Here is a 140,642-nt window from a genome sequence, read left to right on the forward strand (position 1 = left end):
TTTTTGGGAGGGGTTGATGGGGTGGCTGAGGAAAATTTGGGTTTTTGTGATTGGCTGCCAAAATTTGGGGGTTTTGGGATTGGCTGCCCAAAATTTGGGGTTTTTGGGAGGGGTCATTGGCGTCACTATGAAAATTTTGGGGTTTTTTGTGATTGGCTGCAAAAATTTGGGGTTTTTGGGAGGGGTTGCTGGGGTTGGCTGGGCAAAAATTTGGGGTTTTTGTGATTGGCTGCCAAAATTTGGGGGTTTTTGGATCGGCTGCCAAAAATTTGGGAGTTTTGGTGAGGGGTTGATGTGGATGCAAAAATTTGGGGTTTTCGTGATTGGCTGCAAAAATTTGGGGTTTTTGGGATTGGCTGCAAAAAATTTGGGATTTTTGTGAGAGGTCAATGGTGTCACTGCAAAAATTTGGGGTTTTTTCCATTGGTTGTGAAAATTTGGGGTTTTTGGGAGGGGTTGATGGGGTTGGCTGGGCAAAAATTTGGGGTTTTTGTGATTGGCTGCCAAAAAAATTGGTGGTTTTGGGATTGGCTGCCCAAAATTTGGGGTTTTTGGGAGGGGTCATTGGCGTCACTATGAAAATTTTGGGGTTTTTTGTGATTGGCTGCAAAAATTTGGGGTTTTTGGGAGGGGTTGCTGGGGTTGGCTGGGCAAAAATTTGGGGTTTTTGGGATTGGCTGCCAAAAATTTGGGAGTTTTGGTGAGGGGTTGATGTGGATGCAAAAATTTGGGGGTTTTGGGTTTGGCTGCGAAAATTTGGGGGTTTTTGGATCAGCTGCCAAAAATTTGGGGGTTTTGTGAGGGGTTGATGGGGTTGGCTGAGGAAAATTCGGGGTTTTTGTGATTGGCTGCCAAAAAAATTGGTGGTTTTGGGATTGGCTGCCAAAATTTGGGGTTTTTGGGAGGGGTCGATGGCGTCACTGTGAAAATTTGGGGTTTTTGGGAGGGGTTGTTGGGGTTGGCTGGGCAAAAATTTGGGATTTTTGTGATTTGCTGCCCAAAATTTGGGAGTTTTGGTGAGGGGTTGATGTGGATGCAAAAATTTGGGGGTTTTGTGTTTGGCTGCCAAAATTTGGGGTTTTTGTGAGGGGTTGATGTGGATGCAAAAATTTGGGGGTTTTGGATCAGCTGCCAAAATTTGGGGGTTTTTGGATCAGCTGCCAAAAATTTGGGGTTTTTGTGAGGGGTTGATGGGGTGGCTGAGGAAAATTTGGGGATTTTGTGATTGGCTGCCAAAAAAATTGGTGGTTTTGTGATTGGCTGCCAAAAATTTGGGGTTTTTGGGAGGGGTCATTGGCGTCACTGTGAAAATTTTGGGGTTTTTTGTGATTGGCTGCAAAAATTTGGGGTTTTTGGGAGGGGTTGTTGGGGTTGGCTGGGCAAAAATTTGGGGTTTTTGTGATTTGCTGCCCAAAAATTTGGGGTTTTTGGGATTGGCAGCCAAAAATTTGGGGGTTTTTGGGATTGGCAGCCAAAAATTTGGGGTTTTTGGGAGGGGTCGATGGCGTCACTGTGAAAATTTTGGGTTTTTTGTGATTGGCTGCGAAAATTTGGGGTTTTTGGGAGGGGTCGATGGGGTTGGCTGGGCAAAAATTTGGGGTTTTTGGGATTGGCTGCCCAAAATTTGGGAGTTTTGGTGAGGGGTTAATGTGGATGCAAAAATTTGGGGATTTTGTGATTGGCTGCCAAAAAAATTGGTGGTTTTGGGATTGGCTGCCAAAAATTTGGGGTTTTTGGGAGGGGTCATTGGCATCACTGTGAAAAATTTGGGATTTTTGTGATTGGCAGCCAAAAATTTGGGGTTTTGTGAGGGGTTGATGGGGTGGCTGAGGAAATTTGGGGTTTTTGTGATTGGCTGCCAAAAAAATTGGTGGTTTTGGGATTGGCTGCCAAAAATTTGGGGTTTTTGGGGGGGGTCCAGGATCCAGGAACCCCAAATCCAGCGGATCCCAAATCCAGGAACCCCAAACCCGGCGGATCCCAGTTCCATACACCCCAAACCCGGCGGATCCGGATCCAGAAACCCCAAACCCGGCGGATCCAGATCCAGGAACCCCAAATCTGGTGGATCCCGGATCCAGGAACCCCAAACCCGGCGGATCCGGATCCAGAAACCCCAAACCCGGCAGATCCAGATCCAGGAACCCCAAATCTGGTGGATCCGGATCCAGGAACCCCAAACCCAGCAAATCCCGGATCCAGGAACCCCAAACCCAGCAAATCCCGGATCCCGGAACCCCAAACCCGGCAGATTCCGGATCCCAGAACCCCAAACCCGGCAGATCCCAAATCCAGGAACCCCAAACCCGGCAGATTCAGGATCCAGGAACCCCAAACCCGGCGGATCCAGATCTGGAAACCCCAAATCCAGCGGATCCGGGAACCCCAAACCCGGCAGATCCTGGATCCAGGAACCCCAAACCCGGCAGATTCCGGATCCCAGAACCCCAAACCCGGCAGATCCCAAATCCAGGAACCCCAAACCCGGCAGATTCAGGATCCAGGAACCCCAAACCCGGCGGATCCGGATCTGGGAAATCCCAAATCCAGCGGATCCAGGAACCCCAAACCCGGCGGATCCCGGATCCAGGAACCCCAAACCCGATGGATCCGGATCCGGGAACCCCAAAACCGGCGGATCCGGAATCCCCAAACCCGGCGGATCCCGGATCCGGATTCAGGAACCCCAAACCCAGCAGATCCCGGATCCGGGAACCCCAAACCTGGCGGATCCAGGAACCCCAAACCTGGCAGATCCCAAATCCAGGAACCTCAAATCCAGTAGATCCGGATCTGGGAAATCCCAAATCCAGCAGATCCAGAATCCCCAAACCCGGCGGATCCCAAATCCAGGAACCCCAAATCCGGTGGATCCGGATCCAATATCCTCAAATCCGGCGGATCCAGGATCCAGGAACCCCAAACCCGGTGGATCCGGATCCAGGAACCTCAAATCCGGTGGATCCCGGATCCAGAATCCCCAAACCCGGCGGATCCGGATCCAGGAACCCCAAACCCAGCGGATCCCGGATCCAGGAACCCGAAACCCGGCGGATCTGGATCCAGGAACCCCAAATCCGGCGGATCCGGATCCAGGAAATCCCAAACCCGGCGGATCCGGATCCCGGAACCCCAAACCTGGCGGATCCCGGATCCAGGAACTCCAAACCCGGCGGATCCGGATCCGGGAACCCCAAACCCAGCAAATCCCGGATCCCGGAACCCAGCGGATCCGGATCCAGGAACCCCAAACCCGGCGGATCCCAAATCCAGGAACCCCAAATCCGGCGGATCCGGATCCAGGAACCCCAAACCCAGCAAATCCTGGATCCTGGAACCCGGCGGATCCGGATCCAGAATCCCCAAACCCGGTGGATCCCGGATCCCGGAACCCCAAACCCGGCGGATCCGGATCCAGGAACCCCAAACCCCCGAGTCCCTCCATGCATCCCTAATTTGCATCTCATTTGCATGCGTGTTTCTGAAGAGCCCCCAGATGCCTCCAGGACCCAGCCTGTGCCCCCTCATTATCCTCTCATTTGCATAAGAAGCCATTAAGTTGCTCAGCCCTCACAGGCAGCTCTCCCAGAGCCCTCGTTAGCATCTCATTTGCATAAATAATGCCCAAATCTCCCCAGGACCCCTGCTCAGACCATCCACAGGCCCTCATTAGCATCTCATTTGCATAAGATCGCATTCATTTCTCCCAGGCTTTCCCAATACCCCCCCAGAGACCCTCCCTGCAAGCCCTAATTTGCATCTCCTTTGCATATAAACCCTCCCCCAACACCTCCAAGACCCATCAGGTAACTGTCCTGTGCCCCTCATTAGCATCTCATTTGCATAAAAACACTTTCATTTCCCCCCAAACGTCCCCAACCCCCCCACAGGCGCCCTCCCCGCACCGCTAATTTGCATCGCATTTGCATAAATGCTCCTTAAAACAGCCCCAGGTCCCCACAGGGCCCCTCATGAGGCCATTCGGGGCCCCTCATTAGCATCTCATTTGCATAAGAGGGCCTCAATGCCCACTAAACCCCAGCGTGCCTCCGAGGATTCGCCCACGGCCCTAATTTGCATCTCATTTGCATAAAACCACCTCAAAATTTCCCACTAAAAACTTCCAAAAACATTTCCAGGGACTCCCCAAACCCCCTCATTAGCATCTCATTTGCATAAATAGCCCCCAAACCCAATCAGACCAATCAGGACACGGCACCATCAGATCCACCAATCCCCATTGGCTGCCTCGGCCGGGCCCCGCCCACTTCCACCATTTTGGGGGTGGGGCCTCAACACCTGCGGCCATTTTGGGGGCGTGGCCTTTATTTTTTCAGCCATTTGGGGGCGTGGCCTCGGCGCCATTTGGGGGCGGGGCCTTTGTGTCATCTGCATGTGGGGGCGTGGCCTTGATGCTATTTTGGGGGCGTGGCCACCACATCTTGGGGGCGTGGTCTCTGCACTAATTTGGGGGCGTGGCCTCTGTGTTGTCAGCCACCTTGGGGGCGTGGCCTGGAGGCCATTTTGTGGGCGTGGTTTAGGGATTTGTGCTCATCTTGGGGGTGTGGTCTCAGCATCATTTCGGGGTGTGGCCTGAAAACTGTTGGCCATCTTGTGGGCGGGGTCACTGCATCATTTGTGGGCGTGGCCTTTGAGCTGGTCGCCATCTTGTGGGCGTGGCCTCTGCACCGTTTTAGGGGCGTGGCCTGAGAGTTGTCAGCCATATTGTGGGCATGGCCTCTGCACCATTTTAGGGGCGTGGCCTGAGAGTTGTCAGCCATTTTGGGGGTGTGGCCTCAATGCCTTTTTTGGGGGCGTGGCCAACGAGTTGTCTGCAATTTTTGGGGCGTGGCCTCCGCACCATTTTAGGGGCGTGGCCTATGATTTGTCTGCCATTTTTGGGGTGTGGCCTGGATGCCATTTTGGGGGCTTGGCCTGCGTGTTGTCGGCCATCTTGGGGGCGTGGCCTGGATGCCATTTTTGGGGTGTGGCCTGCGTGTTGTCAGCCATCTTGGGGGGCGTGGCCACCCACATTTTAGGGGCGTGGCCTGCGAGTTGTTCAGCCATCTTTGGGGGCGTGGTCTCGGCAGCATTTGGGGTGGGGGTGTGGTCTCCACGTTGTCTGTCGGCCATCTTGGTGGGCGTGGTCTGGGTGTACCGGCGGCCATCTTGGTGGGCGTGGCCGGGGCTCAGGCGGCCGCCTCGAGGTCCCCCATGCGCAGGGTCCCGGTGTCGTCCCCGGGGCGCAGCCCCCGCCAGCGGGAACCGCCTGGATCGGGGCGAAAAAACAACATTTTGGGCAAAAGGAGCCGTTTTGGGGTGAAAAATTAACGTTTTGGGCAAAAGGAGCCGGTTTGGGGTGAAAAATGAACATTTTGGGCAAAAGGAGCCGTTTTGGGGGGAAAAACAAACATTTTGGGGAAAAATATGAACATTTTGGGCAAAAGGAGACATTTGGGGGGAAAAATGAACGTTTTGGGGAAAAAACGAACATTTTGGGGTGAAAAATGAACATTTTGGGGCAAATGAACGTTTTGGGGTGAAAAAAATGAACATTTTGGGCAAAAACGAACGTTTTGGGGGAAAAATGAACATTTTGGGTAAAAGGAGGAAAAGGGGAAATTTGGGGTGAAAACGGGAATTTTGGGGGAAAAAAATGACATTTTGGGCAAAAGGAGCCGTTTTGGGGTGAAAAACGAACATTTTGGGGAAAAAAGGAACATTTTGGGCAAAAGGAGCAGTTTTGGGGTAAAAAACAGACATTTTGGGGAAAAGGAGCCGTTTTGGGTGAAAAAAATGAATATTTTGGGGAAAAGGAGGAAAAGGGGAAATTTGGGGTGAGAATGGGAATTTTGGGGGAAAAAAGAACATTTTGGGCAAAAGGAGCCGTTTTGGGTGAAAAAAATGACATTTTGGGGAAAATGAATGTTTTGGGGTGAAAAACGAACGTTTTGGGCAAAAGGAACGTTTTGGGGTGAAAAACAAACCTTTTGGGGAAAAGGAGCCATTTTGGGTGAAAAATGAACGTTTTGGGGAAAAAACGAACATTTTGGGCAAAAGGAGCCGTTTTGGGGGGAAAAAATGAACATTTTGGGCAAAAGGAGCCGTTTTGGGGTGAAAATCCAACATTTTGGGGAAAAGGAGGAAAAAGGGGAAATTTGGGGTGAAAACGGGAATTTTGGGGGAAAAAAATGACATTTTGGGCAAAAGGAGCCGTTTTGGGGTGAAAAATGAACATTTTGGGGAAAACGAACGTTTTGGGGTGAAAAACGAACATTTTGGGGAAAACGAACGTTTTGGGGTGAAAAACGAATGTTTTGGGCAAAAGGAGACGTTTGGGGTGAAAAACGAACGTTTTGGGCAAAAGGAGCCGTTTGGGGTGAAAAAATGACATTTTGGGCAAAAGGAACGTTTTGGGGTGAAAAACGAACATTTTGGGCAAAAGGAGCCGTTTTGGGGGGAAAAATGAACATTTTGGGCAAAAGGAGGAAAAGGGGAAATTTGGGGTGAAAACGGGAATTTTGGGGGGAAAAAAGAACATTTTGGGCAAAAGGAGCTGTTTTTGGTGAAAAAAATGACATTTTGGGGAAAAAAATGAACGTTTTGGGGTGAAAAACGAACGTTTTGGGCAAAAGGAGCCGTTTTGGGTGAAAAAAATGACATTTTGGGTAAAAGGAGCCATTTTGGGGTGAAAAATGAACATTTTGGGGAAAAAAAACGAACATTTGGGAAAAAGGAGGAAATTTGGGGTGAAAATGTGAATTTTGGGGGGAAAATGGGGAATTTGGGTTGAAAATGGGAATTTTGGGGGAAAAATGACATTTTGGGCAAAAGGAGCCGTTTTGGGGTGAAAAACGAACGTTTTGGGGAAAACGAACGTTTTGGGTGAAAAAAATGACATTTTGGGCAAAAAGGAGCTGTTTTGGGGTGAAAATGAACATTTTGGGGAAAAGGAGCCATCTTGGGGTGAAAAATGAACGTTTTGGGGAAAAAACGAACATTTTGGGGAAAAGGGGAAATTTGGGGTGAGAATGGGAATTTTGGGGGGAAAATGGGGAATTTGGGGTCAAAACGGGAATTTTGGGGGAAAAAACGGACATTTGGGCAAAAGGAGCAGTTTTGGGGTGAAAAAATGACATTTTGGGGAAAAAACGAACATTTTGGGGTGAAAAACGGACATTTTGGGCAAAAATGAACATTTTGGGGTGAAAAAATGACATTTTGGGAAAACGGGAATTTTGGGGGAAAAAATGACATTTTGGGCAAAAGGAGCCGTTTTGGGTGAAAAAAATGACATTTTGGGGTGAAAAACGAACGTTTTGGGCAAAAACGAACGTTTTGGGGTGAAAAATGAACATTTTGGGCAAAAACGAACATTTTGGGGTGAAAAACGAACATTTTGGGGAAAAAACGAACATCTTGGGCAAAAGGAGGAAAAGGGGAAATTTGGGGTGAAAATGGGAATTTTGGGGGGAAATGTGGGAATTTGGGGTGAAAAAAATGACATTTTGGGCAAAAGGAGCCGTTTTGGGTGAAAAAAATGACATTTTGGGCAAAAGGAGCCGTTTGGGGTGAAAAACGGACATTTTGGGGAAAAACAAACGTTTTGGGGGAAAAAACCAACATTTTGTGCAAAAGGAGCCGGTTTGGGGTGAAAAATGAACATTTTGGGGAAAAGGAGCCATTTTGGGGTGAAAAATGAACATTTTGGGCAAAAGGAGCCGGTTTGGGGTAAAAAACGAACATTTTGGGCAAAAGGAGCCGTTTTGGGTGAAAAATGAACATTTTGGGCAAAAGGAGCTGGTTTGGGGTAAAAAACGGACATTTTGGGCAAAAGGAGCCGTTTGGGGGGAAAAATGAACATTTTGGGGAAAAGGAGGAAAAGGGGAAATTTGGGGTGAAAATGGGAATTTTGGGGGAAAAAAATGACATTTTGGGCAAAAGGAGCCATTTTGGGGCGAAAAATGAACATTTTGGGGGAAAGGAGCCAGTTTGGGGTAAAAAACGGACATTTTGGGCAAAAGGAGCCGTTTTGGGGGAAAAAAATGACATTTTGGGTAAAAGGAACGTTTTGGGGTGAGAAACGAACATTTTGGGCAAAAGGAGCCGTTTGGGGTGAAAAATTAACGTTTTGGGGGAAAGGAGCCATTTTGGGGTGAAAAAAATGACATTTTGGGGAAAAAACGAATGTTTTGGGGTGAAAAATGAACATTTTGGGTCCAAAGGAGCCGTTTGGGGTGAAAAAAATGACATTTTGGGGAAAAAAATGAACATTTTGGGCAAAAGGAGGAAAAGGGGAAATTTGGGGTGAAAACGGGAATTTTGGGGAAAAAAATGACATTTTGGGCAAAAGGAGCCGTTTTGGGGTGAAAAACGAACATTTTGGGGAAAAACAAACATTTTGGGCAAAAGGAGGAAAAGGGGAAATTTGGGATTTAAAATGTGAATTTTGGGGGAAAATGTGGGGATTTTTTGGGGGAAAAGGGAAAATTTGGGGTGAAAATGGGAATTTAGGGGAATATGGGGAATTTTAGGGTGAAAATGGGAATTTTGGGGCAAAATGTGGGAATTTGGGGTGAAAATGGGAATTTTAGGGTGAAAATGGGAATTTTGGGGCAAAATGTGGGAATTTGGGGTGAAAATGGGAATTTTGGGGGCAAAATGGGGAATCTGGGATTTAAAATGTGAATTTTGGGGGAAAATTCGTGGATTTTTGGGGGGAAAGGGGAAATTTGGGGTGAAAATGGGAATTTTGGGTGGAAATTGGGGAATTTGGAGTTAAAATGGGAATTTTGGGGGAAAATACGGAGATTTTGGGGGTAAAATGAGGAATTTGGAGGAAAATGTGGGGATTTGGGGTGAAAATGGGAATTTTGGGGGAAAACACGGGGATTTTTTTGGGGAAAAGGGGAAATTTGGGGTGAAAAGGGGAAATTTGGTGTCAAAATGGGAATTTTGGAGGAAAATGTGAGAATTTGAAGTGAAAATCTGAATTTTGGGGGAAAACAGGGATTTTTTGGGGAAAAGGGGAAATTTGGGGTCAAAATGGGAATTTTGGGGAAAAATAAGGGGATTTTTTTGGGAAAATGGAATTTTGGGGTGAAAATGTGGGAATTTGGGGGGAAAATATGGGGATTTGGGATGAAAATGTGAATTTTGGGAAAATACGGGATTTTTGGGGGGAAAATGTGAATTTTGGGGTGAAAATGGGAATTTTTGGGGGCAAACACGGGATTTTTTGGGGAAAAGGGGAAATTTGGGGGGAAATGGAATTTTGGGGGAAATTTGGAGAATTTTTGGGGGAAAATGTGGAGAATTTGGGGTGAAAACATAATTTGGGGGGAAATTGGGGGATTTTTGGGGTGAAAATGGGGAATTTGGGGTGAAAATGGGAATTTTGGGGAAAAATGTGGGAATTTTTTGAAAAAAAGGGAAATTTGGCATCAAAATGGGGATTTTGGGGGAAATGGGGAAATTTAGGTCAAAATGGGGATTTTGGGGGAAATCTGGGAATTGAGAGTGAAATGTGAATTTTGGGGGAAAAAGTGGGAATTTGGGGTGAAAATGGGAATTTTTCAGGGAAAACTGGATTTTTTTGGGGAAAATATGGGGAATTGGGAGTGAAAATGGGAATTTTGGGGGAAAATGGGAGTTTTTGGGGGAAAATGGGGAATTTGGGGGAAATACGGGGATTTTTATGGAAAAGGGGATAGGATGAAAATGGGAATTTTTGGGGGGAAAATGGGAATTTTTGGTGAAAATGGGAAATTTGGGGGAAAATCGGAAATTTGGGGTGAAAATGGGAATTTTGGGGGGAAATATGGAATTGGGAGTTAAAATGGAATTTTGGGGGGAAATACGGAGATTTTGGGGGGAAAATGGGAAATTTGGGGTGAAAATGGGAATTTTGGGGGGAAATGGGAATTTTGGGTGAAAATGGGAATTTTGGGGGAAAACACGGGGATTTTTTGGGGAAAAGGGGAAATTTGGGGTGAAAATGGGGAATTTTAGGGAAAAATGGGAAATTAGGAGTGAAAATGTGAATTTTGGGGGAAATTGGGGTGAAAATGGGAATTTTGGGGGAAAATGTGGAAATTTGGGATTTAAAATGTGAATTTGGGGGGAAAATGTGGGGATTTTTTTGGGAAAAGGGGAAATTTGGGGTGAAAATGGGAATTTTAGGGTGAAAATGGAATTTTTTGAGGAAAATGTGGGAATTTTTGGGGGAAAATGGGGAATTTGGAGGAAAATGTGGGGAATTTGGGGTGAAAATGGGAATTTTGGGGGAAAATACGGGGATTTTTAGGGGAAAAGGGGAAATTTGGGGTGAAAATGGGGAATTTTGGGGGGAAATGTGGGGATTTGGGGTGAAAATGGGGAATTTGAGGTCAAAGTGGGGAATTTGGGGTGAAAACAGGAAATTTGGGGTGAAAATGGGAATTTTAGGGGAAAATGGGAAATTTGGGGTGAAAATGGGAAAATTTTGGGGCAAAGGGGGAAAATGGGGAGGGGAAAAATGGGAAATTGAGGGGAGAAAAATGTGAAATTTTGGACCGAAAATTGGGGTGAAAACGGGAAAAATTGGGGTGAAAATGGGAAAGTTTGGGGAGAAAAATGTTAATTTTTGGGCAAAATGGGAAAAATGGGAAATTTGTGGTCAAAATGGGGAATTTTAAGGGGGGGAAATGTTAAATTTTGGGTTAAAATGGGGAAATTTGGGTCAAAACGGGGCCAAAATGGGGAATTTGGGGTCAAAATTGGGGATTTTGGGGTAAAATGGGGAATTTTTGGGTTAAAAGGGAGAATTTTGGGGTGAAAAAGGGGGATTTAGGGTCAAAATGGGGAATATGGGATCAAAGTGGGGAATTTTGGGGTCAAAATGTGGGAATTTGGGTAAAAATTTGGGAAATTTAGGGAAAAATTGGGGAATTTTGGGTCAAAGTGGGGATTTTGGGATCAAACTGGGGAAATTGGGGAAAATTGGGGAATTTTGGGGTAAAAGGAGGAATTTGGGGTTAAAATGGGGAATTTGGGGAAAAAATTGGGGAATTTGGGGTAAAAATGGGGAATTTTGGGGCCAAAGTTGGGAATTTGGGGTCAAAGTGGGGAATTTGGGAAAAATGTGGGAATTTGGAGTTAAAATGGGAATTTTGGGGGAAAACACAGGGATTTTTTGGGGGAAAATGGGAATTTTGGGCTGAAAATGGGAATTTTGGGGAAAAGTTCGGGGATTTTTGGGGGGAAAAGGGGAAATTTGGGGTGGAAATGGAGAATTTGGGGAAATTCGGGCCATCGAAATGGGCAAAATTCTGAGGGAAAAATGTTCATTTTTGGGCCAAAATGGGAGCAAAATTTTGGGTCAAAACGGGGCCAAAATGGCCAAGTTGGGCTGAAAATGGCGGATTTTGGGGTAAAATGGTGAAATTTTGGTTTAAAAGGGGCAATTTTGGGGTGAAAAGGGGGAAATTTGTGGTCAAAATGGGGAATTCTGGGGTAAACAGAGGAATTTGGGGCCAAAATGGGGAAATTTGGGGTGAAAATGGGGAATTTGGGGAAAAATTGGGGAATTTGGGGCCGAAATGGAGAATTTGGGGTCAATGTGGGGAATTTGGGATCAAAGTGGGAATTTTGGGCCAAAATGGGGGAAATTGGGGTGAAAATGAGGAATTTGGGGTCGAAATGGGGAATTTTGGGGCCAAATTGGGGAATTTGGGGAAAAAATGGGGAATTTGGGGCCAAAGTGGGGAATTTGGGGTGAAAATGTGAATTTTGGGGGAAAATGTGGGGATTTTTTTGGGAAAAGGGGAAATTTGGGGTGAAAATGGGAATTTTGGGGTGAAAATGGGAATTTTTTGAGGAAAATGTGGGAATTTGGGGTGAAAATGGGAATTTTGGGGGAAAAGGAGAAATTTTGGGGGGAAAATGGGAATTTCTCTGGGAAAATGTGGGGATTTTTAGGGGAAAAGGGGAAATTTGGGGTGAAAATGGGAATTTTGGGGGGGAAATGTGGGGATTTGGGGTGAAAATGGGGAATTTGAGGTCAAAGTGGGGAATTTGGGGTGAAAACAGGAAATTTGGGGTGAAAATGGGAATTTTAGGGGAAAATGGGAAATTTGGGGGGAAAATGGGCAAATTTTGGGAGCAAAGGGGGAAAACGGGGAGGGGGGGGAATGGGAAATTGAGGGGAGAAAAATGTGAAATTTTGGACCGAAAATTGGGGTGAAAACGGGAAAAATTGGGGTCAAAATGGGAAAGTTTGGGGAGAAAAATGTTAAATTTGGGACAAAAATGGGGAAAATTGGGAATTTGTGGTCAAAATGGGGAATTTGAAGGGGGAAATGTTAAATTTTGGGTTAAAATGGGGAAATTTGGGTCAAAACGGGGCCAAAATGGGGAATTTGGGGTCAAATTGGGGATTTTGGGGGAAAATGGGGAATTTTTGGGTTAAAAGGGAGAATTTTGGGGTGAAAAAGGGGGATTTAGGGTCAAAATTGGAAATTTTGGGGTAAAAGGAGGAATTTGGGGGAAAAATGGGGAATTTTGGGTCAAAATGGGGAATTTGGGGTCAAAATGGGGAAATTGGGGTCCAAGTGGGGAAATTTTGGGGTCCAAGTGGGGAATTTGGGGAAAAATGTGGGAATTTGGGTCAAAATGGGAATTTTGGGGGAAAACACAGGGATTTTTTGGGGAAAATGGGAATTTTGGGCTGAAAATGGGAATTTTGGGGAAAAGTTCGGGGATTTTTGGGGGAAAAGGGGAAATTTGGGGTGAAAATGGGAATTTTTGGGAAATTCGGGCCATCGAAATGGGCAAAATTCTGAGGGAAAAATGTTCATTTTTGGGCCAAAATGGGAGCAAAATTTTGGGTCAAAACTGGGCCAAAATGGCCAAGTTGGGCTGAAAATGGCAGATTTGGGGTAAAATGGGGAATTTTTGGGTTAAAAGGGAGAATTTTGGGGTGGAAAAAGGGGGATTTAGGGTCAAAATGGGGAATTTTGGGGTAAAAGGAGGAATTTGGGGAAAAAATTGGGGAATTTGGGGAAAAAATTGGGGAATTTGGGGGAAAATGGAGAATTTTGGGGTCAAAATGGGGAATTTGGGGTCAAAGTGGCGAATTTGGGGCCAAAATGGGGAATTTGGGGTTAAAATGGGGGAATTTGGGGAAAAAATTGTGGAATTTGGGGTCGAAATGGGAATTTTGGGGTCAATCTGGGGAATTTGGGGTAAAAATGGGGAATTTTGGTGTTAAAATGGGAATTTTGGGGTCAAAGTGGGGAATTTGGGGTCAAAATGGGGAGTTTTGGGTCAAAATGGGGAATTTGGAGTGAAAATAGGGAATTTGGGGGAAAAATTGGGGAATTTGGGGTCAAAATGGGGAATTTTGGGGTCAAAATGGGGAATTTGGGATCAAAGTTGGGGAATTTGGGGTGAAAGTCGGGAATTTTGGGTCAAAGTGGGGAATTTGGGGGAAAAATGGGGAGTTTGGGGTCAAAATGGGGAATTTGTGGTTAAAATGGAGAATTTGGGTCAATGTGGGGAATTTTGGGGTCAAAATGGGGAATTTGGGGTTAAAATAGGGAATTTTCGGTCAAAGTGGGAAATTTGGGGCCAAAATGGGGAATTTGGAGTGAAAATGGGGAATTTGGGGGAAAATTGGGGAATGTGGGGTGAAAATGGGGAATTTGGGCTGAAATGGGGAATTTGGGGCCAAAATTGGGAATTTTGGATCAAAATGGGGAATTTGGGATCAAAGTTGGGAATTTGGGGTCAAAATGGGGATTTTGGGGGAAAGTTGGGGAATTTGGGGCCGAAATGGAGAATTTGGGGTCAATGTGGGGAATTTGGGGTCAAAGTGGGGAATTTGGGGTCAAAATGGGGAATTTGGGGAAAAATTGGAGAATTTGGGGTCAAAGTTGGGAGTTTGGGGTTAGAATGGGGAAGTTGGGATCAAAATGGGGAATTTTGGGTCAAAATGGGGAATTTGGGGCCAAAATGGGGATTTTGGGGTCAAAATGGGGAATTTGGGATCAAATTAGGGAATTTAGGCTGAAAATGGGAATTTTGGGTTAAAATGAGGAATTTGGGGTCAAAATGAGGAATTTGGGACCAAAGTGGAGAATTTGGGGTCAAAGTGAGGAATTTGGGATCAAAATTGGGAATTTTGGGCCAAAATGGGGGAAATTGGGGTCAAAATGGGGAATTTGGGGTAAAAATGAGGAATTTGGGGAAAATGTGGTAATTTGGGGTCAAAGTGGGGAATTTGGGGTCAAAATGGGGAATTTTGGGCCCAAAATGAGAAATTTTTCACCCCAATTTTTTGGGGTGAAAATGAGGAATTTGGGGTCAAAATGGGAATGTTGGGGGAAAATGTGGGGATTTTTGGGGTAAAAATGGGAATTTGGAGTTAAAATGTGAATTTTGGGGGAAAACACGGGGATTTTTTGGGGGAAAAGGGGAAATTTGGGGTGAAAATGGGAAATTTGGTGTTAAAATGTGAATTTTGGGGGAAAAGGGGAATTTTAGGAGGAAAATGGGAATTTTGGGGGCAAATGGGGAATTGGGAGTTAAAATGGGAATTTCGGGGTGAAAATGGAATTTTGGGGTGAAAATGTGGGAATTTGGGATTTAAAATGGAATTTTGGGGGAAATTCGTGGATTTTTGGGGGGAAAAGGGGAAATTTGGGGTGAAAATGGGAATTTTGGGGGGAAAATGGGAATTTTGGGGGAAAATACGGAGATTTTGGGGGGAAAATGGGGAATTTGGAGGAAAATGTGGGGATTTGGGGTGAAAATGGGAATTTTTGGGGGGAAAACACGGGGATTTTTAGGGGAAAAGGGGAAATTTGGGGTGAAAATGGGGATTTTAGGGTGAAAATGGGAATTTTTGAGGAAAATGTGGGAATTTGGGGGGGAAAATGGGAATTTTTGGGGGAAAATGGGAATTGGGAGTTAAAATGGGAATTTTGGGGATAAAATGTGGGAATTTGGGGTGAAAATGGGAATTTTGGGGGAAAATTGGGGGATTTTGGGGGAAAATTCGTGGATTTTTTGGGGGAAAAGGGGAAATTTGGGTTAAAAGTGGGAATTTTTGGGGGAAAATGGGAATTTTGGGGGGAAATGGGGAATTTTGGGGTGAAAAATGGGAATTTTGGGGGAAAATCGGAAATTTGGGGTGAAAATGGGAATTTTGGGGGGAAATGTGGGGATTTGGGGTGAAAATGGGGAATTTGAGGTCAAAGTGGGGAATTTGGGGTGAAAACAGGAAATTTGGGGGGGAAAATGGGAATTTTAGGGGAAAATGGGAATTTTGGGGCGAAACGGGCAAATTTTGGGAGCAAAGGGGGAAAATGGGGAGGGGAAAAAATGGGAAATTGAGGGGAGAAAAATGTGAAATTTTGGACCGAAAATTGGGGTGAAAACGGGAAAAATTGGGGTGAAAATGGGAAAGTTTGGGGAGAAAAATGTTAAATTTGGGACAAAAATGGGAAAAATGGGGGAAAAAACGGGAAATTTGTGGTCAAAATGGGGAATTTGAAGGGGGGGAAATGTTAAATTTTGGGTTAAAATGGGGAAATTTGGGTCAAAACGGGGCCAAAATGGGGAATTTGGGCTGAAAATGGCGGATTTTGGGGGGAAAATGGGGAATTTTGGGTTAAAAGGGAGAATTTTGGGGTGAAAAAGGGGGATTTGGGGTCAAAATCGGGAATTTTGGGGTAAAAGGAGGAATTTGGGGTAAAAATGGGGAATTTTGGGGTCAAAATGGGGAATTTGGGGAAATATTGGGGAATTTGGGGTCAAAATGGGGAATTTGGGGTCAAAGTGGGGATTTGGGGCCAAAATGGCAGAAATTGGGGTCAAAATGAGGAATTTGGGGAAAAATTGGGGAGTTCTGGGTCAAAATGTTTAATTTGGGGTCAAAGTGGGGATTTTGGGGTAAAAATGAGGAATTTGGGGTCAAAGTGGGGATTTTGGGGTCAAAGTGGGAATTTGGGGTCAAAATGGGAGAATTTTGGGTCAAAATGGGGGAATTTGGGGTTAAAATGGGGAAATTGGGGTCAAAATGGGAGAATTTTGGGTCAAATTGGGGAATTTGGGGAAAAATTGGGGGAGTTTGGGGTCAAAATGTTTAATTTGGGGTCAAAGTGGGGAATTTGGGGTAAAAATGAGGAATTTTGGGGTTAAAATGGGGAAATTGGGGTCAAAGTGGGGAATTTGGGGTCAAAATGGCGATTTTTGGGTCAAAATGGGGATTTTCAGGCCAAATGGGGAAATTTGGGTTCGAAATGAGGAATTTGGGGCCAAAGTGGAGAATTTGGGGTCAAAGTGGGGAATTTGGGATCAAAATTGGGAATTTTGGGTCAAAATGGGGAATTTTGGGCCAAAATGGGGGAAATTGGGGTCAAAGTGGAGAATTTGGGTCAAAATGGCGGAAATTGGGGTCAAAATGGGGAATTTGGGGAAAAATTGGGGAGTTCTGGGTCAAAATGTTTAATTTGGGGTCAAAATGAGGAATTTGGGTTAAAAATGGGAAATTTGGGGTCGAAATTGGGAATTTGCGGTCAAAATGAGGAATTTGGGTTAAAAATGAGGAATTTGGGGTCAAAATGGGGAATTTGGGGTCAAAATGGGGAATTTGGGGTTGAAATTGGGATTTTGGGGTCAAAGTGGGGAATTTGAGGTCAAAATGGGGATTTTGGGGGAAAATTGGGGAATTTGGGGCCAAAATGGGGAATTTTGGGCCAAAAATGGGGAATTTGGGGTCAAAATGCAGAAATTGGGGTGAAAGTGGGGAATTTGGGGTCAAAGTGGGGAATTTGGGGTTAAAATGGAGAATTTGGGATCAAAGTGGGGAATTTTGGGGCCAAAATGGAGAATTTGGGGTAAAAATGAGGACTTTTGGGTCAATGTGGGGAATTTTGGACCTAAATGGGGGAAATTGGGGTGAAAATGAGGAATTTGGGTCAAAATCGGGAATTCGGGGTCAAAATGGCAAATTTGGGATTAAAATGCCAAAATTTGGGTTAAAAATCGGGAATTTGGGGCAGAATTTCGGAATTTTGGGGTGAAATTGGGAGATTTGGGGACATTTTTGGGGGGTCCCGCTCCTCCCCTCCCCCCCACACTGACCCCTCCTCCTGCGGCAGATCCAAGCAGCCAATAGGATCGCGAGGAGCAGCAAGGCCACGCCCACGACGCCTCCAATGACCAATGGGAGGAGCTCGAAGTCAGATGAGGGAGGGAAACCCCCTAAAAATAAAGCCTGGGTCAGAAAATGTCCCAAAAAGCCCAAAAAACTCAAAAAAAACCCCCAAAAAAAAAAAAACCCCCAAAAAACCCCAAAACCACCCCAAAAAATCGATCCCAGGATGAGGAAATGATCCCAAAAAAACCCAAAATGACCCCAAAAAAACCCAAAACCAGCCCCAAAAAAATCCAGGGTCACCAAATACCCCAAAAACGACAAAAAAGAAAAACCCCAAAAAAATTCCCAAGAATGCCCCAAAAAATCCCAAAACCACCCCCAAAAAAACCCCCTGGGAGTGATCCCAAAAAACCCAAAAAGCCCAAAATGGCCCCAAAAAATCCCAATAAACCAAAAACCCCAAAATAAACCCCAAATAAACCAAAAACCCCAAAACTGCCCCAAAACCACCCCAAAAAACAACACCAGGGTCAACAAAAAAACCCCAAAAAAGCCCAAAATGACCCCAAAAAAATCCAATCCCAGGGGCAGCAAAAAACCCCAAAAATACCAAAATCAACCCAAAAAACCCAAATAAACCAAAAACCCCAAAACCAAACCTAAAAAACAAAACCAGGGTCAGCAAAAAACCCCAAAAACCCCAAAATCACCCCAAAAAAATCCCCAAAAATTGACCCCAAAAAACCCCAAAAACGCTGGGTCAGGAGTGATCCCAAAAAAGCCCAAAATGACCCCAAAAATCCAATCCCAGGGGCAGCAAAAACCCCAAAAACCCCAAAATGACCCAAAAAACAACGCCAGGGTCAACAAAAAAACCCCAAAAAACCCCAAAATGACCCCAAAAAACCCCAAATAAACCAAAAACCCCAAAAAAATCCCCAAAAATTCACCCCAAAAAACCCCAAAAATGCTGGGTCAGGAGTGATCCCAAAAAAGCCCAAAATGACCCCAAAAAACAACGCCAGGGTCAACAAAAAAAACCCCAAAAACCCCAAAATCAACCCCAAAAAACCCCAAATAAACCAAAAACCCAAAAAAATCCCCAAAAAATTCACCCCAAAAAACCCCAAAAACCCCGGGTCAAGGAATATCCCAAAAAACCCCAAAACCACCCCAAAAAAAACCCCAAAAATTCACCCCAAAAATGGCAAAATGACCCAAAAAAAAAACCCCAAAAATTCACCCCAAAAATGCCAAAATGACCCCAAAAAAACCCCCAAAAAAGCCCAAAATGACCTCAAAAAAACCAATCCCAGGGGCAGCAAAAAACCCCAAAAAACCCAAAATGACCCCAAAAAACCCCAAAAAAACCCAAAAACCCCAAAACCATCCAAAAAAACCAATCCCAGGATCAGGAAATATCCCAAAAATCCCCAAAATCACCCAAAAAAAAAAAAAACCAAAAATTCACCCCAAAAATGCAAAAAACCCCCCAAAAAAACCCTGGGAGTTATTGCAAAAAAACCCCAAAACCCCAAAAAAACCCCAAAAATTCACCCCAAAAATGGCAAAATCGACCCCAAAAAAACCCAAAAAATTCACCCCAAAAATGGCAAAATCGACCCAAAAAAACCCAAAAATTCACCCCAAAAATGCCAAAATGACCCCAAAAAAAAAACCCCAAAAATTCACCCCAAAAATGGCAAAATTGACCCCCAAAAACCCCAAAAAAACCCCAAAAATTCACCCCAAAAATGGCAAAATCACCCCAAAAAACCCCAAAAACCCTGGGTCAGGAGTGATCCCAAAAAAGCCCAAAATGACCCCAAAAAACCCCAAATAAACCAAAAACCCCAAAACTGCCCCAAAACCACCCCAAAAAACGCCAGGGTCAACCAAAAACCCCAAAAACCCCAAAATGACCCCAAAAAAACCCCAAAAAACCCCAAAATCACTCGAAAAAAACCCCAAATAAACAAAAAACCCCAAAACCACCCCAAAAAACAAAACCAGGGTCAGCAAAAAACCCCAAAAACCCCAAAATCACCCCAAAAACCCCTCCTGGGTCAGCAAAAACCTCAAAAACCCCAAAAACCATAAAATCACCCCCAAAAACCCCAAATAAACCAAAACCCCCCAAAAACCCCAAAAATTCACCCCAAAAAACCCCAAAATCAACCCCAAAAACCCCAAATAAACCAAAAACCCAAAACTGCCCCAAAATCACCCCAAAAACAACGCCAGGGTCAACAAAAAAAACCCAAAAAAGCCCAAAATGACCCCAAACAATCCCAAATAAACCAAAAACCCCCAAAAAACCCCAAAAAATTCACCCCAAAAAACCCCAAAAACCCTGGGTCAAGGAATATCCCAAAAACCCCAAAACCACCCCAAAAAAACCCCCAAAAATTCACCCCAAAAATGCCAAAATGACCCCAAAAAACCCCACTGGGATTGATCCCAAAAAAACCAAAAACCCCAAAATGACCCCAAAAAACCCCAAATAAACCAAAAAACCCAAAAAAACCAAAAAATTCACCCCAAAAAACCCAAAAACCCTGGGTCAGGAGTGATCCCAAAAATGCCCAAAATGACCCCCAAAAAAACCCAAATCCCAGGGGCAGCAAAAAACCCCAAAAACCCCAAAATCACCCCCCAAAAAAACCCCCAAAATTCTCAAAATCAACCCCCAAAATAACCCCAAAAACCCCAAAATGACCCCAAAAAAATTACCCCAAATAATCCAAAATTCACCCCAAAAAAACCCCCAAAACCCTGGGTCAGGAGTGATCCCAAAAAAGCCCAAAATGACCCCAAAAAATCCAATCCCAGGGGCAGCAAAAACCCCAAAAAACCCAAAAATGGCCCCAAAATATCCTCAGGGTCACCAAAAACCCCAAAACCCCAAAATGACCCCAAAAAACAACGCCAGGGTCAACAAAAAACCCCAAAAAACCCCAAAATGACCCAAAAACCCAAATAAACCAAAAACCCAAAAAAACCCCAAAAATTCACCCCAAAAAACCCCAAAAACCCTGGGTCAAGGAATATCCCAAAAACCCCAAAATGACCCAAAAAAACCCAAGAAACCCCAAAATGACCCCAAAAAGCCCAAATAAACCAAAACCCCAAAATAAACCCCAAATAAACCGAAAACCCCAAATCCACCCCAAAAAACCAATCCCAGGATCAGGAAATATCCCAAAAAATCCCCAAAATCACCCCAAAATGACCCCAAAAATTCACCCCAAAAATGGCAAAATCGACCCCAAAAAACCAAAAAAATTCAGCCCAAAAATGGCAAAATTGACCCCAAAAAAAAACCAAAAAAAACCCCAAAAATTCACCCCAAAAATGGCAAAATCGACCCCCAAAAAAACCCCAAAAATTCACCCCAAAAAAGCCCAAAATGACCTCAAAAAAAAACCAATCCCAGGGCAGCAAAAAACCCCAAAAAACCCAAAATGACCCCAACAACCCCAAATAAACCAAAAACCCCAAAACCACCCAAAAAAACCAATCCCAGGATCAGGAAATATCCCAAAAAATCCCAAAATCAGCCCAAAAATTCACCCCAAAAATGCAAAAAACCCCCCAAAAAAACCCTGGGAGTTATTGCAAAAAAACCCAAAAACCCCAAAAAACCCCAAAAATTCACCCCAAAAATGCCAAAATCGACCCCAAGAAACCCAAAAAATTCACCCCAAAAATGGCAAAACCGACCCCAAAAAAACCCCCAAAAATTCACCCCAAAAATGGCAAAATGACCCCAAAAAAAAAACCCAAAAATTCACCCCAAAAATGGCAAAATCGACCCCAAAAAAAACCCAAAAAATTCACCCCAAAAATGGCAAAATTGATCCCAAAAAAACCCCCAAAATTCACCCCAAAAATGCCAAAATCGACCCCAAAAAAAAACCGAAAAATTCACCCCAAAAATGGCAAAATCACCCAAAAAACCCCAAAAAATTCACCCCAAAAATGCCAAAACCAACCAAAAAAACCCCCCAAATATTCACCCCCAAAATGGCAAAATCGACCCCAAAAAACCCAAAAAATTCACCCCAAAAATGCCAAAATGACCCAAAAAAAAACCCCCAAAAATTTCACCCCAAAATGGCAAAATCGACCCAAAAAAACCCACCCAAAAAACCCCCAAAATGGAAAAAATTGACCACAAAAAAAAACCCAAAAAAACCCCAAAAATTCACCCCAAAAATGGCAAAATCACCCCAAAAAAAACCCAAAAATTCACCCCAAAAATGGCAAAATCGACCCCAAAAAAACCCCAAAAATTCACCCCAAAAATGGCAAAATCACACCAAAAAACCCAAAAAATTCACCCCAAAAATGGCAAAATCGACCCCAAAAAACCCCAAAAACCCTGGGTCAGGAGTGACCCCAAAAAAGCCCAAAATGACCCCAAAAAACCCCAAATAAACCAAAAACCCCAAAACTGCCCCAAAACCACCCCAAAAAACAACACCAGGGTCAACAAAAAACCCCAAAAAAGCCCAAAATGACCCCAAAAAAATCCAATCCCAGGGGCAGCAAAAAACCCCAAAAAACCCAAAATCACCCCCCAAAAAAAACCCCCAAAATTCTCAAAATCAACCCCCAAAATAACCCCAAAAACCCCAAAATTACCCCAAAAAAATTACCCAAATAATCCAAAAATTCACCCCAAAAAAACCCAAACCCTGGGTCAGGAGTGATCCCAAAAAAGCCCAAAATGAGCCCAAAAAATCCAATCCCAGGGGCAGCAAAAAACCCCAAAAAACCAAAAATCACCCCAAAAATGGCCCCAAATAAACCAAAAACCCCAAATCACCCCAAAAAACAACACCAGGGTCAACAAAAAAAACCCCAAAAAACCCCAAAATTAACCCCAAAAACCCCAAAAACCCAAAAACCCAAATAAACCCAAATAAACCCCAAAAATTCACCCCAGAAAACCCAAAACCCTGGGTCAGGAGTGATCCCAAAAAAGCCCAAAATAACCCCAAAATATCCTCAGAGTCATCAAAAACCCCAAATTTCACCCCAAAAACCCCAAAAACCCCAAAATGACCCCAAAAAACCCCAAAAAAAACCCAAAAACCCCAAAACCATCCAAAAAAAACCAATCCCAGGATCAGGAAATATCCCAAAAAATCCCCAAAATCACCCCAAAAAAAACCCAAAAATTCACCCCAAAAATGGCAAAATCGACCCCAAAAAAAACCCCTGGGAGTTATTGCAAAAAAACCCAAAAAAAACCCCAAAAAACCCCAAAAATTCACCCAAAAATGGCAAAATCACCCCAAAAAACCCCAAAAATTCACCCCAAAAATGGCAAAATTGACCCAAAAAAAACCCAAAAATTCACCCCAAAAATGGCAAAATCACCCCAAAAAAAAACCCAAAAATTCACCCCAAAAATGGCAAAATTGACCCAAAAAAAAACCAAAAATTCACCCCAAAAATTCACCCCAAAAATGGCAAAATCACCCAAAAAAACCCCAAAAATTCACCCCAAAAATGGCAAAATCACCCCAAAAAACCCCAAAAATCGTGGGTCAGGAGTGATCCCAAAAAAGCCCAAAATGACCCCAAAAAACCCCAAATAAACCAAAACCCCAAAAACTGCCCAAAACCACCCCAAAAAGCGCCAGGATCAACAAAAAACCCCAAAAAAGCCCAAAATGACCCCAAAAAAATCCAATCCCAGGGGCAGCAAAAAACCCCAAAAACCCCAAAAATTCACCCCAAAAACCCCAAAAACCCTGGGTCAAGGAATATCCCAAAAACCCCAAAATGACCCCAAAAAAACCCAAGAAACCCCAAAATCACCCCAAAAACCCCAAATAAACCCAAAACCCCAAAATAAACCCCAAATAAAACCAAAAACCCCAAAATCACCCAAAAAACCAATCCAGGATCAGGAAAAAGCCCCAAACCCCAAAACCACCCAAAAAACCCCCATGGGCATCAAATAACCCCAAAAACCCCAAACTCGCCCAAAACCACCCCAAAAAACAACACCAGGGTCAACAAAAAACCCCAAAAAATCCCAAAATGACCCCAAAAAAAAACGAATCCCAGGGGCAGCAAAAAACCCCAAAATTCCCAAAATCAACCCCAAAAAACCCAAATAAACCAAAAACCCCAAAACCAAACCCAAAAAACAAAACCAGGGTCAGCAAAAAACCCCAAAAACCCCAAAATCACCCCCAAAAAAACCCCAAATAAACCAAAAACCCAAAAAAAATCCCCAAAAATTCACCCCAAAAAAACCCAAAAACGCTGGGTCAGGAGTGATCCCAAAAAAGCCCAAAATGACCCCAAAATATCCTCAGAGTCATCAAAAACCCCAAAAATCACCCAAAAACCCCAAAAACCCCAAAATGACCCAAAAAACCCCAAATAAACCAAAAACAAAACAAAAGAAAACACAAAAATTCACCCTAAAAAATCCAAAAAACCCCAAAATTAACCCCAAAACCCAACCCTGAGGTCAGTGGGCGTGGTCAGCGGAAGGGGCGTGGTCAATGGAAGGGGCGTGGTCATTGGAGTGGGTGTGGTCATTGGGGTGGGCGTGGTCATTTGGGGTGTGGCCATTGGGCTTTCGGCCATTTTGTTTTGGTCACTGCAGTGGGTGTGGCCATTTTAATGGGCGTGGCCAATTGTGGTATTGCCATTGAGTGGGCGTGGCCATATTGAGGGGCGTGGTCTGTTTTGGGGTGTGGCCATTGTGAGGGGCGTGGTCAATTTGGGGGTGGGGCCATTTTGAGGGGCGTGGTCAATTTTGGGGTGTGGTCATTTTGAAGGGAGGAGCCATTGGGGTGTGGGTGTGGCCATTTGAAAATGTGCTCATTGAATGGGTGTGGCCATTCGGGGGCGTGGTCATTTGGGGGTGTGGCCATTTTGGGGTGTGGTCATCGGTGTGGGTGTGGCCATTTTAATGGGCGTGGTCGATTTAGGGTTTGTGGTTTTAGTGGGTGTGGCCATTTTAATGGGCGTGGCCATTTTGGTGGGTCTGGCCATTTGGGGGCGTGGTCTATTGGGGTGTGGTCATTGGGATGGGTGTGGTCAATTTGGGGTTTGTGATTTGAGTGGGTGTGGCCATTTTTATGGGAGTGGTCAATTTGGGTTGTGATCACTGGGTGGGTGTGGTCAATTTTAGGGGTGTGGTCTATTGGGGGTGTGGCCTTTTCGATGTGTGTGGCCTTTGAGGGGTGTGGCCACTTGGGGGTGTCGTCATTGGAGTGGGCGTGGCTAATTTGATTGACATGTTCAATTTTGGAATTATCATTGGAGTGGGTGTGGCCATTTTGAGGTGTGGTCATTGAGGAGGGTGTGGCTACTTTGGGGTGTGGTCATTGGGGTGGGTGTGGCCATTTTGATGGGTGTGGCCTTTGGGGGTGTGGCCAATTTTATGGGCGTGGCCTGTGGGGGTGTGGCCATTTTGATGGGTGCAGCCATTTTGGGGTGTGGTCATTGGGGTGGGTGTGGTCAATTTGGCTTTTGTGATTTGAGTGGGTGTGGCCATTTTTAATGGGCGTGGTCAATGTGAGGTGTGGTCATTGGAGTGGGTGTGGTCAATTTTATGGGTGTGGTCCATTGGAGGTGTGGCCATTTTGATGGATGCAGCCATTTTGGGGTGTGGTCATTGGGGTGGGAGTGGCCAATTTTATGGGCGTGGTCAATTGGGGTGTGGTCATTTGGGTGGGTGTGGTCAATTTGGGTTTTGCGATTTGAGTGGGTGTGGCCATTTTGATGGGCGTGGTCAATTTAGGGTGTGGTCATTGTGGTGGGTGTTGCCATTTCGATGGGTGTGGCCTTTGGGGGGCGTGGCCATTTTGATGGTTGCAGCCATTTTGGGTGTGGTCATTGGGGTGGGCGTGGCCAATTTTATGGGCGTGGTCTATTGCGGTGTGGTCATTTGGGTGGGTGTGATCAATATGGGGTTTGTGATTTGAGTGGGTGTGGCCATTTTAATGGGCGTGGCCAATGTGGGTGTTGTCATTGGGATGGGTGTGGTCAATTTTATGGGTGTGGCCTTTGGGGGTGTGGCCATTTTGATGGGTGCGGCCATTTTGAGGTGCGGTCATTGAGGAGGGTGTGGCTAATTTGGGGTGTGGTCATTGGGGTGGGTGTGGCCAATTTTATGGGCGTGGTCTATTGGGGTGTGGTTATTTTTATGGGTGTGGTCATTTTTGATTGTGGTCATTGAGGAGGGTGTGGTCAATTTTATGGGCGTGGTCTATTGGGTTTTGTGATTTGAGTGGGTGTGGCCATTTTAATGGGCGTGGCCAATGTGGGGTGCGGTCATTGGGATGGGTGTGGTCAATTTTATGGGTGTGGCCTTTGGGAGTGTGGCCATTTTGATGGGTGCGGCCATTTTGAGGTGCGGTCATTGAGGAGGGTGTGGCCAATTTTATGGGCGTGGCCTATTGGAGAGTGGTCATTGGGTGGGTGTGGTCAATTTGGGGTTTGTGACTTGAGTGGGTGTGGCCATGTTAATGGGCGTGGCCAATGTGGGGTGTGGTCATTGTTGTGGGTGTTGCCATTTCGATGGGTGTGGCCTTTGGGGGGCGTGGCCATTTTGATGGTTGCAGACATTTTGGGGGTGGTCATTGGCGTGGGCGTGGCCAATTTTTTGGGCGTGGTCTATTGGGGTGTGGTCATTTGGGTGGGTGCGGTCAATTTGGGTTTTGTAATTTGAGTGGGTGTGGCCATTTTTAATGGGCGTGGCCAATGCGGGGTGTGGTCATTGGGATGGGTGTGGTCAATTTTATGGGTGTGGCCTTTGGGGGTGTGGCCATTTTGATGGGTGCGGCCATTTTGCGGTGTGGTCATTGAGGAGGGTGTGGCTAATTTGGGGTGTGGTCATTGGGGTGGGTGTGGCAAAATTTATGGGCGTGGTCTATTGGGGTGTGGCCATTTTGATGAGTGCGGCCATTTTGGGGTTTGGTCATTGGGTTGGGCGTGGCCATTTTATGGGCGTGGCCTATTGAGTGTAGTCATTGAGGTGGGTGTGGCCAATTTGGGTTTTGTTATTTGAGTGGGTGTGACCATGTTTATGGGCGTGGCCATATTGGGGTGTGGTCATTGAGGAGGGCGTGGCTCTGTTGGGGTGTGGTCATTTGGGGTGTGGCTAATTTGGGGTGTGGTCATTGGGGGTTTGGCTAATTTGGGGTCATTGGAGTGGGTGTGGCCATTTTGATGGGTGTGGTCTATTGGGGTGTGGTCATTGGGGTGGGTGTGGCCTTTTTTTATGGTCCACCATTGGGGGTGTGGCTAATTTGGGGTGTGGTCATTGGAGTGGGCGTGGCCTTCTTTATGGGCGTGTTCCATTGGGGTGTGGTCTATTGGGGTGTCATCATTGGGGTGGGCGTGGCCATTTTGATGGGTGTGGTCATTTGTGTGGGTGCAGCCATCATAGTGGGCGTGGCCAATCAGTTGAGAGCCACCATTTCCCTGGCCGTGGCCACGCCCCCAACATCTCCTCCCCCTCCATTTTCCCCCCCAAAAAAACCCCGCCCCCTTTTCACCTACCCACGACCACCACGGCCACGCCTTCACTGGGCGGAGCCTCCACCCAGGCCCCGCCCACCTCCTCCTCCAGCCGGCAGCTGAAATTCCCGGAAAACCCGGCCGGGATCTCGGGGAACACCAACTGGGAGCCGTCCTCGATGACATCATCGGTGACCTCATCGATGACGTCGTCGGTGACGTCATTGGGCGCCAGCTCGGCGCCGTCGCGGAAGAAGCGGAAGCGGCGCCGGAAGCGGCGCCGGGGGGCGGAGCAAGTGAGGCGGAGCCTCTGGCCCGCGGCGACCACGCCCGACTCAGGCTCCGCCCACAGCACGGGCGGCGGACACGGCTCTGGGGGAAACAAAAATAATTTGGGGGAAAAAGCAGCGGAATCGGTGAATTTATAATTTTGGGGTGGAAAAACAGCCCCGAAAATTCAAATTTTTAATGGGTAAAAAATAGGGTAAAAATTGACCCCGAAATTCGGCGTTTTGGAGGAAGAAAAGCCTCAAAATAGCCCCAAAAAATTCGATTTTTTTTTTTGGAGGTGGGGGTGGAGAAGATGAAATTCCCCAAAAATTTGGAGAGTTGGAGAGGTTGGAAAAACGAAATTGAGAGGAAAAAACAAAAAAAAAGGAAAAAAGGGAGAAAAGAAAAAAAAAAAAAATTGGAGTTGAAAAAATGGAAAATTTGGAGAATTTGGAGAAATGGAGAAGATGGAGTTGGCGGTTTTTCCCAAAAATGGCAAATTTTTTTTCCCAAATTTTTCCCCAAAATCCTGATTTTTTTACCCAAAATTCTGATTTTTTAGGATGGAAGAGGTCCCACCATGACCTTGGTTGGGTTGGGCTGAGATTGGGTCAAAAAAGCCAAAAATTGGCCCAAAAATTTCAATTTTTTGGAGGTGGGAATGGGGAAAATTGAGAGAAATGTCCCCAAATTTTTCCCAAAATCCTGATTTTTTTCCCCAAAATTCTGACTTTTTTTGGTCTAAGGATGTCCCACCATGACCTTGGTTGGGTTTGGCAGAGATTGGGTCAAAAAAGCCAAAAATTGGCCCAAAAATTCCATTTTTTTTGAGGTGAAAATGAAGAAAATTGAGAGAAATGTCCCCAAATTTTTCCCAAAATCCTGATTTTTTTCCCCAAAATTCTGACATTTTTTGGATGGAAGAGGTCCCACCATGACCCTGGTTGTGTTGGACTTGGATTGGGTCAAAAAGGCCAAAAATTGGCCCAAAAAATTCAATTTTTTGATGGTGGGAATGGAGAAGATGGAGAAGAACCTCCCAAATTTTTCCCAAAATCCTGATTTTTTTCCCCAAAATTCTGACATTTTTAGGATGGAAGAGGTCCCACCATGATCTTGGTTGGGTTGGGCTTGGATTGGGTCAAAAAAGCCAAAAATTGGCCCAAAAATTCCATTTTTTTTTGAGGTGAAATGAAGAAAATTGAGTGAAATGTCCCCAAATTTTTCCCCAAATCCTGATTTTTTTCCCCAAAATTCTGATTTTTTTTGGATGAAGAGGTCCCACCATGGCCCTGGTTGTGTTGGACTTGGATTGGGTCAAAAAAGCCAAAAATTGGCCCAAAAATTCAATTTTTTGTAGGCGGGAATGGAGAAGATGGAGAAGAACCTCCCAAATTTTTCCCAAAATTCTGATTTTTTTACCCAAAATTCTGATTTTTTTGGTCTAAGGATGTCCCACCATGACCTTGGTTGGGTTTGGCTGAGATTGGGTCAAAAAAGCCAAAAATTGGCCCAAAAATTCCATTTTTTGGAGGTGGGAATGGAGAAGATGGAGAAGAACGTCCCAAATTTTCCCAGATTTTGGATTTTTTGGTTATTTCAGGAATTTTGGGACCACCTGGAGGTGCCACCAAGCCCGGGGAGATCCCGGGGTTGGGATTGGGCCAAAAAAGCCAAAAAGTGGCTCCTGGAAATTTCGATATTTTGGGGAAAATGGGGAAAAAAACCAAACGGAAATGGGGAATTTTGGGTGTTCGGGAGGAGATTTGGGGTCGGGATGGGACCAAACCCAACCAAACCCAACCAAACCCAACCAAACCCAACCAAACCCAACCATGACCAATCCAAACCCAACCCAACCCAACCCAACCATGACCCAACCATGACCAATCCAAACCCAACCCAAGACAACCCAACCCAACCATGACCAAACCAAACCCAACCTTGACTCAACCAAACCCAACCAAACCCAACCCAACCCAACCATGACCCAACCAAACCCAACCATGACCCAACCCAACCCAACCCAACCCAACCCAACCCAACCATGACCCAACCAAACCCAACCATGGCCCAACCCAAACCAACTCAACCAAGGCCCAACCAAACCCAACCCAACCCAACCATGACCCAACCATGACCCAACCCAATCCAAACATGACCCAACCCAACTCTAACTCAACCCAATCCTAACTCAACCCAACGCAACCCAACCCCACCCAACCCAAACCCAACCCAACCACACCCAACCAAACCCAACCCAGTCCTAACTCAACCCAACCAAACCCAACCCAACCCAACCATGACCCAACCAAACCAAACCCAACCATGACCCAACCCAAACAAACCCAATCAAACCCAACCAAACCCAACCAAACCCAACCCAACCATGACCCAACCCAACCATGACCCAACCAAACCCAACCTAATCCTAACTCAACCCAACCCAAACCCAACCCAACCATGACCCAACTCAACCAAACCCAACCCAACCCAACCATGACCCAACCAAACCCAACCCAACCATGACCCAACCAAACCCAACCATGACCCAACCAAACCCAACACAACCATGACCCAACCACACTCAACCAAACCAAACCCAACCCAACCCAAACAAACCCAACCCAACCCAACCATGACCCAACCAAACCCAACCAAACCCAAGCCAACCCAACCATGACCCAACCATGACCCAACTAAATCCAATCACATCCATCCAAACCCAACCAAACCCAACCCAACCATGGCCCAACCCAACCCAACCATGGCCAATCCAAACCCAACCAAACCCAACCAAACCCAACCCAACCCAACCCAACCCAACCATGACCCAACCAAACCCAACCGTGACCAATCCAAACCCAACCTTGACCCAACCAAACCCAACCATGACCCAACCCAACCCCACCAAACCAAATGAAACTCCACCAAACTCAACCATGACCAAACCCAACCATGACCAAACCCAACCCAACCTTGGTCCAACCCAACCCAACCAACCAAGGTTCAACCAAACCAAACTACACCCAACCAAACCCAATCATGACCCAACCATGACCCAACCAAGACTCAACCAAACCCAACCATGACCCAACCCAACCCAACCCAACCCTACCCCAGCCAACCATGACCCAACCAAACCCAACCAAACCCAACCTAACCATGACCCAACCCAACCCCAACCAAACCCAACCCAACTCAACCCAACCCGACCAAACCCAACCCAACCATGACCCCAACCCAACCCAACCCAACCAAACCCAACCCAACCCAACCCAACCCAACCCAACCATGACCCAACCAAACTCAACCATGACCCAACCATGACCAACCAAATTCAACCCAACCCAACCATGACCCAACCCAAACATGACCTGACCCAATCCAACTCTAACTCAACCCAACCCAACCCAAACCCAACCAAACCAAACCCAACCCAATCCTAACTCAACCCAACCATGACCCCAACCATGACCCAACCAAACCCAACCTTGACCCAACCCAACCAAACCCAACCCAACCATGACCCAACCCAACCCAACCCAAACCCAACCCAACCCAACCCAACCCAACCATGACCCAAACCCAACCAAACCAAACCCAACCCAATCCTAACTCAACCCAACCATGACCCCAACCATGACCCCAACCATGACCCAACCAAACCCAACCTTGACCCAACCCAACCAAACCCAACCCAACCATGACCCAACCCAACCCAAACCCAACCCAACCCAACCCAACCCAACCATGACCCAACCCAACCCAACCAAACCCAACCCAAACCCAACCCAACCCAACCAAACCCAACCATGACCCAACAAACCCTAACCCAATCCAACCCAACCCAACCCAACCCAACCCAACCCAACCATGACCCAACCCAACCAAAGACAACCCAACACAAACATGACCCCAACCATGACCCAACCCAATCCCAACCAACCCCAACCAAACCCGACTCTAACCCAAACCCAACCCAAACCCAACCCAAACCCAACCCAACCCAATCCTAACTCAACCCAACCCAACCCAACTCAAACCAACCATGACCCAACTCAACCAAACCAAACCAAACCCAACCCAACCCAACCCAACCCAACCCAACCATGACCCAACCCAACCCAACCGAACTCAACGATGTCCAAGCATGGCCCAACCCAACCCAACCAAACCCAACCATGACTCAACCAAGGCTCATCCAAACCCAACCATGACCAAACCAAACCAGACCCAACTGAACTCAACCACATCCAACCTTGGCCCAACTAAACCCAACCAATCCAACCCAACCACAGGCCACCCACACCCAACCAAACTCAACCCAATCATAACCCAACCAAACCCAACCAAACTGAACCTTGGTCCAACCCAACCCAACCCAACCCAACCCAACCCAACCCAACCCTGACCCAACCCAATCCAACCAAACCCAACACAACCATGACCCAACCCAACCATGACCCAACACAACCATGACCCAACCAAACCAAACCCAACCCAACCAAACCCAACCCAATCCTAACTCAACCCAACCATGACCCAACCCAACCAAACCCAACCCAATCCCAACCCAACCCAACCCAACTCAACCCAACCCAACCCAACCATGACCCAACCATGACCAATCCAAACCCAACCCAAGACAACCCAACCCAACCATGACCAAACCAAACCCAACCTTGACTCAACCAAACCCAACCCAACCCAACCCTAACCCAACCATGACCAAACCCAACCCAACTCAACCCAACCAAACTTTGGTCCAACCCAACCCCACCCAACCAAACCCAACCAAACCCAACCCAACCCAAACCCAACCATGGCCCAACCCAAACCAACTCAACCAAGGCCCAACCAAACCCAACCCAACCATGACCCCAACCATGACCCAACCATGACCCAACCATGAACCCAACCATGACCCAACCCAACTCTAACTCAACCCAACCAAACCCAACCATGGCCAATCCAAACCCAACCACACCCAACCCAACCCAACCCAACCCAACCCAATCTTGGCCCAACCAAACCCAACCAAACCCAACCCAACCATGACCCAACCATGACCCAACCCAATCCAAACATGACCCAACCCAACTCTAACTCAACCCAATCCTAACTCAACCCAACCCAACCCAACCCAAACCCAACCCAAGCATGACCCAACCCAACCCAAGCATGACCCAACCCAACCCAAGCATGACCCAACCCAGCCCCACCCAACCAAAGCATGACCAAACCCAACCCAACCCTAACTCAACCCAACCCTAACTCAACCCAACCAAACCCAACCCAACCATGACCCAAACCCAACCCAACCATGACCCAAACCCAACCCAACCCAACCCTAACCCAACCCAACCAAACCCAACCCAACCCAACCCAACCCAACCCAACCATGACCCAACCCAACCCAACCATGACCAAACCAAACCCCACCAAACCAAATGAAACTCCACCAAACTCAACCTAGGCCAAACCAAACCCAACCATGACCAAACCCAACCCAACCTTGGCCCAACCCAACCCAACCAACCAAGGCCCAACCAAACTAAACTACACCCAACCAAACCCAACCATGACCCAACCAAGACTCAACCATGACCCAACCAAGACCCAACCAAACTCAACCAAACCCAACCCAAACCCAACCCAACCACACCCAACCCGACCATGGCCCAACCCAACCCAACCACACCCAACCAAACTCAACAATGTCCAAGCGTTGCCCAACGAAACTCAGCCAAACCCAACCTCGGCCCAACCCAACCCAAGCAAACCCAACCAAACCCAACCATGACTCAACCAAGGCCCAACCAAACCCAACCACACCCAACTGAACTCAACCACATCCAACCTTGGTCCAACTAAACCCAACCAACCCAACCCAACCACAGGCCACCCACACCCAACCAAACCCAACCCAATCATGACCCAACCAAACCAAACCAAACTGAACCTTGGTCCAACCCAACCCAACCAAACCCAACCATGACCCAACCCAATCCAACCAAACCCAACCCAACCATGACCCAACCGAACCAAACCCAACCCAATCCTAACTCAACCCAACCATGACCCAACCCAACCCAACCATGACCTGACCCAACCCAACCCAAGCGAACCTTAACCCAACCAAACCTTGGTCCAACCCAACCCAACCCAACCATGACCCAACCATGACCCAACCATGACCCAACCAAACCAAACCCAACCCAACCCAACCCAACCAAACCAAACCCAACCAAACCCAACCCAAACCCAACCCAACCATGACCCAACCCAACCCTAACTCAACTCAACCCAACCGAACCCAACCCCACCCAACCATGACCCAACCCAACCCAACCCCATCCAACCCAACCCCAACCAAACCCAACCCAACCATGACCCAACCATGACCAAACCTGACCCAACCCAACCCAACCCAACCCAACCATGACCTGACCCAACCCAACCAAACCCAACCCAAACACGACCCAACCCAACCAAACCCAACCTAACACAACCCAACCCAACCTAACACAACCAAACCCAACTCAATCCAACCCAACCAAACCATGACCCAACCATGACCCAACACAACCAAACGCAACCCAACCAAACCCAACCAAACCCAACCATGACCCAACCCCACCCAACCAAATCCAACCCAACCCAATCCTAACTCAACCCAACCAAACCCAAACCCAACCCAAACCAACCCAACCCAAACCAACCCAACCCAAACCCAACCCAACCCAACTCAACCAAACCATGACCCAACCCAACCAAACCCAACCATGACCCAACACAACCATGATCCAACCAAACCCCACCAAACCCAACCAAACCCAACCCAACCCAACCATGACCCAACCCTAACTCAACCAAACCCAACCAAATCCAACCTGACCATGACCCAAACCCAACCCAAACAAACCCAACTCTAACTCAACCCAACCCAAACCCAACCCAAACAAACCCAACCCAATCCTAACTCAACCCAACCCAACTCAAACCAACCATGACCCAACTCAACCAAACCAAACCCAACCAACCATGACTCAACCAGACCCAACCAAACCCAACCATGGCCCAATCCAACCCAACCCAACCCAACCAAACCCAACCCAACCATGACCCAACCCAATCCCGACCAAACCCAACCATGACCCAAACCAACCATGACCCGACCAAACCCAACCAAACCCAACCAAACCCAACCATGACCCAACCAAACCCAACCCAACCCAACCCAACCCAACCCAACCATGACCAAACCCAACCCAACTCAACCCAACCCAACCATGACCCAACCATGACCCAACCCAACCCAAACCCAACCAAACCCAACCCCACCCAACCATGACCAAACCCAACCCAACCCCACCCAACCAAACCCAACCCAACCAAACCCAACCCAACCAAACCCAACCCAACCATGACCCAACCCAACCAAACTCAACCATGACCAATCCAAACCCAACCTTGACTCAACCAAACCCAACCATGACCCAACCATGACCCAACCACATCCAACCAAACCCAACCATGGCCCAACCATGACCTGACCCAACCCAACCAAACCCAACCCAACCATGACCCAACCCAACCCAACCCAACCCAACCATGACCCAACCCGACCCAACCAAACCCAACCCAACCAAACCCAACCAAACCCAACCCAACCCAACCATGACCCAACCCAACCCAACCATGACCCCAACCCAAGCCAACCCAACCAAACCCAACCCAACCATGACCCAACCCAACCCAACCATGACCCCAACCATGACCCAACCCAACCCCAACCAACTTTGCCCCTCCCACCTCCCCATCCCCTCAACCATCCCCAAACCCCTCCCCGTGCCCCAAACCCCGCCCGTTTCCCCCCAAAACTCACCTTCCACCACCACCGGCACGGCCTCGCTGGGGTAGGAGACCACCCAGCGCCCCTCGGCCATCTCCTCGTAGCTGCAGCTGAAGTTCCCGGTCTGGTTCCGGCCGCTCCTCTCCACGCTCAGCCGGGCGCTTCCGGAACCTTCCGTGACCCCCCCGGAGACCTCGAGCTCCTCCCGCAGGAAGCGGAAGCGGCGCCGGGGGGCGGGGCCGGGCGGGGCAGCGCAGAGGAAGAGGAGGGGCTGCCCTTGGACGGTGCGGCCCGAGGGCGTCACCGTCAGGTTGGGTTGGGTTGGGCGGTCTGGCGGGAAATGGGGAAGGGGTCAGAGGTCAAGGTCGGAGGTCAAAAAAAAGGGGGAGGGGTTTTTTATTTGGGGGGGCGGGGTAAAAAAAAACGGCGCCGTTGGGTGAAAAGGGGAGGGTTCGGTGAGATTTTGGGGTAAAAAACGGCCGCTTTGGAAAAAGTTGGGTGGAAAAGGCAAAGTCGGAAGTCAGTGGGGGTGGATTTGGGATGAAATCACCAAATTTAGTAAAAAAGTCAATATTGGGTGGAAAAGTCAAGATTGGACCTCGACGGGGACGGATTTTGGGGTAAAATTCGTCCATTGGACCAAAACCCAACGTTTTTGTGAATGGGGATGGATTTTGGGGTAAAAATCCCCAATTGAGTAAAAAAGTCAACATTGGGTGGAAAAGTCAAGGTTGGACCTCAACGGGGACGGATTTTGGGGTAAAAATTCCTCCATTGGACCAAAACCCAACGTTTTTGTCAACAGGGATTGATTTTGGGGTAAAAATGCCAAATTGAGTGGAAAAGTAAACATTGGGTGGAAAACCCAACATTGGACCTCAACGGGGACAAATTTTGGGATAAAAATGCCAAAATGAGTGGAAAAATCAAGATTGGGGGGAAAAGTCAAGGTTGGACCTCAACGGGGATGGATTTTGGGGTAAAAACCCCCAATTTAGTAGAAAAATCAAGGTTGGGTGGAAAACCCAACATTTTTGTCAATGGGGATGAATTTGGGGATAAAAACGCCAAATTTAGTAGAAAAATCAAGGTTGGGTGGAAAACCCAACATTTTCGTCAACAGGGACCAATTTTGGGATAAAACCCCACCCATTTGAGTGCAAAACTCAACGTTGGTTGGAAAAGTCAAGGTTGGGTGGAAAAGTCAAGATTGGACCTCAACGGGGACGGATTTTGGGATGAAAACCCAACATTTTGGTCAATGGGGATGGATTTTGGGGTAAAAACCCCAAATTGAGTAGAAAAGTCAAGGCTGGGTGAAAAACCCAACATTTTTGTTAATGGGGACGAATTTTGGGATAAAAACCCGCCCATTTGAGTGGAAAAGTCAACGTTGGGTGGAAAAGTCAAGGTTGGACCTCAGTGGGGACGAATTTTGGGATAAAAATGCCAAGTTGAGTGGAAAAGTCAAGGTTGTGTGGAAAACCCAAGATTTTTGTTAATGGGGGTGAATTTTGGGATAAAATCGCCCAATTGGACACAAAAGTCAAGGTTGGACCTCAATGGGGACAAATTTTGGGACAAAAACGCCAAAATGAGTGGAAAAGTCAACATTGGGTGGAAAAGTCAAGGTTGGACCTCAATGGGGTCAAATTTTGGGATAAAAATGCGCAATTTAGTAGAAAAATCAAGGTTGGGTGGAAAACCCAACATTTTTGTCAATGGGGATGGATTTTGGGGTAAAAACGCCCAATTGGACACAAAAGTCAAGGTTGGACCTCAATGGGGACAAATTTTGGGATGAAAATGCCAAAATGAGTGGAAAAGTCAAGGTTGGGTGGAAAAGCCAAGGTTGGACCTCAACGGGGATGGATTTTGGGGTAAAAACCCCCGATTTAGTAGAAAAATCAAGGTTGGGTGGAAAACCTGAGATTTTTGTCAATGGGGATGGATTTGGGGATAAAAACACCAAATTGAGTAGAAAAGTCAAGATTGGGTGGAAAACCCAAGATTTTTGTCAACGGGGACCAATTTTGGGATAAAAACCCGCCCATTTGAGTGCAAAACTCAACGTTGGGTGGAAAAGTCAAGGCTGGACCTCAACGGGGGCAAATTTTGGAATAAAAACACCAAATTGGGTGTAAAAGTCAAGGTTGGACGTCAATGGGGACAAATTTTGGGACAAAACCACCAAATTGGGTGTAAAAGTCAACATTGGTTGAAAACCCCAACATTTCCACCAACACCGAACCAATTCCAGGACCAAACCCCGCCCATTTGAGTGCCAAACCTCCACACCAACACCCCCAACCCGCCCCAAATTCCACCCCCCAAAAACCCCCCCGGGCCAAACCTCGCACGTCGATGAGCACGGCCCGGCTGGGCGGCGAGTGCAGGACGCGGCCGCCGCGGCGCAGCACGGTGTAGGAGCAGCTGTGGAAGCCGGCGTCGCCGGGCCCGGCCAGGACCACGGTGAGGGCGGAGTCGCGGCGCGGCGTGCGGACGTCGCTGGACCAGCCCGAGGTGCCGGTGAAGCGGAAGCCCTGGATGCGGTCGGCGGGCGGCGGCGGCGGCGCGGAGCAGAGGATGGAGACGGCGTCGCCGGGCAGGAAGAGAGGGCGGGGAGGGGTGAGGGAGATGTTGGGGGCGGGAGGGAGGAGGTCTGGGGGGTCTGGGGTGGGGGGAAAAAATGGGGGGGAAATTGAAATTATTGGCGGGTGGGGATGGGGGAGATGGAGGAGATGGAGGGGATGGAGAAGATTAAAAAGATGGAGAAGATGGAGAAGGAGAAGACTGAGAAAATGGAGGAGATGGAGGAGACGGAGAAGATGGAGGAGATGGAGATGATGGAGAAGATGGAGGAGATGGAGGAAATGGAGGAGATGGAGAAGATGAAGATGAAGAAGAAGATGGAGAAGATTAAAAAGATGGAGAAGATGGAGGAGATGGAGAAGAATGGAGAAGATGGAGGAAATGGAGAAGATGAAGAACATTAAAAACATGGAGAAGATGGAGAAGATGGAAAAGATGGAGGAGATGGAGGAGATGGAGAAGGAGAAGAAGGAGAAAATGGAGAAGATGGAGAAGATGGAAAAGATGGAAAAGAAAGATGGAGGAGATGGAGGAGATGGAGAAGATTGAAAAGATGGTGAAGATTCAGAAGACTCAGAAGATGGACAAATGGAGGAGATGGAAAAGAAGGAGGAGATGGAGGAGATGGAGAAGGAGAAGACTGAGAAAATGGAGGAGATGGAGGGGACGGAGAAGATGGAGAAGATGGAGAAGATTGAGAAGATGGAGAAGACGGAGAAGATGGAGAAGGAGAAGATGGAAAAGATGGGGAAGATGGAGAAGGAGAAGAAGGAGAAGATGGAGGAGATGGAGGAGATGGAGAAGATTAAAAAGATGGAAAACATGGAGAAGATGGAGAAGAAGAAGATGGAGAAGAAGGAGAAAAGATGGAAAAGATGGAGGAGATGGAGAAGATGGAGAAGGAGAAGAAGGAGAAGATGGAGAAGACAGAGAAGATTGAAAAGATGGAGAAAATGGAGAAGATGGAGAAGATGCAAAGGATGGAGAAGATGGAGAAGATGCAAAGGATGGAGAAGATGGAGAAGATGGAGGAGATGGAGGAGATGGAGAAGATGGAGGAGAAGGAGAAGAAGGAGAAGATGGAGGAGATGGAGGAGATGGAGAAGATGGAGAAGATGGAGAAGATGGAGGAGATGGAGAAGATGAAGATGAAGAAGAAGATGGAGAAGATTAAAAAGATGGAGAAGATGGAGGAAATGGAGAAGATGGAGAAGATGGAGGAGATGGAGAAGAATGGAGAAGACGGAGGAAATGGAGAAGATGGAGAACATTAAAAACATGGAGAAGATGGAGAAGATGGAAAACATGGAAAAGATGGAGGAGAAGGAGAAGATGGAAAAGATGGAGAAGATGGAGAAGATGGAAAAGATGGAAAAGAAAGATGGAGGAGATGGAGGACATGGAGGAGATGGAGGAGATGGAGAAAATGGAGAAGAAGAAGACGGAGGAGATGGAGAAGATGGAGAAGATTCAGAAGATGGAGAAGATTGAAAAGATGAAGATTCAGAAGATTCAGAAGACTCAGAAGATGGACAAATGGAGGAGATGGAAAAGAAGGAGGAGATGGAGGAGATGGAGAAGATGGAGAAGGAGAAGACTGAGAAAATGGAGGACATGGAGGAGACGGAGAAGATGGAGGAGATGGAGGAGATGGGGGAGATGGGGGAGATGGAGATGGAGAAGAAGGAGAAGATGGAGGAAATGGAGAAGATGGAGAACATTAAAAACATGGAGAAGATGGAGAAGATGGAAAAGATTTAAAAGATGGAGGAGATGGAGAAGATGGAGGAGATGGAGAAGATGGAGGAGATGGAGGAGATGGAGGAAATGGAGAAGATGGAGAAGGAGAAGACTGAGAAAATGGAGGAGATGGAGGAGACGGAGAAGATGGAGAAGATGGAGGAGATGGAGGAGATGGAGAAGATGGAGGAGATGGAGAAGATGGAGGAGATGGAGAAGATGGAGGAGATGGAGGAGATGGAGAAGATGGAGGAGATGGAGGAGATGGAGATGGAGAAGAAGGAGAAGATGGAGGAAATGGAGAAGATGGAGAACATTAAAAACATGGAGAAGATGGAGAAGATGGAAAAGATTTAAAAGATGGAGGAGATGGAGAAGGAGAAGAAGGAGAAAAGATGGAAAAGATGGAGAAGAATGGAGAAAATTGAGAAGATGGAGAAGATGGTGAAGATGAAGATTGAAAGCATCGAGGAGATGGAGAAGGAGAAGAAGGAGAAGATGGAAGAGATGGAGGAGATGGAGAAGATGGAGGAGATGGAGAAGATGGAGAAGATGGAGAAGATTAAAAAGATGGAGAAGATGGAAAACATGGAGAAGGAGAAGAAGGAGAAGATGGAGAAGATGGAGGAGATGGAGGAGATGGAGGAGATGGAGATGGAGAAGAAGGAGAAGATTGAAAACATGGAGAAGATGGAGATGAATGGAGAAGATGGAGAACATTAAAAACATGGAGAAGATGGAGAAGATGGAAAAGATTTAAAAGGTGGAGAAGATGGAGGAGATGGAGAAGATGGAGGAGATGGAGAAGATGGAGAAGATGGAGAAGGAGAAGATTGAGAAAATGGAGGAGATGGAGGAGAAGGAGAAGATGGAGGAGATGGGGAAGATGGAGGAAATTGAGAAGATGGAGAAGATGAAGATGGAGAAGATGGAGAAGGAGAAGAAGGAGAAGATGGAGAAGATGGAGAGGATGGAGAAGAAGGAATAGATGGAGGAAATGGAGAAGATGGAAACGATGGAGGAGATGGAGGAGATGGAGGAGATGGAGAAGGAGAAGAAGGAGAAGAAGGAGAAGATGGAGAAGATGGAGAAGATGGAGAAAAGATGGAGAAGATGGAGGAAATTGAGAAGATGGAGAAGATGGAGGGGATGGAGACGATGGAGAAGATGGAGGAGATTGAAAAGATGTAGAAGACAGAGAAGAATGGAGAAAATGGAGAAGACGGAGAAGATGGAGAGGATGGAGAAGAAGGAGAAAAGGTGGAGAAGATTGAAAACATGGAGGAGATGGAGAAAAGATGGAGAAGACGGAGAATACAGAGAAGATGGAGGAGATGGAGATGGATAAGATGGAGGAAATGGAGAAGATGGAGAAGATTGAGAAGAAGGAGAAGATGAAGATGAAGACGAAGAAGATGGAGAAGATGGAGAAGATTAAAAAGATGGAGAAGATGGAAAGGAAGGAGAAGAAGGAGAAGATGGAGAAGATGGAAAAGAAGGAGGAGATGGAGATGAAGAAGAAGAAGATGGAGGAGATGGAGAAGATGGAAAGGATGGAGAAGATGGAGGAAATTGAGAAGATGGGGAAGACCGAGAAGATGGAAAGGATGGAGAACATGGACAAGAAAGAGAAGATGGAGAAGATGGAGAAGATGGAGGAAATGGAGAAGAAGAAGACGGAGGAGATGGAGGAGATGGAGAAAATGGAGAAGAAGGAGAAGATGGAGGAAATTGAGAAGACAGAGAAGATGGAGAAGGTGGAGAAGGTGGAGGAGATGGAGGAGATGGAGGAGATGGAGATGGAGGAGATGGAGAAGATTGAAAACATGGAAAAGATGGAGGAGATGGAGGAGATGGAGAAGACAGAGAAGATGGAAAGGATGAAGAAGATGGACAAGAAGGAGAAGATGGAGAAGATGGAGGAGATGGAGATGGAGGAGATGGAGGAGATGGAGATGGAGAAGATGGACAAGTAGAAGATGGAGGAGATGGAGGAGATGGAGAAGAAGGAGGAGATGGAGGAGATGGAGAAGATGGACGAGACGGAGAAGATGCAGAAGGAGAAGATGAAGAAGATGGAGAAGATGGAGGAAATGGAGAAGACGGAGAAGATGGAGAAGATGGAGGAGATGGAGAAGATGGAGGAGATGGAGAAGATGGAGGAGATGGAGATGAAGAAGAAGAAGATGGAGGAGATGGAGAAGATGGCAAACATGGAGAAGATGGAGGAGATGGAGAAAAGATGGAGAAGGAGAAGATGGAGAAAATGGGGAAGATGGCGAACATTAAAAACATGGAGAAGATGGAGAAGATGGAAAAGATGGAGAAGATGGAGAAAATGGAGGAGATGGAGGAGAAGGAGAAGATGGAGAATATTGAAAACATGGAAAAGATGGAGAAGATGGAGGAGATGGAGATGGAGAAGAAGGAGGAGATGGAGGAGATGGAGAAGATGGAGAAAATGGGGAAGATGGAGAACATTAAAAACATGGAGAAGATGGAAAAGATGGAGAAGAAGGAGAAGATGAAGAAGACAGAGAAAAGATGGAAAAGATGGGGAAGATGGAGAAGATGGAGGAGATGGAGGAGATGGAGAAGATTAAAAAGATGGAGAAGATGGAAAACATGGAGAAGATGGAGAAGGAGAAGAAGGAGAAGATGGAGAAAATGGAGAAGATGGAGGAGATGGAGAAGGAGAAGATGGAGAAGATTGAAAACATGGAAAAGATGGAGAAGATGGAGAAGATGGAGGAAATTGAGAAGATGGGGAAGACCGAGAAGATGGAAAGGATGGAGAACATGGACAAGAAGGAGAAGATGGAGAAGATGGAGAAGATGGAGGAAATGGAGAAGAAGGAGAAGATGGAAAAGATGGAGGAGATGGAGGAGATGGAGAAAAGACGGAGAAGATGGAGGAAATTGAGAAGATGGAGAAGATGGAGAAGAAGGAGAAGAAGGAGAGGATGGAGAAGATGGAAAAGATGGAGAAGATGGAGAAGGAGAAGAAGGAGAAGATGGAGAAGGTGGAGGAGATGGAGAAGATGGAGGAGATGGAGAAGATGGAGGAAATTGAGAAGACAGAGAAGGTGGAGAAGGTGGAGGAGATGGAGAAGGAGAAGAAGGAGAAGATTGAAAACATGGAGAAGATGGAGGAGATGGAGATGGAGAAGATGGAAAGGATGAAGAAGATGGACAAGAAGGAGAAGATGGAGGAGATGGAGAAGATGGAGAAGATGGAGGAGATGGAGAAGATGGAGAAGATGGAGAAGAACCTCCCTATAGTTCCCAAAATCCCAATTTCTTTTTTTTTTTCCCAAAATTCTGATTTTTTTTTTGGTTGGAAGAGGTCCCAGCATGGCCCTGCTTGGGTTGGACTTGAGTTGGCTCCAAAAGACCCAAAAATGACCCAAAAATTTGAATTTTTTTGAGGTGAAAATGAAGAAAATTGAGAGAAATTTCCCAAATTTTTCCCAAAATTCTGATTTTTTCCCCAAAATTCTGATTTTTTTCCCAAAATTCTGATATTTCTGGTAGGATTTGGTTCCACCATGGCCCTGCTTGGATTGGGTCAAAAAAGGCCAAAATTGGTGCAAAAATTTGAATTTTTTGGAGGTGAAAATGGAGAAAATTGAGAGAAATGTCCCAAAATTTTTTCCCAAAATTTTGATTTTTTTCCCCAAAATTCTGATTTTTTTCCCCAAAATTCTGATTATTTTTGGATGGAAGAGGCTCCACCATGGCCCTGCTTGGGTTGGGTCAAAAAAGGCCAAAATTGGTCCAAAAATTTGAATTTTTTTGAGGTGAAAATGAAGAAAATTGAGAGAAATTTCCCCAAATTTTGCCCAAAATTTTGATTTTTTCCCAAAATTTGGATTTTTTTCCCCAAAATTCTGATTATTTTTGGATGGAAGAGGCTCCACCATGGCCCTGCTTGGATTGGGTCAAAAAAGGCCAAAATTGACCCAAAAATTCAAATTTTTTGACGCAAAAATGAAGAAAATTGAGAGAAATTTCCCAAATTTTTCCCAAAATTTTGATTTTTTTCCCCAAAATTCTGATTTTTTCCCCAAAATTCTGATTTTTCTGGTAGGATTTGGTTCCACCATGACCCTGCTTGGATTGGGTCAAAAAAGGCCAAAAATTCCCAAAAATTTGAATTTTTTTTGATGCAAAAATGCAGAAAATTGAGAGAAATGTCCCCAATTTTTCCCAAAATTCTGATTTTTTTCCCCAAAATTCTGATTATTTTTGGATGGAAGAGGTTCCACCATGGCCCTGCTTGGATTGGGTCAAAAAAGGCCAAAATTGGTCCAAAAATTTGAATTTTTTGGAGGTGAAAATGAAGAAAATTCAGAGAAATGTCCCAAATTTTTTCCCAAAATTCTGATTTTTTTCCCCAAAATTCTGATTATTTTTGGATGGAGGAGGTTCCACCATGGCCCTGATTGGGGTTGGGCTCAGGTTTGCCCAAAAAAGCCCAAAAATGACCCAAAAATTCCAATTTTTTGAGGTGAAAATGAAGAAAATTGAGAGAAATTTCCCAAATTTTTCCCAAAATTCTGATTTTTTTCCCCAAAATTCTGATTATTTTTGGATGGAAGAGGCTCCACCATGGCCCTGCTTGGGTTGGGTCAAAAAAGGCCAAAAATGACCCAAAAATTTGAATTTTTTTGAGGTGAAAATGAAGAAAATTGAGAAAAATGTCCCAAATTTTTCCCAAAATTCTGATTTTTTTCCCCAAAATTCTGATTTTTCTGGTAGGATTTGGTTGCACCATGACCCTGCTTGGGTTGGGTCAAAAAAAGCCAAAATTGGTCCAAAAATTTGAATTTTTTGGAGGTGAAAATGAAGAAAATTGAGAGAAATTTCCCCAAATTTTTTCCCCAAATTTTGATTTTTTCCCCAAAATTTTGATTTTTCTGGTAGGATTTGGTTCCACCATGGCCCTGCTTGAGTTGGGCTCAGATTTGCCCAAAAAAGGCCAAAAATGACCCAAAAATTCCAATTTTTTCAAGGTGAAAATGAAGAAAATTGAGAGAAACGTCCCAAATTTTTCCCAAAATTCTGATTTTTTTCCCAAAATTTTGATTTTTTTCCCCAAAATTCTGATTATTTTTGGATGGAAGAGGCTCCACCATGGCCCTGCTTGGGTTGGGTCAAAAAAGGCCAAAAATGACCCAAAAATTTGAATTTTTTTGAGGTGAAAATGAAGAAAATTGAGAAAAATGTCCCAAATTTTTCCCAAAATTCTGATTTTTTTCCCCAAAATTCTGATTTTTCTGGTAGGATTTGGTTGCACCATGACCCTGCTTGGGTTGGGTCAAAAAAAGCCAAAATTGGTCCAAAAATTTGAATTTTTTGGAGGTGAAAATGAAGAAAATTGAGAGAAATTTCCCCAAATTTTTTCCCCAAATTTTGATTTTTTCCCCAAAATTTTGATTTTTCTGGTAGGATTTGGTTCCACCATGGCCCTGCTTGAGTTGGGCTCAGATTTGCCCAAAAAAGGCCAAAAATGACCCAAAAATTCCAATTTTTTCAAGGTGAAAATGAAGAAAATTGAGAGAAACGTCCCAAATTTTTCCCAAAATTCTGATTTTTTTCCCAAAATTTTGATTTTTTTCCCCAAAATTCTGATTATTTTTGGATGGAAGAGGCTCCACCATGGCCCTGCTTGGGTTGGGTCAAAAAAGGCCAAAAATGACCCAAAAATTTGAATTTTTGAGGTGAAAATGAAGAAAATTGAGAGAAATGTCCCAAATTTTTCCCAAAATTTTGATTTTTTTCCCAAAATTCTGATTTTTTTCCCCAAAATTCTGATTTTTTTTGGATGGAAGAGGCTCCACCATGACCCGGCTTGGGTTGGGTCCAAAAAGCCCAAAATTGGTGCAAAAATTTGAATTTTTTGGAGGTGAAAATGGAGAAAATTGACAGAAATTTCCCAAAATTTTCCCAAAATTTTGATTTTTTTCCCCAAAATTCTGACATTTTCTGGTAGGATTTGGTTCCACCATGGCCCTGCTTGGGTTGGGCTCAAATTTGTCCAAAAAAGCCCAAAAATGACCCAAAAATTCCAATTTTTTGACGCAAAAATGAAGAAAATTGAGAGAAATTTCCCAAATTTTTCCCAAAATTTTGATTTTTTTCCCCAAAATTCTGATTATTTTTGGATCAAAGAGGCTCCACCATGACCCTGCTTGGATTGGGTCAAAAAAGGCCCAAAAATGACCCAAAAATTTGAATTTTTTGAGGTTAAAATGAAGAAAATTGAGAGAAACATCCCAAAATTTTTCCCAAAATTCTGATTTTTTTCCCCAAAATTCTGATTTTTTTCCCCAAAATTCTGATTATTTTTTGGATGGAGGAGGTTCCACCATGGCCCTGCTTGGATTGGGTCAAAAAAGGCCAAAATTGGTCCAAAAATTTGAATTTGTTTGACGCAAAAATGAAGAAAATTGAGAAAAATTTCCCAAATTTGCCCAAAATTTTGATTTTTTTCCCCAAAATTCTGATTTTTCTGGTAGGATTTGGTTCCACCATGGCCCTGCTTGGGTTGGGCTCAAATTTGTCCAAAAAATCCCAAAAATGACCCAAAAATTCCAATTTTTTGGAGCTGAAAATGAAGAAAATTGAGAGAAATTTCCCCAAATTTTCCCAAAATTTTCATTTTTTTCCCCAAAATTTTGATTTTTTTCCCCAAAATTCTGATTATTTTTTAGTTGGAAGAGGCTCCACCACGGCCCTGCTTGGATTGGGTCAAAAAAGGCCAAAATTGGTGCAAAAATTTGAATTTTTTGGAGGTGAAAATGGAGAAAATTGAGAGAAATTTCCCAAATTTTCCCAAAATTTTGATTTTTTTTTCCCCAAAATTCTGATTTTTCTGGTAGGATTTGGTTCCACCATGACCCTGCTTGGGTTGGGTCAAAAAAGGCCAAAAATGACCCAAAAATTTGAATTTTTTGAGGTGAAAATGAAGAAAATTGAGAGAAATTTCCCAAATTTTTCCCAAAATTCTGATAATTTTCCCCAAAATTCTGATTATTTTTGGATGGAAGAGGTTCCACCATGGCCCTGCTTAGATTGGGTCAAAAAAGGCCAAAATTGGTCCAAAAATTTGAATTTTTTGGAGGTGAAAATGAAGAAAATTGAGAAAAATGTCCCAAATTTTTCCCAAAATTCTGATTTTTTTCCCCAAAATTCTGATTTTTCTGGTGGGATTTGGTTCCACCATGGCTCTGCTTGGATTGGGCTCAAATTTGTCCAAAAAAGCCCAAAAATGACCCAAAAATTCCAATTTTTTGACGCAAAAATGAAGAAAATTGAGAGAAATTTCCCCAAATTTTCCCAAAATTTTGATTTTTTTCCCCAAAATTCTGATTATTTTTGGATGGAAGAGGCTCCACCATGGCCCTGCTTGGATTGGATCAAAAAAGGCCAAAATTGGTGCAAAAATTTGAATTTTTTTGAGGTGAAAATGAAGAAAATTGAGAAAAATGCCCCAAAATTTGCCCAAAATTTTGATTTTTTCCCCAAAATTCTGATTTTTATCCCCAAAATTCTGATTATTTTTGGATGGAAGAGGCTCCACCATGGCCCTGCTTGGATTGGGTCAAAAAAGGCCAAAAATGGTCCAAAAATTTGAATTTTTGGAGGTGAAAATGAAGAAAATTGAGAGAAATTTCCCAATTTTTTCCCAAAATTTGGATTTTTTTCCTAAAATTCTGATTTTTTTCCCCAAAATTCTGATTATTTTTGGATGGAGGAGGCTCCACCATGGCCCTGCTTGGATTGGGTCAAAAAAAGCCAAAATTGGTCCAAAAATTTGAATTTTTTTGGAGGTGAAAATGAAGAAAATTGAGAAAAATTTCCCAAATTTTTCCCCAAAATTCTGATTTTTTCCCAAAATTTTGATTTTTTTCCCCAAAATTCTGATTATTTTTAGTTGGAAGTGGTTCCACCATGGCCCTGCTTGGGTTGGGCTCAGATTTGTCCAAAAAATCCCAAAAATGACCCAAAAATTCCAATTTTTTGAGGTGAAAATGAAGAAAATTGAGAAAAATTTCCCAAATTTTTCCCAAAATTTTGATTTTTTTCCCCAAAATTCTGATTATTTTTGGATGGAAGAGGCTCCACCATGGCCCTGCTTGAATTGGGTCAAAAAAGGCCAAAATTGGTGCAAAAATTTGAATTTTTTGGAGGTGAAAATGAAGAAAATTGAGAGAAATTTCCCAAATTTTTCCCAAAATTCTGATTTTTTTCCCAAAATTCTGATTTTTTCCCCAAAATTCTGAATTTTTCTGGTAGGATTTGGTTCCACCATGGCCCTGCTTGGGTTGGGTCAAAAAAGGCCAAAATTGGTGCAAAAATTGGAATTTTTTGGAGGTGAAAATGAAGAAAATTGAGAGAAATTTCCCAAATTTTCCCAAAATTTTGATTTTTTTCCCCAAAATTCTGACATTTTCTGGTAGGATTTGGTTCCACCATGGCCCTGCTTGAGTTGGGCTCAAATTTGTCCAAAAAAGCCCAAAAATGACCCCAAAATTTGAATTTTTTGACGCAAAAATGAAGAAAATTGAGAGAAATTTCCCCAATTTTTCCCAAAATTCTGATTTTTTTCCCCAAAATTCTGATTTTTTTTGGATGGAAGAGGCTCCACCATGGCCCTGCTTGGGTTGGGCTCAGATTTGTCCAAAAAAGCCCAAAAATGACCCAAAAATTCCAATTTTTTTGACGCAAAAATGAAGAAAATTGAGAGAAATTTCCCAAATTTTTCCCAAAATTTTGATTTTTTTCCCCAAAATTTTGATTTTTTTCCCCAAAATTCTGATTATTTTTGGATGGAAGAGGCTCCACCATGGCCCTGCTTGGATTGGGTCAAAAAAGGCCAAAATTGGTCCAAAAATTTGAATTTTTTTGACGCAAAAATGAAGAAAATTGAGAAAAATTTTCCCCAAATTTTACCCAAAATTTGGATTTTTTTCCCCAAAATTCTGATTTTTCTGGTAGGATTTGGTTCCACCATGACCCTGCTTGGGTTGGGCTCAGATTTGTCCAAAAAATCCCAAAAATGACCCAAAAATTTGAATTTTTTGACGCAAAAATGAAGAAAATTGAGAGAAATTTCCCAAATTTGCCCAAAATTTTGATTTTTTTTGGAATTTTTTGTTACCTGAGGGCGACACCAGCGGGAAAAGGATGGGGAGAGAGGCTGGAAAAAAAGGAAAATTGGTTAAAAAATGAGAAAATTGGGAAAAATTGGGAAATTTGGGAAAAAAAATGGGAAAAATGGGGAAAAATTGGGAAAAAAAAGGAGGAAAATTGGGGGGAAAATGAGGAAAAATGGAGAAGGGAAATTGGGAATAAAAAGGAAATTTAAAATTATTTGTTAATTATTAATGAAAGGAATTAAAAATTAAAATAAAATTTTTCATTATTAATGGAAGGAATGAAAAAATTAAAATAATTAAGAATAAAAATGGAATTAAAATATTAAAAAAATGTTTTAAAATATTGAAATTTTTTTAAAAGGAGAAGAAAAATATTAAAAATATTTCAATTATTTGAAATATTTATTATTTATAATAAAAATAAAATAAAAATAAAAATAAAAATAAAAATAAAAATAAAAATAAAAATAATAATAATAAAAATAATAAAAATAATAAAATAAAAATAAAAATAAAAATAAAAATAAAAATATTAAAAATAAGAAAAATAAAAATAATAAAAATAATAAAAATAAAAATAAAAATAAAAATAAAAATAAAAATAATAAAAATAATAAAATAAAAATAAAAATAAAAATGAAAATGAAAATAAAAATAAAAATAATAAAAATAATAAAATAAAAATAAAAATAATAAAAATAAAAATAAAAATAAAAATAAAAATAAAAATAAAAATAAAAATAATAAAAATAATAAAAATAATAAAAATAAAAATAAAAATAAAAATGAAAATAAAAATAATAAAAAATAAAAATAAAAATAAAAATAAAAATAAAAATAATAAAAATAATAAAATAAAAATAAAAATAAAAATAATAAAAATAAAAATAAAAATAATAAAAATAATAAAAATAAAAATAAAAATAAAAAATAATAAAATAAAAGTAAAAATAAAAATAAAAATAAAAATAAAAATAAAAATAAAAATAAAAAATTAATAAAAATACTAAAATAAAAATAAAAATAAAAATAAAAATAAAAATAAAAATAAAAATAAAAATAAAAATAATAAAAATAATAAAAATAAAAATAAAAATAAAAATAAAAATAAAAATAAAAATAAAAATAATAATAATAATAATAATAATAATAATAATAATAATAATAATAATTTAAAATAATTTATTATTAATTAATAATTAGGGGCAGAAATAATGAAAAGGAAAATTAAAAGGAAATGAAAAATAATTTTGAAATAAAAATTAAATTAAAATTTAAATTTTAAAAAGGGAATAAAATGAAAAAAATGAAACATTTAAAAATTAAAATAAAGGGAAAAAGAAAAATTGGGATAGAAATGAAATAAAAATTCTTTATTAATTATTAATGAGGGGGAAATGAAAGGAAATGGAAAAGAAAAGAAATTTAAAATAAGAAGGAAATGAAAAGTTCTTTTTATAAGAAAATTAAAAATAAAAATTAAAAATTAAAATTAAAATTAAAAATTAAAATTAAAAATAAAATTAAAAATTAAAAATTAAAAATTAAAAATTAAATTTAAATTAAGAATAAAAATTATAAATAAAAATTAAAAATAAAAATTAAAAACAAAAATTAAAAATAAAAATAAAAAATTAAAATTTAAAAATAAAATTAAAAATAAAAATTAAAAATTAAAATTAAAAATTAAAACTAAAATTCAAAATTAAAAATAAAAATTAAAAATTAAAATTAAAAAATTAAAATTAAAAATCAAAATTAAAAATAAAAATTAAAAATTAAAATTAAAATTAAAAATTAAAAATAAAAGGAAAAGGGAAAATTGGGATGGAAAGGAAATTTAAAATTATTTTTAATTAATAATTAGAGGAATTGAATGGAAAAATTGAAATGGAATTAAAATTAATTTTAAAATAAAAAAGGAAATTAAAAATTTTTTACATGAAATTAAAAAATTAAATTGAAACATTTTAAAATTAAGGGGAAAAGGAAAAATTGGGATAGAAGGGAAATAATTTTTTTATATTAAATTATAATAATTAAAAATAATTTAAATAATAAAAATATTTTTATTATTTAAAATTTTTTAAAAAATTAATAATTAGGGGCAAAATTAAAGAATAAAAGAAAATTAAAAAACGAAAAATGGAAATAATTTGAATTTAAAAGGAAACAAAAAGGGAATATTTTGAGAGGAAATTAAAATAAAAGAAATTAAAATTAAAATTAAAATGAAAATGAAAATTGAAAATTTGGGGAAAAAAAGGAAATTAAAATTATTTATGAATTAATAATTAGGGGGAAATGAAGTAAAGGAAAATAGGAAGAAAATTGAAAATAAAAATAATTTTGGAATAAAAAATGATCATTTTTTAAATGGAAATAAAAAAGAAAAGGAAAATCATTAAAAATTTGGAATATAAAGGAAATTTAAAATAATTTAAATAAAAATGAGGGGAAATGAAAGGAAAATAGAGAAAAAATTGGAAATAAAATTAATTTTAAAATAATTTTAAAATTTAAAATTTTTGAAATAAAATTTTTATTTTAAAATTTTTATTTTTAAAAGAAAATTAAAAAAAGAAGAAAAAATTAAAATTAAAATTAAAATTAAAATTAAAATTAAAATTAAAATTAAAATTAAAATTAAAATAAATTTAAAAGGGAAAATTTGGGCTGGGAAGGAAATTAATGATGATTTTTAATTAATAATTGGGGGAATTAATGGAAATTAATAATTTCAATTATTGGGAAATTAAAGGGAATAAAAAGAGATGGGAAAAAATGGGAAAAATGGGGAAAATTGGGAAAAAAAGGGAAAAAAATTGGGGAAAAATGGGGAAAATGGGGAAAAATTGGGAAAAATGGGGAAAAATGGGGGAAAATGGGGGAAATGGGGAAAAATGGGGAAAAATGGGGAAAAAATTGGGGAAAATTTGGGAAAAAAATGGGGAAAATTGGGGGAAAATGGGGAAAAATGGGGAAAATGGGGAAAATGGGAAAAAATGGGGGAAAATTGGGAAAAATTTGGGGAAAATTTGGGGAAAATTTGGGGAAAAATGGGAAAAAATGGGGAAAAATTGGGAAAAATTGGGAAAATTGGGAAAAATGGGGAAAATTGGGAAAATGGGGAAATGGGGAAAAATGGGGGAAAATGGGGAAAATTGGGGAAAATTTGGGGAAAATTTGGGCAAATTTGGGGTGGGAGGAGGAAGAGGAGGGGTTGGGATGAAGGGCAGGAAATGAGGGGAAAATTTGGGGAAAAATTTTGGAAAATTGTGGAGGGAGGAGGAGGAGGAAGAGGAGGAGGAAGAGTTGGGATGAAGGCTGGGAAATGAGGGGGAAAATTGGGGAAAATTTGGGGAAAATTTGGGGAAAATTTGGGGAAAATTTGGGGTGGAGGAGGAAGAGGAGGAGTGGGGATGAAGGGCAGGAAAATGGGGGGGAAAATTGGGGAAAATTTGGGGAAAATTTGGGGAAAATTTGGGAAAATTTGGGGCGGAGGAGGAAGAGGAGGAGTGGGGATGAAGGGCAGGAAAATGGGGGGAAAATTGGGGAAAATTTGGGGGAAATTTTGGCAAAATTTGGGCAAATTTGGGCAAATTTGGGGTGGAGGAGGAAGAGGAGGGGCTGGGATGAAGGGCAGGAAAATGGGGGAAAATTTTGGGAAAATTTGGGGAAAATTGGGAAAATTGGGGTGGAGGAGGAGGAGGAAGAGGAGGAAGAGCAGGGGGGGAAATGGGCACAAAAATGAGAGAAAAAAGGGAAAAATTGGGAAAAATGGGAGAGAGGAGGAAGAGGAGGGGTGGGGATGAAGGCTGGGAAATGAGGGGGAAAATTGGGGAAAATTTGGGGAAAATTTGGGAAATTTGGGGTGGAGGAGAAAGAGGAGGAAGAGGAGGAGGGGTTGGGATGAAGGGCAGGAAATGAGGGGGAAAATTGGGGAAAATTTGGGGAAAATTTGGGAAAATTTGGGAAAATTTGGGGAAAATTGGGGAAAATTTGGGGAAAATTTGGGGAAAATTGGGGAGGGAGGAGGAAGAGGAGGGGTTGGGATGAAGGGCACGGAATTGAGGGGGAAAAATTGGGGGAAATTTGGGGAAAATTGGGGAAAATTTGGGGAGGAGGAGGAAGAGGAGGGGTTGGGATGAAGGGCGGGAAAATTGGGGAAAATTGGGGAAAATTTGGGGAAAATTGGGGAAAAATTGGGGAAAATTGGGGAGGGAGGAGGAGGAGGAAGAGGAGGAAGAGCTGGGGGAAAATGGGCACAAAAATGAGAGAAAAAAGGGAAAAATTGGGAAAAAATGGGAGAGAGGAGGAAGAGGAGGAGGAGTGGGGATGAAGGCTGGGAAATGAGGGGGAAAATTGGGGGAAATTTGGGGGAAAATTGGGGAAAATTTGGGCAAATTTGGGAAAAATTTGGGGTGGAGGAGGAAGAGGAGGAGTTGGGATGAAGGGCTGGGAAATGAGGGGGGAAATTGGGGAAAATTTGGGGGAAATTTGGGCAAAATTTGGGCAAATTTGGGGAAAATTTGGGGTGGAGGAGGAAGAGGAGGGATTGGGATGAAGGCTGGGAAATGAGGGGAAAATTGGGGGAAATTTGGGAAAAATTTGGGCAAATTTGGGCAAATTTGGGGTGGAGGAGGAAGAGGAGGAAGAGGAGGAGGGGTTGGGATGAAGGGCAGGAAAATGGAGGGGAAAATTGGGGAAAATTGGGGGAAATTTGGGAAAAATTTGGGCAAATTTGGGGTGGGAGGAGGAAGAGGAGGAGTGGGGATGAAGGGCATGGAAATGGGGGCAAAAAGGGAAAAATTGGGGAAAATTGGGGAAAATTGGGGAGGGAGGAGGAAGAGGAGGAAGAGGAGGAGGGGTTGGGATGAAGGGCACGGGAATGAGGGGGAAAATTTGGGGAAAATTTGGGGAAAATTTGGGCAAATTTGGGCAAATTTGGGGTGGAGGAGGAAGAGGAGGGGTTGGGTTGAAGGCTGGGAAATGAGGGGGAAAATTTGGGGAAAATTTGGGGAAAATGGGGGAAAATTTGGGCAAATTTGGGGTGGAGGAGGAAGAGGAGGAAGAGGAGGAGGGGTTGGGATGAAGGGCAGGAAAATGGAGGGGAAATTTGGGGAAAATTGGGGAAAATTTGGGCAAATTTGGGGCGGAGGAGGAAGAGGAGGGGTTGGGATGAAGGGCAGGAAAATGGGGGGAAATTTTGGGAAAATTTGGGGCAAATTTGGGCAAATTTGGGGTGGAGGAGGAAGAGGAGGGGTTGGGATGAAGGGCAGGAAAATTGGGGAAAATTTGGGAAAATTTGGGGAAAATTTGGGCAAATTTGGGAAAATTTGGGGTGGAGGAGGAAGAGGAGGGGTTGGGATGAAGGGCGGGAAATGAGGGGGAAAATTGGGGAAAATTTGGGCAAATTTGGGGTGGAGGAGGAAGAGGAGGGGTTGGGATGAAGGGCACAGAAATGAGGGGGAAAATTGGGGAAAATTTGGGGAAAATTGGGAAAATTGGGGAGGGAGGAGGAGGAGGGAGAGGAGGAAGAGCAGGGGGGGAAATGGGCACAAAAATGAGAGAAAAAAGGGAAAAATTGGGAAAAATGGGAGAGAGGAGGAAGAGGAGGGGTGGGGATGAAGGGCGGGAAATGAGGGGGAAAATTGGGGAAAATTTGGGGAAAATTGGGGAAAATTTGGGCAAATTTGGGGTGGAGGAGGAAGAGGAGGGGTTGGGATGAAGGCTGGGAAATGAGGGGGAAAATTGGGGAAAATTTGGGGAAAATTTGGGGAAAATTTGGGCAAATTTGGGGTGGAGGAGGAAGAGGAGGGGTTGGGATGAAGGGCAGGAAAATGGGGGAAAAATTGGGGGAAAATTTGGGAAAATTTGGGGGGCAGGAGGAAGAGGAGGAGTGGGGATGAAGGGCACGGAAATGGGGGAAAATTGGGGAAAATTTGGGCAAATTTGGGCAAATTTGGGGCGGGGGAGGAAGAGGAGGGATTGGGATGAAGGGCAGGAAATTAGGGGGAAAATTGGGGAAAATTTGGGGAAAATTTGGGCAAATTTGGGGTGGAGGAGGAAGAGGAGGGGTTGGGATGAAGGGCATGAAAATGGGGGGGAAAATTGGGGAAAATTTGGGGAAAATTTGGGGAAAATTTGGGGAAAATTGGGGAAAATTTGGGGTGGAGGAGGAAGAGGAGGGGTTGGGATGAAGGGCAGGAAAATGGGGGAAAAATTTGGGGAAAATTTGGGAAAATTGGGGAGGGAGGAGGAGGAGGAAGAGGAGGAAGAGCAGGGGGGAAATGGGCACAAAAATGAGAGAAAAAAGGGAAAAATTGGGAAAAAATGGGAGAGAGGAGGAAGAGGAGGGGTGGGGATGAAGGCACGGAAATGAGGGGGAAAATTGGGGAAAAATTGGGGAAAATTTGGGGAAAATTTGGGGTGGAGGAGGAAGAGGAGGGGTTGGGATGAAGGGCAGGAAAATGGGGGAAAAAAGGGAAAAATTGGGGAAATAGGGAGGGAGGAGGAAGAGGAGAAGGAGGAGGAAGAGCAGGGGGGGAAATGGGCACAAAATGAGAGAAAAAAGGGAAAAATTGGGAAAAAATGGGAGAGAGGAGGAAGAGGAGGAGTGGGGATGAAGGCTGGGAAATGAGGGGGAAAATTTGGGGGAAAATTTGGGGAAAATTTGGGGAAAATTTGGGGAAAATTGGGGAAATTTGAGGTGGAGGAGGAAGAGGAGGGGTTGGGATGAAGGGCAGGAAAATTGGGGAAAATTTGGGGAAAATTTGAGGAAATTGGGGAGGGAGGAGGAGGAGGAAGAGGAGGAAGAGCAGGGGGAAAATGGGCACAAAAATGAGAGAAAAAAGGGAAAAATTGGGAAAAATGGGAGAGAGGAGGAAGAGGAGGAGTGGGGATGAAGGCTGGGAAATGAGGGGGAAAATTGGGGAAAATTGGGGAAAATTTGGGGAAAATTGGGGAAAATTTGGGGTGGAGGAGGAAGAGGAGGGGTTGGGATGAAGGGCAGGAAATGAGGGAAAATTGGGAAAAATTGGGAAAAATTTGGGCAAATTTGGGGCAAATTTGGGGAAAATTTGGGGTGGAGGAGGAAGAGGAGGAGGGGCTGGGATGAAGGGCGGGAAATGAGGGGAAAAATTGGGGGAAATTTGGGAAAAATTTGGGCAAATTTGGGCAAATTTGGGGTGGAGGAGGAAGAGGAGGAGGGGTTGGGATGAAGGGCAGGAAAATGGGGGAAAATTTGGGGAAAATTTGGGGAAAATTGGGCAAATTTGGGGCGGAGGAGGAAGAGGAGGAAGAGGAGGAGGGGTTGGGATGAAGGGGAGGGAAATGAGGGAGAAAATTGGGGAAAATTGGGGGAAATTTGGGAAAAATTTGGGGAAAATTGGGGAAAAATTGGGGTGGAGGAGGAAGAGGAGGGGTTGGGATGAAGGGCAGGAAAATGGGGGAAAATTTTGGGAAAATTTGGGGAAAATTTTGGGCAAATTTGGGGTGGGAGGAGGAAGAGGAGGGGTTGGGATGAAGGCTGGGAAATGAGGGGGAAAATTGGGGAAAATTTTGGGAAAATTGGGGAAAAATTGGGGTGGAGGAGGAAGAGGAGGGGTGGGGATGAAGGCTGGGAAATGAGGGGGAAAAATTGGGGAAAATTGGGGAAAATTTGGGGGAAATTGGGGAAAATTTGGGGTGGAGGAGGAAGAGGAGGGGCTGGGATGAAGGGCAGGAAAATGGGGGAAAATTTGGGAAAATTTGGGCAAATTTGGGCAAATTTGGGGCGGAGGGGGAAGAGGAGGGGTTGGGATGAAGGCTGGGAAATGAGGGGGAAAATTTGGGGAAAATTGGGGAAAATTTGGGGAAAATTTGGGCAAATTTGGGGTGGAGGAGGAAGAGGAGGAAGAGGAGGAGGGGTTGGGATGAAGGGCAGGAAAATGGAGGGGAAAATTGGGGAAAATTTGGGGGAAATTGGGGAAAATTTAGGGCAAATTGGGGAAAATTTGGGGAAAATTTGGGGAAATTTGGGGCAAATTTGGGGTGGAGGAGGAAGAGGAAGGGCTGGGATGAAGGCTGAGGAAACGGGGCCAGAAAGTCACGGCGGGGAAAGGAGGAAGAGGAGAAAAGAGGAAGAGGAGGAGCCCAGGAATTGGGGGGGAAAAGGGGAAAATTGGGGAAAAATTGGGAAAATTGAGGAAGAGGAGGAGGAGGAGGAGGAGCGGGGATGAAGGGCAGGGAAATGGGGGGAAAAAGGGGAAAATTGGGGAAAATTGGGGAAAATTGAGGAAGAGGAGGAAGAGGAGGAGGAGCGGGGATGAAGGGCAGGGAAATGGGGGGAAAAAGGGGAAAATCGGGGCCAGGCTGAGGAGGAGGAGGAGGAGGAGGAGGAGGAAGAGGAGGAGGAGGCTCACCCAGGAGAGGGAGGAAGCTCGGCTGCGCCATGGCCCTGCCACTGTCACTGGCACTGTCACTGTCCCCTCCTTGTCACTGTCCCCTCCCTGGCACTGTCCCCTCCTTGTCCCTGTCCCTGTCACTGTCCCCTACCTGGCACTGGCGCTGTCCCCTCCTTGTCCCCTCCTTGTCCCCTCCTTGTCCCCTCCCTGGCACTGTCACTGTCCCTGTCCCCTCCTTGTCACTGTCCCCTCCCTGGCACTGTCCCCTCCCTGTCCCCCCCCTGTCCCCAGAGTGGCGCCATCCCCTTTCCTGTCCCTGTCCCCTCCCTGTCCCCCCCATTCGTGTGTCACTGTCCCCTCCCTGTCCCCATCCCTGTGCCACTGTCCCCTCCCTGTCCCTGTCCCCTCCCTGTCCCCATCGCTGTCCCCTCCCTGTCCCTGTCCCTGTCCCTGTCACTGTCCCCTCCCTGTCCCCAAAGCGGTGCCATCCCCTCCCTGTCCCTGTCCCGGTCACTGTCCCCTCGTGTCCCCTCCATCCCTGTCCCTGTCACTGTCCCTGTCCCCTCCCTGTCCCTGTCCCTGTCCCCTCCCTGTCACTGTCCCTGTCCCTGTCCCCTCCCCATCCCTGTCCCCTCAGTGTCCCTGTCACTGTCCCCTCATGTCCCCTCCATCCCTGTCCCATCCCTGTCCCTGTCCCCTCCCTGTCCCCATCGCTGTCCCCTCCCTGTCCCTGTCCAACCCCCGTCCCTGTCCCTGTCCCTGTCCCTGTCACTGTCCCTTGCCTGTCCCCGTCCCCTCCCTGTCCCTGTCCCCTCCCTGTCCCTGTCACTGTCCCTGTCCCTGTCCCTGTCCCCTCCCTCTCTCTGTCCCCCCCCTGTCCCCAAAGTGGCGCCATCCCCGGCCCTGTCCCTGTCCCCTCCCTGTCCCTGTCACTGTCCCTGTCCCCTCCCTGTCCCTATCGCTGTCCCCTCCCTGTCCCTGTCGCTGTCCCTGTCCCCTCCCTGTCCCTGTCCCTGTCCCCTTGTGTCCCTTCCATCCCTGTCCCCTCACTGTCCCTCCTTATCCCTGCCTGTCCCTATCAGTGTCCCCTTCCTGTCCCTGTCACTGTCCCCTTCCCATCGCTGTCCCCTCCCTGTCCCTGTCCCCATTCCTGTCCCCTCTCTGTCCCCTCCATGTCCCTGTCCCTCTCCCTATCAGTGTCCCCATCCTGTCCCTGTCACTGTCCCCTCCCTGTCACTGTCCCTTGCCTATCCCTGTCCCCACCATGTCCCTGTCCCTGTCCCCTCCCCATCCTTGTCCCCCCCATTCCTGTGCCACTGTCCCCTCCCTGTCCCCATGGCTGTCCCCTCCCTGACCCTGTCCCTGTCCCCTCCCTGTCCCTGTCCCTGTCCCTGTCCCCCCCATCCCTGTGCCTCTGTCCCCTCGCTGTCCCTGTCCCTGTCCCTGTCCCCTCCATTCCTGTGTCCCTGTCCCCTGTCCCTGTCCAGCCCCTGTCCCCTCCCTGTCACTGTCCCATCCTTGTCACCTCCCTGTCCCTGTGTCCCTGTCCCTGTGTCCCTGTCCCTATCACTGTCGCCTTCCTGTCCCTGTCCCCTCGCTGTCCCTATCACTGTCCCCTCCCTGTCCCTGTGTCCCTGTCCCTGTGTCCCTGTCCCTGTCACTGTCGCCTTCCTGTCCCTGTCCCTGTGTCCCTGTCCCTGTCACTGTCCCCATCCCTGTCCCCATCCCTGTCCCTGTGTCCCTGTCCCTGTCACTGTCCCCATCCCTGTCCCCATCCCTGTCCCTGTGTCCCTGTCCCTGTCCCATCCTTGTCACCTCCCTGTCCCTGTCCCCTCCCTGTCCCTGTCACTGTCCTTGTCCCCCCATCCCTGTGTCCTCATCCCTGTGTCCCCATCCCTGTCCCTGTGTCCCCATCCCTGTGTCCCCATCCCTGTGTCCCCGTCCCCGTCCCTGTGTCCCCATCCCTGTCCCTGTCCCCATCCCTGTGCCCCCTCCCTGTCCCTGTGTCCCCATCCCTGTGTCCCCATCCCTGTCCCTGTGTCCCCATCCCTGTCCCTGTGTCCCCATCCCTGTCCTTGTCCCTGTGTCCCCTCCCTGTCCCCATCCCTGTCCCCATCCCTGTCCCCATCCCCGTGTCCCCATCCCTGTCCCTGTGTCCCCATCCCTGTGTCCCTGTCCCTGTCCCTGTGTCCCTGTCCCTGTGTCCCCATCCCTGTCCCTGTGTCCCCGTCCCTGTCCCTGTGTCCCCATCCCTGTCCCTGTGTCCCCTCCCCCTCCCTGTCCCCCTCCCCCCCCGTCCCCTCCCCCCCCGTGTCCCCGTTTTTGGCGGGAAAAGCGGAAGCGGGAGTTGCGACACCGCGGTGACGTCACGGGGGGGGGGGCGGGGCCGGCTCTTGCGACACTTGGGGACATTCCGGGATGGGGGGGGAGGGGACACGGGGACACCGAGGGGGGGACAGAGAGGGGGTGGCACTGAGGGTGACACTGAGGTGAGGGTGGCACCAGGGTTGGGGACACCGAGGTGGCACCAAGGTGAGGGTGGCACCAGCCAGGGTGACACCGGGGTTGGTGACACTGAGGAGGTGACACCGAGGTGAGGGTGGCACCAGGGTTGGTGACAATGAGGAGGTGGCACCAAGGTGAAGGTGACACTGAGGTGTGGGTGGCACCAAAGTCGGTGACACTGAGAAGGTGGCACAAAGGTGAGGGTGACAGCAAGGAGGAGGTGACACCAAGGTCAGGGTGGCACCAGGGTTGGTGACAATGAGAAGGTGGCACCAAGGTCAAGGTGACAACAAGGAACGTGACACTGAGGAGAAGGTGGCACCAAGGAGGAGGTGACATCGGTGAGGGTGGCACCAAGGTGAGGGTGGCACTGGTGAAGGTGACACCAAGACCAAGGTGACACTGAGGACATGGTGGCACCAAGGAGGAAGTGACACCAGGGTTGGTGACGCTGAGGAGAAGGTGGCACCGAGGTGAGGGTGGCACCAAGGAGGAGGTGACACTGAGGTGCAGGTGACACCAGTGAAGGTGGCACTGAGGACATGGTGGCACCAGGGTGAGGGTGGCACCAGGGTTGGTGACAATGAGAAGGTGGCACCAAGGTCAGGGTGGCACTGGTGAAGGTGGCACCAAGACCAAGGTGACACCAAGGAACGTGACACTGAGGAGGGGGTGGCACCAAGGAGGAGGTGACATCGGTGAGGGTGACATCGGTGAGGGTGGCACTGATGAAGGTGACACTGAGGTGAGGGTGGCACCAAGGAGGAGGTGACACCAGGGTTGGTGACAAGGAGGAGGTGACACCGAGGGGAGGGTGACAGCAAGGAGACGGTGACACCAAAGTCGGTGACACTGAGGCGAAGGTGGCACCAAGGTCAGGGTGGCCCCAAGGAGGAGGTGACATCGGTGAGGGTGGCACCAAGGTGAGGGTGACACCAAAGAGGGGGTGGCAGCCATGAGGGGACACCAAAGTTGGTGACACTGAGGTGCAGGTGACACCAGTGAAGGTGGCAGTGAGGACATGGTGGCACCAAGGTGAGGGTGGCACCAGGGTTGGTGACAATGAGGTGACACAAAGGTGACGGTGCCATCGAGGCGAAGGTGGCACCAAGGAGAAGGTGGCACGAAGGAGGAGATGACACCAGGGTCGGTGACAATGAGAAGGTGACACAAAGGTGAGAGTGGCACTGAGGTTGGTGACAATGAGAAGGTGGCACCAAGGTGAGGGTGGCACCAGGGTCGGTGGCCCTGAGGTGACACCGAGGGCAGGGTGACAATGAGAAGATGACACCAGGGTTGGTGACAATGAGAAGGTGGGACCAGGGTTGGTGACAATGAGGAGGTGACACCAAGGAGGAAGTGACAATGAGGAGGTGACACTGAGGTCAGGGTGACAATGAGAAGGTGGCACCAAGGGCAGGGTGACACTGAGGAGGTGACACCAGGGTCGGTGACAATGAGGAGCTGACACCAGGGTTGGTGACAATGAGAAGGTGGCACCAAGGTTGGTGACAATGAGGAGAAGGTGACACTGAGGAGGTGACACCAGGGTCAGTGACAATGAGGAGGTGACACCGAGGCGGGGGTGACATCACTGAGGGTGGCACCAGGGTTGGCTCTGGGATCTCCTCGAGGTTTGATGGGGTCTCCATGGGGCTCCTGGGCCTTTGGTGGCATCTCCGGGGCCTTTGGTGGCATCTCCGGGGCCTTTGGTGGCATCTCCGGGGCCTTTGGTGGCATCTCCTGGGCCTTTCTGGCATCTCCGGGGCCTTTGGTGGCATCTCCTGGGCCTTTGGTGGCATCTCCAGGGCCTTTGGTGGCATCTCCTGGGCCTTTCTGGGACCTCCTGGGGCTTTCTGGGACCTTCTGGGGCTTTTTGGGGTCTCCTCAAGGTTCTGTGGGACCTCCTGGGGGTTTTGGGATCTTCTCGTGGTTTTAGGAGGTCACCAGGAGCCATTTCTGGGGTCTCCTCGAGGTTCTGTGGGACCTTCTCGAGGTTTGATGGGATCTCCTTGGGGTTCCCCATGGGTTTTTGGGGTCTCCTGGTGGGGTTTGATGGGGTCTCCTCGAGGTTCTGTGGGGTCTCCTTGGGGTTTATGGGTTCTCCTCAAGGTTTTTTGGGGTCTCCTCCTGGATTTGGGGGGTTTTTTTGGGTTTTTTGGGATTTTTGGGGTCTCCTCACGGATTTTGGGTTTTTTTGGGGGTTCCCATGGGATTTTTGGGGTCTCCTCGTGGAATTTTGGGGTCTCCTCGAGATTTTTGGGGTTTTTTGGGATTTTTGGGGTCTCCTGCAGGTTTTTGGGGTCTCCTCAGCATTTTTGGGGTTTTTTGGGATTTTTGGGGTCTCCTCAAGGATTTTTGGGGTCTTCTCCTGGATTTTGGGGGTTTTTGGGGGTCCCATGGGATTTTTGGGGTCTCCTGGAGATTTTTGGGGTTTTTTGGGATTTTTGGGGTCTCCTCAAGCTTTTTTGGGGCTTTTGGGGTTCCCGTGGGATGTTTGGGGTCTCCTCGAGGTTTTTGTGGTTTTTTGGGATTTTTGGGGTCTCCTCAGGACTTTTGGGTTCTCCTGGGGAGTTTTGGGGTCTCCTCACGGATTTTTGGGGATTTTTGGGGTCTCCTGGGGATTTTTGGGGTCTCCTCACGGATTTTGGGTTTTTTTTGGGGTTCCCGTGGGATTTTTGGGGTCTCCTCGTGGAATTTGGGGGTCTCCTCAGGATTTTTGGGGTCTCCTGGTGGAATTTTGGGTTCTCCTGGGGATTTTTGGGTTCTCCTCGAGATTTTTGGGGTTTTTTGGGATTTTTTGGGTCTCCTCAAGGTTTTCTGGGGTCTCCTCAGGACTTTTGGGTTTTTTGGGGGTTCCCATGGGATTTTTGGGGTCTCCTCAGGATTTTTAGGGGTTTTGGGGGATTTTGGGGTTTTTTTGGGATTTTTGGGGTCTCCTCTCGGATTTTGGGGTTTTTTGGGGTTCCCCTGGGATTTTTGGGTTCTCCTGGGGATTTTTGGGGTTTTTTTGGGATTTTTGGGGTCTCCTGGTGGAATTTTGGGGTCTCCTCAGCATTTTTGGGGTTTTTTGGGATTTTTGGGGTCTCCTCAAGGTTTTTTGGGGTCTCCTCGACATTTTTGGGGGTTTTTGGGAATTTTGGGGTCTCTCCTCGGGGTTTTTGGGGTCTCCTCCAAGATTTTGGGTTTTTTTTGGGGTTCCCGTGGGAATTTGGGGTCTCCTCAAGATTTTTGGGGTTTTTTCGGATTTTTGGGGTCTCCTGCAGGTTTTTGGGGTCTCCTGGGGATTTTTGGGGTTTTTGGGATTTTTGGGGTCTCCTCAAGGTTTTTTGGGGTCTCCTCCTGGATTTTTGGGATTTTTTTGGGGGTTCCTGTGGGATTTTTGGGGTCCCCTGGGGATTTTTGGGGTCTCCTGGTGGAATTTTGGGGTCTCCTCGATATTTTTGGGGTTTTTTGGGATTTTTGGGGTCTCCTCAAGGTTTTTTGGGGTCTCCTCCTGGATTTGGGTTTTTTTTGGGGGTTTTTTGGGATTTTTGGGGTCTCCTCTTGGATTTTGGGATTTTTGGGTTTTTTGGGATTTTTGGGGTCTCCTGCAGGTTTTTGGGGTCTCCTGGGGATTTTTGGGGTTTTTTGGGATTTTTGGGGTCTCCTCACAGATTTGGGGTTTTTTTGGGGTGTCCTGGAGGTTTTTGGGGTTCCCGTGGGATTTTTGGGGTCTCCTGGAGATTTTTGGGGTTTTTTGGGTCTCCTCACGGATTTGGGGTTTTTTGGGGGTCCCATGGGATTTTTGGGGTCTCCTCAGGATTTTTGGGGTTTTTTGGGATTTTTGGGTTCTCCTTGTGGATTTTTGGGGTCTCCTGATGGATTTTGGGGTTTTTGGGGTTCCCGTGGGATTTTTGGGGTTCCCGTGGGATTTTTGGGGTTCCCGTGGGATTTTTGGGTTCTCCTGGAGATTTTTGGGGTCTCCTCAAGGTTTTTTGGGGTCTCCTCACGAATTTTGGGGCTTTTTGGGGTTTCCCGGGGATTTTTGGGGTCTCCTTTAAGGTTTTTGGGGGTCTCCTCACGGATTTTGGGTTTTTTTTGGGGTTCCCGGGGGATTTTTGGGGTCTCCTCAGGATTTTTGGTTTCTCCTCAAGATTTTTGGGGATTTTTGGGGTTTTCTTGGGATTTTTGGGGTCTCCTCAAGGTTTTTTGGGGTCTCCTCCTGGATTTTGGGGTTTTTTGGGGTTCCCGTGGGATTTTTAGGTTCTCCTCAGCATTTTTGGGTTTTCCTCGAGATTTTGGGGGTTTTTTGGGATTTTTGGGGTCTCCTCAAGGTTTTGGGTTCTTCTCCTCATTTTTGGGGTCTCCTGGTGGAATTTTGGGGTCTCCTCCTGGATTTTGGGGTTTTTTGGGGTTCCCGGGGGAATTTGGGGTCTCCTCAGGACTTTTGGGGTCTCCTGGGGATTTTTGGGGTCTCCTCAAGGTTTTGGATTTTTTTTGGGGGTTCCCGTGGGATTTTTGGGTTCTCCTAAGGAGTTTTGGGGGTTTTTGGGATTTTTGGGGTTTTTTGGGGTTCTCATGGGATTTTGGGGTTTTTCTCAGGATTTTTGGGGTCTCCTTAGCATTTTTGGGGTTTTTGGGGATTTTTGGGGTCTCCTCACTGATTTTGGGATTTTTGGGTTTTTTTGGGATTTTTGGGGTTTTTTGGGATTTTTTGGGGTCTCCTCAAGGTTTTTTGGGGTCTCCTCCTGGATTTTGGGGGTTTTTGGGGGTCCCATGGGATTTTTGGGGTCTCCTGGGGATTGTTGGGGTTTTTTGGGAATTTTGGGGGTTTTCGGGATTTTTGGGGTCTCCTCACGGAATTTTGGGGTTTTTTGGGGTTCCCGTGGGATTTTTGGGGTTTTCCTGGGAATTTTTGGGGTCTCCTCCTGGATTTTGGGTTTTTTTGGGTTCTCCTGGCGACTTTTGGGGTTTCCTTGGGGTTTTTTGGGTTCCTCTCCCGATTTTTGGGGTCTCCTCGTGGATTTTTGGGTTCTTCTCATGGGGTTTTGGGTCTTTTTGGGGTTTCCCTTTACTCCCCCCATTTTGGGGTCTCTCCTTGAGGTTTTGGGGTCTCCTCACGGATTTTGGGGTTTTTGGGGTTCCTGTGGGATTTTCGGGTTCTCCTGGGGATTTTTGGGGTCTCCTCAGGATTTTTGGGGTTTTTTTGGGATTTTTGGGGTCTCCTGGGGATTTTTGGGGTCTCCTCACGGATTTTGGGGTTTTTTGGGGTTCCCGAGGGATTTTTGGGGTCTCCTCAAGATTTTTGGGGTTTTTTGGGATTTTTGGGGTCTCCTCACTGATTTTGGGGGTTTTTGGGGTCTCCTGGGGATTTTTGGGGTTTTTTGGGGTCTCCTGGGGATTTTTGGGGTTTTTGGGATTTTTGGGGTCTCCTCAAGGTTTTTTGGGGTTTTTTGGGGTTCCCGTGGGATTTATGGGGTCTCCTCGAGATTTTTGGGGTTTTTTGGGATTTTTGGGGTCTCCTCACGGATTTGGGGTTTTTTTGGGGTTCTCCTCAGGATTTTTGGGGTCTCCTGGAGATTTTTGGGGTTTTTTGGGAATTTTTGGGGATTTTTGGGGTTTTTTGGGATTTTTGGGGTCTCTTCAAGGTTTTTTGGGGTCTCCTCCTGGATTTGGGTTTTTTGGGGTTCCCGTGGGATTTTTGGGGTCTCCTCGGATTTTTGGGGTTTTTGGGATTTTTGGGGTCTCCTCCTGGATTTTGGGTTTTTTTGGGTTCTCCTGGCGACTTTTGGCGTTTCCTTGGTGTTTTTTGGGTTCCTCTCCCGATTTTTGGGGTCTCCTCGTGGAATTTTGGGTTCTTCTCGTGGGGTTTTGGGTCTTTTTGGGGTTTCCCTTTACTCCCCCCATTTTGGGGTCTCCTCGAGGTTTTTTGGGGTCTCCTCACGGATTTTGGGGTTTTTTGGGGTTCCCGTGGAATTTTTGGGGTCTCCTCAGGATTTTTGGGTTTTCCTCGAGATTTTGGGGGTTTTTTGGGATTTTTGGGGTCTCCTCAAGGTTTTGGGTTCTTCTCCTCATTTTTGGGGTCTCCTGGTGGAATTTTGGGGTCTCCTCCTGGATTTTGGGGTTTTCTTGGGGTTCCCGGGGGATTTTTGGGGTTTTTTGGGGATTTTTGGGGATTTTTTGGGATTTTTGGGGATTTTTGGGGTTTCCCGGGGATTTTTGGGGTCTCCTTTAAGGTTTTTTGGGGTCTCCTCACGGATTTTGGGTTTTTTTTGGGGTTCCCGTGGGATTTTTGGGGTCTCCTCAGCATTTTTGGGGTCTCCTCAATATTTTTAGGGTTTTTTGGGATTTTTGGGGTCTCCTCAAGGTTTTTGGGGTTTTTTGGGGATTTTTTGGTTCTCCTGGGGTTTTTTGGGGTCTCCTGGAGATTTTTTGGGATTTTTTGGGGCTTTTTGGGGTCTCCTCGGGATTTTTGGGGTCTCCTCTTGGATTTTGGTGTTTTTTGGGGTTCCCATGGGACTTTTGGGGTCTCCTCAAGGTTTTTTGGGGTTTTTTGGGATTTTTGGGTTCTCCTCGAGATTTTTTCGGGTTTTTGGGGGATTTTTGGGGTCTCCTGGGGATTTTTGGGTTCTCCTCGATATTTTTGGGGTTTTTTGGGATTTTTGGGGTCTCCTTGTGGAATTTTGGGGTCTCCTCACGGATTTTGGGTTTTTTGGGGTCTCCTGTGGGATTTTTGGGGTCTCCTGGGGATTTTTGGGGGTTTTTGGGATTTTTGGGGTCTCCTCAAGGTTTTTTGGGGTCTCCTCGATATTTTCGGGGGTTTTTGGGATTTTTGGGGTCTCCTGCAGGTTTTTGGGGTCTCCTGGGGATTTTTGGGGTTTTTGGGGTCTCCTCAAGGTTTTTTGGGGTCTCCTCACGGATTTTGGGTTTTTTTGGGGTTCCCGGGGGATTTTTGGGGGCTTTTTTGGGGTTTTTTGGGATTTTTGGGGTCTCCTCAGGACTTTTGGGTTCTCCTGGGGAGTTTTGGGGTCTCCTCACGGATTTGGGGTTTTTTGGGGTCTCCTGGAGGTTTTTGGGGTTCCCGGGGGTTTTTTGGGGTCTCCTCGAGATTTTTGGGGTTTTTGGGGGTTTTTTGGGGATTTTTGGAGATTTTTGGGGTTTTTTGGGATTTTTGGGGTCTCCTCCTGGATTTTGCGGTTTTTGGGGTTCCCATGGGATTTTTGGGGTCTCCTCAGGATTTTTGGGGTCTCCTCAGCATTTTTGGGTTTTTTGGGGATTTTTGGGGGTTTTTAGGGATTTTTGGGGTCTCCTCAAGGTTTTTTGGGGTCTCCTCACGGATTTTTGGGTTTTTTTGGGGTTCCCGTGGGACTTTTGGGTTCTCCTCGAGATTTTTGGGGTTTTTTGGGGATTTTTGGGGTCTCCTCGTGGAATTTTGGGGTCTCCTGGGGATTTTTGGGGTCTCCTCAAGGTTTTGGGGTTTTTTAGGATTTTTGGGTTTTTTTGGGATTTTTGGGGTTTTTTGGGGTTCCCGTGGGATTTTTGGGGTCTCCTGGGGATTTTTGGGGTTTTTTGGGATTTTTGGGGTCTCCTCCTGGATTTTGGGCTTTTTTGGGGTTCCCGTGGGAATTTGGGGTCTCCTCAGCATTTTTGGGGTCTCCTGGGGATTTTTGGGGTCTCTTCAAGGATTTTTGGGGTTTTTTGGGATTTTTGGGGTCTCCTCAAGGTTTTTTGGGGTCTCCTCACGAATTTTGGGGTTTTTTGGGGTCTCCTCAGGATTTTTGGGGTCTCCTTGGGCTCTTTTGGGGTCTCCTAACGGATTTTGGGTTTTTTTGGGGTTCCCGTGGGATTTTTGGGGTCTCCTCAGGATTTTTGGGTTCTCCTGGAGATTTTGGGGTTTTTTTGGGATTTTTGGGGTCTCCTCAAGGTTTTTTGGGGTCTCCTCGACATTTTGGGGGTTTTTGGGAATTTTGGGGTCTCCTCGGGGTTTTTGGGGTCTTCTCCTGGATTTTGGGGTTTTTTGGGGTTCCCGTGGGATTTTCGGGTTCTCCTGGGGATTTTTGGGGTTTTTTGGGATTTTTGGGGTCTCCTCGGGATTTTTGGGTTCTTCTCGTGGGGTTTTGGGATTTTTTCGTGGTTTCCCTTTTCTCCCCCCATTTTGGGGTCACTCCAGGAGGTTTTTGGGGTCTCCTCAAGGTTTTTTGGGGTCTCCTCCTGGATTTTGGGGTTTTTTTGGGGTTCCCGTGGGATTTTTGGGGTCTCCTGGGGATTTTTGGGTTCTCCTGGGGATTTTTGGGGTTTTTTTGGGATTTTTGGGGTCTCCTGAATATTTTTGGGGTCTCCTGGCGACTTTTGGGGTTTTTTGGGGTTCCCATGGGATTTTTGGGGATTTTTGGGATTTTTGGGGTCTCCTGAAGGTTTTTTGGGGTCTCCTCAGGATTTTCGGGGTCTCCTCGATATTTTTGGGGTTTTTTGGGATTTTTGGGGTCTCCTGGTTGAATTTTGGGGTCTCCTCCTGGATTTTGGGGTTTTTGGGGTTCCCATGGGACTTTTGGGTTGTCCTCAGGATTTTTGGGGTCTCCTCGGGATTTTTTGGGTTCCTCTCCGGCTTTTTGGGGTCTCCTTGTGGAATTTTGGGGTTTTTTTGGGGTTCCCGTGTGATTTTTGGGGTCTCCTCAGGACTTTTGGGATTTTTTGGGTCTCCTGGGGATTTTTGGGGTTTTTTGGGATTTTTGGGGTCTCCTGGAGATTTTTGGGGTTTTTTGGGATTTTTGGGGTCTCCTCACAGATTTGGGGTTTTTTTGGGGTCTCTTGGAGGTTTTTGGGGTTCCCGGGGGATTTTTGGTTTCTCCTCAAGATTTTTGGGGTTTTTTGGGTTCCCGTGGGAATTTGGGGTCTCCTCAGGATTTTTGAGGTTTTTGGGGATTTTTGGGGTCTCCTCACTGATTTTGGGATTTTTGGGGTCTCCTCAGGATTTTTGGGGTCTCCTCACGGATTTTTGGGGTCTCCTCACGGATTTTGGGGTTTTTTGGGGTTCTTGTGGGATTTTTGGGGTCTCCTGGGGATTTTTGGGTTCCTCTCCTGATTTTTGGGGTCTCCTGGTGGAATTTTGGGGTCTCCTCGGGATTTTTGGGTTCTCCTCACGGATTTTGGGGTTTTTCGGGGGTTTTTGGGGTTCCTTTGGCATTTTGGGGTTTTTCTCCTGATCTTTTCAGCTCTTCTCGCATTTCTTGGATTTCTCCTTCCCCCTTTGACCCCAAATTTCCTTTTTTGACCCCAAATTTCCTTTTTTGACCCCAAATTTCCTTTTTGTGACCCCAAATTTCCATTTTTTACCCCAAATTTCCATTTTTTAACCCCAAAATTTCCTTTTTTTACCCCAAATCCGTTTCCTCCCCTGCAGCCGCGCCCACCCCGGATCCACCCGGATTTTCCATTTTTGGGGTTTTTTAAATTTATTGGGAGTTTTTTATTTATTCGGAATTTTTAAAATTTTATTCCAAATTTTTTTATTTATTTGGAAATTTTTATTTATTCAGAATTTTTAATTTATTCCGAATTTTTTAAAAAATTATTCAGAATTTTTTTATTCGGAATTTTTTAATTTGAATTTTTTATTTGTTCTGAATTTTTTTAATTTTATTCCGAATATTTTATTTATTTGCAATTTTTTTGGAATTTTTTATTTAAAAATTTTTTCATGATTTTTTTATTTATTTGGAAATTTTTATTTATTCAGAATTTTTTATTTGGAATTTTTTGTTTATTCAGATTTTTTAAAAAAATTATTCCGAATTTTTTTATTTATATGGAATTTTTTATTTATTCAGAATTTTTTATTTATTTGGAAGGTTTTATTAATTTGGAATTTTTCAAAAATTTATTCAGAATTTTTTTTATTTCTTTGGAATTTTTTATTTGGAATTCTTTATTAATTTGGGATTTTTTTAAATTTATTCCAAATTTTTTTATTTATTTGCAATTTTTTAATCGGAATTTTTTATTTATTCTGATTTTTTTTAAATTTTATTCCTAATTTTTTTATTTATTGCAATTTTTTATTCGGAATTTTTTAATTATTTGGAATTTTTAAAAAATTTATTCAGAATTTTTTATTTATTTGCAATTTTTTATTCGAAATTTTTTTCTTTGTTTGGAATTTTTTATTCGGAATTTTGTATTTATTTGCAATTTTTTATTTGGAATTTTTTTATTTATTTGCAATTTTTTATTCGGAAATTTTTATTTATTCGGAATTTTTAAAAAAATTTACTCAGAATTTTTTTATTTATTCGGAATTTTTGATTCATTCGGAATTTTTTCAAAAATTTATTCAGAATTTTTTTATTTATTTGAAACTTTTTATTAATTTGGAATTTTTCATTTGGAATTTTTTATTTATTCCGAATTTTTTATTTGGAATTTTTTATTAATTTGGAATTTTTAAAAAATTTATTCCGATTTTTTTTATTTATTTGGAATTTTTTATTTTGATTTTTTTAATTTATTTGCAATTTTTTATTTATTTGCATTTTTTTAATTTGAATTTTTGATTTATTCGGAATTTTTAAAAAATTTATTCCGAATTTTTTTATTTATTTGGAATTTTTGATTTATTCAGAATTTTGTTATTTATTTGGAATTTTTTTTGAATTTTTTATTTATTTGCAATTTTTAATTCGAAATTTTTTATTTATTCGGAATTTTTAAAAAATCTATTCCGAATTTTTTTTTTTTTTTTGGAATTTTTGATTTATTTGGAATTTTTCAAAAATTTATTCAGAATTTTTTTATTTATTGCAATTTTTTATTCGGAATTTTTTAATTATTTGGAATTTTTTAAAAATTTATTCAGAATTTTTTATTTATTTACGATTTTTTATTCGAAATTTTTTTCTTTGTTTGGAATTTTTTATTCGGAATTTTGTATTTATTTGCAATTTTTTATTTGGAATTTTTTTATTTATTTGCAATTTTTTATTCGGAATTTTTTATTTATTCGGAATTTTTTTAAAATTTATTCAGAATTTTTTTATTTATTCAGAATTTTTTTATTTATTCAGAATTTTTCAAAAATTTATTCCGAATTTTTTTATTTATTTGCAATTTTTTATTCAGAATTTTTTTATTTATTGCGAATTTTTATTTATTCGATTTTTTTCCATTATTTAAATTTTTTAAAAACTTTTCCATTTCTTCAGAATTTTACTTTTCTTTGGATTTTTTTCATTAATTCCGATTTTTTATTCATTTCCCAATATTATTAATTTGGATTTTTCCAATTCTTTGCAATTTTATTTGATATTAAATTTTTTCTTAATTCAGAATTTTCCATATTTTTAAAAAAAAATTAGTATTTTATTATTAATGTGATTTATTTTAATATTCCCTTATTATTTTATTTATTAATCAGTGGCCACTCATTGGTCACTCATTGGTCACTCATTGGTCACTCAATGGTCACTCATTGGTCACTCTGTGGTCACTCATTGGTCACTCAATGGTCACTCATTGGTCACTCATTGGTCACTCTGTGGTCACTCATTGGTCACTCTGTGGTCACTCATTGGTCACTCATTGGTCACTCTGTGGTCACTCATTGGTCACTCTGTGGTCACTCATTGGTCACTCATTGGTCACTCTCTGGTCACTCAGTGGTCACTCATTGGTCACTCTCTGGTCACTCATTGGTCACTCATTGGTCACTCATTGGTCACTCTGTGGTCACTCTGTGGTCACTCATTGGTCACTCATTGGTCACTCATTGGTCACTCATTGGTCACTCATTGGTCACTCTGTGGTCACTCATTGGTCACTCATTGGTCACTCATTGGTCACTCATTGGTCACTCTGTGGTCACTCATTGGTCACTCAATGGTCACTCATTGGTCACTCATTGGTCACTCTGTGGTCACTCATTGGTCACTCTGTGGTCACTCATTGGTCACTCATTGGTCACTCATTGGTCACTCTGTGGTCACTCATTGGTCACTCATTGGTCACTCTCTGGTCACTCATTGGTCACTCATTGGTCACTCATTGGTCACTCATTGGTCACTCATTGGTCACTCTGTGGTCACTCTCTGGTCACTCATTGGTCACTCAGTGGTCACTCTGTGGTCACTCTGTGGTCACTCATTGGTCACTCTCTGGTCACTCATTGGTCACTCAGTGGTCACTCAGTGGTCACTCATTGGTCACTCTGTGGTCACTCATTGGTCACTCCATGGTCACTCTATGGTCACTCATTGGTCACTCTGTGGTCACTCATTGGTCACTCATTGGTCACTCATTGGTCACTCATTGGTCACTCTGTGGTCACTCATTGGTCACTCATTGGTCACTCATTGGTCACTCATTGGTCACTCTGTGGTCACTCTGTGGTCACTCATTGGTCACTCATTGGTCACTCATTGGTCACTCTGTGGTCACTCATTGGTCACTCTGTGGTCACTCATTGGTCACTCTGTGGTCACTCTGTGGTCACTCTGTGGTCACTCTGTGGTCACTCATTGGTCACTCATTGGTCACTCTGTGGTCACTCTGTGGTCACTCATTGGTCACTCATTGGTCACTCTGTGGTCACTCATTGGTCACTCTGTGGTCACTCATTGGTCACTCATTGGTCACTCTGTGGTCACTCATTGGTCACTCTGTGGTCACTCTGTGGTCATTCTGTGGTCACTCATTGGTCACTCTGTGGTCACTCTGTGGTCACTCATTGGTCACTCATTGGTCACTCTGTCGTCACTCATTGGTCACTCATTGGTCACTCATTGGTCACTCTCTGGTCACTCATTGGTCACTCTGTGGTCACTCATTGGTCACTCATTGGTCACTCATTGGTCACTCAGTGGTCACTCATTGGTCACTCATTGGTCACTCTGTGGTCACTCATTGGTCACTCTGTGGTCACTCATTTTGGTCACTCAGAATTGCCTGGAAATTCTTTAATGGGGGACGGGGGGGGGGGAAGGGGAGACACAAAAAAATCCAAAAAAATCCAAAATGGCCCCAAAACGGCCCCAGTGGGACCCAAAGGGACCCAAGGGGACCCCAGGACCTTTCAGGGTGACCCCTGGATGTCCCACAGATGTCCCAAAGCCACCCCAGGGTGTCCCACAGATGTCCCAGGGTGTCCCAGGACCATCCAGGCCACCCCACAGAAGCTCCAGGACACCCCAAAGCCACCCCAGGGTGTCCCCAGAGCCACCCCAGGCCCCCCAGGATCCTTTAGGGTGTCCCAGGGATGTCCCAGGGTGTCCCAAAGCCACCCCAGGGTGTCCCAAGGATGTCCCAGGGTGTCCCAGGGTGTCCCCAGGTGTCCCCTGGATGTCCCAGAGCCACCCCTTGGTGTCCCCTTCAGGTGTCCCATGGGTGTCCCAGAGTGTCCCCTCCAGGGTGTCCCAAAGCCACCCCAGGGTGTCCCACGGATGTCCCAGGGTGTCCCATGGGTGTCCCAGAGCCACCCCAGGGTGTCCCAAGGATGCCCCAAGGATGTCCCAGAGCCACCCCAGGGTGTCCCCAGAGCCACCCCAGGCCCCCCAGGATCCTTTAGGGTGTCCCATGGATGTCCCATGGGTGTCCCTGAGTGTCCCATGGGTGTCCCAGGGTGTCCCATGGATGTCCCAAAGCCACCCCAGGGTGTCCCAAGGATGTCCCACATTGCCCCATGGATGTCCCAGGGTGTCCCATGGATGTCCCAGAGCCACCCCAGGGTGTCCCATGGATGTCCCACATTGCCCCATGGATGTCCCAGGGTGTCCCATGGATGTCCCAAGGCCACCCCAGGGTGTCCCAGAGCCACCCCAGACACCTCAGGGTGTCCCACAGATGTCCCAAAGTGACCCCATGGATGTCCCAGGGTGTCCCAGGATGTCCCAAAGCCACCCCAGGGTGTCCCATGGGTGTCCCACAGATGTCCCAGAGCCACCCAGGATGTCCCAAGGCCACCCCAGACACCTCAGGATGTCCCAGGGTGTCCCACAGATGTCCCAAAGCCACCCCATGGATGTCCCAGAGATGTCCCTGAGTGTCCCATGGGTGTCCCAAGACCACCCAAAGCCACCCCAGGGTGTCCCACGGATGTCCCAGGGTGTTCCAGGACCACCCAAAGCCACCCCACAGAAGATCCAGGACACCCCAGAGCCACCCCTGGGTGTCCCTTTCAGGGTGTCCCAAGGATGTCCCAGAGCCACCCCAGGGTGTCCCACAGATGTCCCAAGGTGTCCCAAGGATGCCCCAAGGATGTCCCAAAGCCACCCCAGGGTGTCCCATGGATGTCCCAGGGTGTCCCAGGACCATCCAGGCCGCCCCACAGAAGATCCAGGACACCCCAAAGCCACCCCAGGGTGTCCCACTTTGTCCACTCCAGACCCCCCAGGATCCTTTAGGGTGTCCCAGGGTGTCCCAAGGATGTCCCATGGATGTCCCAAAGCCACCCCAGGACTCCTCAGGGTGTCCCAGAGCCACCCCAGGGTGTCCCCTCCAGGGTGTCCCAGGATGTCCCAGGGTGTCCCATGGATGTCCCTGAGTGTCCCATGGGTGTCCCAGGGTGTCCCACGGATGTCCCAAAGCCACCCCAGGGTGTCCCATGGATGTCCCAGGGTGTCCCCTTCAGGTGTCCCACAGATGTCCAGAGCCACCCCAGGTTGTCCCTTCAGGGTCCCCCATGGGTGTCCCAGAGTGTCCCAAAGCCACCCCAGGGTGTCCCAGAGCCACCTCAGGTTGTCCCCTCCAGGGTGTCCCACGGATGTCCCAGAGCCACCCCAGGGTGTCCCACAGATGTCCCAAGGATGTCCCAAAGCCACCCCACAGTTGTTCCAAAGCCATCCCAGGGTGTCCCCTCCAGGATGTCCCAAAGCCACCAGGACCCCTCAGGGTGTCCCACAGATGTCCCAAAGCCACCCTAGGTTGTCCCCTGGATGTCCCAGAGCCACCCCAGGATGTCCCACAGATGTCCCAGGGTGTCCCATGGATGTCCCAAAGCCATCCCAGGTTGTCCCCTCCAGGTTGTCCCAAAGCCACCAGGGCCCCTCCAGGACCGCCCCATCCCCTCCCCCACCACTCCAGGCTCCTCCCACCCCCTCCCCCCTTGCCCCCAGGGATTGTCCCCAGGGATTGTCCCAGGGATTGTCCCAGGGATTGTCCCCAGGTTGTCCCAGGGATTGTCCCCAGGATTGTCCTTGGGATTGTCCCAGGGATTGTCCCAGGGATTGTCCCAGGGATTGTCCTCAGGTTGTCCCTGGGATTGTCCCCAGGTTGTCCCCAGGATTGTCCTTGGGTTATCCCTGGGATTGTCCTTGGGATTGTCCTCAGGTTGTCCCAGGGATTGTCCCAGGGATTGTCCCAGGGATTGTCCCAGGGATTGTCCCTGGGTTATCCCCGGGCATTGTCCTTGGGATTGTCCCCAGTTTTGTCCCCAGGATTGTCCCTGGGTTATCCCTGGGATTGTCCCAGGGATTGTCCCAGGGATTGTCCCCAGGTTGTCCCCAGGTTGTCCCCAGGTTGTCCCCGAGATTGTCCCAGGTTTAGCCCTGGGATTATCCCCAGGATTGTCCCAGGGATTGTCCCCAGGTTATCCCTGGAATCATCCCAGGATTGTCCCCAGGTTGTCCCCAGGATTATCCCAGGATTGTCCCCAGGTTGTCCCCAGGTTGTCCCCAGAATCATCCCAGGTTTGTCCCCAGGTTATCCCTGGGATTGTCCCTGGGTTATCCCCGGGATTGTCCCCAGGTTGTCCCCAGTTGCCCCCAAGATTGTCCCCGGAATTGTCCCCAGGTTGTTCCGATGATTATCCCTGGAATTGTCCCAGAGATTGCCCCCAAGATTATCCCAGGTTATCCCCGGGATTGTCCCCAGGTTGTCCCCAGGATTATCCCAGGTTATCCCCGGAATCATCCCAGGATTGTCCCCAGGTTGTCCCCAGGATTATCCCAGGGATTGTCCCCAGGATGTCCCCAGGTTGCCCCCACAATTGTCCCTGGGTTATCCCCGGGATTATCTCCAGGATTGTCCCCAGGCTGTCCCCAGGTTATCCCTGGAATCGTCCCAGGATTATCCCAGGGATTGTCCCCGAGATTGTCCCCAGGATTATCCCCGGGATTATCCCAGGGATTGTCCCCAGAATCGTCCCCGAGATTGTCCCACGTTTATCCCCGGGATTGTCCCCGGGCATTGTCCCCTCTCATTGTCCCCTCTCATCGTCCCCTCAGGGCGGCCGCGGCTGCGTCCCCGCCGGCCGGAAGAGGCGCCAGGTCCCGCGGCAGATGAGGCCGAACCAGTAGAGCTGGGGCGCGGCCAGGGCGGCGGCGGCGGCGTTGTAGGCCGGGGGCAGGGCCGAGGGCACGCGCAGCAGGGCCAGGCCCCGGTGGCGCCCGTAGCGCCAGTACAGGTACGGGAAGAGAAGAACCCGGCAGGCCAGGAAGGTCAGCAGCAGGGCCACCGCGTTGAGCTTGTGCAGAGCCGTGTGCTGCCGGCGGAACTGAGGGGGGGACGGGACAGCCTGAGGTGGGTGTGGGGTCTCCAGGGCGTGGGGGACAAGGGGAGACCTCAAAAGTTCTTCTGGGATGAGGAGAAGGGGAGGAATTTGTGGTGGCCACATCTCAGGGGGGTTTGAGGAGAACCATGGGGATGTTCTAGAAGGGATCCAGATGTGGTTATGGGGTCTCTGGGGTGGGACAAATCCATGGAGACCTCAAAAGTTCTTCTGGGGTGAGGAGAAGGGGAGGAATCTTTGGTGGCCACATCTCAGGGGGGTTTGGAGGCGACAATGCAGGACCTCCTAGTGAGGATCCCCATGTGGTTCTGGAGTCTCCAGGGCGTGGGGGACATGGAGGGACCTCAAAGTTCTCGTGGGAGGAGGAGAAGGGGAGCAATGGCAGTGAAGGTCAGCAGCAGGGCCACCGCGTTGAGCTTGTGCAGAGCCGTGTGCTGCTGGCGGAACTGAGGGTGGGATGGGAGAGCCTGAGGTGGGTGTGGGGTCTCCAGGGCTTGGGGGACAAGGGGACACCAGAATGGTTCCTCTAGGGTGGGGGGAAGGGAGGGAATTTGTGGTGGCCACATCTCAGGGGGGTTTGAGGAGAACGATGGGGACACTGTGGAAGGGATCCAGATGTTGTTATGAGGTCTCCAGGGCGTGGGGGACAAGGGGACACCTGAATGGTTCCTCTAGGGTGGGGGGAAGGGGAGGAATTTGTGGTGGCCGCATCTCAGGGGGGTTTGGTGGAGACAATGCAGGATCTCCTAGTGAGGATCCTGATGTGGTTCTGGAGTCTCCAGGGCTTGGGGGACAAGGGGAGACCTCAAAAGTTCTTCTGGGATGAAGATAAGGGGGAGAATTTGTGGTGGCCACATCTCAGGGGGGTTTGAGGAGAACCATGGGGACCTTCTAGAAGTGACCCCGATGTGGTTTTGGGGTCTCCAGGGCTTGGGGGACAAGGGGACACCAGAATGGATCTGCTGGGGTGAGGAGAAGGGGAGGAATTTGTGGTGGCCACATCTCAGGGGGGTTTGGTGGGACAAGGGAGGATCCCCCAATTGAGGATCCCTATGTGGTTCTGGAGTCTCCGGGGCTTGGGGGACAAGGGGACACCAGAATGGTTCTGCTGGGGTGGGGAGAAGGGGAGGAATTTGTGGTGGCCACATCTCAGGGGGGTTTGGTGGAGAACAATGGGGACCTTCTAGAAGTGATCCCGATGTTGTTATGGGGTCTCCAGGGCGTGGGGGACAAGGGGACACCAGAATGGATCTGCTGGGGTGGGGGGAAGGGGGGGAATTTGTGGTGGCCACATCTCAGGGAGGTTTGAGGAGAACGATGGGGACACTGTGGAATGGATCCCGATGTTGTTATGGGGTCTCCGGGGGGTGAGGAATCCATGGAGACCTCAAAAGTTCTTCTGGGGTGAAGATAAGGGGGAGAATTTGTGGTGGCCACATCTCAGGGGGGTTTGAGGAGAACAATGGGGACACTGTGGAAGTGACCCCGATGTTGTTATGGGGTCTCTGGGGTGGGACAAATCCATGGAGACCTCAAAAGTCCTTGTGGGATGTCAAGGAAGGGAGAAATTTGTGGTGGCCACATCTCAGGGGGGTTTGAGGAGAACGATGGGGACCTTCTAGAATTGACCCCGATGTTGTTATGGGGTCTCTGGGGCGTGAGGAATCCATGGAGACCTCCAAAGTTCTTCTGGGATGGGGACAAGGGGGGGAATCTGTGGTGGCCACATCTCAGGGGGGTTTGGTGGAGAACCATGGGGACCTTCTAGAAGTGACCCCGATGTGGTTTTGGGGTCTCTCAGGGGTGAGGAATCCATGGGGACCTCAAAAGTTCTTCTGGGATGAGCAGAAGGGGAGGAATTTGTGGTGGCCACATCTCAGGGGGGTTTGAGGAGAACCATGGGGACCTTCTGGAAGTGACCCCCATGTGGTTTTGGGGTCTCCGGGGAGTGAGGAATCCATGGAGACCTCAAAAGTCCTTGTGGGACGTCAAGAAAGGGAGGAACCTGTGGTGGCCACATCTCAGGGGGGTTTGAGGAGAACAATGGGGATGTTCTAGAAGTGACCCCGATGTGGTTTTGGGGTCTCTGGGGGGTCCCAAATCCATGGGGACCTCCAAAGTCCTTGTGGGGTGGGGACAAGGGGGGGAATTTGTGGTGGCCACATCTCAGGGGGGTTTGGAGGAGAACCATGGGGATGTTCTAGAAGGGATCCAGATGTTGTTATGGGGTCTGTGGGGTGGGACAAATCCATGGAGACCTCAAAAGTCCTTGTGGGGTGGGGACAAGGGGAGGAATCTTTGGTGGCCACATCTCAGGGGGGTTTGAGGAGAACAATGGGGACCTTCTGGAAGGAATCCAGGTGCAGTTATGGGGTCTGTGGGGTGGGACAAATCCATGGAGACCTCAAAAGTTCTTCTGGAATGAGGAGAAGGGGAGGAATCTGTGGTGGCCACATCTCAGGGGGGTTTGAGGAGAACCATGGGGACCTTCTAGAAGTGACCCCGATGTGGTTATGGGGTCTCTGGGAGGTCCCAAATCCATGGAGACCCCAAAGGTCCTTGTGGGGTGAGGAGAAGGGGGAGAATTTGTGGTGGCCACATCTCAGGGGGGTTTGAGGAGAACCATGGGGACCTTCTAGAAGTGACTCCGATGTGGTTATGGGGTCTCTGGGAGGTCCCAAATCCATGGGGACCTCCAAGGTCCTTGTGGGATGGGGACAAGGGGGGGAATTTGTGGTGGCCACATCTCAGGGGGGTTTGGAGGAGACCATGGGGATGTTCTAGAAGGGATCCAGATGTGGTTATGGGGTCTGTGGGGGGTGAGGAATCCATGGGGACCTCAAAAGTCCTTGTGGGATGAGCAGAAGGGGAGGAATTTGTGGTGGCCACATCTCAGGGGGGTTTGAGGAGAACCATGGGGACCTTCCAGAATTGACCCCGATGTTGTTATGGGGTCTCTGGGGTGTGAGGAATCCATGGAGACCTCAAAAGTTCTTCTGGGATGAGGAGAAAGGGGGGAATTTGTGGTGGCCACATCTCAGGGGGGTTTGAGGAGAACGATGGGGACACTGTGGAAGGGATCCCGATGTTGTTATGGGGTCTCTGGGGTGTGAGGAATCCATGGAGACCTCGAAAGTTCTTCTGGGACGTCAAAGAAAGGAGAAATTTGTGGTGGCCACATCTCAGGGGGGTTTGAGGAGAACCATGGGAACGTTCTAGAACTGACCCCGATGTGGTTTTGGGGTCTCTGGGATGTCCCAAATCCATGGAGACCCCAAAGGTCCTTGTGGGGTGGGGCCAAGGGCAGGGACCTGGGCTGGTCCCATCTCAGGGGGGTTGGAGGGGACACCGGGGACACTTTGGGACCTTCAGGGGAGGCCCCGGGGGAGCCGAGGGGGGGCTGGGAGGGATCCCCGGGGATTGGGAGAAATTGGGGAGAAATTCTGGGGTTTTTGGGGCATTTTGGGGGAATTTTGGGGTTTTTGGGGAAATTTTGGGGCATTTTAGGGGAAATTTTGGGGTTTTTGGGGCATTTTGGGGAAAATTTTGGGGTTTTTTGGGGGAAATTTTGGGGTTTTTGGGGAAATTTTGGGGTTTTTTGGGGCATTTTGGGGGAATTTTGGGGTCTTTGGGGCATTTTGGGGGAGATTTTGGGGGTTTTGGGGCATTTTGGGGGAATTTTGGGGTTTTTGGGGCATTTTGGGGGGAGATTTTGGGAGAAATTTTGGGGGTTTTGGGGCATTTTGGGGTTTTTGGGGCATTTTAGGGGAAATTTTGGGGCATTTTGGGGGAGATTTTGGGGTTTTTGGGGAAATTTTTGGGTTTTTGGGGCATTTTGGGGCATTTTGGGGGAAATTTTGGGGTATTTTGGGGGAGATTTTGGGGCATTTTGGGGTTTGGGGGAATTTTGGGGTTTTTGGGGCATTTTGGGGGAGATTTTGGGGCATTTTGGGGTTTTTTGGGGCATTTTAGGGGAAATTTTAGGGGAAATTTTAGGGGAAATTTCGGGGTTTTTGGGGCATTTTGGGGGAAATTTTGGGGTTTTTGGGGAAATTTTGGGGTTTTGGGGGCATTTTGGGGGAGATTTTAGGGGAAATTTCAGGGGAAATTTTGGGGTTTTTGGGGCATTTTGGGGAAATTTTGGGGCAAATTTTGGGGTTTTTGGGGAAATTTTGGGGTTTTTGGGAGAAATTTTGGGGGTTTTGGGGCATTTTGGGGGAAATTTTGGTGTTTTTGGGGCATTTTGGGGTTTTGGGGGCATTTTGGGGTTTTTGGGGAAATTTTGGGGTTTTTGGGGGAAATTTTGGGGTTTTCGGGGGGAAATTTGGGGATTTTTGGGGAAATTTTTGGGTTTTTGGGGCATTTTGGAGCATTTTAGGGGAAATTTTGGGGTTTTTGGGGCATTTGGGGGGAATTTTGGGGTTTTGGGGTTTTTGGGGTGAAATTTCTGGGGATTTTGGACCATTTTGGGACCGTTTGGGGATTTTTCGGGGATTTGGTTCCATTTTGGGGCTTTTTGGGGATTCTTGGGGAATCTTTGGGGCTTTTGGGGTTTTGGGGGAAAATTGGGGGAAATTTTGGGGATTTTTGGGGGATTTTTGGGATTCCTTGGGGATTTTTTGTGAAAATTTTGGGGATTTTTGGGGGATTTTTGGTGAAATTTTAGGGATTTTTTGGGGAATTTTTTGGGATTTTTTGGGAAATTTTTGGGATTTTTTTTGGAGATTTTTTGGGGATTTTTTGGGAAATTTTTGTGAAATTTTTTGAGCATTTTTTGTGAAATTTTTGGGATTTTTGGGGGGCTTTTTGGGGGATTTTTTGGGAATTTTTTTGTGAAAATTTTGGGGATTTTTTTGGGGGATTTCCTTGGGAATTTTTGATGAAAATTTTGGGGTTTTTTGGGGGGATTCTTTGGATTTTTTGGGGAATTTTTGGGATTTTTTTGTGAAATTTTTTGGGATTTTTTGGGGATTTTTTGGGGATTTTTTGGGATTTTGGGGGTATTTTTTGGGGGGATTTCTTAGGAATCTCTTGGGGCATTTTTGGGGGGTAAATTTGGGATATTTGGAATTTTTGGGACTTTTTTGTGAAATTTTTGGGATATTTTGGGGATCTTTTGGCATTTTTCGGGAGATTTTTGGGGATTTTAGGGGAAAATTGGGGGAAATTTTTAGGATTTTTTTGGGATTTTTGGGGATTTCTTTGTGATTTTGGGGGATTTTTTGGGGATTTTTTGGGATTTTTCAGGGATTTTTTTGTGAAATTTTTTGGGGATTTTTTGGGGATTTTTCTGAAATTTTTGGGGATTTTTTGGGATTTTTGGGGATTGCCTTGGGAATTTTTTCTGAATTCTTGGGGGATTTTCTGGGGATTTTTTGTGAAATTTTTGGGATTTTTATGGGATTTTTATGGGATTTTCCCATTTTTGGCCATTTCTGGCTCATTTCTGATGGGATTTTTTCGGGGTTTTTTGCATTTGGGGACATTTGGGGACACTTTGGGGACACTCGGGGCCATCTCTCACCAGGATGAGGACCTGGCCCAGCCTTGGGGTGGATTTGGGGCTGATTTTGGGGATTTTTTGGGGATTTTTAGTGAAATTTTGGGGATTTTTTTGGATTTTTGGGGGTTTTTTTTTGGGATTTCCTTGGGAATTTTTGGTGAAAGTTTTGGGGATTTTTTTGGGATTTTTTTGGAATTTTTTGGGGATTTTTGGGGGATTTTTAGTGAAATTTTGGGGATTTTTTTTTTGATTTTTGGGGATTTTTGTGAAAATTTTGGGATTTTGGGGGGATTTTTTGGTGATTTTTGGGGAATTTTTGGTGATTTTTTTCGGATTTTTTGGGGAATTTTTTGGTGATTTTTGGGGAATTTTTGGTGATTTTTTTCGGATTTTTTGGGGAATTTTTTGGGGATTTTTGGGGGATTTTTGGGGATTTTTTTTGGATTTTTTGGGGGATTTTTGGGGGGGACTTCTTAGGAATCTCTTGGGGGATTTCGGGAGGATTTTTATGGGATTTTCATGGGATTTTCCTGTTTTTGGCCATTTCTGGGCCATTTTTTGTGGGATTTTTTCGGGGTTTTTTGCATTTGGGGACATTTGGGGACACTTGGGGACACTTGGGGCCATCTCTCACCAGGATGAGGACCTGACCCAGGTACATTTTTATGGGATTTTTATGGGATTTTTATGGGATTTTCTGGGATTTTCCCGTTTTTGGCCATTTCTGGCTCATTTTTCGCGGGATTTTTTCGGGGTTTTTTGCATTTGGGGACACTTGGGGACACTTGGGGACATTTGGGGCCATCTCTCACCAGGATGAGGACCTGGCCCAGCCTTGGGGCGGATTTTGGGATTTTTATGGGATTTTATGGGATTTTTATGGGATTTTTCCATTTCTGGCTCATTTTTCGTGGGATTTTTTCGGGGTTTTTTGCATTTGGGGACATTTTGGGGACACTTGGGGACATTTGGGGCCATCTCTCACCAGGATGAGGACCTGGCCCAGGTGCATTTTTATGGGATTTTATGGGATTTTCATGGGATTTTCCCGTTTTTGGCCATTTCTGGGCCATTTTTCGTAGGATTTTTTCGGGGTTTTTTGCATTTGGGGACATTTTGGGGACACTTGGGGACATTTGGGGCCATCTCTCACCAGGATGAGGACCTTGCCCAGGCACACGAAGGGGGTGCTCAGCTCGGCCATCAGGAGGCAGCCCAGGAAGAAATCGCCCTTGCCCTGGCGCCACAGCTGGGGGACACCGGGGACACCCCAATGGCACCAAATGGCCCCAAAAATGTCCCCAAAACCGGCCCCGACCCCCCCAAAATGTCCCCAACCCCCCAAAGGTCACCCAATGTCACCGAGGTGTCCCCAACACCCCCAAAATGTCCCCAAGATGTCCCCAACCCTCCCAAGATGTCCCCAAAGTGTCCCCCAAAATGTCCCCAAAAATGTCCCCAAATGTCACCCAAGGTGTCCCCAAAAATGTCCCCAAAAATGTCCCCAAAGTGTCCCCAAGGTCTCCCCAAAGGGTCCCCAACCCCCCAAAGGTCACCCAATGTCACCGAGGTGTCCCCAATACCCCCCAAATGTCCCCAAAAATGTCCCCAACACCCCAAAAATGTCTCCAAAAATTTCTCCAAAATGTCCCCAAAGTGTCTCCAAAGTGTCCCCCAAAAATGTTCCCAAAGTGTCCCCAAAGTGTCCCCAAACTTCCCCAAAAATGTCCCCAAAAATGTCCCCAAAGTGTCCCCCAAGACCCCAAAAATGTCCCCAAAATGTCCCCAAAAATGTCCCCAAAGTGACCCCCAAGGTGACCCAAAAATGTCCCCAAAAGTGTCCCCAAAAGGTCCCCAAATGTCACCAAGGTGTCCCCAAGGTGTCCCCAAAAATGTACCCAAAGTGACCCCAAAGTGTCCCCAAAGTGTCCCCAACCCCCCCCCAAAGGTCACCCAATGTCACCAAGGTGTCCCCAACACCCCAAAAGTGTCCCCAAAGTGTCTCCAAAAGTCCCCAAAAAGTCCCCAAAGTGTCCCCAAAGGTGACCCCAAAATGTCCTTAAACGTCCCCAAAGTGTCCCCAAAAATGTCCCCAAAGTGTGCCCAACCCCCCCAAAGTGTCCCCAACCCCTCAAAGGTCACCCAATGTCACCAAGGTGTCCCCAACACCCCAAAAATGTCCCCAAAAATGTCCCCAAAGTGACCCCCAAGTGTCCCCAAAAAGTCCCCAACCCCCCCTCAAAGGTCACCCGAGCTCCTCAAAGTGTCCCCAAGGTGTCCCCAAAAATGTCCCCAAAGTGTCCCCAAAAATGTCCCCAAATGTTCCCGAAAGTGTCCCCAAAGTGACACAAAAATGTCCCCAAAGTGTCCCCAAAGTGTCCCCAAACCCCCCTCAAAGGTCACCCAATGTCACCAAGGTGTCCCCAACACCCCAAAAATGTCCCCAAAGTGTCCCCCAAGGTGACCCCGAAATGTCCCCAAAGTGACCCCAAAAATGTCCCAAAAAATGTCCCAAAAAATGTCCCCAAATGTCACCCAAGGTGTCCCAAAAAATGTCCCCAAAAGTGACCCCAAATGTCCCCAAAAATGTCCCCAAAGTGTCCCCAAAGTGTCCCCAAAGTGTCCCCCAATACCCCAAAAATGTCCCAAAAATGTCCCCAAAGTGTCTCCAAAAATGTCCCCAACGCCCCCCAAAAGGTCACCCAACGCCCCCAGAGTGTCCCCCAAAGGTCCCCCAGGTGTCCCCAAGGTGTCCCCAAACCCCCCCAATTTTCACCCATTTTCTCCCAATTTTCACCATTTTCCCCCCTTTTTCCATTCCCAGCTGTGCCCAGGTAACCCCAAAATCCCCATTTTTCCACCCCAAAATCCCCATTTTTCACCTCAAAATCCCCATTTTCCACCCAATTTTCACGGGGTTTTTTCTGCCCATCCCCTCCCAGGTGTCCCCAGGTGTCCCCAAACCCCCCAATTTTCACCCATTTCCCCCGATTTTCACCAATTTTTCCATTCCCAGCTGTGCCCAGGTGTCCCCAAAATCCCCATTTTTCACCCCAAAATCCCCATTTTCCACCCCAAAATCCTCATTTTCCACCCGATTTTCACGGGGTTTTTTTTTGCCCATCCCCTCCCATCCCCGCCCAGCCATGCCCAGGTGTGCCCAGGTAACCCCAAAATCCTCATTTTTAACCCCAAAATCCCCATTTTTAACCCCAAAATCCCAATTTTCCACCCCAAAATCCCCATTTTTTCACCCCCAAAATCCCCATTTTCCACCCGATTTTCACGGGGTTTTTTTTGCCCATCCCCTCCCAGCTGTGCCCAGGTAACCCCAAAATCCCCGTTTTTAACCCCAAAATCCCCATTTTCCACCCCAAAATCCTCATTTCTGACCCAATTTTCACGGGTTTTTTTTTTGCCCATCCCCTCCCAGCTGTGCCCAGTTGTGCCCAGGTAACCCCAAAATCCCCATTTTTCACCCATTTTCCCCCAATTTTCACCAATTTCCTCCCAATTTTCACCATTTTTCCCCCCTTTCTCCATTCCCAGGTGCCCCAGGTGTGCCCAGGTGTCCCCAAAATCCCCATTTTCACCCCCAAAATCCCAATTTTTCACCCGATTTTCACGGTGTTTTTTTTGCCCATCCCCTCCCAGGTGCCCCCAGGTGTCCCTAAACCCCCATTTTTAACCCCAAAATCCCCATTTTTCCACCCCAAAATCCCCAATTTTCCACCCCAAAATCCCCATTTTCCACCCAATTTTCACGGGTTTTTTTTTTGCCCATCCCCTCCCAGCCGTGCCCAGGTGTGCCCAGGTAACCCCAAAATCCCCATTTTTAACCCCAAAATCCCCATTTTTAACCCCAAAATCCCCATTTTTAACCCCAAAACCCCCATTTTTAACCCCAAAATCCCCATTTTTCCACCCCAAAATCCCCATTTTCCACCCCAAAAATCCCCATTTTCCACCCAATTTTCACGGGTTTTTTTCTGCCCATCCCCTCCCAGGTGTGCCCAGGTGTCCCCAAAATCCCCATTTTTCACCCCAAAATCCCCATTTTTCACCCCAAAATCCCCATTTTTCACCTGATTTTCACGGGGTTTTTTTTGCCCATCCCCTCCCAGCTGTGCCCAGCTGTGCCCAGCTGTCCCCAAATTCCCCATTTTCCACCCCAAAATCCCAATTTTTTAACCCCAAAATCCCCATTTTCCACCCCAAAATCCCCATTTTCCACCCAATTTCCATGGGGTTTTTTTTGCCCATCCCCTCCCAGCTGTGCCCAGGTGTGCCCAGACTCCCCAATTTTCACCGATTTCCTCCCATTTTTCACCAATTTCCTCCCAATTTTTGCTGGTTTTTCCCCTCCAGGTGTGCCCAGGTAACCCCAAAATCCCCATTTTTAACCCCAAAATCCCCATTTTTCACCCCAAAATCCCCGTTTTTAACCCCAAAATCCCCATTTTCCACCCAATTTTCACGGGTTTTTTTTTGCCCATCCCCTCCCAGCTGCCCCCAGGTGTCCCCAAACCCCCCAATTTTCACCCATTTCCCCCCAATTTTCCCCCCTTTTTCCATTCCCAGCTGTGCCCAGGTGACCCCAAAATCCCCATTTTTCACCCCAAAATCCCCATTTTAACCCCAAAATCCCCATTTTCCACCCGATTTTCACGGGGTTTTTTTTGCCCATCCCCTCCCATCCGTGCCCAGGTGTGCCCAGCTGTGCCCAGGTGTCCCCAGGTGTGCCCAGGTAACCCCAAAATCCCCATTTTCCACCCCAAAATCCCATTTTCCACCCCAAAATCCCCATTTTCCACCCGATTTTCGTGGGGTTTTTTTTGCCCATCCCCTCCCAGCTGTGCCCAGGTGTGTGCCCAGCTGTGCCCAGGTGTTCCCAGGTGTGCCCAGGTGCCCGCTCACTCACTGTGGCCACGGGGAAGCAGACCAGCACCATGGCCAGGTGGTGCAGCACCATGAGCAGCTCCTGGCGCAGGAAGGCGGCGGCGGCGCGGGGCGGGGCCGGGGCGCCGGGGGCGTGGCCTTTGACCTGGGCGCGGCACAGGTGGCACAGGTACATGGCGTACACGTCGTACACGAAGTACGGCACCGCCAGCGGCGGGTACGCCCACGCCAGCCAGTGCCTGCAGGTGAGAGACAGGTGAGGGACAGGTGAGGGACAGGTGAGGGACAGGTGAGGGACAGGTGAGGGAAAAAATACCCCAAAAAAATTGCCAAAAACCCCAAGATTTTACCCCAAAATTCAGCGAAATTCACTGAAAAATTCCCTGAGTTGGTCACGGTGAGGGACAGGTGAGGGACAGGTGAGGGACAGGTGAGCTCCAGGTATCTCCCAGGTACTCCCAGGTGTGCCCAGGAGTGTTTTGGTTTAGTCCCAGGTGTGCCCAGGTGTGTCCCAGGTGTGCCCCAGGTGTCCCCAGGTGTGTCCCCAGGTGTGTCCCAGGTGTGTCTCAGATACCCCCATGTGTCCCCAGGTGTCCCCAGGTGTGTCCCAGGTACTCCCAGGTGTGCCCAGGTGTGTCTTGGTTTAGTCCCAGGTGTGCCCAGGTGTGCCCAAATCCATTCCAGGTGTGCCCAGGTGTGTCCCAGGTGTGCCCAGGTGTCCCCAAATGTATCCCAGGTGTGCCCAGGTACCCCCAGGTGTGCCCAGGAGTGTTTTGGTTTAGTCCCAGGTGTCCCCAGGTGTCCCCAGGTGTGTCCCCAGGTGTGTCCCAGGTGTGTCCCAGGTGTGCCCAGGTGTGGCACAGGTACATGGCGTACACGTCGTACACGAAGTACGGCACCGCCAGCGGCGGGTACGCCCACGCCAGCCAGTGCCTGCAGGTGAGAGACAGACCAGGGACAGGTGAGGGACAGGTGAGGGACAGGTGAGGGAAAAAATACCCCCAAAAAATTGCCAAAAACCCCAAGATTTTACCCCAAAATTCAGTGAAATTCAGTTAAAAAATCCCTGAGTTGGTCACGGTGAGGGACACAGGTGAGGGACAGGTGAGGGACAGGTGAGGGACAGGTGAGGGAAAAAATACCCCAAAAAATTTGCCAAAATACCCCCAAGATTTTACCCCAAAATTCACTGAATTGGCCCCAAAAATCAGCGAAATTCACTTAAAAATTCATTGAGTTGGTCACGGTGAGGGACAGGTGAGGGACAGGTGAGGGAGAGGTGAGGTAAGAAATACCCCCAAAAATGGTAAAAAATCCCCAAGATTTTACCCCAAAATTCACTGAATCGGCCCCAAAAATCAGCGAAATTCACTTAAAAATTGGTCACAGTGAGGGACACCAAAAACCCCAAAAATTCTTTAAAAAAATGCCCAAAATCCCAAAGATTTTACCCCAAAAATCAGCGAAATTCACTTAAAAATTCCCTGAGTTGGTCCCAGTGAGGGACACCAAAAACCCCAAAAAAGTACAAAAAATCCCCAAAATTTTACCCCAAAATTCACTAAGTTGGCCCCAAAAATCAGCGAAATTCACTTAAAAATTCCCTGAGTTGGTCACGGTGAGGGACAGGTGAGGAACAGGTGAGGGACAGGTGAGGGACAGGTGAGGGAAAAAATACCCACAAAAAATTGCCAAAAAACCCCAAGATTTTAGCCCAAAATTCACTAAATCGGCCCCAAAAATCAGCGAAATTCACTTAAAAATTGGTCACAGTGAGGGACACCAAAAACCCCAAAAAATCTTTAAAAAAATGCCCAAAATCCCAAAGATTTTACCCCAAAACTGGCCCCAAAAATCAGCAAAATTCACTTAAAAATTCCCTGAGTTGGTCACAGTGAGGGACAGGTGAGGGACAGGTGGGGACAGGTGGGGACAGGTGGGGACAGGTGGGGACAGGTGAGCAAAAAAACCCCCAAAAAATGACAAAAAATTCCAAGGTTTTTATCCCAAAATTTGAATAAATTTGGGATATTTCACCCGAAACTTTTGCTAAAGACTTTACCTGATGACAGGTGAGGGACAGGTGGGGACAGGTGGGGACAGGTGGGGACAGGTGGGCTCCAGGTATCTCCCAGATACTCCCAGGTGTGCCCAAGATGTGTCCCAGGTACCCCCAGGTGTGTCTCAGGTGTCCCCAGGTGTGTCCCAGGTGTGTCCCAGATACTCCCAGGTGTGCCCAAATGTGCCCCAGGTGTGCCCAGGTGTGCCCCAGATACCCCCAGGTGTGCCCAGGTGTGTCTCAGATACCCCCAGGTGTATCCCAGGTACTCCCAGGTGTGCCTTGGTTTAGTCCCAGCTGTGCCCAGGTGTGCCCAACTCCATTCCAGGTGTGCCCAGGTGTGTCTCAGATACTCCCAGGTGTCCCCAGGTGTGACCAAATGTCACCAAATGTAACCCAGGTGTGCCCCAGGTGTGTCTCAGGTGTATCCCAGGTGTGCCCAGGTACCCCCAGGTGTGCCCAGGAGTGTTTTGGTTTAGTGCCAGGTGTCCCCAGGTGTCCCCCCCAGGTGTCCCTCACCTGTCCTCGATGACGTTGTTCTGGCAGGAGCTGGAGATTATGAACCCGGGTGTGTCCCCAGGTGTGTCCCCAGGTGTGTCCCCATGGTCTGGGTGTGTCCCCAGGTGTCCCCATGGGTCTGAGGATGTCCCCAGGTGTGCCCAGGTGTCCCCAGGTGTGTCCCTGTGGTCTGGGTGTGTCCCCAGGTGTGTCCCCAGCTGTCCCCCCCAGGTGTGTCCCCTCCCCAGGTGTGTCCCCTCCCCAGGTGTGTCCCCTCCCCAGGTGTCCCCAGGTGTGTCCCCAGGTGTGTCCCATCCCCAGGTGTCCCAGGTGTGTCCCCAGGTGTGTCCCCCCCCCAGGTGTGTCCCAGGTGTCCCTCACCTGTCCTCGATGACGTTGTTCTGGCAGGAGCTGGAGATGATGAACCCGGGTGTGTCCCCAGGTGTGTCCCCATGGTCTGGGTGTGTCCCCAGGTGTGTCCCTATGGTGTGTGTGTCCCAGGTGTCCCCAGGTGTGTCCCCATGGTCTGGGTGTGTCCCAGGTGTGTCCCAGGTGTATCCCCATGGGTCTGAGGATGTCCCCAGGTGTGTCCCCAGGTGTGTCCCCTCCCCAGGTGTCCCTCACCTGTCGATGACGTTGTTCTGGCAGGAGCTGGAGATGATGAACCCGGGTGTGTCCCCAGGTGTGTCCCCATGGTCTGGGTGTGTCCCCAGGTGTGTCCCAGGTGTATCCCCATGGGTCTGAGGATGTCCCCAGGTGTCCCCAGGTGTGTCCCAGGTGTCCCCATGGATATGAAGGTGTCCCCCAGGTGTCCTCCCAGGTGTGTCCCTATGGTCTGGGTGTGTCTCCAGCTGTCCCCAGTGTCCCCAGGTGTGTCCCAGGTGTGTCCCCATGGGTCTGAGGATGTCCCCAGGTGTCCCCAGGTGTTCCAGGTGTATCTCCAGGTGTGTCCCCATGGTCTGGGTGTGTCCCCAGGTGTGTCCCCAGGTGTCCCCATGGATATGAGAGCGTCCCCAGGTGTCCCCTCCCCAGGTGTGTCCCCTCCCCAGGTGTCCCCAGGTGTCCCAGGTGTGTCCCCTCCCCAGGTGTCCCTCACCTGTCCTCGATGACGTTGTTCTGGCAGGAGCTGGAGATGATGAACCCGGGTGTGTCCCTATGGTCTGGGTGTGTCCCCAGGTGTGTCCCCAGGTGTGTCCCCTCCCCAGGTGTGTCCCCTCCCCAGGTGTCCCCAGGTGTGTCCCTCACCTGTCCTCGATGACGTTGTTCTGGCAGGAGCTGGAGATGATGAACCCAGGTGTGTCCCCTCCCCAGGTGTGTCCCCATGGTCTGGGTGTGTCCCAGGTGTCCCCAGGTGTGTCCCCCCCCCAGGTGTGTCCCAGGTGTGTCCCCCCCCCCAGGTGTGTCCCCAGGTGTGCCCCAGGTGTGTCCCTCACCTGTCCTCGATGACGTTGTTCTGGCAGGAGCTGGAGATGATGAACCCGGGTGTGTCCCTATGGTCTGGGTGTGCCCCCAGGTGTGTCCCCTCCCCAGGTGTCCCCAGGTGTGTCCCCTCCCCAGGTGTGTGCCCAGGTGTCCCTCACCTGTCCTCGATGACGTTGTTCTGGCAGGAGCTGGAGATGATGAACCCGGGTGTGTCCCCAGGTGTGTCCCCTCCCCAGGTGTGTCCCCAGGTGTGTCCCAGGTGTCCCCATTATCTGGGTGTCCCCAGGTGTGTCCCTCACCTGTCCTCGATGACGTTGTTCTGGCAGGAGCTGGAGATGATGAACCCGGCCGTGGAGGCCATGACAGCCTGGACAGAGGACACCAACCTGGGGACAGCAGGGGACACTCAGGTGAGACACGGGTGGGACACACAGGGGACAATGGTGACACACAGGTGAGACACGGGTGGGACACACAGGGGACACACACGGGTGGGACACAGGTGTGATATGGGTGACACACAGGGGACACAGGTGACATTCAGGTGACATTCAGGCGGCACACAGGTGGCACAGGTGACACAGGTGACACAGGTGAGACACAGGTGACACACGGGGGACACACAGGGGACACACAGGTGACACAGGTGAGACACAGGTGAGACACAGGTGGGACACAGGTGACACTGGTGACACAGGTGGCGCAGGTGAGACACAGGTGAGACACAGGGGACACACAGGGGACACACACGGGTGGGACACAGGTGGGACACAGGTGACACAGGTGAGACACGGGGGACACACAGGGGACACACAGGTGACACAGGTGAGGCACAGGTGACACAGGTGAGGCACAGGTGACACAGGTGTGATACAGGTGACACACAGGGGACACAGGTGACATTCAGGTGGCACACAGGTGACACAGGTGACACAGGTGACACACAGGTGACACACAGGTGTGACACTGGGACACAGGGACACAGGTGGGACACAGGTGACACAGGGTGACACAGGTGACAAACAGGTGACAAACAGGTGAGACACGGGTGAGACACAGGTGAGACACAGGTGGGACACAGGTGACACAGGTGACACAGGTGAGGCACAGGTGAGACACAGATGACACACGGGGGACACACAGGGGACACACAGGTGACACAGGTGTGATACAGGTGACACACAGGGGACACACAGGGGACACACAGGTGAGACACAGGTGACACAGGTGGGACACAGGTGACACTGGGACACAGGGACACAGGTGGGACACAGGTGACACAAGTGACACTCAGGTGAGACACAGGTGACACAGGGGTGACACACAGAGACACAGGTGAGACACAGGTGACAAACTGGTGACACACAGGGGACAAACAGGTGGCACACAGGGGACACTCAGGTGGCACAGGTGACACAAGTGTGACACAGGTGGGACACAGGTGACACACAGGGGTGACACAGGTGACACAAGTGACACTCAGGTGAGACTCAGGTGAGACACAGGTGACACGGGTGACACAGGGGTGACACATAGGGGGCATAGGGGTGACACGGGTGACACACAGGTGAGACACAGGTGACACAGGTGTGACACAGGTGACACATAGGGGACATAGGGGTGACACAGGTGAGACACAGAGGTGACACACAGGTGACAATGGTGACACACAGGTGACAATGGTGGCACAGGTGAGACGGGTGAGACACAGGTGAGACACAGGTGACAAACAGGTGACACAGGTGTGATACGGGTGACACACAGGTGACAAACAGGTGACAATGGTGACACACAGGTGGCACAGGTGGCACAGGTGGCACAGGTGAGACACGGGTGAGACACAGGTGACAAACAGGTGACACACAGGCGAGACACGGGTGAGACACGGGTGTGACACACAGGGTGACATGGGGACGGGGGACATCAGGAATACAGGTGACACACAGGTGACACACAGGTGACACACAGGTGACAAACAGGTGAGGCACAGGTGAGACACAGGTGACACACAGGGGACATTCAGGTGACACAGGGACATCAGGAACACAGGGTGACACACACAGGTGACACTCAGGTGAGACACAGGTGACACTGGGACAGCAGGGTGACACAGGGACACAGGTAGCACACAGGTGGCACAGGTGACACACAGGGGACACACAGGGGACACACAGGTGACACAGGGACAGCAGAGATGACACAGGTGACACAGGTGAGACACAGGTGAGACACAGGTGACACACAGGGGACACAGGTGTGACACAGGTGACAGACAGGGACACAGGGGTGACACAGGAACATCAGGAACACAGGTGGCACAGGTGACACAGGGTAACACAGGGGTGACACAGGGGTGACATGGGTGACACATAGGGGACACAGGTGACACTCAGGGGACACAGGTGACACTCAGGTGACATTTAGGTCACACAGGTGACACTCAGGTGACACAGGGGACACAGGTGGGACACACACAGGTGACACACAGGTGACACAGGGACAGCAGAGATGACACAGGGACACAGGTGACACACAGGGGACGCTCAGGTGACACAGGTGACACAGGGATGACATGGGGCAGGGGGACATCAGGAATACAGGTGACACACAGGTGACACACAGGTGACACAGGTGACACAGGGACAGGGTGACACGGGGACACAGGGACAGCAGGGACACAGGGGTGACACAGGGGACAGCAGAGACACAGGTGACACAAAGACACGGTGGCACAGGGGTGACACAGGGGTGACACAGGGGTGACACAGGGACAGGGTGACACGGGGACACAGGGGTGACAGCAGGGACAGCAGGGTGACACAGGGTCACAGGGTGACACAGGGACAGAAGGGTGACACAGAGGACATCAGGAGACACCAGGGGACAGCCGGGTGACACGGTGACACGGCAATGGCGGGTGGCACAGGGGTGACACAGGGGTGGCACAGGGGACATCAGGGACACAGTGACACAGGTGTGACACAGGGGACATCAGCACCAAGGACAGCAGCCTGGGGACAGCGGGGACAGCGCGGGACACAGGGGACACCAGGGGACACAGAGGGGACACATCAGGGACACAGGTGACACAGGGACACAGCAGGGGTGACACAGGGGACAGCAGAGACACAGGTGACACAAAGACACGGTGACACAGGGTGACACAGGGGTGACACGGACAGCAGGGTGACACAGGGACATCAGGGGACAGCAGGGATGACACAGGGGTGACACAGGGGACACAGGGGTGACACAGGGGTGACACAGGGACAGCAGGGTGACACAGGGACACAGGGGACACAGGGACATCAGCACCAAGGACAGCAGCCTGGGGACAGCGGGGACAGCAGGGGTGACACAGGGATGACACAAGGGTGACACAGGGGACAGAAGAGTGACACAAGGGCATGGCAATGGTGGGTGGCACAGGGGTGACACAGAGGAGACACATCAGGGACACAGGTGACACAGGGACACAGCAGGGGTGACACAAGGGACAGCAGAGACACAGGGGACACAAAGACATGGTGACACAGGGGTGACACAGGGGTGACACAGAGGGGACACAGGGGTAGAAGGGTGACACAGGGGACACAGGGGCATGGCAATGGCGGGTGGCACAGGGGTGACAAACAGGGGACATCAGCACCAAGGACAGCAGCCTGGGGACAGCGGGGACAGCACGGGACACTGGGGGACATCAGGGGACACAGGGGTGACACAGGGGTGACACAGGGGTGACAAACAGGTGTGACACACAGGGGACACAGGGGACACAGGGGTGACACAGGGTGACACAGGGGACAGCAGGGGTGACACAGGGACAGCAGGGACAGCAGGGATGACACAGGGGGGACACAGGGACACAGCAGGGACATCAGGGACACAGGTGGCACAAAGGCACAGGGACACAGGGGTGACACAGAGGAGACACATCAGGGACACAGGGGACACAGGGGTGACACGGGTGACACAGGGACACAGGTGATGCAGGTGACACAGAGTGACACAGGGGTGGCACAGGTGGGACACAGGGGACAGCAGGGTGGCACAGGTGGCACAGGGGTGACACAGGTGACACATCACCGCTGGCACCAAGGACACCAACCTGGGGACGGGACATGGGGACATCAGGGGTGACACAGGGGGGACACAGGGACAGCAGGGACAGCAGGGGTGACACAGGTGACACAGGGGTGACACAGGGGACAGAAGAGTGACACAGGGACAGCAGGGGACATCAGGGACACAGGGACGTGGCAACAGTGGGTGACACAGGGGTGACACAGGGACACAGGTGACACAGGTGTGACACAGGGTGACACAGGGGACATCAGGGACACAGGTGACACAGGGTGGCACAGGGGTGACACAGGGACATCAGGGACACAGGGGTGACACAGGGACACAGGGGTGAGACACAGGTGACACAGGGTGACACAAAGACACAGTGACACAGGGTGACACAGGGGTGACACAAAGACATGGTGACACGGGGTGACACAGGGGTGACACAGGGTGACACAGGGGACATCAGGGGACACAGGGTCATGGCAACAGTGGGTGGCACAGGGGACATCAGCACCAAGGACAGCAGCCTGGGGACAGCGGGGACAGCGGGGACACTGGGGACACTGGGGACATGAAGGGGACATCAAAGGACACAGGGGACACTGGGGGACATGAAGGGGACATCAAGGGACACAGGGGACACTGGGGGACATGAAGGGGACATCAAGGGACACAGGGGGCACTGGGGACATCGGGGGACACTGGGGGACATCAGGGGACACAGGGGGATGGACAGGGGGACACACAGGGGACACAGAGGGACATCAGAGGACATCAGGGGGACATCAGGGGACACAGAGGGGACACAGGGACGGGGGGACACACAGGGGGACACAAGGGTGACACAGGGGGCACAGGTGACATGTGGGTGACCCACAGGTGACACTGATGACACGTTGGTGACACACGTTGGTGACACACGTTGGTGACACACGTTGGTGACACGCTGGGGGCTGGGCCAGCGCTGACGTCCCTGAGCCGTGTCCCTGTGTCCCCATGTGTGTCCCCGTGTCCCTGTGTGTGTCCCCATGTGTGTCCCCGTGTGTGTCCCCATGTGTGTCCCCGTGTGTGTCCCCGTGTGTGTCCCCATGTGTGTCCCCATGTCCCCGTGTGTGTCCCCGTGTGTGTCCCCATGTCCCCATGTGTGTCCCCGTGTGTGTCCCCGTGTGTGTCCCCATGTGTGTCCCCATGTCCCCGTGTGTGTCCCCGTGTGTGTCCCCATGTGTGTCCCCGTGTGTGTCCCCGTGTGTGTCCCCATGTCCCCGTGTGTGTCCCCGTGTGTGTCCCCATGTGTGTCCCTGTGTGTGTCCCCGTGTGTGTCCCCATGTGTGTCCCCGTGTGTGTCCCCGTGTCCCCCGCGCTGTCCCCGCGTCACCGGCTAATCCTGCCCTGCCCCCACCCCCCGGATTGTCACCGAGTGTCACCAACCCCCCCTGGATTGTCCCCAACCCCCCCCCGAGTGCCACCAACCCTCCCAGATTGTCACCACCCCCTCTGGATTGTCCCCACCCCGTCTGGATTGTCCCTGTCCTGTCCCTGATCCCCCCTGGATTGTCCCCAACCCCCCCCGAGTGTCCCCAACCCTCCCAGATTGTCCCCACCCCCCCCGGATTGTCCCCAACCCCATGCGGTGTCCCCAATCCCGGATTGTCACCAATCCCGGATTGTCCCCACCCCCCCCCGATTGTCACCAATCCCGGATTGTCCCCAACCCCGCCCCCCCGGATTGTCACCAATCCCGGATTGTCCCCAACCCCCCCTGGATTGTCACCAATCCCGGATTGTCCCCAACCCCACCCCCCCCCCCCGGCCTGGCCTTGTCACTGTCCCTGTCCCTGACCCCGCCCCCCTGCCCGGGCCAGCACCGGCCTGGAGGTGGCCCTGTCACTGTCACTGTCACTGTCCCGTCACTGTCACTGTCCCTGTCCCTGTCCCTGTCACTGTCAGTGTCACTGTCCCTGTCCCTGTCACTGTCACTGTCCCTGTCCCTGTCCCCTCCCTGTCCCTGTCACTGTCACTGTCCCCTCACTGTCACTGTCACTGTCACTGTCAGTGTCCCCTCCCTGTCACTGTCCCTGTCCCCTCCCTGTCCCTGTCCCTGTCACTGCCACTGTCACTGTCCCCTCCCTGTCACTGCCACTGTCCCGTCACTGTCACTGTCACTGTCACTGTCACTGTCCCCTCACTGTCCCCATCACTGTCCCCTCCCTGTCACTGCCACTGTCCCTGTCACTGTCCCTGTCCCTGTCCCCTCCCTGTCACTGCCACTGTCCCTGTCACTGCCACTGTCACTGTCCCCTCCCTGTCACTGTCCCCTCCTGTCCCCTCCCTGTCCCCATCCCTGTCCCCTCGCTGTCACTGTCACTGTCCCTATCGCTGTCCCCTCCCTGTCACTGTCCCTGTCACTGTCACTGTCCCCAGCCCTGTCCCTGTCACTCTCACAGTGTCACCTCCTGCCCTGTCCCCTCCCTGTCCCGTCCTTGTCTCCAGCCCTGGCCTTGTCATGTCCCCTCCCTGTCCCCTTGCTGTCCCAATGCCACCCATCCCGGTCCCTGCAGTGTCCCCATCCCTGTCCCCTCCTGTCCCCTCCCTGTCCCCTCCTGTCCCTTCACTGTCCCAGCCCTGTCCCTTCTTTGTCCCCATCCCTGTCCCCTCCCTGTCCCCATCCTGGTCCCTGCAGTGTCCCCTGCATGTCCCCAGCCCTGTCCCCTCCCTGGCCTGGTGCCACCCATCCCTGTCCCATCCCTGTCCCTGCAGTGTCCCCATCCCTGTCCCCATCCTTGTCCCCATCCTTGTCCCTTCCATGTCCCAGTGCCACCCATTCCTGTCCCATCCCTGTCCCTGCAGTGTCCCCATCCCTGTCCCCTCCATGTCCCATCCTTGTCCCCCCACCTCCATCCCTGTCACCCTCACGGTGTCACCTCCTGCCCTGTCCCCTCCTTGTCCCTTCCCTGGCCTGGTGCCACCCATCCCTGTCCCCATCCTTGTCCCCTCCCTGTCCCTGCAGTGTCCCCAGCCCTGTCCCCTCCATGTCCCCATCCTGGCCCTGCAGTGTCCCCAGCCCTGTCCCTGTCACCCTCACGGTGTCACCTCCTGCCCTGTCCCCTCCTTGTCCCTTCCCTGGCCCGGTGCCACCCATCCCTGTCCCATCCCTGTCCCTGCAGTGTCCCCATCCCTGTCCCCATCCCTGTCCCTATCCGTGTCCCCATCCTGGCCCGGTGCCACCCATCCCAGTCCCTGCAGTGTCCCCGGCCCTGTCCCTGTCACTCTCACGGTGTCACCTCCTGCCCTGTCCCCTTCCTGGCCTGGTGCCACCCATCCCTGTCCCAGCCCTGTCCCCATCCCTGTCCCCTCCTTGTCCCCCCACCTCCATCCCTGTCACTCTTACAGTGTCACCTCCTGTCCTGTCACTTCCCTGGCCCGGTGCCACCCATCCCTGTCCCTGCAGTGTCCCCAACTCTGTCCCCATCCCTGTCCCTCCAGTGTCCCCATCCCTGTCCCCTCCCTGTCCCTGCAGTGTCCCCAGCCCTGTCCCCTCCCTGTCCCCATCCCTGTCCCCTCCCTGTCCCCTCCCTGTCCCCAAGCCCCCCTGGCCATCACGCTGGTGGCCCTGGCCAGGAGTCCCCCACCCGTCCCCTCCCTGTCCCCTCCTTGTCCCCATCCCTGTCCCCTCCTTGTCCCCATGCCCCCAGCTGTCCCCTGTCCCCATCCCCATTGTCCCCTCCCTGTCCCCATTGTCCCCTTGGTGTCACCTGGCTGCCAGCACCGTGCCCCTGTCCCGGTCCCCATTGTCCCCTCCCTGTCCCCCTTGTCCCCTCCCTGTCCCCGTTGTCCCCTCGGTGTCACCTGGCGGCCAGCACGGTGGCGCGGCTCTGGGGACAGCCGGCGATGGCGGCCAGCACCGTGCCCCTGTCCCTGTCCCCACTGTCCCCTCCCTGTCCCCATTGTCCCCTCCCTGTCCCCGTTGTCCCCTCGGTGTCACCTGGCGGCCAGCACCGTGCCCCTGTCCCTGTCCCCATTGTCCCCTCCCTGTCCCCATTGTCCCCTCCCTGTCCCCATCCCCGTTGTCCCCGTTGTCCCCTCGGTGTCACCTGGCGGCCAGCACGGTGGCGCGGCTCTGGGGACAGCCGGCGATGGCGGCCAGCACCGTGCCCCTGTCCCTGTCCCCACTGTCCCCTCCCTGTCCCCATTGTCCCCTCCCTGTCCCCGTTGTCCCCTCGGTGTCACCTGGCGGCCAGCACCGTGCCCCTGTCCCTGTCCCCATTGTCCCCATTGTCCCCATTGTCCCCTCCCTGTCCCCGTTGTCCCCTCGGTGTCACCTGGCGGCCAGCACGGTGGCGCGGCTCTGGGGACAGCCGGCGATGGCGGCCAGGCCTCGCCGGGCCAGCACGAAGAGCCCCGGGAAGAAGATGAGCCCCGGCACGCAGAGCAGCCCCGCCGCCAGCCCCGGCGACACCGGCGGCGACACCGGCGGCGACAGCGGCGGCGACAGCGGCGGCGACACCGCGGCGCCGGGCATGGCCGGGCGGGAGGGCGGGGCCTGCCCGGGGAGGGGGCGGGGCCTCAGGGGGGATGGGCGGGCTGGGGACAGCGAGGGGACAGCGAGGGGACAGCGCGGGGACAGCGCGGGGACAGCGCGAGGGACGGAGGGGACAGCGCGGGGACAGCGGGGACAGCGGGCATGGCCGGAGGGGGCGGGGCCTGGGGCGCCGCAGGGACACCGGGAGTGGGGCGGGGCTTGGGAGGGGCGGGGTTTAGGGGATTAGGGGCGGGGCCAAGGGGATGGGACAGAGGGGGCGTGGCCAAGAGGACACTGGAGGGACACCAGGAATGGATGGAGGGGCGGGGCTTGGGGACTTAGGGGCGTGGCCAAGGGGACACCAGAGGGACACCGGGAATGGATGGAGGGGGCGGGGCTTAGGGGACTTAGGGGCGTTGCCAAGGGGATGGGACAGAGGGGGCGTGGCCAAGAGGACACAGGGAAAGATAACGGGAATAAATGGAGGGGGCGGGGTTTAAGGGATTTAGAAGCGTGGCCAAGGGGACACTGGGAAAGATAACGGGAATGAAAGGAGGGGGCGGGGCTTAGGGCGGTTTAGGGGCGGGGCCAAGGGGATGGGACAGAGGGGGCGTGGCCAAGGGGACACCGCAGGGACACGGGGAATTGATGGAGGGGCGGGGCTTGGGGGACTTAGGGGCGTGGCCAAGGGGGCACCGCAGGGACACCGGGACTGGGGGCGGGGCTTGGGGGGGTTTAAGGGTTTAGGGGCGTGGCCAAAGGGGACACTGGGAAAGGTAACGGGAACGAAAGGAGGGGGCGGGGTTTAGGGGATTTAGGGGCGTGGCCAAGGGGATATCGGGATGGACACAGGGACTGAAAGGGGGTGGGGCTTAGGGGGATGTAGGGGCGGGGACAAAGGGGAGGGGACAAGGGGACACCAGCGGGACACTGGGAGGGAGGGGCGGGGCTTGGGCAGGGGGCGGGGGTTAATAAGGGCGTGGCTTTTGGCATGGGGCGGGATTTACAGGGAGATTGGCCAATGGGAGTGGGGACAAAGGGGAGACTGGAAGAGGGCGTGGCTTGAGGGAGTGGGCGGGGCTTCACAGACCAGTCAATAAGACAGTTGAGGCTGTCTGAGTGGGCGTGGCTTAGAGGTGAGCGGTGGGGCTAATAAATTAATAAGGGGCGTGGCCTAATCCATGAGTGGCTGCCAGGGCGTGGTTTTACCAAAAGGGGAGGAGCTACCCCCACGCCCCGCCCCACGCCCCTCCCCGCTTCATTTACATAAATCTCCCCCTCCCCGACTCCTGGGCGGGTCTGCCCCCTCCCTCAGCACCTCATGAATATTCAGCTCGCGGCTCTGGCGCGGCTCATTTCCATAAATTTGCGTGGATTTCCGTGAGGGCCGCGCTCCCGCCCCCCCCCCCCGGTCACGGCAGCGGCGGGAAGGCCGCGCGCGCTGATTGGCCGAGGCCGGCAGCCAATCAGGAGCCATCGCGGGGCGGAGCGGGGGGGGCGGCGCTGATTGGCTGAGAGGAGGAGGGCGGGGTTTGAGGGGCGGGCGGCCAATGGGAGCGGGCGGGGAGGCGTTGCCATGGCGACGGCGCAGGGTTGGTTGAATATTTATGAGCTGGGCGTGGCTACGAAGTGGTGATTAGCATAATACCGGTTAACTAGGGTCCGCTCATGAATATTAATGAATTTAAATGGTTCAGTCAGCAGGGCTCATGAATATTAATGAGATTTTAATGATGAGCTAAAGGAAAGGGGAGGCGGCTCTGCCCCTCGCGGCACTGAGGCCACGCCCCCTCATTAAGACCCCTCCAGAAGGGGGCGGGGCCAAAATTGGGGTTCAAAACAACAGGGCGGGGCCAAATATGGGGGGCGGTCCTAAAAAGGGGCGGGGCCAAATTTGGGGAGGTCCCAAAAGGAGGAGGGGCCAAATTTGAGGTCCTAGAAAAGGGGCGGGGTCAAATTTGGGTTTTTTAAAGGGGGCGGGGCCAAAATTTGGGGTTCCATTTTGGGGGAGGGGCCAAAATTGAGGTTCTAAAAGGGGGAGGGGCCAAATTTGGAGACCTGAAAGGGGCGGGGCCAAATTTGGGGGGGTCCCAAAAACGAGGCGGGGCCAAATTTGGGGGTTCAAAAAGGGGGAGGGGCCAAATTTGGGGTCCCAAAAATTTGGAGGTGGGTCCCAAAATGAGGGGGGAGGGGCGGGGGGAACCTCACCCCAAAAAGGGGGAGGGGTAAAAGGGGGGAGGGGCTCCCAAAATTGGGGAATTTGGGGTGGGGGGTCCCAAAAATAGAGGAGGGTCCCCAAAAATCGGGGCTTAAATAAAAGGGGGGGACCCGAAAATCGGGGGTTAAATAAAGGGGGGACCCCAAAAATGAGGGGAAAACCCCAAAAATCGGGGCTTAAATAAAGGGGGGACCCCAAAATGGGGGAAAACCCCAAAAATCGGGAGTTACATAAAGGTGGGGACCCCAAAAATGAGGGAAAAACCTCAGAAAATCTGGGGTTAAATTAAGGGGGGAACCACAAAAATGAAGGGAAAAACCCCAAAAATCGGGGCTTAAATAAAGGGGGGGGAGACCCCAAAAATCGGGGCTTAAATAAAAAGGGAACCCCAAAAATCGGGGCTTGAATAAAGGGGGGAACCCCAAAAATGAGGGGAAAACCCCAAAAATCGGAGGTTAAATAAAGGGAAAACCCCCAAAAATCGGGAGTTAAATAAAAGGGGGGACCCCAAAAAATCGGGGTTTTAATAAAATGGGGACCCCAAAACTGAGGGAAAACCCTAAAAATCGGGGGTTAAAAAAGGGGGAACCCCAAAAATCAGAGAAAAATCCCAAAAATCCGGGGTTAAATAAAGAGGGGGGACCCCCAAAATCGGGGCTTAAATAAAAGAGGGACCCCAAAAATGAGGGAAAAACCCCAAAAAATCGGGGTTTTAATAAAATGGGGACCCCAAAAATCGGGGCTTAAATAAAAGGGGGACCCCAAAAATGAGGGAAAAACCCCAAAAATCGGGAGTTAAATAAAGAGGGGGGGACCCCAAAACTGAGGGAAAAACCCCAAAATCGGGGTTTTAATAAAAATGGGGACCCCAATAATGAGGGAAAACCCCAAAAATCGTGGGTTAAACAAAGGGGGACCCCAACATGAGAGAAAAACCCCAAAAATCGGGGGTTAAAAAAAGGGGAAAACCCCAAAAATCGGGGGTTAAATAAAAGGGAGGACCCCAAAAAACGGGGGTTAAATAAAAGGCGGACCCCAAAAATGAAGGGAAAACCCCAAAAATCGGGGGTTAAATAAAAAGGGAACCCCAAAAATCGGGGCTTGAATAAAGGGGGGACCCCAAAAATGAGGGAAAAACCCCAAAAAAATCGGGGTTTTAATAAAAATGGGGACCCCAAAATGAGGGAAAAACCCCCAAAAATTCAATTTAAATAACAAAAAAAAGGCGGGAACCCCCCCCAAAAATGAATGGAAAATCCCCAAAAAATTCAATTTAAATAACAAAAAAAGGGGGGGAACCCCAAAAATGAGGGAAAACCCCCAAAAATTCAATTTAAATAACAAAAAAAGGGTGGGGAACCCCAAAAATGAGGAAAAAACCCCCAAAAAATTCAATTTAAATAACAAAAAAAGGGGGGAACCCCCCCCCAAAAAATGAATGGAAAATCCCCAAAAAATTCAATTTAAATAACAAAAAAAGGGGGGAAACCCCCCCCAAAAATGAGGGAAAAACCCCAAAAAATTCAATTTAAACAACAAAAAAAGGGGGGGACCCCAAAAATGAGGAAAAAACCCCCAAAAAATCGGGGGTTAAATAAAATGGGGACCCCAAAATGAGGGGAAAATCCCCAAAAATTCAATTTAAATAACAAAAAAAGGGGGGAACCCCCCCAAAAATGAGGGAAAAACCCCAAAAATTCAATTTAAACAACAAAAAAAGGGGGGAACCCCCCCCAAAAATGAATGGAAAATCCCCAAAAATTCAATTTAAATAACAAAAAAAGGGGGGAACCCCCCCCAAAAATGAGGGAAAAACCCCAAAAAATTCAATTTAAACAACAAAAAAAGGGAGGGAACCCCAAAAATGAGGGAAAAACCCCAAAAAATTCAATTTAAATAATAAAAAAAAGGGGGGGGAACCCCAAAAATGAGGAAAAAACCCCAAAAATCGGGGTTTTAATAAAATGGGGACCCCAAAAATCGGGGGTTAAATAAAAAGGGAACCCCAAAAATCGGGGGTTGAATAAAGGGGGGAACCCCAAAAATGAGAGAAAACCCCAAAAATGGGGGGGTAAACAAAGGGGGACCCCAAAAATCGGGGGTTAAATAAAGGGGAGGACCCCAAAAAACGGGGGTTAAATAAAAAGGGAACCCCAAAAATGAAGGGAAAAAACCCAAAAATTCAATTTAAACAACAAAAAAAAGGGGGAAACCCCCCCAAAATGAATGGAAAATCCCCAAAAATTCAATTTAAATAACAAAAAAAGGGGGGAATCCCCCCCCAAAAATGAATGGAAAATCCCAAAAAAATTCAATTTAAACAACAAAAAAAGGGGGGAACCCCCCCCAAAAATGAGGGAAAAACCCCCAAAAAATTCAATTTAAATAATAAAAAAAGGGGGGAACCCCCCCAAAAAATGAATGGAAAAAACCCAAAAAATTCAATTTAAACAACAAAAAAAGGGGGGGACCCCCCCAAAAATGAATGGAAAATCCCCAAAAAATTCAATTTAAACAACTAAAAAAAGGGGGGAACCCCCCCCAAAAACGGCCCAGGGTGGGGGAGGGGCGGGCTCACCCCTCCCCCCCCTCCCCCCCCCCCCAGGGGTGCGCGCGCGCGGGGGTGGGGGAGGGGCGGGGCTATTTTGGGCTCCCGAAAGGGCAAAGGGGACCCGAGAAGGTCACGGGGAGGGGGGGGGAGGGGGGGGTCCCCCCCCATTTCGGGTCCATATAAAGGGGGGGAGCCCCCAGAACCCCCCGAGCCGCCCCCCCGGACACCGCAGGGTGAGTGAACCCCAAAAAATAAAAACCGAACCCCAAAAAATGGAGCCAAAATTGGAGGCGGGGGAGGGGGGGGGAGGAGGGGAAAATCCTAAAAAAAATCCTGAAAAATCCTAAAAAATCCCAAAAAATTCTAAAATGGGATTGGGGGAGAGGGAGGCACCGAAAAATCCTAAAAAAATCCTAAAAAATCCGAAAATGGGATTGGGGGGGAGGGGGGCAGCAAAAAATCCTAAAAAAATCCTAAAAAATCCTAAAATGGGAGTGGGGGAGAGGGAGGCACTGAAAAATCCTAAAAAATCCTAAAAAATCCTAAAAACTCCTAAAATGGGAGTGGGGGAGAGGGAGAAAAAAAAATCCTAAAAAAATCCTAAAAAATCCTAAAATGGGAGTGGGGGAGAGGGAGAAAAAAAAATCCTAAAAAAATCCTAAAATGGGATTGGGGGAGAGGGAGGCACTGAAAAATCCTAAAAAAATCCTAAAAAATCCTAAAATGGGAGTGGGGGAGAGGGAGACGCCAAAAAATCCTAAAAAAATCCTAAAATGGGATTGGAGGCACCAAAAAATCCTAAAAAAAATCCTAAAAAAATCCTAAAATGGGATTGGAGGCACCGAAAAATCCTAAAAAATCCTAAAATGGGATTTGGGGGAGAGGGAGACACCGAAAAATCCTAAAACGGGATTGGGGGAAAGGGAGGCACCAAAAAATCCTAAAATGGGATTGGAGGCACCGAAAAATCCTAAAAAATCCTAAAATGGGATTGGGGACACCAAAAAATCCTAAAAAATCCTAAAATATCCTAAAAAATCCTAAAATGGGAGTGGGGACACCAAAAAATCCGAAAAAATCCTAAAATGGGATTTGGGCGGAGGGAGGCGCCAAAATATCCTAAAAAAATCCTAAAATGGGATTGGAGGCACCAAAAAAATCCTAAAAAAATCCTAAAATGGGAGTGGGAGGGAGGGAGACACCGAAAAATCCTAAAAAAATCCTAAAAAATCCTAAAATGGGAGTGGGGGAGAGGGAGGCACCAAAATAATGCGAAAAAAATCCCAAAAAATCCTAAAAAATCCTAAAATGGGATTGGAGGCACCAAAATATCCTAAAAAAATCCTAAAATGGGAATGGAGGCACCGAAAAATCCTAAAAAAATCCTAAAATGGGATTGGGGGAGAGGGAGGCACCGAAAAATCCTAAAAAAATCCTAAAATGGGATTGGGGGGCAGGGAGGCACCGAAATAATGCAGAAAAAATCCTAAAATGGGATTGGGGGAGAGGGAGGCACCAAAAAATCCTAAAAAAACCCCAAATAATGCAAAAAAAATCCCAAATAATGCAAAAAAATCCTAAAATGGGATTGGGGAGGGAAAGAGAAACCCCAAAAAATCCTTAAAAAATCCCAAAATATCCTAAAAAATCCCAAAATCGGTCTGAGAGGGAGGGAGACCCCCCCAAAAAAACCCCAAAATTTGCCTGGGGGAGGGAGACCCTAAAAAAACCCCAAAATAATCCGAAAAAAACCCCCAAAATTGGTCGGGGAGGGAGAGAGACCCCAAAATCCCCTAAAATTCCCCAAAATCCCCTTAAATTCCCCAAAATTCCCTAAAATTCCCCCAAATCCCCCCGAAATTGTCCCAAAATCCCCTCAGGACCCCAAAATCCCCCGGGATTGACCCCAAATCCCCTCAGGGGCCCCAAAATCCCCTCAGGACCCCAAAATCCCCTCAGGGACCCCAAAATCCCCCGGAATTGACCCCAAATCCCTTCAGGACCCCAAAATCCTCCGGGATTGTCCCAAAATCCCCTCGGGACCCCAAAATCCCCTCAGGACCCCAAAATCCCCCGGGATTGTCCCAAAAATCCCCTCATGGACCCCAAAATCCCCTCAGGACCCCAAAATTCCCTCTGGGACCCCAAAATCCCCTCTGGGACCCCAAAAATCTCCCGGGATTGACCCCAAATCCCCTCAGGACCCCCAAATCCCCTCAGGACCCCAAAATCCCCCGAGATTGACCCCAAAATCCCTTCAGGACCCCGAAATCCCCCGGGATTGACCCCAAAATCCCCTCAGGACCCCAAAATCCCCCGGAATTGACCCCAAAATCCCCTCAGGACCCCAAAATCCCCTCAGGGACCCCAAAATCCCCCGGGATTGTCCCCAAATCCCCTCAGGGACCCCAAAATCCCCCGGGATTGACCCCAAATCCCCTCAGGACCCCAAAATCCCCCGGGATTGTCCCCAAAATCCCCTCAGGACCCCAAAATCCCCCGGGATTGTCCCCAAATCCCCTCAGGACCCCAAAATCCCCTCAGGGACCCCAAAATCCCCCGGGATTGTCCCCAGATCCCCTCTGGGACCCCAAAATCCCCCGGGATTGTCCCCAAATCTCCCCAGGGACCCCAAAATCCCCTCAGGACCCCAAAATCCCCCCGGGATTGTCCCCAAATCCCCTCAGGGACCCCAAAATCCCCTCAGGACCCCAAAATCCCCTCAGGGACCCCAAAATCCCCCGGGATTGACCCCAAAATCCCCTCAGGACCCCAAAATCCCCCGGGATTGTCCCCAAATCCCCTCAGGACCCCAAAATCCCCCGGAATTGACCCCAAATCCCCTCAGGACCCCAAAATCCCCTCTGGGACCCCAAAATCCCCTCAGGACCCCAAATCCCCCCAGGACCCCAAAATCCTCCGGGATTTTCCCCAAATCCCCTCAGACCCCAAAATCCCCCGGGATTGTCCCAAAATCCCCTCAGGGACCCCAAAATCCCCTCAGGACCCCAAAATCCCCCGGGATTGTCCCCAAATCCCCTCAGGACCCCAAAATCCCCCCAGAAACCCCAAAATCCCCCGGGATTGACCTCAAATCCCCTCAGGGCCCCAAAATCCCCTCAGGACCCCAAAATCCCCCCAGAAACCCCAAATCCCCTCAGGACCCCAAAATCCCCCGGGATTGACCCCAAATCCCCTCAGGACCCCAAAATCCCCTCGGGAACCCCAAATCCCCCGGGATTCACCCCAAATCCCCCCAGAAACCCCAAAATCCCCCCAAAACCACAAAATGGCGCCCCCGAACCCCAAAAGTGACGCCCCCAAATTGACCACGAACCCCGAAATCTTCCCCCCCGTACCCCAAAAACGACCCCCCCGAACCCCAAAACACCTGAGGCACCCTAAAATTCGCACCGCCACCCCTAAAAAAACCCCAAAATTCGCTCGGGAACCCCAAAATTCGCTCGGGAACCCCAAAACCCCCAGTGGGCCCCACCGTGACTCAGCTCGCGGCGTTGCCCTTTTAAGGCTCCGCCCACTCGGGGCGGACACGCGGTGACGTCACCAGCTTAAGCTCCGCCCACGCCCCGCGAGCGCCGCTGCAGAGCCCAGGTGGGGTCGGGGAGGGGCGGGGCCGAATTTTGGGGTGAAAAAGGGAAAATTCGGGGCAGGGCGTGGAGCTGTGAGGGAAAAGGGGCTGAATTTGGGGTGGAAAAGGCGGAATTTGGGGTGAAAAGGCGGAATTTGAGGGGAAAAAGGCGAATTTTGGGCGTCCGGGGAAACGTTTTGGGCGGTTGGAGGAAGTCGTGAGGGAAAAACGCGCAGGTTTTGAGGGGAAAAGTGCCGGGTTTGAAGTAAAAAAGTGGATTTTGGGGTGAAAAAGGCGGATTTTGGGGTGAAAAAGGCAGATTTTGGAGTGCGGGAGGAAATCCTGAAGTTTTAAAAGTGGTGATTTTGAGGTGAAAAGTGCAGATTTTGGGAGCTGGGGCAGATTTTGTGGTGGGAGAGGAAATCGTGAGGTAAAAAGTGGAGATATTGAGATAAAAAAGCAGATTTTGAGGTAAAAATGAAGATTTTGGAGTGGAAATAGCAGATTTTGGGGGCGGAGGGCAATCCTGAAGGAAAAAAAGTGCAGATTTTGAGGTGAAAAGTGCAGATTTTGGGAGCTGGGGCAGAGTTTGTGGTGGGAGAGGAAATCGTGAGGTTAAAAAGGGAGATTTTGAGGGAAAAAGTGCCGGTTTTGAGGTAAAAAAGGAGATTTTGGGGTGAAAAAGGCAGATTTTGGGGATTGGAAGGAAATCCTGAAGTTAAAAGTGCAGATTTTGAGGTGAAAAGTGCAGATTTTGGGAGCTGGGGCACATTTTGTGGTGGGTGAGGAAACCGTTAGGTAAAATGTGGAGAATTTGAGATAAAAAAGCAGATTTTGAGGTAAAAAAGAAGATTTTGGAGTGGAAATAGCAGATTTTGGGGGCGGAGGGCAATCCTGAAGGAAAAAATTGCAGATTTTGAGGTAAAAAGTGCAGATTTTAAGGTGAAAAGTGCAGATTTTGGGTGCTGGGGCAGAGTTTGTGGTGGGTAAGGAAATCGTGAGGTAAAAAAGGGAGATTTTGAGGGAAAAAGTGCCGGTTTTGAGGTAAAAAATGAGATTTTGGGGTGAAAAAGGCAGATTTTGGGGATTGGGAAGAAATCCTGAAGTTAAAAGTGGTGATTTTGAGGTAAAAAGTGGTGATTTTGAGGTAAAAAGTGCAGATTTTGGGAGCTGGGGCAGAGTTTGTGGTGGGTAAGGAAATCGTGAGGTAAAAAAGGGAGATTTTGAGGGAAAAAGTGCCGGTTTTGAGGTAAAAAAGGAGATTTTGGGGTGAAAAAGGCAAATTTTGCGGACTGGGAGGAAATCCTGAGGTAAAAAGTGGTGATTTTGAGGTGAAAAGTGCAGATTTTGGGCTCTGGGGTGGATTTTGGATTTTAGTGGTGCGGGAAGAAATTCTGAGGTGGAAACTGCAGATTTGGGGGGTAAAAATGCAGATTTGTGGGCGAAAAAGTCGAATTTTGGGGTTCTGAAGGTGGATTTTGGGGTGCAAAGAGTCGAATTTGGGGTGCAAAACGTCGAATTTTGGGGTGCAAAACGTCGAATTTGGGGGTGCTCAAAAGGCAGATTTCAGGGTGCAAAAGTTGAATTTGGGAGTGAAAACTCAAAAGTGGCATTCAAAAGGCAGAAATTGAGCCGCAAAAGCCGAATTTATGGGTTCCAAAGTGCGGATTTGGGGTGCAAAGGGCGGATTTGATGATTCCAAAGGGCGGATTTGGGGTGCAAAGTGCGGATTTTAGGGCTCCACGGGTGGATTTGGGGTGCAAAGTGCGGATTTGGGGTGCAAAGTGCCGATTTTAGGGCTCCACAGGCGGATTTGATGATTCCAAAGGCGGATTTGGGGTGCAAAGGGCGGATTTGGGGCGCAAAGTGCAGATTTTAGGGCTCCACGGGCGGATTTGATGATTCCAAAGGTGGATTTGGGGTGCAAAGTGCAAATTTGATGATTCCAGAGGCGAATTTGATGATGATTCCAAAGGCGGATTTGGGGTTCCACAGGCGGATTTGATGATTCCAAAGGTGGATTTGGGGTTTCCACAGGCGAATTTGATGATTCCAAAGGCGGATTTGGGGTTCCAAAGTTCGGGTTTGGGACTCCACAGGCGGATTTGGGGTTCCTCAGGCGGATTTGGGGTTCCTCAGGCGAATTTGATGATTCCAAAGGCGGATTTGGGGTTCCTCAGGCGGATTTGGGGTTTCCACAGGCGAATTTGATGATTCCAAAGGCGGATTTGGGGTTCCAAAGTTCGGATTTGGGGTTCCAAAGTTCGGATTTGGGGTTCCCCCGGCGGCGGGGCGGGGTAGGGGAGCGGCCCCTGCCCGGTGCTTTCCCCGTTTCTCCTCCTTCCTCCTCCTTCCTCCTCCTCCTCCTCCTCCTCCTCCTCCCCTTGAAACGCCCTTGGCGGGGGCGGGGCTGGCCCGGGGCCCTTGCCGGGTTCGGGGCTCCCTCGGCCATTCCCGGATCGGCTCCCGCAGCTCCCGGACACTCCCGAACCTCTCCGGACCCTTCCGAACCTTTCCGGACACTCCCGAACCTCTCCGAACCCTTCCGAACCTCTCCGAACCTTTCCGGACACTCCCGAACCTCTCCGGACACTCCCGAACCTTTCCGGACACTCCCGAACCTTTCCGGAAACTCCCGAACCTCTCCGGACACTCCCGAACACTCCCGAACCTCTCCGGACACTTCCGGATACTCCCGAACACTCCCGAACCTCTCCGGACACTCGGTGGGTGCCCCCCCTGAGAACATCCGGGGCTTTTTTCTCCACTTTGGGGTTTTTTCTTGTCTCATAAATCTGTGCAGGTTTTACCTCAAAATTTCGGGGATTTCCCTTCAAAATCCTGGCGGTTCCCTCTTCAAATCTTGGGGTTTTTGGTTTAAATGTTGTGGGTTTCACCTCAAAATTCTCGAAATTTGAGGCTTTTCCCTCAAGATTTTTGGGATTTCCCTCCAAAATCTTTGGGATTTGCCATCAACATCTTGAGGGTTTTCCCTAAAACTGTTGGGGGTTTCACCTCAAAATTTTGGGGTTTTACCCTTAAAATCCCGGGGTTTTCCCTCTCAAAATCGTGGGGTTTTCACCTCAAAATTTTGGGGTTTTACCCTTAAAATCCTGGGGGTTTTCCCCTCAAAATTTCAGGGATTTTCCTTCAAAATTTTGGTGGTTTTACCTCAAAATCCTGGGGGGTTTCCCCTCAAAATTTCAGGGATTTCCCTTCAAAATTTTGGGGTTTTCCCCTCAAAATCCTGGGGGTTTTCCCCTCAAAATTTCAGGGATTTCCCTTCAAAATTTTGGGGTTTTACCTCAAAATCCTGGGGGTTTTCCCTCAAAATCTTGGGGTCTGCCCCTCAAAGTCTTGGGTTTTTCCCTTTCAGATCTTGGGATTTTTCCCTTCAAAATCCCGGGGTTTTCCCCTAAAAAGTTTGGGGTTTTTCCCTTAAAGTTTTGGGGTTTTTTTCCCTCAAAATTCGAGGGTTTTCTCCTCAAAATCTTGGGATTTTCCCCTCCAAATCTTGGGGGTTTTCTCCCAAAATCTTGGGGTTTTCTCCTCCAAATTTTGGGGTTTTCTCCTCAAAGTCTTGGGATTTCCCCTCAAAATCCTGAGGATTTTCCCTCAAAATTTTGGGGTTTTTACCTCAAAATCCTGGAGGTTTCCCCTCCAAATCTTGGGGTTTTTCTCCCAAAATCTTGGGGTTTTCTCTTCAAAATCTTGGGGTTTTCTCCTCCAAATCTTGGGGATTTTCCCTCAAAATTTTGGGGTTTTTACCTCAAAATCCTGGAGGTTTCCCCTCCAAATTTTGGGTTTTTCTCCTCAAAGTCTTGGGGTTTTCCCTAAAAATCTTAGGGGTTTTCCCTCAAAATCCTGGGATTTCCCCCTCAAAATCCTGGGATTTTCCCTTCAAAATTTTGGGGTTTTCCCCTCAAAATCTTGAGGGTTTTCCCTCAAAATCCTGGGGATTTTACCTCAAAATTTTGGGGTTTTTACCTCAAAATCCTGGGGATTTTCCCTCAAAATCTTGGGGTTTTCTCCTCAAAGTCTTGGGGTTTTCCCTCAAAATTTTGGGATTTTCCCTTCAAAATTTTGGGGTTTTTACCTCAAAATCCTGGGGGTTTTCCCCTCAAAATCTTGGGGGTTTTACCTCAAAATTTTGGGGTTTTCCCCTCCAAATCTTGGGATTTTCCCCTCAAAATTTTGGGGTTTTCCCTTCAAAATCTTGGGGTTTTCCCCTCAAAATTTTGGGATTTTCCCTTCAAAATTTTGGGGTTTTCCCCTCCAAATCCCGGGGTTCTTCCCCCCCAGTGCCCTCCCAGTCCCTCCCAGTTAATTCCCAGTCCCTCCCAGTGCTCCCCAGTCCCTCCCAGTCCCTCCCAGTTCACTCCCAGTGCTCCCAGTCCCTCCCAGTTCCCTCCCAGTGCTCCCAGTCCCTCCCAGTCTGTCCCAGTTAATTCCCAGTTCACTCCCAGTGCTCCCAGTCCCTCCCAGTGCTCTCTGACCTTTTCCAGTCACTCCCAGTTCGCTTCCAGTTCACTCCCAGTGCCCCCAGTTCACTCCCAGTCCCTCCCAGTTCTCTCCAGTCCCCTCCCAGTGTCCCCAGACCACTCCCAGTGTCCCCAGTTCAATCCCAGTCCCCTCCCAGTCCCTCCCAGTGTCCCCAGTCCCTCCCAGTTCACTCCCAGTGTTCCCAGTCCCTCCCAGTCCCTCCCAGTCCCTCCCAGTTCACTCCCAGTTCACTCCCAGTGCTCCCAGTGCCCCCAGTGCTCCCAGTGCCCTCCCAGTGCCCTCCCAGTGCTCTCCCAGTGCTCTCCCAGTGCCCTCCCAGTGCTCTCCCACTGCTCTCCCAGTGCCCCCAGTGCTCTCCCAGTGCTCCCAGTCCCCTCCCAGTGCCCCCAGTGCCCTCCCAGGGCTCCCAGTGCCCCCAGTTCACTCCCAGTCCCTCCCAGTGCTCCCAGTGCTCCCAGTGCTCCCAGTTCTCCCAGTGCCCTCCCAGTTCTCCCAGTGCCCTCCCAGTTCTCCCAGTGCTCCCAGTGCCCTCCCAGTGTTCCCAGTGCTCCCAGTTCACTCCCAGTGCTCCCAGTGCCCCCCCAGTGCTCCCAGTGCTCTCCCAGTGCTCCCAGTGCCCCCCCAGTGCTCCCAGTGCTCTCCCAGTGCTCCCAGTGCTCCCAGTCCCTCCCAGTGCCCTCAGTTCACTCCCAGTGCCCCAGTGCCCTCCCAGTCCCCTCCCAGTCCCTCCCAGTCCCCCCAGTCCCCTCCCAGTGCTCTCCCAGTCCCCCCAGTTCCCTCCCAGTCCCTCCCAGTCCCTCCCAGTCCCCCCAGTTCCCTCCCAGTCCCCCCAGTCCCCTCCCAGTGCTCCCAGTGCTCCCAGTGCCCTCCCAGTACCCTTGGTCCCTCCCAGTGCCCTCCCAGTCCCTCCCAGTGCCCCCAGTTCACTCCCAGTCCCTCCCAGTGCTCCCAGTGCCCCCAGTGCCCCCAGTGCTCCCAGTGCTCTCCCAGTGCTCCCAGTGCTCTCAGTGCTCTCCCAGTGCCCCCAGTGCCCTCCCAGTGCTCCCAGTGCCCTCCCAGTCCCTCCCAGTGCTCCCAGTCCCCCCCAGTTCACTCCCAGTGCTCCCAGTCCCTCCCGGTCCCTCCCAGTGCTCCCAGTGCCCCCAGTGCCCCCAGTTCACTCCCAGTGCTCCCAGTGCCCTCCCAGTGCCCCCAGTGCCCCCAGTGCTCCCAGTGCCCCCAGTGCTCCCAGTGCTCCCAGTGCTCCCAGTGCCCCCAGTGCCCCCAGTGCCCCCAGTGCTCCCAGTGTCCCCAGTGCTCCCAGTGCCCTCCCAGTGCTCCCAGTGCTCCCAGTGCTCTCCCAGTGCCCCCAGTGCCCCCAGTGCTCCCAGTGTCCCCAGTGCTCCCAGTGCTCCCAGTGCCCCCAGTGCTCCCAGTGCTCTCCCAGTGCCCCCAGTGCTCCCAGTGTCCCCAGTGCCCCCAGTGCTCCCAGTGCTCCCAGTGCTCCCAGTGCCCTCCCAGTGCTCTCCCAGTGCCCCCAGTGCTCCCAGTGTCCCCAGTGCTCCCAGTGCTCCCAGTGCCCCCAGTGCTCCCAGTGCTCTCCCAGTGCCCCCAGTGCTCCCAGTGCCCTCCCAGTGCTCTCCCAGTGTTCCCAGTGCTCCCAGTGCTCCCAGTGCTCTCCCAGTGCTCTCCCAGTGTTCCCAGTGCTCCCAGTGCTCTCCCAGTGCTCTCCCAGTGCTCCCAGTGTCCCCAGTGCCCCCAGTGCTCCCAGTGCTCCCAGTGCTCCCAGTGCTCTCCCAGTGCCCTCCCAGTGCTCCCAGTGCTCCCAGTGCCCTCCCAGTACCCTTGGTCCCTCCCAGTGCCCTCCCAGTGCTCCCAGTGCCCCCAGTTCACTCCCAGTCCCTCCCAGTGCTCCCAGTGCCCCCAGTGCCCCCAGTGCTCCCAGTGCTCTCCCAGTGCTCCCAGTGCTCTCAGTGCTCTCCCAGTGCCCCCAGTGCCCTCCCAGTGCTCCCAGTGCCCTCCCAGTCCCTCCCAGTGCTCCCAGTCCCCCCCAGTTCACTCCCAGTGCTCCCAGTCCCTCCCAGTGCTCCCAGTGCCCCCAGTGCCCCCAGTTCACTCCCAGTGCTCCCAGTGCCCTCCCAGGGCCCCCAGTGCCCCCAGTGCTCCCAGTGCTCCCAGTGCTCCCAGTGCTCTCCCAGTGCTCCCCAGTCCCTCCCAGTGCCCTCCCAGTGCTCCCAGTGCTCTCCCAGTGCTCCCAGTGCCCCCAGTGCTCCCAGTTCACTCCCAGTCCCTCCCAGTGCTCCCGGCCCCCCCCAGTTCCCCCAGTGCCCCCAGTGCTCCCAGTGCTCCCAGTGCTCCCAGTGCCCCTAGTTCCCCCAGTGCTCCCAGTGCTCCCAGTTCCCTCCCAGTGCCCTCCCAGTCCCTCCCAGTTCATTCCCAGTCCCTCCCAGTGCCCCCAGTCGCCTCCCAGTTCACTCCCAGTCCCTCCCAATGCTCCCAGTGCCCTTGGTCCCTCCCAGTCCCCTCCCAGTGCTCCCAGTCCCTTCCCAGTCCCCTCCCATTCCCCTCCCAGTGCTCCCAGTGCTCCCAGTGCTCCCAGTCCCCTCCCAGTGCCCTTGGTCCCTCCCAGTGCCCCCAGTCCCCTCCCAGTTCACTCCCGGTCCCTCCCAGTCCCTCCCAGTTCCCTCATTCTCTCCCAGTTTGTCTCAGTCCCCCCAGTCCCCTCCCAGTCCCTCCCAGTGCTCCCAGTGCTCCCAGTCCCCCCCAGTTCACTCCCAGTGCCCCCAGTCCCCTCCCAGTTCACTCCCAGTCCCTCCCAGTCCCTCCCAGTTCCCTCCCAGTGCCCCTCAGTCTCTCCCAGTCTCTCCCAGTCCCCCCAGTCTCTCCCAGTCCCCTCCCAGTGCTCCCAGTGCTCCCAGTGCTCCCAGTGCTCCCAGTTCACTCCCAGTGCCTCCAGTGCCCCCAGTGCTCCCAGTCCCCTCCCAGTCCCCTCCCAGTGCTCCCAGTCCCTTCCCACTGCCCCCCCAGTCCCTCCCAGTGCCCCCAGTGCCCTCCCAGTTCACTCCCAGTCCCTCCCAGTGCCCCTCATTCTCTCCCAGTTTGTCTCAGTCCCCTCCCAGTGCCCTCCCAGTCCCCTCCCAGTGCTCCCAGTGCCCCCAGTTCACTCCCAATCCCCTCCCAGTTCCCTCCCAGTCCCTCCCAGTCCCCCCAGTTCCCTCCCTCCCTTTCTGGTGACCCCCCCCCCCCCCATTTGTGACCATATCCCTGCCCCTCCCCCACCCCCATGACGTCACCGCCACCCCCCGTGACGTCACCATTGTCCCCTCAGTGCCACCAGCCCTGTCAGGATGTCCCCGCCCGTGCCCGCCCTCACCCCCGAGCAGAAGAAGGAGCTGGCGGCCATCGCCCAGCGCATCGTGGCACCCGGCAAGGGCATCCTGGCTGCCGATGAGTCCACTGGTTTGTACTGGTTTATACTGGTTTATACTGGGAATGGGCTGGGACACACTGGGAATGGGCTGGGACACACTGGGTTATACTGGGTTATACTGGGATGGACTGGGACACACTGGGGCCATGGCCCAGCGCATCGTGGCACCCGGCAAGGGCATCCTGGCTGCCGATGAGTCCACTGGTTTGTACTGGTTTATACTGGTTTATACTGGTTTATACTGGGAATGGGCTGGGACACACTGGGAATGGGCTGGGACACACTGGGTTATACTGGGTTATACTGGGATGGACTGGGACACACTGGGGCCATGGCCCAGCGCATCGTGGCACCCGGCAAGGGCATCCTGGCTGCCGATGAGTCCACTGGTTTGTACTGGTTTATACTGGTTTATACTGGGTTATACTGGGAATGGGCTGGGACACACTGGGTTATACTGAGTTATACTGGGAATGGGCTGGGACACACTGGGTTATACTGGGTTATACTGGGATGGACTGGGACACACTGGGGCCATGGCCCAGCGCATCGTGGCACCCGGCAAGGGCATCCTGGCTGCCGATGAGTCCACTGGTTTGTACTGGTTTATACTGGTTTATACTGGAAATGGGCTGGGAATGGGCTGGGACACACTGGGTTATACTGGGTTATACTGGGATGGGCTGGGACACACTGGGTTATACTGGGTTATACTGGGATGGACTGGGACACACTGGGGCCATGGCCCAGCGCATCGTGGCACCCGGCAAGGGCATCCTGGCTGCCGATGAGTCCACTGGTTTGTACTGGTTTATACTGGTTTATACTGGGAATGGGCTGGGAATGGGCTGGGACACACTGGGTTATATTGGGTTATACTGGGAATGTGCTGGGTTATACTGGGTTATACTGGGAATGGGCTGGAGCACACTGGTTTATACTGGTTCTAACTGGTCTATACTGGTTCTAACTGGTCCGTGCCCCCACAGGCAGCATCACCAAGCAGCTGAGCCAGACTGGTTTATACTGGTCCATACTGGTCCATAGGGGTCCATAGTGGTTTATACTGGTCCTAACTGGTTCTAACTGGTCCATACTGGTTCTAACTGGTCTGTGCCCTCTTTAGGCAGCATCACCAAGCAGCTGAGCCAGACTGGTTTATACTGGTCCATACTGGTTCTGGCTGGTTTATAGTGGCCCATACTGGTCCATACTGGTTCTAACTGGTTTATAGTGGCCCATACTCATCCATACTGGTTCTAACTGGTCCATACTGGTTCTAACTGGTCCATACTGGTTCTGTGCCCCCTTTAGGCACCATTGCCAAGCAGCTGAGCCAGACTGGTTTATACTGGTCCGTACTGGTTCTAACTGGTTTATAGTGGCCCATACTCATCCATACTGGTTCTAACTGGTCCATACTGGTCCTGTGCCCCCACAGGCAGCATTGCCAAGCAGCTGAACCATACTGGTTTATACTGGTCCGTACTGGTTCATAGGGGACATTAGGGGTTCTAATTGGACCATACTGGCTCTAACTGGTCCATACTGGTTTATACTGGTTCTAACTGGTCCATGCCCCCTTTAGGCACCATTGCCAAGTGGCTGAGCCAGACTGGTTTATACTGGTCCATACTGGTTCTAATTGGTCCGTACTGGTTCTAACTGGTCCATACTGGTTTATACCGGTTCTAACTGGTCCATGCCCCCTTTAGGCACCATTGCCAAGTGGCTGAGCCAGACTGGTTTATACTGGTCCATACTGGTTCATAGGGGTCCATAGTAGTTTATACTGGTCCATACTGGTTTATACTGGTCCATACTGGTTCATACAATCCATAGTAGTTTATACTTGTCCTAACTGGTTCTGACTGGTCCATACTGGTTTATACTGGTTCTAACCGGTCCGTGCCCCCTTTAGGCACCATCGCCAAGCAGCTGAGCCAGACTGGTTTACACTGGTTCATAGGGATCCATAGTGGTCCATACTGGTTCTAACTGGTCCATACTGGTTCTAACTGGTTTATAGTGGCCCATACTCATCCATACTGGTTCTAACTGGTCCATACTGGTTCTAACTGGTCCATGCCCCCACAGGCAGCATTGCCAAGCAGCTGAGCCAGACTGGTTTATACTGGTTCATAGGGGTCCATAGTGGTTTATACTGATTCTAACTGGTCCATACTGGTCCATACTGGTCCATACTGGTTTATACTGGTTCTAACCGGTCCGTGCCCCCTTTAGGCACCATTGCCAAGCGGCTGAGCCAGACTGGTTTACACTGGTTCATAGGGATCCATAGTGGTCCATACTGGTTCTAACTGGTCCATACTGGTTCTAACTGGTCCATACTGGTTCTAACTGGTTTCTACTGGTCTCCGCCCCCCTCAGGCAGCATCGCCAAGCGGCTGAGCTCGGTGGGCGCCGAGAACACGGAGGAGAACCGGCGCTGGTACCGGCAGCTGCTGTTCACGGCCGACAAGCGCGTGGAGCCGTGCATCGGCGGCGTCATCCTGTTCCACGAGACCATGTACCAGAAAGCCGACGACGGGCGCCCCTTCCCGCAGGTCATCCGCGACAAGGGCGCCCTGGTGGGCATCAAGGTGGGACAACCTCGGGGACACCTCAGGGACATTGGGGATTTGGGGACGTTGGGCGTTCCTTGAGTTGGGTCAACCGTGGGGAGGTGGGAGCAGAGGAGCCACATCTGAGGTGGGTTCAGAGGGTGAGGTGGGGATGTTTGGGGTCTTGAGGACATTGGGGACACCTTGGGGACATTGGGGACACTTTGGGGTCTTGGGGGTGTTGGGCATTCCTTGAGTTGGGTTGAACGTGGGGAGGTGGGAGCCACATCTGAGGTGGGTTCAGAGGGTGAGGTGGGGATGTTTGGGGTCTTGAGGACATTGGGGACACCTTGGGGACACCTCAGGGACATTGGGAGTGTTGGGAGTTCCTTGAGTTGGGTTGACCGTGGAGAGATGGGAGCAGAGGAGCCACATCTGAGGTGGGTTCAGAGGGTGAGGTGGGGACAGTTCAGGGACATTTGGGGTCTTGAGGACATTGGGGACACCTTGGGGTCTTGGGGGTGTTGGGAGTTCCTTGAGTTGGGTCAACCGTGGGGAGGTGGGAGCCACATCTGAGGTGGGTTCAGAGGGTCAGGTGGGGACGTTTGGGGTCTTTAGGAGCTTGGGGACACCTTGGGGACAACCTTGAGGACATCGGGAATGTCAGGGACATTGGGGGTGTTGGGAGTTCCTTGAGTTGGGTCAAGCATGGAATGGTGGGAGCCACATCTGAGGTGGGTTCAGAGGGTGAGGTGGGGACAGTTCAGGGACATTTGGGGTCTTTAGGAGCTTGGGGACACCTTGGAGATAATGGGGACAATGAAGGAACTTGGGGACATTGAGGGGTCCTGGAGAGGTTGAGGGGTCTTGGGGACGTTGGGTGTTCCTTGAGTTGGGTTGAACATGGAGAGGTGGGAGCCACATCTGAGGTGGGTTCAGAGGGTGAGGTGGGGACAGTTTGGGGTCTTGAGGGCATTGGGGACACCTTGGGGACACCTCGGGGACATTGGGGGTGTTGGGCGTTCCTTGAGTTGGGTCAACCGTGGGGAGGTGGGAGCCACATCTGAGGTGGGTTCAGAGGGTGAGGTGGGGACAGTTCAGGGACATTTGGGGTCTTGAGGAGCTTGGGGACACCTTGGAGATAATGGGGACAATGAAGGAACTTGGGGACATTGAGGGGTCCTGGAGAGGTTGAGGTGTCTTGGGGATGTTGGGTGTTCCTTGAGTTGGGTCAACCGTGGGGAGGTGGGAGCCACATCTGAGGTGGGTTCAGAGGGTGAGGTGGGCACGTTTGGGGTCTTGAGGAGCTTGGGGACACCTTGGAGATAATGGGGACACCTTGGGGACAACCTTGGGGACATCACTGGGGACGTCGCTGGGGTCTTGGGGATTTGGGGGTGTTGGGCGTTCCTTGAGTTGGGTTGAACGTGGGGAGGTGGGAGCCACATCTGAGGTGGGTTCAGAGGGTGAGGTGGGGATGTTTGGGGTCTTGAGGAGCTTGGGGACACCTTGGGGACACCTCGGGGACATCGGGGATGTCAGGGACATTGAGGGAGTTGGGTGTTCCTTGAGTTGGGTCAAGCATGGAATGGTGGGAGCCACATCTGAGGTGGGTTCAGAGGGTGAGGTGGGGACAGTTCAGGGACATTTGGGGTCTTGAGGAGCTTGGGGACACCTTGGGGACACCTTGGGGGTGTTGGGAGTTCCTTGAGTTGGGTTGAACATGGAGAGGTGGGAGCCACATCTGAGGTGGGTTCAGAGGGTGGGATGGGGACGTTTGGGGTCTTTAGGAGCTTGGGGACACCTTGGGGACACCTCAGGGACATTGGGGGTGTTGGGAGTTCCTTGAGTTGGGTCAACCGTGGAGAGGTGGGCGCCACATCTGAGGTGGGTTCAGAGGGTGAGGTGGGGATGTTTGGGGTCTTTAGGAGCTTGGGGACACCTTGGGGACACCTTGGGGACAACCTTGGGGACTCGGGGGATTTGGGGATGTTGGGTGTTCCTTGAGTTGGGTTGAACGTGGGGAGGTGGGAGCCACATCTGAGGTGGGTTCAGAGGGTGAGGTGGGGATGTTTGGGGTCTTGAGGAGCTTGGGGACACCTTGGGGACACCTCAGGGACATTGGGGATGTCAGGGACATTGAGGGTGTTGGGCGTTCCTTGAGTTGGGTCAAGCATGGAATGGTGGGAGCCACATCTGAGGTGGGTTCAGAGGGTGGGGTGGGGACAGTTCAGGGATGTTTGGGGTCTTGAGGACATTGGGGACACCTTGGGGACACCTTGGGGACTCGGGGGATTGGGAGTGTTGGGAGTTCCTTGAGTTGGGTTGACCATGGAGAGGTGGGAGCAGAGGAGCCACATCTGAGGTGGGTTCAGAGGGTGAGGTGGGGACACTTCAGGGACATTTGGGGTCTTTGGGGCATTGGGGACACTTTGGGGACATCGGGGACACCCTGGGGCCCTGCTGGTGTCCCCGGTGTCCCCGTGACGGTGTCACTGTCCCCCAGGTGGACAAGGGCGTGGTGCCCCTGGCTGGCACCAACGGCGAGACCACGACCCAGGGTGAGTGACAGCAATGTCCCCAAGGCCACCACCGTGTCCCCAAGGCCACCACCGTGTCCCTGTCCCTGTCCCAGCCCTGTCCCCAAGGCCACCGCTCTGTCCCCATCCCTGTCACCATGGTGTCCCTGATGCCACCCTGGTGTCCCCATCCCTGTGTCACCCACCCAGCCCAGCCCAGCTCGTGCCACCACAGGGTCCCCAGTGTCCCCTGATGTCCCCAGTGTCCCCAGGACTCAGTGGCCTCATGGAGCCCCTGCATTGCTCCATGTCCCCAATGTCCCCAATGTCCCCAACACTCACCAGGTCCTCCATGACCACAATGTCCCCAGTGTCCCCAATGTCCCCAATGTCCCCAGGGCTGGACAGGCTCTTGGAGCTCCCTCAGTGCCCTGTGTCCCGTGTCCCCCAAATGTCCCCAATGTCCCCAATGTGCCCTGATGTCCCAATGTCCCCATTGCCCCCAGTGTCCCCACAGTGTCCTGTGTCCCCATTGTCCCCCAATGTTCCCGATGTCCACAGTGTCCCCAATACTCTCCAGGTCTTCCATGACCACAACATCCTCAATGTCCCCATTGCCCCCGATGTCCCCAACACCCTTGATGTCCCCAGTGTCCCCATTGCCCCAAACATCCTCAATGTCTCCCGCTGTCCCCAATGTCCCAAATATGTCCCCACTGTCCCCAGGACTCAGTGGCCTCATGGAGCCCCTGCAATGCTCCATGTCCCCAGTGTCCCCAATGTCCCCATTGCCCCCAATGTCCCCAGTGTCCCCAACACTCACCAGGTCCTCCATGACTGCAATGTCCCCAGTGTCCCCAGAGCTGGACAGGCTCTTGGAGCTCCCTCAGTGCCCTGTGTCCCCTGTCCCCCCAAGGTCCCCCACAGTGCCCTGTGTCCCCAATGTCCCCCATGTCCCCCATGTCCTCATTGTCCTCAACACTCTCCAGGTCTTTCATGACCACAACCTCCTCAATGTTCCCATTGCCCCAAACATCCTCAATGTCTCCTGCTGTCCCCAATGTCCCAATCATCCCCAGTGTCCCCAACGTCCCCAGTGTCCCCCAATGTCCCCAATGTCCCCAGTGTCCCCAACGTCCCCAGTGTCCCCCAATGTCCCCCGGTGTCCCCAACACTCTCCAGGTCCTCCATGACCGCAACGTCCTCAGTGTCCCCATTGCCCCCATTGACCCAAACATCCCCAATGTCCCCATTGTCCCCAATGTCTCCATTCCCCCAATTGCCCCCAATGTCCCCAGCGTCCCCAGTGTCCCCAACACTCACCAGGTCCTCCATGACCACAATGTCCTCAGTGTCCCCATTGACCCCATTGACCCAAATGTCCCCAGCATCCCCAATATCCCCATTGCCCCCAGTGTCCCCAGTTATCCCCAGCACCTCCAATGTCCCCAACACTCACCAGGTCCTCCATGACCACAATGTCCCCATTGCCCCCAATGCCCCCATTGCCCCCAGTGTCCCCAACACTCTCCAGGTCCTCCATGACTGCAATGTCCTCAGTGTCCAAATTGACCCAAACATCCCCAATGTCCCCAGCGTCCCCAGTGTCCCCAACACTCACCAGGTCCTCCATGACCACAATGTCCTCATTGACCCCATTGACCCAAACATCCCCAATGTCCCCAAGGTCCCCATTGCCCCCAATGTCCCCAGTGTGCCCAGTGTCCCCAGTGTCTCCATTGTCCCCAATGTCCCCAACACTCTCCAGGTCCTTCATGACCACAATGTCCTCAGTGTTCCCATTGACCCAAACATCCCCATTGCCCCCAACATCCCCAGTGCCCCCATTGTCCCCAATGTCCCAAACATCCGCAATGTCCCCAGTGTCCCCAATGTCCCCGTGCTGTCCCCGTGCTGTCCCCAGGGCTGGACGGGCTCATGGAGCGCTGTGCCCAGTACAAGAAGGACGGCGCTGACTTTGCCAAGTGTCCCCAGTGTCCCCATTGCCCCCAATGTCCCCATTGCCCCCAGTGTCCCCAACACTCTCCAGGTCCTCCATGACCGCAATGTCCCCATTGACCCAAATGTCCCCAATGTCCCCAGTGTCCCAAACATCCCCAGTGTCCCAAACATCCCCAGTGTCCCCATTGCCCCCAATGTCTCCATTCCCCCAATTGCCCCCAATGTCCCCAGTGCCCCCAGTGTCCCCAATGTCCCCAATGTCCCCAACACTCACCAGGTCCTCCATGACCACAGTGTCCCCATTGTCCTCAGTGTCCCCATTGACCCAAACATCCCCATTGCCCCCAGTGTCCCCAACACTCACCAGGTCCTTTGTGACCACAATGTCCTCAGTGTCCCGATTGCCTCCAATGTCCCCAACACCCTTGATGTCCCCAGTGTCCCCAGTGTCTCCAGTGTCCCCGTTGCCCCCAATGTCCCCAGTACCTCCATGACTGCAACGTCCTCAGTGTCCCCATTGACCCCAATGTCCCAAACATCCCCATTGCCCCCAGTGTCCCCAGTGTCCCCAGTGTCCCCATTGCCCCCAGTGTCCCCAGTGTCCCCAGCACCTCCATGACTGCAACGTCCTCAGTGTCCCCATTGACCCCATTGACCCAAACATCCCCAATATCCCCAATGCCCCCCAGTGTCCCCATTGCCCCCAGTGTCCCCAACACTCACCAGGTCCTCCATAACCACAATGTCCCCAATGTCCCCATTGCCCCCAATATCTCCATTCCCCCAATGTCCCCATTGCCCCCAGTGTCCCCAGCACCTCCATGACTGCAACGTCCTCAGTGTCCCCATTGACCCCATTGACCCCAGTGTCCCCAATGTCCCCCAGTGTCCCCAGTGTCCCCAATGTCCCCCAGTGTCCCCAATGTCCCCAGCACCTCCAATGTCCCCAACACTCTCCAGGTCCTCCATGACCGCAATGTCCCCATTGACCCCATTGTCCCCAATGTCCCCATTGCCCCCAGTGTCCCCAATGTCCCCAATGTCCCCAGGGCTGGACGGGCTCATGGAGCGCTGTGCCCAGTACGAGAAGGATGGCGCTGACTTTGCCAAGTGTCCCCAGTGTCCCCATTGCCCCCAGTGTCCCCAACACTCTCCAGATCCTCCATGACCTCAGTGTCCCCATTGCCCCCAATGTCCCCAGCGTCCCCAGTGTCCCCAACACTCACCAGGTCCTCCATGACCACAATGTCCCCATTATCCTCAGTGTCCCCATTGCCCCCAATGTCCCCATTGCCCCCAACGTCCCCAGTGTCCCCAATGTCCCCAATGTCCCCATTGTCCCCAGGGCTGGACGGGCTCATGGAGCGCTGTGCCCAGTACAAGAAGGACGGCGCTGACTTTGCCAAGTGGCGCTGCGTGCTGAAGATCACGCCGCACACGCCCACGCGCCTCGCCGTCATGGAGAACGCCAACGTCCTGGCGCGCTACGCCAGCATCTGCCAGCAGGTCCCCAACTGTCCCCAACCGTCCCCGAGTGTCCCCAACCCGGGCTGGGGATGGCGCCATCCAAGGGTGGTGGCTGGGTGGGGGTTTGGGGGCAGCTGGAGGGGGTTTGGTGGCATCTGGAGGGGGTTTGGTGACATCTGGAGGGGGTTTGGTGACATCTAGGCTGGGTTTAGTCCATCTGGAAGGGGTTTGGTGGCATCTAGAGGGGGTTTGGGGACATTTAGGCTGGGTTTAGTCCATCTAGAGGGGGTTTGGTGGCATCTAGGCTGGGTTTAGTGACAGCTGGAGAGGGTTTGGGGACATCTGGAGGGGGTTTGGGGACATCTGGATGGGATTTGGTGGCACCTGGAGAGGCTTTGGTGACATCTGGAGGGGGTTTGATGGCATCTAGACCAGGTTTAGTCCATCTAGAGGGGGTTTGGTGGCAGTTAAGGATGGTTTGGTGGCACCTGGAGGGGGTTTGGTGGCATCTAGGCTGAGTTTAGTCCATCTGGAGGGGGTTTGGTGGCATCTAGGCTGAGTTTAGTCCATCTGGAGGGGGTTTGGTGGCACCTGGAGGGGGTTTGGTGGCACTACGCCTGGGTTTAGTCCATCTGGAGAGGGTTTGGGGGCATCTGGAAGGGGTTTGGTGACATCTGGAGGGGGTTTGGTGACATCTGGAGGGGGTTTGATGGCATCTAGGCCGGGTTTGGTGACATCTGGGGGGGGGGTTTGATGGCATCTAGGCCGGGTTTGGTCCACCTGGAGGGGTTTGGTGGCAGTTAAGGATGGTTTGGTGGCACCTGGATGGGATTTGGTGGCACTTGGAGAATGTTTGGTGGCATCTAGGCTGGGTTTAGTCCATCTGGATGGGGTTTGGTGGCATCTAGACCAGGTTTGGGGACATCTGGAGGGGGTTTGGTGGCATCTAGGCTGGGTTTAGTCCATCTGGATGGGGTTTGGTGGCATTGGGGGAGGTTTAGTGGGATCTAGACCGGGTTTGGTGGCAGCTGTAGAGGGTTTGGTGTCACTTGGAGGGGTTTTGGTGGCACTTGGAGAAGGTTTGGTGGCATCTGGAGGGGGTTTGGGGACATCTGGATGGGATTTGGTGGCACCTGGAGAGGCTTTAATGGATCTAGAGAGGGTTTGGTGACATCTGGAGGGGGTTTGATGGCATCTAGACCAGGTTTAGTCCATCTAGAGGGGCTTTGGTGGCAGTTAAGGATGGTTTGGTGGCACCTGGAGGGGGTTTGGTGGCATCTAGGCTGAGTTTAGTCCATCTGGAAAGGGTCTGGTGGCACCTGGAGGGGATTTGGTGGCAGTTAAGGATGGTTTGGTGGCACTTGGAGAAGGTTTGGTGGCAGTTAAGGATGGTTTGGTGGCATCTAAAGAGGTTTTAATGGATCTAGAGAGGCTTTGGTGGCACTTAAGGATGGTTAGGTGACATCTAGAGAGGCTTTGGTGACACTTAGAGGGGGTTTGCTGGCACCTGGACAGGCTTTGGTGGCATCTGAGGGGGTTTGGTGGCACCTGAGTGCCCTTGGCTCCCCTCCTGCTGTCCCCACCATGTCCCCTCCCCGTTGTCCCCAATGTCCCCAATGTCCCCATTGTCCCCCATGTCCGACGTGTCCCCCATGTCTGACGTGTCCCCACTGTCCCCATTGTCCCCAATGTCCCCCATGTCTGACGTGTCCCCAATGTCCCCCATGTCTGACATGTCCCTGTTGTCCCCAATGTCCCCATTGTCCCCCATGTCTAATGTGTCCCCAATGTCCCCAATGTCCCCCGTGTCCCCGTTGTCCCCGTTGTCCCCATTGTCCCCCATGTCTGACGTGTCCTGTTGTCCCCAATGTCCCCAATGTCCCCATTGTCCCCCATGTCTGACGTGTCCCCAATGTCCCCAATGTCTGACGTGTCCCCATTGTCCCCCAATGTCCCCAATGTCCCCAATGTCCCCAATGTCTGACGTGTCCCCATTGTCCCCAATGTCCCCCATGTCTGACGTGTCCCCATTGTCCCCAATGTCTGACATGTCCCCACTGTCCCCATTGTCCCCCATGTCTGACGTGTCCCCAATGTCCCCAATGTCTCCCATGCCTGATGTGTCCCCAATGTCCCCCATGTCTGACATGTCCCCGTTGTCCCCATTGTCCCCAATGTCCCCCGTGTCTGACATGTCCCCAATGTCCCCATTGTCCCCAATGTCCCCAATGTCTGACGTGTCCCCGTTGTCCCCAATGTCCCCAATGTCAGACATGTCCCCATTGTCCCCATTGTCCCCAATGTCCCCCGTGTCTGACATGTCCCCAATGTCTCCCATGTCTGATGTGTCCCCAATGTCCCCCATGCCTGACATGTCCCCAGTGTCCCCAATGTCCCCATTGTCCCTCATGTCTGACGTGTCCCTGTTGTCCCCATTGTCCCCCATGTCTAATGTGTCCCCAATGTCCCCAATGTCCCCGTTGTCCCCATTGTCCCCAATGTCCCTCATGCCTGACGTGTCCCCATTGTCCCCAATGTCCCCAATGTCCCCAATGTCTGATGTGTCCCCAATGTCCCCCATGCCTGACGTGTCCCCGTTGTCCCCAATGTCCCCCATGTCTGACATGTCCCCATTGTCCCCAATGTCTGACGTGTCCCCATTGTCCCCAATGTCCCCCATGCCTGACATGTCCCCGTTGTCCCCAATGTCCCCAGAACGGCATCGTCCCCATCGTGGAGCCCGAGATCCTCCCGGACGGTGACCACGACCTCAAGACGTGCCAGTACGTCACCGAGAAGGTCAGAGCCACCCCCGTGTCCCCAAATGTCCCCAAAGTGTCCCCGGGGGGGGCCTGAGCCCTCGCTGCACCCGGTGACACCAGGAGGTGACACCAGGAGGTGGCATCTGGGTGGGGTTTGGTGGCATCTGGGTGGGGTTTGGTGACACCTGGGTGGGGTTTGATGACATCTGGAGGGGTTTGGTGACATCTGAGGGGGTTTGGTGGCACCTGAGTGGCTTTGGGTCACCCCCAGGTGTCCCCAACCTGTCCTGGTGTCACCTCCAGGTGTCCTGTGGTGGTTGGTGATACCTCCAGGTGGCACCTATGGAGCTTTGGTGGCACCTGGTGTGTCCCCAGTGATGTCCCCAGAGTCCCCAATGTGTCCCCACTGTCCCCAGGCCCTGGCAGCCGTGTACAAGGTGCTCAGTGATGTCCCCAATGTCCCCAATGTGTCCCCAATGTCCCCAATATGTCCCCAGGTCCTGGCAGCCGTGTACAAGGCACTCAGTGACCCAAATGTCCCCAATGATGTCCCCAATGTCCCCAATGATGTCCCCGATGTGTCCCCAGGTCCTGGCAGCCGTATACAAGGCCCTCAATGTCCCCAATGTGTCCCCAATGTCCCCAATGTCCCCAGGTCCTGGCAGCCGTGTACAAGGCGCTCAGTGTCCCCAATGTCCCCAATGTGTCCCCAATGTGTCCCCAATGTCCCCAATGATGTCCCCAGGTCCTGGCAGCCGTGTACAAGGCTCTCATTGTCCCCAATGTGTCCCCAATGTGTCCCCAGGTCCTGGCAGCCGTGTACAAGGCCCTCAGTGGCCCCAATGTCCCCAGTGGCCCCAATGTCCCCATTGATGTCCCCAATGATGTCCCCAGGTCCTGGCAGCTGTGTACAAGGCTCTCAATGTCCCCAATGTGTCCCCAATGTGTCCCCAATGTCCCCAGGTCCTGGCAGCCGTGTACAAGGCACTCAATGTCCCCAATGATGTCCCCATTGATGTCCCCAATGTCCCCAATGATGTCCCCAGGTCCTGGCAGCCGTGTACAAGGCTCTCAGTGTCCCCAATGTCCCCATTGATGTCCCCAGGTCCTGGCAGCTGTGTACAAGGCCCTCAGTGGCCCCATTGATGTCCCCAATGTGTCCCCAATGTGTCCCCAATGTCCCCAGGTCCTGGCAGCCGTGTACAAGGCCCTCAGTGTCCCCAGTGATGTCCCCATTGATGTCCCCATTGATGTCCTCAATGTCCCCAGGTCCTGGCAGCCGTGTACAAGGCCCTCATTGTCCCCAGTGTGTCCCCAATGTCCCCATTGGTGTCCCTGGCAGCCGTGTACAAGGCCCTCAATGTCCCCAATGTCCCCAATGTGTCCCCAATGATGTCCCCAATGTCCCCAGGTGCTGGCAGCTGTGTACAAGGCTCTCAGTGACCCCAATGTCCCCAAGGTGTCCCCAATGTCCCCAATGTCCCCAGGTGCTGGCAGCCATGTACAAGGCGCTCAGTGACCCCAATATGTCCCCAATGATGTCCCCAATGTCCCCAATGTGTCCCCAGTGGTGTCCCCAGTGTCCCCATTGATGTCCCCAGGTCCTGGCAGCCGTGTACAAGGCTCTCAATGTCCCCAATGTCCCCAATGTCCCCAATGTGTCCCCAGGTCCTGGCAGCTGCGTACAAGGCTCTCAGTGTCCCCAGTGTCCCCAATGTGTCCCCAATGTGTCCCCAGGTCCTGGCAGCCATGTACAAGGCTCTCAGTGTCCCCAATGTCCCCAATGTGTCCCCAATGTGTCCCCAGGTCCTGGCAGCCGAGTACAAGGCTCCCAATGTCCCCATTGATGTCCCCAATGTCCCCATTGCTGTCCCCAGGTCCTGGCAGCCGTGTACAAGGCACTCAATGTCCCCAATGTCCCCAATGATGTCCCCAATGATGTCCCCACTGTCCCCAGGTCCTGGCAGCCGTGTACAAGGCGCTCATTGTCCCCAATGTCCCCAATGTCCCCAATGGTGTCCTCATTGATGTCCCCAGGTCCTGGCAGCCGTGTACAAGGCTCTCAGTGTCCCCAGTGATGTCCCCAATGTGTCCCCAAGGATGTCCCCAATGTGTCCCCAAGGATGTCCCCCATGTCCCCAGGTCCTGGCAGCCGTGTACAAGGCCCTCAATGTCCCCAATGTCCCCAGTGTGTCCCCAATGTGTCCCCAGGTCCTGGCAGCCGTGTACAAGGCCCTCAGTGACCCCAATGATGTCCCCATTGTCCCCAATGGTGTCCCCAATGTGTCCCCAATGTCCCCAGGTCCTGGCAGCCGTGTACAAGGCCCTCAATGTCCCCAATGTCCCCAATGTCCCCAGGTCCTGGCAGCCGTGTACAAAGCACTCAATGTCCCCAATGATGTCCCCATTGTCCCCAATGGTGTCCCCAATGTGTCCCCAGGTCCTGGCAGCCGTGTACAAGGCCCTCAGTGATGTCCCCAATGATGTCCCCAATGTGTCCCCAATGTCCCCAATGTGTCCCCAGGTGCTGGCAGCCGTGTACAAGGCTCTCAGTGATGTCCCCAATGTCCCCAATGTGTCCCCAGGTGCTGGCAGCCGTGTACAAGGCTCTCATTGTCCCCAATGTGTCCCCAATGTGACCCCAATGTCCCCAATGATGTCCCCAATGTCCCCAATGATGTCCCCAATGATGTCCCCAGGTGCTGGCAGCCGTGTACAAGGCGCTCAGTGACCACCACGTGTACCTGGAGGGGACGTTGCTGAAGCCCAACATGGTGACAGCCGGACACGCCTGTGCCACCAAGTACAGCCCCGAGGAGATCGCCATGGCAACGGTGACAGCGCTGCGCAGGACAGTGCCACCCGCCGTGCCAGGTCAGTGCCACCATTGTCACCTGTGTGTGTCACCATTGTCACCTGTGTGTGTGCCATGGCAACGGTGACAGCGCTGCGCAGGACAGTGCCACCCGCCGTGCCAGGTCAGTGCCACCATTGTCACCTGTGTGTGTCACCATTGTCACCTGTGTGTGTGCCATGGCAACGGTGACAGCGCTGCGCAGGACAGTGCCACCCGCCGTGCCAGGTCAGTGCCACCTGTGTCACCTGTGTGTGTCACCATTGTCACCTGTGTGTGTGCCATGGCAACGGTGACAGCGCTGCGCAGGACAGTGCCACCCGCCGTGCCAGGTCAGTGTCACCATTGTCACCTGTGTGTGTCACCATTGTCACCTGTGTGTGTGTGCCATGGCAACGGTGACAGCGCTGCGCAGGACAGTGCCACCCGCCGTGCCAGGTCAGTGTCACCATTGTCACCTGTGTGTGTGTCACCATTGTCACCTGTGTGTGTCACCATTGTCACTGTGTGTGTGCCATGGCAATGGTGACAGCGCTGCGCAGGACAGTGCCACCCGCCGTGCCAGGTCAGTGCCACCATTGTCACCATTGTCACCTGTGTGTGTGTGCCATGGCAACGGTGACAGCGCTGCGCAGGACAGTGCCACCCGCCGTGCCAGGTCAGTGCCACCAATGTCACCATTGTCACCTGTGTGTGTCACCATTGTCACCTGTGTGTGTCACCATTGTCACCTGTGTGTGTGCCATGGCAACGGTGACAGCGCTGCGCAGGACAGTGCCACCCGCCGTGCCAGGTCAGTGCCACCATTGTCACCTGTGTGTGTCACCATTGTCACCATTGTCACCTGTGTGTGTCACCATTGTCACCTGTGTGTGTCACCATTGTCACCTGTGTGTGTGCCATGGCAACGGTGACAGCGCTGCGCAGGACAGTGCCACCCGCCGTGCCAGGTCAGTGCCACCTGTGTGTGTCACCATTGTCACCTGTGTGTGTGCCATGGCAACGGTGACAGCGCTGCGCAGGACAGTGCCACCCGCCGTGCCAGGTCAGTGCCACCATTGTCACCTGTGTGTGTCACCATTGTCACCTGTGTGTGTGCCATGGCAACGGTGACAGCGCTGCGCAGGACAGTGCCACCCGCCGTGCCAGGTCAGTGCCACCTGTGTCACCATTGTCACCTGTGTGTGTCACCATTGTCACCTGTGTGTGTCACCTGTGTGTGTCACCATTGTCACCTGTGTGTGTCACCATTGTCACCTGTGTGTGTGCCATGGCAACGGTGACAGCGCTGCGCAGGACAGTGCCACCCGCCGTGCCAGGTCAGTGCCACCATTGTCACCTGTGTGTGTCACCATTGTCACCTGTGTGTGTGCCATGGCAACGGTGACAGCGCTGCGCAGGACAGTGCCACCCGCCGTGCCAGGTCAGTGTCACCTGTGTCACCTGTGTGTGTCACCATTGTCACCTGTGTGTGTGCCATGGCAATGGTGACAGCGCTGCGCAGGACAGTGCCACCCGCCGTGCCAGGTCAGTGCCACCATTGTCACCATTGTCACCTGTGTGTGTCACCATTGTCACCTGTGTGTGTGTCACTGTGTGTCCCTGCATGGTGTCACTTTGTCACTCAGTGTCCCCGTGGTGTCCCCAGGGCTCAGAGCGAGGAGGAGCCGTCGCTGTCCCCTCAGTGACCACCACGTGTCCCCAATGTCCCCAATGTCCCCAATGTCCCCAATGTCCCTGGGCTGTCCCTGAGCCATTCCTGCTCTATCCCAACATTCCCATGGTGTCACCTCAATGTCCCCAATGTCCCTTTGGTGTCCCCTCAGGGGTCAGAGTCAGGAGGAGGAGCCTCCCTGAACCTCAACGCCACCAATCGCTGTCCCCAATGTCCCCAATGTCCCCAATGTCCCCGAGCCGTGTCTGAGCCGTGTCACTGTCCCCAGGCTGATGTCCCCAATGTCCCCTCAGGGATCACGTTCCTGTCGGGGGGTCAGAGCGAGGAGGAGGCCTCCATCAACCTCAACGCCACCAATCGCTGTCCCCAATGTCCCCATTGTCCCCAATGTCCCTGAGCTGTCCCTGAGCCATTCCTGCTCTATCCCAACGTTCCCACGGTGTCACCTCAATGTCCCCAATGTCCCCAATGTCCCCGAGCTGTCCCTGAGCCATTCCTGCTCTATCCCAACGTTCCCACGGTGTCACCTCAATGTCCCCAATGTCCCCAATGTCCCTGGGCTGTCCCTGAGTCATTCCTGCTCTATCCCAACATTCCCATGGTGTCACCTCAATGTCCCCAATGTCCCCTCGGTGTCCCCTCAGGGATCACGTTCCTGTCGGGGGGTCAGAGCGAGGAGGAGGCCTCCATCAACCTCAACGCCATCAATCGCTGTCCCCAATGTCCCCAATGTCCTTGTGATGTTTCTGTGCCATTCCTGCTCTATCCCAACATTCCCATGGTGTCACCCCAATGTCCCCAATGTCCCCTCAGGGATCACGTTCCTGTCGGGGGGTCAGAGCGAGGAGGAGGCCTCCATCAACCTCAACGCCACCAATCGCTGTCCCCAATGTCCCCAATGTCCCCAATGTCCCCGAGCCGTCTCTGGGCCGTGTCACTGTCCCCAGGCCGATGTCCCCAATGTCCCCAATGTCCCCTCAGGGATCACGTTCCTGTCGGGGGGTCAGAGCGAGGAGGAGGCCTCCATCAACCTCAACGCCATCAATCGCTGTCCCCAATGTCCCCAATGTCCCCAGTGTCCCTGGGCTGTCCCTGGGCCGTGTCACTGTCCCCAGGCCGATGTCCCCAATGTCCCCAATGTCCCCTCAGGGATCACGTTCCTGTCAGGGGTCAGAGCAAGGAGGAGGCCTCCATCAACCTCAACGCCATCAATCGCTGTCCCCAATGTCCCCAATGTCCCCAATGTCCCCAATGTCCCCGAGCTGTCCCTGAGCCATTCCTGCTCTATCCCAACATTCCCATGGTGTCACCCCAATGTCCCCAATGTCCCCAATGTCCCCGAGCTGTCCCTGAGCCATCCCTGCTCTATCCCAACGTTCCCATGGTGTCACCTCAATGTCCCCAATGTCCCCTCGGTGTCCCCTCAGGGATCACGTTCCTGTCGGGGGGTCAGAGCGAGGAGGAGCCTCCATCAACCTCAACGCCATCAATCGCTGTCCCCAATGTCCCCAATGTCCCCAATGTCCCCAATGTCCCCAATGTCCCCGAGCCGTGTCTGAGCCATCCCAGTGTCCCCAGGCTGATGTCCCCAATGTCCCCTCAGGGATCACGTTCCTGTCGGGGGGTCAGAGCGAGGAGGAGGCCTCCATCAACCTCAACGCCACCAATCGCTGTCCCCAATGTCCCCAATGTCCCCGAGCTGTGTTCGAGCCATGTCACTGTCCCCAGGCCGATGTCCCCAATGTCCCCAATGTCCCCTCAGGGATCACGTTCCTGTCGGGGGGTCAGAGCGAGGAGGAGCCTCCATCAACCTCAACGCCATCAATCGCTGTCCCCAATGTCCCCAATGTCCCCAATGTCCCCAGGCTGTCCCTGAGCCATTCCTGCTCTATCCCAACGTTCCCACGGTGTCACCTCAATGTCCCCAATGTCCCCAATGTCCCCGAGCTGTCCCTGAGCCATCCCTGCTCTATCCCAACGTTCCCACGGTGTCACCTCAATGTCCCCAATGTCCCCAATGTCCCCGAGCTGTCCCTGAGCCATTCCTGCTCTATCCCAACGTTCCCACGGTGTCACCTCAATGTCCCCAATGTCCCCAATATCCCCAATGTCCCCAGTGTCCCTGAGCCATTCCTGCTCTATCCCAGCGTCCCCACGGTGTCACCTCAATGTCCCCAATGTCCCCAATGTCCCCAATGTCCCCGAGCCGTGTCTGAACCATCCCTGCTCTCTCCCAACGTTCCCACGGTGTCACCTCAATGTCCCCAATGTCCCCAATGTCCCCTCAGGGATCACGTTCCTGTCGGGGGGTCAGAGCGAGGAGGAGGCCTCCATCAACCTCAACGCCATCAATCGCTGTCCCCTGCCCCGGCCCTGGGCCCTGACCTTCTCCTACGGCCGCGCCCTCCAGGCCTCGGCCCTCAAGGCCTGGGGCGGCAAGAAGGACAACACCAAGGCGGCCCAGGAGGAGTACGTGAAGAGAGCCCTGGTAGGTGGCACTTGGGGACACCTCGGGGACACCCTGGGGACACCTCAAGAACTTGGGGACACCATTGGGGTCTCGGGGATTTGGGGGCATTGGCTGGGTTGGGGTGGGTCAAGCATGGAGAGGTGGGAGCCACATCTGAGGTGGGTTCAGAGGGGTCAGGTGGGGACGTTTGGGGTCTTGAGGGTGTGGGGGACATCTTGGGGACACTCTGGGGACACCTTGGGGGATTTGGGGACGTCAGGCATTGGTTGAGTTGGGTCAACCATGGAATGGTGGGAGCCACATCTGAGGTGGGTTCAGAGGGTGAGGTGGGGACATGTTGGGGACATTTGGGGTCTTGAGGACATTGGGGACACCTTGGAGATAATGGGGACACCTTGGGGACACCTTGGGGACATTGAGGGGATTTGAGGATATTGAGGGGATTTGGGCTGGGTCAATCGTGGGGAGGTGGGAGCCACATCTGAGGTGGGTTCAGAGGGTGAGGTGGGGACACTTGGGGACGTTTGGGGTCTTGAGGACGTTGGGGACACCTTGGGGACACTCTGGGGACACCTTGGGGACACCTTGGGGACATTGGGGCTCAGGGGGGAATGGTGGGGGGGTGGGCAGGAGGACGTTTGGGGGTGACACCTCATGGGGACACAGGGACAGGGACAGGGACAGGGACAGGGACAGGGACAGGGACAGGGACAGGGTGGCCCAGGAGGTCACTGGGGACCTTGGGGACAGCAGCGCCCACAATGTCCCCAAATGTCCCCAACACCCTCAGTGTCCCCAATGTCCCCAACGTCCCCAACACCCCCTGATGTCCCCAGTGTCCCCTGATGTCCCCAATGTCCCCAACACCCCCTGATGTCCCCTGATGTCCCTGATGTCCCCAGTGTCCCCAACACCCCCTGATGTCCCCTGATGTCCCTGATGTCCCCAGTGTCCCCAACACCCCCTGATGTCCCCAGTGTCCCCAATGTCCCCAACGTCCGCAACACCCTCAGTGTCCCCAATGTCCCCAATGTCCCCAACGTCCCCAACACCCCCTGATGTCCCCAATGTCCCCAATGTCCCCGATGTCCCCAACGTCCCCAATGTCCCCAACACCCCTGTGATGTCCCCAACACTCTCAGTGTCCCCAATGTCCCCAACACCCCCTGATGTCCCCGATGTCCCCAATGTCCCCAGTGTCCCCAACACCCCCTGATGTCCCCAATGTCCTCAAATGTCCCCAACGTCCCCAACACCCCCTGATGTCCCCAATGTCCCCAATGTCCTGGGTGTCCCCAACACCCTCAGTATCCCCAAATGTCCTCAATGTCCCCAATGTCCCCAACACCCCCAATGTCCCCAATGTCCCCAACGTCCCCAACACCCCTGATGTCCCCGATGTCCCCAATGTCCCCAACACCCCCTGATGTCCCCAGTGTCCCCTGATGTCCCCAATGTCCCCAACACCCCCTGATGTCCCCTGATGTCCCCAATGTCCCCAATATCCCCAACGTCCACAACACCCTCAGTGTCCCCAATGTCCGCAACGCCCCTGATGTCCCCTGAGATGTCCCCGATGTCCCCAACGCCCCCTGATGTCCCCAGTGTCCCCAATGTCCCCAACGTCCGCAACACCCTCAGTGTCCCCAATGTCCCCAATGTCCCCTGATGTCCCCTGTGATGTCCCCTGTGATGTCCCCAACACCCCCTGATGTCCCCTGTGATGGCCCCTGAGATGTCCCCAATGTCCCCAACACCCCCTGATGTCCCCAATGTCCCCAATGTCCTGGGTGTCCCCAACAGCCTCAGTGTCCCCAATGTCCCCAATGTCCCCAACACCCCCTGATGTCCCCTGAGATGTCCCTGATGTCCCCTGTGGTGTCCCCTGTGATGTCCCTGATGTCCCCTGTGATGTCCCCTGTGATGTCCCTGATGTCCCTGATGTCCCCTGTGATGTCCCTGATGTCCCTGATGTCCCTGATGTCCCCTGTGGTGTCCCTGATGTCCCCTGTGGTGTCCCCAGGCCAACTCCCTGGCGTGCCAGGGTAAGTACACCCCCAGTGGCACCGCGGGGGCGGCGGCCAGCGAGTCCCTGTTCGTGTCCAACCACGCCTACTGAGGCCACGCCCCCGAGACCACGCCCCCGAGACCGCGCCCGCCGAAACCACGCCTGCCGGAACCGCGCCCATTGAAACCACGCCCACTGAAACCACGCCTACTGAAACCACGCCTACTGAAACCACACCCATTGAAACCACGCCCACTGAAACCACGCCTACTGATCACCCATGGACACCAATGGACACCACTGACCACCCAAGGACACCACTGACCACCCATGGACACCACTGACCATCCATGGACACCACTGACCATCACTGACCATCACTGACCATGCATGGACACCACTGACCATCACTGACCAGCCATGGACACCACTGACCAGCCATGGACACCATTGACCATGCATGGACACCACTGACCATGCATGGACACCACTGACCATCACTGACCATCCATGGACACCACTGACCATCACTGACCATCACTGACCATGCATGGACACCACTGACCATCACTGACCATCACTGACCATCCTTGGACACCACTGACCATCACTGACCAGCCATGGACACCAATGGACACCACTGACCATCACTGACCATCCATAGACACCACTGACCATCACTGACCATCACTGACCACCCATGGACACCACTGACCATCCATGGACACCACTGACCATCACTGACCATCACTGACCATGCATGGACACCATTGACCATCACTGACCATGCATGGACACCATTGAACATCACTGACCATCCATGGACATCACTGACCATCCATGGACACCAATGGACACCACTGACCATCACTGACCATCACTGACCATCACTGACCAGCCATGGACACCAATGGACACCACTGACCATCACTGACCATCACTGACCATCACTGACCAGCCATGGACACCACTGACCATGCATGGACACCACTGACCATCACTGACCATCACTGACCATGCATGGGCACCATTGACCATCACTGACCAGCCATGGACACCGATGGACACCACTGACCATCCATGGACACCACTGACCATCCATGGACACCACTGACCATCACTGACCATCCATGGACACCACTGACCATCCATGGACACCACTGACCATCACTGACCATCCATGGACACCGATGGACACCACTGACCATCCATGGACACCACTGACCATCCATGGACACCACTGACCATCACTGACCATCCATGGACACCAATGGACACCCATGGACACCACTGACCATCCATGGACACCACTGACCATCCATGGACACCGATGGACACCACTGACCATCCATGGACACCATTGACCATCCATGGACACCACTGACCATCACTGACCATCCATGGACACCACTGACCATCACTGACCATCCATGGACACCACTGACCATCACTGACCATCCATGGACACCACTGACCACCCAAGGACACCCATGGACACCAATGGACACTGATGGACACCAATGGACACTGATGGACATCACTGACCATCCATGGACATCAATGGACATCATTGACCACTGACCACCCTGTGATCATTCATTGGTCACTCACTGGTCACTCATTGGTCACTCATTGGTCACTCTGTGGTCACTCATTGGTCACTCAATGGCCACTCATTGGTCACTCTGTGGTCACTCAATGGCCACTCTATGGTCACTCGTGGTCACTCTGTGGTCACTCATTGGTCACTCTGTGGTCACTCATTGGTCACTCTGTGGTCACTCGTGGTCACTCTGTGGTCACTCATGGTCACTCTGTGGTCACTCATTGGTCACTCAATGGTCACTCTGTGGTCACTCATTGGTCACTCATTGGTCACTCATTGGTCACTCTGTGGTCACTCAGTGGTCACTCTGTGGTCACTCATTGGTCACTCTGTGGTCACTCTGTGGTCACTCTGTGTCCCCTCTGTCCCTGCCCACACCAATAAAGGTCTCGGATGAACCCAAAACGCTCCAGGAGTTTTTATTTCACCCCAGATTTGGGGATTTTGGGGCAATTTGGGCTGGTTTGGTCCCAAATTTGGGAATTTTTGGGTGGTTTGGTCCCAAATTTTGAATTTTGGGGTGGTTTGGTCCCAAATTTTGAATTTTGGGGTGGTTTGGTCCCAAATTTGGAATTTTGGGGTGGTTTGAGCCCAAATTTGGGGATTTTGGATTGGTTTGAACCAAATTTGGGAATTTTGGGGTGGTTTGATCCCAAATTTTGAATTTTGGGGTGGTTTGATCCCAAATTTTGAATTTTGGGGTGGTTTGGTCCCAAATTTGGGGTTTTGGGGTGGTTTGGTTCCAAATTTTGAATTTTGGGGTTGTTTGGTCCCAAATTTGAGATTTTGGGGTGGTTTGATCCCAAAATTTGGGGATTTTGGGGTGGTTTGGTCCCAAATTTGGGAGTTTTGGGGTGGTTTGGTTCCAAATTTGGGAGTTTTGGGGTGGTTTGACCCAAAATTTTGAATTTTGGGGTGGTTTGATCCCAAATTTTGAATTTTGGGGTGGTTTGGTCCCAAATTTGGGAGTTTTGGGGTGGTTTGGTCCCAAATTTGGGAATTTTGGGGTGGTTTGGTCCCAAATTTTGAATTTTGGGTTGGTTTGGTCCCAAATTTTGAATTTTGGGGTGGTTTGGTCCCAAATTTTGAATTTTGGGGTGGTTTGGCCCAAAATTGGGGATTTTGGGGTGGTTTGGTCCCAAATTTGGGAGTTTTGGGGTGGTTTGGCCCCAAATTTGGGAATTTTGGGGTGGTTTGGTCCCAAATTTTGAATTTTGGGGTGGTTTGGTCCCAAATTTGGGGATTTTGGGGTGGTTTGGTCCCAAATTTGGGGATTTTGGGATGGTTTGATCCCAAATTTGGGGATTTTGGGGCAATTTGGGGTGGTTTGGTCCCAAATTTTGAATTTTGGGGTGGTTTGGTCCCAAATTTGGGAGTTTTGGGGTGGTTTGGTCCCAAATTTGGGGGTTTTGGGGCAATTTGGGCAGGTTTGGTCCCAAATTTGGGAGTTTTGGGGTGGTTTGGTTCCAAATTTGGGAGTTTTGGGGTGGTTTGACCCAAATTTTGAATTTTGGGGTGGTTTGGTCCCAAATTTGGGAATTTTGGGGTGGTTTGGTCCCAAATTTTGAATTTTGGGGTGGTTTGGTCCCAAATTTGGGGCTCCCAGGAGGTTTTGGGGTCCCTTTTCCTCTCAAATTTTGGAATTTTTGGAGTGATTTTGGGTCCCTTTTCCCTCAGTTTTTGGGATTTCGGGTGATTTCGGGTCCCTTTTCCCCACAAATTTTGGGATTTTGGGGATTTTTGGGACCTTTTCCCCTCAAATTTTGGGATTTCGGGTGATTTTGGGTCCCTTTCCCCTCAGTTTTCGGGTGATTTTGGTTCCCTTTCCCCTCAAATTTTGGCATTTTGGGGATTTTTGGGCCCCTTTTCCCCTCGGATTTTGGGGATTTTTGGGTCCCTTTTCCCCTCAAATTTTGGGGATTTTTTGGACCTTTTCCCCATAAATTTTGGGATTTTGGGTCCCTTTTCCCCTCAAATTTCAGGATTTCGGGTTTATTTTCATCACAAATTTTTTTTGATTTTGGGTAATTTTGGGACCTTTCCCCCTCAAATTTTGGAATTTCTGGGAATTCTGGGCCCCTTTTCCCCTCAAATTTTGGGATTTTGGGGATTTTTGGGTCCCTTTCCCCCTCAAAATTTGGGATTTCAGGTGGTTCTGGCTCCTTTTTCCTCACAAATTTTGGAATGTCGTTCCTATTTCCCCCACAGATTTGGGGATTTTGGGGAATTTTGGCTCCCTTTCCCCACAAATTTCAGATTTCTGAGGATTTTGGGTCCCTTTTCCCTCAGAATTTGGGATTTTGGGGAATTTTCCCCACAAATTTCAGGATTTTGAGTCATTCCAGGTCCCTCTTCCCTCCAGTTTTGGAATTTGGGGGAATTTTGAGTCCCTTTTCCCTCCAATTTCAGCATTTTGAGGATTTTGTGCCCTTTTCCCCCCAAATTTTGGGATTTTTTGGTGCCTTTTCCCCACAAATTTGCAATTTCGGGTGGTATTGGCTCATTTTCCCCACAAATTTCGGGATTTTTGGGTCCGTTTTCCCCCCAAAATTTGGAATTTTGGGATTTTTTTTCCTTTTTCCCACAAAATTTGGAATTTTTGGCCCCTTTTCCCCACAAATTTCGGGATTTTTGGTCCCTTTTCTCCACAAATTTCGGGATTTTGGGTCCCTTTTCCCCACAAAATTTGGAATTTTGGGTGATTTTGGCCCCTTTTCCCCACAAAATTTGGAGTTTTTGGTGCCTTTTCCCCACAAATTTCGGGATTTGGGTCCCTTTTCCCCACAAAATTTGCAATTTCGGGTGGTATTGAATCGTTTTCCCCACAAATTTCGTGATTTTTGGTCCCTTTCCCCCACAAATTTTTGACATTTTGGGTTTTTTTCCGCCTTTCCCTTTAAATCCCGCGACTTTTTTCGCGCGTTTTTCGTCGCCGCCATTTTCGGGACATTTTTGGCGCCTCCCGGCCGCCATTTTAGCTCCTCCTTCCCCTTTCACTTCCGGCCCGGCACTTCCGGGGTGGGCGTGGCCGGAAGTGACGCAGGAGGCGGCGGCGGTGGGTCCGGGCCGGGATTTTTGGGGCAAATTTCGTCAATTTTGGGATTTTTGGGGACTTTTGGGGAAATTTTGGGGTTTTTTGGCGTTTCTCGAAGGTTCCGGGAGGGCTCTGGGGGGGTTTGGAGGATCCCGGGTGGTCCCGAGGGGGTTTAGGGGGTCCCGGGTGGGATTTTGGGGCCTTTTGGGGCCATTTGGGCAATTTTGGGGATTTTTGAGGAATTTGGGGGAATTTTTGGGAGATTTTGGGGCACTTTGGGCGGATTTGGGGCATTTTTGGGGCACTCTGGGGGGTTTGGGAGGATTTGGGGCATTTTGGGGCGATTTTGGGGCATTTTTGGAGGTTTTGGGGCCATTTTTAGAGGAATTTTGAGGGAATTTTGGGGCCATTTCTGGGTGGATTTTGGGCAAATTTTGGGGTGGATTTGGGGCAATTTTGGGGCCATTTTTGGGGGGATTTGGGGCAAATCTTGGGGCATTTGGGGGAGATTTCGGGGCAAGTTTTGGGCAATTTTGGGGCCATTTTAGAGATTTTTGGGCAGATTTTGGGGTGAATTTGGGGGAATTTGGGGCCATTTTAGGGCAATTTTTGGGGCCATTTTTGGAGGTTTTGGGGCCATTTTTGGAGGTTTTGGGGTAAATTTTGGGCCCAATTTTGGGGGGATTTGGGGCCATTTTTAGAGGAATTTTGGGGCCATTTTGGGCAATTTTTGGGGCCATATTGGGATAATTTTGGAAATTTGGGGGAATTTTTTGGGCATTTTGGGACCATTTTAGGGGAATTTTTGGGCAATTTTGGGGGAATTTTTGGGCCATTTTGGGGCCA

At 50.3% G+C, this 140,642-nt stretch overlaps 4 protein-coding genes and 1 long non-coding RNA gene across 14 annotated transcripts in view; 3 read left to right on the top strand and 2 right to left on the bottom strand.

Moving 5' to 3' along the window:
• Window positions 1–4,229: 4,229 nt before the first annotated feature.
• LOC129134435 (uncharacterized) lies at window positions 4,230–56,799 on the bottom strand. The gene is made up of 7 exons (XM_077172786.1): window positions 56,671–56,799; window positions 48,268–48,306; window positions 37,123–37,440; window positions 34,803–35,099; window positions 26,684–27,013; window positions 17,128–17,247; window positions 4,230–5,269 (listed from the first exon to the last, which is right to left on the bottom strand). Exons 1-7 carry the CDS (start codon window positions 56,699–56,701, stop codon window positions 5,190–5,192), a joined length of 1,215 nt encoding a protein of 404 aa, XP_077028901.1. The 5' UTR covers window positions 56,702–56,799; the 3' UTR covers window positions 4,230–5,189.
• A 17,966-nt stretch (window positions 56,800–74,765) lies between these two features.
• On the top strand, window positions 74,766–75,180 carry LOC143692535 (uncharacterized). The gene is made up of 3 exons (XR_013180326.1): window positions 74,766–74,791; window positions 74,872–74,997; window positions 75,054–75,180. It is a non-coding gene; the product is annotated as an uncharacterized LOC143692535 (long non-coding RNA).
• On the bottom strand, window positions 75,070–98,825 carry TLCD3B (TLC domain containing 3B). Of its 4 annotated transcripts, none has more exons than XM_077172778.1 (5): window positions 98,406–98,821; window positions 90,315–90,401; window positions 86,059–86,275; window positions 82,291–82,386; window positions 75,073–75,619 (listed from the first exon to the last, which is right to left on the bottom strand). In XM_077172778.1, the coding sequence occupies exons 1-5, from the start codon at window positions 98,603–98,605 to the stop codon at window positions 75,347–75,349; spliced, it is 873 nt and encodes a 290-aa protein (XP_077028893.1). In that variant the 5' UTR covers window positions 98,606–98,821; the 3' UTR covers window positions 75,073–75,346. The 4 variants fall into 4 exon arrangements, with proteins under 4 accessions (XP_077028894.1, XP_077028893.1, XP_077028896.1 ...); XM_077172781.1 differs by lacking the exon at window positions 98,406–98,821 and adding an exon at window positions 97,933–97,979 and having other exon boundaries at window positions 75,074–75,619; XM_077172780.1 differs by lacking the exon at window positions 75,073–75,619 and adding an exon at window positions 75,639–76,080 and having other exon boundaries at window positions 98,406–98,825.
• An 8,212-nt stretch (window positions 98,826–107,037) lies between these two features.
• Window positions 107,038–136,819, top strand: ALDOA (aldolase, fructose-bisphosphate A). 7 transcript variants are annotated; one of them, XR_013180320.1, is made up of 10 exons: window positions 109,537–109,689; window positions 114,774–114,904; window positions 117,267–117,478; window positions 119,946–120,000; window positions 123,266–123,426; window positions 126,103–126,186; window positions 128,849–129,023; window positions 132,967–133,166; window positions 135,172–135,378; window positions 135,424–136,819. XR_013180320.1 is itself a non-coding variant. In XM_077172744.1 (9 exons), the coding sequence occupies exons 1-9, from the start codon at window positions 109,174–109,176 to the stop codon at window positions 132,552–132,554; spliced, it is 2,526 nt and encodes an 841-aa protein (XP_077028859.1). In that variant the 5' UTR covers window positions 107,038–109,173; the 3' UTR covers window positions 132,555–132,569. The 7 variants fall into 7 exon arrangements, 5 of the variants coding, with proteins under 5 accessions (XP_077028859.1, XP_077028858.1, XP_077028863.1 ...); XR_013180321.1 differs by having other exon boundaries at window positions 135,172–135,363; window positions 135,409–136,819; XM_077172744.1 differs by lacking the exons at window positions 132,967–133,166; window positions 135,172–135,378; window positions 135,424–136,819 and adding exons at window positions 107,038–109,474; window positions 131,323–132,569 and having other exon boundaries at window positions 109,515–109,689.
• A 2,949-nt stretch (window positions 136,820–139,768) lies between these two features.
• PPP4C (protein phosphatase 4 catalytic subunit) overlaps window positions 139,769–140,642 on the top strand; it is a 37,940-nt gene continuing 37,066 nt past the window's right edge. The window contains exon 1 of the mRNA XM_077172776.1: window positions 139,769–139,817. The gene's annotated coding sequence lies outside the window, so the exon portion shown is untranslated. The remainder of the gene's footprint in view (window positions 139,818–140,642) is intronic.

Source organism: Agelaius phoeniceus, assembly GCF_051311805.1.
Source record: "Agelaius phoeniceus isolate bAgePho1 chromosome W unlocalized genomic scaffold, bAgePho1.hap1 SUPER_W_unloc_1, whole genome shotgun sequence".
Lineage (NCBI taxonomy): Eukaryota > Metazoa > Chordata > Aves > Passeriformes > Icteridae > Agelaius > Agelaius phoeniceus.

Coding starts and splice junctions, on each gene's coding strand:
- LOC129134435 (XM_077172786.1), bottom strand. CDS start 56,701: ATGGCGCAGCCGAGCTTCCTCCCTCTCCTGG. Junction 48,307..56,670: donor GAGCTTCCTCCCTCTCCTGG/GTGAGCCTCCTC, acceptor CTTTTTTTCCAG/CCTCTCTCCCCATCCTTTTC. Junction 37,441..48,267: donor CCCGCTGGTGTCGCCCTCAG/GTAACAAAAAAT, acceptor CCCCCACCCCAG/ACCCCCCAGACCTCCTCCCT.
- ALDOA (XM_077172744.1), top strand. CDS start 109,174: ATGATTCCAAAGGCGGATTTGGGGTTCCAAAGTTCGGATTTGGGGTTC. Junction 123,427..126,102: donor ACGCCAGCATCTGCCAGCAG/GTCCCCAACTGT, acceptor CAATGTCCCCAG/AACGGCATCGTCCCCATCGT. Junction 126,187..128,848: donor GCCAGTACGTCACCGAGAAG/GTCAGAGCCACC, acceptor TGATGTCCCCAG/GTGCTGGCAGCCGTGTACAA.
- TLCD3B (XM_077172778.1), bottom strand. CDS start 98,605: ATGCCCGGCGCCGCGGTGTCGCCGCCGCTGTCGCCGCCGCTGTCGCCG. Junction 90,402..98,405: donor GCCACCGTGCTGGCCGCCAG/GTGACACCGAGG, acceptor TGCTGTCCCCAG/GTTGGTGTCCTCTGTCCAGG. Junction 86,276..90,314: donor AACAACGTCATCGAGGACAG/GTGAGGGACACA, acceptor TCTCACCTGCAG/GCACTGGCTGGCGTGGGCGT.